This window comes from Pomacea canaliculata, linkage group LG13, assembly GCF_003073045.1.
Source record: "Pomacea canaliculata isolate SZHN2017 linkage group LG13, ASM307304v1, whole genome shotgun sequence".
Lineage (NCBI taxonomy): Eukaryota > Metazoa > Mollusca > Gastropoda > Architaenioglossa > Ampullariidae > Pomacea > Pomacea canaliculata.
Window position 1 is genome coordinate 5,756,617 of NC_037602.1, and position 140,322 is coordinate 5,896,938.

Sequence of the window (140,322 nt, forward strand, 5' to 3'; positions counted from 1 at the left end):
GTTTACAGTCTACATTACTGAATGAAATGTAGATATTGACAATCAAATTGTAAACATATTATTATACGATGGGGAAATAATTTACGATTACAATTACAAGGGGTCTGCAGAGGTCATCTGCCTCGGGGCCCGTGCTGTCTCTTGGCGACCCTGCCTGCTGGACCAGTTAATGATGATGATGGTGGTGGTGGTGGTTAGGCATAGACTGTCACAAGCAGACGCAATCGTGCTGTTTCATCCTGCGTATCACGTGATATGCACATGCAGGTCATAACCTTTTTGAAGGCCAAACATAAAGACCATCCCGGTCTTATGATGGCTAAGTGTTTACAGCAGGTGATCGGTTTAATAGTAAATATTAATCATTGTTTATCAATAGAAGTGCACCTTAGCTAGTCGGGAATTACCCCAGAGCATACGGTGACCGGAGGTATCGGCGATTCTACGTTAGCCAACGATCATTGAATATTTTTAAAAAACCTAGTCCATTTCTTAATCGACACTGACTAAATACTCAGAAATTAGTAGTTTTTTTTAACAAAAATGAAAACTGTAGTTGCATCTATAAAATCCTGTGTCCTTGCTGTGATCATTAAAACTCAAGTTGACCAAATAACACATATTTCACTTCAAAAAAGTGAAATTTAGTATTTTAGTAATAACATATGCTGTCAATAAAAATTAATAAATGATCCTATAAATTATCACATTTTAACAGTCTTTGAATATTACAAAAACAGAAAGGACGATCCATTTTTAGATAAGAGGGAGTTTTCGAGACTTACAGAGTTTCAAACTCACGACTTTCCCTTCCAAAGTAAAGGGCACGGCCGTGAAGCCTCCCTGAATTACAGTTAATAGGGATTAAACTGACAAGCCGATTAAGTCAATTAGGGAAGAGATGCAGGGAAACCGAGAATTCTTCTACAGAAATTCCCATACAAAGCAAACAAATTCTACTGACCCACGGAGGAATGTAGCTATACAAATTCACAATACTTAGCTTTCTTTTTCTTACAGTTTTTTTTTTGTTAAAAACAGATGATATAGGGTGTGAGACAGTTATTTGTGGCAGTAAAAGCAAATCGTTCAGGAGACTGGGTAGTTATTTTCTGCAGTAAAAGCATATTATTTGAGAAGACAAGAGGATATGAAGGATGGTGTAAAAATAAGGCATTACCTGTAATAGCTCACAAGGCTGGAAAGCAGAGCATGTCCCTCAAATAGGCCGGTGTACTGTCATTGTGAGAGTTCTGTCACCGCATCCTACTATCTCATCTTGGCCCACGCCCGATGTTAGATGCTTGCCAAGCATGGATCATACCAAAGTGACATTTTTTGGTTCCAGCAGACTACTCTGTGTTGCTTTCCCCCTTTCCTTCCCTATATGCATCATCCTCCGAAATGTTCTTCCTCTATCAACAGCCGACCTTTTCTTGGAGCCTGGCATCCGTCAGTTGAAGACAGCTTAAAAGCCGGAAGCTGCTCACCTGTGAAGCTAATCAGCGAAATCTGTGAACAAAAACATGGAAAGTGTCAAATAGCTATCTAAATGCCCTTCTTAACTGAAAAAATATGGACTATGAACAAATTTTGCAAAGGTTTTCTATAGCAGCCCTGTAAAACCTTTATCAAACGCGTGTGGTCTATCATCTGTCTCACATCATTGTCGTCAATGAAGCGAGCAACACACGCCTGTTGGTAAAAACTTCGAGCTAAATACAGCCGATGTGTGAAAACTTGTAGGTTAGATAAACTTGTTTTTCTTCTTTGTTCAATTGTTCGTCCAAATGTTCTTTCAATGTTGTAAGGATCTGGACTGTTCGATCAAAGCACCATGCATTGTCAGTGCATTGGTGTGTGTGTGTGTGTTGCTGCATGAATTAACATGTGCTGTTTGAACCCGTACCACATGACCAGGATAAAGGGTGGTCTTCAGAAATCAGAGTCCTGGTGTTCCCTCAGATTGGTATTGTGTGGCATCGACCGTGTATGTGATGCACGTGCAGATGCTATGGCCTGGCCTGTCCGCCAGCTGCCTTTCTGCTTTCAAGCATTGATGCCAGCATAGACAACCGAAGTCTGCAGATCGAGTGCCAAGGAAAATTCTGTCCTGAGAAACTAGTGAGGGGCTGCGTTTGATGAATGTTAAGAGCAACACTCCTTTCCAGATTAAACTTGGAAAGGAGAAACGTAGCGACGACAATAATAATGAAAAAGACAATGATGGAGATTATGAGTAGATGGAGGATTTTTTTTTTTTAGGCGTATTCACTTTCATAGACAGTTGTCAGATAAATTTAAGAAATGGAACGAAAGTTGTGTGAACATTTTTGAACGAAATCCATCGAGAAAATCCAATACATCTAAGGGATGAATGGCGAGTTTCAAAATCTGACAACAGAATATTAACACATTCTTCCTTCCAATACAAAGACCTATACATTCTATTTTCTTAGAGATTTTTAAAGCCTATAATTCTGCATATTTTCTATGGTCTTGATCAATCGAGTTTGATAACTACCACTCTACAACAGAGCCGCCCTCTTCCTTACATTCATAAAAAAAAATCTTATTTTTACTGTTTCTGAAGGGGAAAAATGTTTATTGATAAATTTTCGGTTCAGGAGAGGATTTTTATCTCAAGCTGAACTATTTCTGTGGTGACCCTTTCATGAATTGACAGGTGTCGCGTGCACATGGCGTACTTCCACTGGTCCAAGCCATCGTCCGTGATGGTGGGGATCGTCACCGGGTAACAGAATCTACCAGAAGAATTAGAGCCCTGAGCATCAGAACCAGTTCTGAGTTCTGGTACCACATTTCCGTGTTCCTCGTTCACCGATGTTATTTATGTCTGCCCACCTCAATCAACCAGCTTGACTGTTATTTCATACTTATGCGTGTCTACTTCACTCAACCAACTTATCTGTCATTTCATACTTACTTATGCCTGCACACATCAATCAACCAGCGTGTTCGTCATTTCATACTTACTCCTGCCCACTTCACTCAACCAACTTGTTGTTTCAGACACACTGACGCAAATCTGATCAGACTCTCACCTTCTTCAGCCGTGTCTTGTAATAATTCATTGGATTTTTTAACAATTCTGAAACGAGCTCAGGCGTTTAATTTTTATCTCATTTTCCCTTCTTCTTGTTGTTGTTCTCTGGAAGCAGCCAACACGGCAAGTAGGAGGTGTGACCCGGAACGTGAAAGTGCTTGCTGGGCCCAGATTATGGTCTAAAATGAATGTAAAGGAAATGCAAACAGTTGCTACAACTCTGTCGAGGAGTGTTGTGCGAGTGATCGTCTCAGAATTGTCAAGTCTGGCGCCGGCTCGAGGTGCTCTGTGACCTGCCTGATGATGTGAATCCAAACTGCACACAGGCTTTGTCCACAGGCTTATTTGTCATCTCCTATTTCCATTTGCGTGGCTGTCAGCAGGAATCGCGAAATAATGAGAGATGAGCTGGCATTTCCTTCCTGGTCCAGTGACAAACTCCGCTCGATGTATGTGTGAGAGAAAGAGAGATGAAAGCACGTGCGTGTGCATATATGCGTGCATTTTAACAGAGAGAAAGAAATGATCCTCTCTGCTCCCAGATTTAAACCCACGCTCATGTAACTGCCCAGCAAGCCATGGCTATGTCACGTGTCATGTGTCTCTCCCATCTCTTTTCGGAAAATTGAAAAACTTAAATGCTCGCGCATGTGATACGTGACAGATGACTTTTCGTGTCGTCGGGCGCCTCATTTAAAGATAAGTTAGTATCTTTAAAATACTAGAGAAACGGGATAACTGATAACTACAAATAACTCTACTTTCAGGCATAAATCCACAGCTTAGCATATAAATGATGATGATTATGAGGATGAGGAGGAGTAGAGGAGGAAGAGAGGTCAGCAAGTGGTTAGACTGATGAAAGTATCCTTCTCCACCGGAATCGAACCTGATTGTAGGCGCGCCTCCAGCTTCGTACCGTAGCACGGTTGTCCGCTTTTATTTCAAAACAGATCACGTGATAAGTCGTCAAAGTCAAAAATTTCTTTTTCTTTGTCCAACTTTCCATGCACCAACTATATATATCTAACATACTATCCACCCTCTCTCTCTCTCACGTGTGTGTGTAAGAGAGAGAGGGTGGCTTTAGCATTTGAACGAGTGCATGGGACCCGACTTGACCGGTGATATTTGCGTGAACGGTGTTCACTGTTTTACGGGCTCCTAAACTTTGAAACCAGATGGTAAAAATGAAGTATCGGTGGATATTTACCCCTTCCACCCACCCTCCCATTTCTCTGTGTTGACGACGAACTGCCTTGTCCCAGCTACCTCACCTTTCATTGCCGGCGGATACCCGAAGCTGGAAAGACGAGTTGAAAGAAATGGCAATGGAATGCTCAAGGTAAGACCTGTATATATATTTTACAATATGCTATCGTAAACAAGAACCGACTTGCGCGAAAACTCGTGTAAGAAACAAGAAGTCTTTTTTTTTTTTTTGTTTGTTTGTTTGTTTGTTTGTTTGTTTGTTTGTTTGTTTGTTTGTTTGTTTGTTTGTTTGTTTGTTTGTTTGGTAAAAACAAAACCAAAGAACTGCTTACTTCGAACAGATGTGATGTGTACTTTTAAGGACTGGGCTGATCTTTAAGTCTTGTCTCTACGAGTACTTTCAACCTCCCGGACTTCCAGGTACAATGTACCCTGTTTTGTTTAATGATACCAGGAAGGAGGGGCTTATGTCCGCGTTTAAATGTACATCAGTGGCTGCTCCAGTTGATGGCTCTTCCGGGTGTAACTGCTTCTGATAGCCTGTCAATTGTGTATATCATTCGAATCTCTGTCTTCTTCAAAGTGTGGCGCCCGTTGGCGAACATGAACTGTCAAGTTTCGATGCACAGAACGATCAAAAGAAGACATTAAATTTACAGCTTGATATAAATCAACCCAGGCAAAGCCGGGTACCCCAAGAAAATCAAAAGATTTGAATTGGCAGGCCAGCAGGCGGGGCTCCATTCAACCAGTGTCCTGCATCAAAAACTAGCAGAACAATAAATTTAGTCACGTGATCTTACTAGTAACCTCGTATGCCTCGCGAGAATCGAGAAATTAGTTTCCCACCGTCTGGGCGCAAAAGCAAGCTCGAAATCGTCTGATGTTCTTTGCCAGTTGTTTTAAGGAACTGATCATAGCGTTTTATGTAGGGTCCCTGCCTATAAAAAATACATTTTCTTTCCATTAACAAGACAGTTTCACTCGAAAACTTCCAGTGTTTTTAGCTTCGTGTTTCAAAATCTTTCCCAACGGTTACAAGTACCGATTCAACCACCAGCAACCAAACAACCAGTCTGCACAGACCAGTCTCGACTAACAGCCATATGTGACAAAGCCATGTTAAATGAGGAACAGTGTTTTGCCACTGGATAAAAAGAGACATTATCATATGCAATATCTAACATCCTGCTCTCAATGTGTTCAGAAGTCCGTTTCAAAGAATGAAAAATAATAATAGACAAAACGAATGGAACATCTATGAAGTTATTGGCGTTTTCTTCTAACAGTTGGGAAAAGGCGAAGACCAAATATTTTAGGAGACACGAAGAAAGACGGTTCTTGTATAAACATGTAAAATGCAAACTAAGTTTTCAGCAGAGAAAAACATGTCAAGCCACTGTTTCTGCAGGCAAAGAAGAAGACAAACAGCAAAATTTGAAAATTTGTGATGTAAATGATTAAAAGTGTAAATGCTTTGTAATGTGCATCCCACACAAACAGACATGTACTTCAATGTGTGATCATGTTAAAAAAAAAGAGCAAAAGGCAGCTGATGAATTTCATTCTTCGTCGTCTGCTTCCTGGATCTTTTCTCTGGTATTTGGACTTGTGAACCCTCACAATGCTCATGGTCAAACATGCATGCCTTAGTACTTCAATGATATGCAAAATTTCACATTTTTCTTCTCTGCTGGAACAAATAAACTGAAATCTTCCAACGCATCCGATAAATCGCTGCGGTCGCTCAGCACTGTTTACATGTTTATTGTGAGAGAAAATGTCGTAGCGCGATATTGACTCACAGGAGCGAGGTTACAGGTGTCTTGAAATTGGATGATAAATAAACGGTTGTATTTCAGCCGCTGAGATGTACAGAATGTAATTATTTGTACTGTCTCTGTTTACAGAATAGAATTATTTGTACCGTCTCTGTTTACAGAATATAATTATTTGTACTGTCTCTATTTACCAGAATATGTGTACAAGTCGGATCACCATACTGGGTCTTTAATGTATGCTGGCAAAGCGTGTGCATGCATGTGCTGAGTGGGTGGGTGGATTGGCACATGCAAGCACTCATTGTGAATTCTTACGAAAAGGTTTTTTTTTTTTGCACTAGCTCCTGTTCAAAGTAAAAAGGGGTTTTTTCCGACGAAAATCAACAGACTGAGCATAGCGTGCATATCTTGGCGAAATGCTGATCACAAAATCTGAGGCTGGCGTCTAAAATTAGCATCCTCTCGGGAGGCTGATGTGGTGCCAAAGACCTATTCATCAGGGCGCCCTGTGACTGTCAGTAGCAAATGTTAGAGGCACATCACCTGACAGCGCTCACCACATTGCTGCCAGCATCTGTCTGATCACCCATCACCAGTGTATTGTCCGGGGAAAGGGTGGTGAAGATAGAGATTTGATTTGCAGTATCTAATTAACCGTGACATCCGCTCACCCACACTCCTTTCTTTATAATTATAGTCAGCGCAGCAGAAGGCTTGAGAAAGAAAGAAAATGAAAGAGGGTTGGTGCGTGCGTTGTGGGTGTGGTAACGAGGGTATAGCGTGCTGTGTTGGGTAGGATGGTGTGAGTGTGTGGGAGAGAGAAAGCTGGTAAAAGAGCAAGTGTGACAATACACGTGTCAACCCAGCAGCCAGTGCTCTCTACTTATTGACGAGTCATGTAAATAAAGTGCCACTCACAATTAATCCTCTTTCTTATGTATGAACAGCACGCAATGTAGCTCACACCCTGTCCCCCTCTCAAACGAGTCACTCTTGAAGGGTGTGTGTGTGTGGATGGGGTAGGTACCCGTCTCCCCAGCCCAGTGCACCCCCTTTGCGTTCAGGTTTGTGCGCGTGCATTCTGACACGTGTGTCTGTGCGCGCAAGTGTGTGAGTCGGGTGTATTGGGGAAGTGGGAGGGACGTTCACATTGTTATTGCTAAAAGTCGAAATAAAAATAGAAAGACCTTCACCTCAGTGAGTCGATAACTGACGTCAAGTATGTCACCTGTCGGAGGTAGGAAGGTGGGTACAGCTCACTGGGTGATACGGGTGTACACAAGTTCGCAGAGTTCACACGAACAGTTCAACGACAGGGTAGGAACAGCGAGGTGGGCAACTAAAACATTTGTTTTTAAACATAGCTACTGAGTGGGTGGGTGAGGGAAGTCGTGGTACCACCGAGGTGGGATGTGAGGGTTGTACAAACTGCTTCAACCTGTTGCCTACGTCTTCGGAGCTGGCCGTTAACTTTGACATTCGGTGGAGGGCAGGCATTCATTCCGTCACTCACGTCTTCCTGCATGGTCGCCTGCCCGTGTGCCCCAGCTGCTGGGTGGTGGGTGTGTCAGGTATAAACAATATTACGATCAACTGGCAAAACGAAAGTGAACTTGAAGAAATGCGAAAGTCAAAAGCTGAAATCGGAGAGATAGACTGTGGGGAATAGAAAAATCGGGGAAGGTGGAGAACACGGTCACAGGGCGAATTACCGTAAATTTCGGACTATAAGTCGAGACTTTTTTTTCTATGCTTTAAACCCTCGTTAACACAGTGATGCGACTTCTTTGTGGATTTTTCAGATTCCGATTAATTTTTTTTATGAGTTCCATGTTAACATGTTAGCTGTTCACGATAAGATCAGTTGCTGAAGCACACGCCCTCATCATGCAAAAACGAGACGAAAAGCTTACGATGCAGCTGTCAAGTTGTGTGTATACATGTATATATATATCTGCGGCTTGTAAACCAGTTCAGCTTATTTGTGAAAAAAGATATTTTTTAAAATTTAGTGGTGTGGCTAATATACAGGTGAGCTTAGCAGACGAGATTTACGGTAAGCGTTTTGCGCAGAGGAGGTATGTAAGAGGAGGTAAACTTTATTTTTGCAATTCTGAGGGCTTCAAAACTATACACGTATTTTATCTATTTAGTTTAAGTGAGAACTTACGACCCTACGAAGGAGCTTGATCCAGCCTACAGTATGAAAGTATCATTGGTTTACCTCACAACTGAGTATTGCAATATCTGGCTGTATTTATCGGGTTAAACTATCATCAGAGCTTGGTCTTAGCTATTCTGCATGTGATTGGCGATATACTGAGTTAAACACCACTAACCTAACTGCATGTGGTGAAGCTTAGCCAGACTGGAATAAGAACACGAAACTGAAAATCAGGCTAGTCAACAGAGAATTCTTTATCTTGACAGCTTTATCAGAAAGCAGTAAAAAGGAAAATCACCTTCGAGGTATCAGAAATAATCTGACAACGACTCGGCAGGCAATGACAGCAGAGCGACAAAACCGAATATGAGAGAGAAAAAGAAAGAAAAAAAAAAAGAAAGCTGTTCACTTTCCCGACGACCTCTTCTTTAACAGCCAGAATTGTTAAAGTCACGAGCAGATAACCTCAAAGGAAAAGCAAAATAATCTGACACTAATGTTTCATGTAGGCACATTTATTGGATAAGAAGAGTGTCTGCCGATACTTGAGTGTTGGTAGTTAGTGTCAGCAGCTTTACGACGAGCATATTTAACAAGAAAAGTGTCGAGCATTGATGTTAGCAGTTTACCCGATAAGCTAGAGTGATCCTAGTAAGTAGCTTGCAGTCTACAAAGAGCATTCGAAAGCTTGTAGTGTACTGACAGGTACACTATACGGGAAAGATGCCAACAGACTTTTGAAACTGTGGGGTGGGTTGTGGGCACTGACTTCGGTTGTTTTGCCAGGATCTGTAAAAGTTGTACCTCCACAAGTGACGCAGACGGTGGTTCATTCAGTTTTATCATGAAATTTTTTTCCCCACCGAGATCGTTGGCCCGAAAACATTTGCATGTTCGTTGCTGTGCTCTGGTTCGAATTTTCACGGCATGGTCTCCAAACCTAGATGTGCAGTGGTGCAGTGACTGCTTCGATACAGTGAGGATTGATTGTTCCGGGTTCGGATCTCGTGTCAGGCACGCTGTTCTTTCTTTCTGTGTCATCTGTTTACACTTTACAGTGCTGGCTGCTGCAATAACCAACCCATCCCTTCCCTGCAAATCCAGAATGCCAGCATTCTGACTCCTCTCACGCAGGAGACTGACAACTCTCTTGCTTTTAGCAACTTCACTCGGCAACAAAATATTGCGGTGTACCTGATCCGCCTCACACCCGTGTTTTACACGTGATGTCATTTTGCACCGACTGACAGAAACCTACCTTTCAACATACAACGAAATACATGCAGCAGACCAAACGTATACATAGATGTCCTGATGAAGAAATGAAAGACTGAATCATCAGTGGGTACTTAAATTGTTGAAAGGTCGGTAGCACTATTAAAAGCTGAGAAACGATTTCCTTAAGTTTTAATTGACTGCCTCGTTACCGGGTGCTTGCTCAGTAGGAATGGAACTGTCTATTACAGAGCTGCAATGTTTTTCTAATGAGTGAATTTAGCTCACTACAAGATGCAGATTTCCCCAGGGCAGTACAGTATGTCGCTGCGCCGAGGCAAGATGAGGGAATCGAGAGCAAGCTGACCCTCCCCTGCCATCTTGCCCGAGGCAAGATGTGAGAAAATAAAACCTCCACCGTTCACCATCGCCATTTACTACACCATCGGTGGAAGACAACAACGATCGATGATCTGTCCGTTCTCGGGAGCGAAATTCGTACGCGTTTGCTGATGACAGCTTCCCATTAATCGCTTGTTTGTAAATGGTAGCAGATGAGACCATAAATGTTCTGCTGCTGCTGTCGACACCTGCACAGCCACTCTTCTACCTGTGAGTAAGCATGGAGGGAAAAGAGGAAGAAGCGGGGGTGTACGAGGATAACGGCGTAGGTAGCGGAATTACAAATGTCGGGCAACATCATCGGGTTCGGGACAAGGTTGATCCAGTTAATAGCTTAACAACAGTACAACAAATACAGTTTGCAAGACAGAGTAAGAAATGAAGACAAAAGTTCAGACAACAACACCGACACGGGGAGGGGGAAAGACGATGACAAAGGAACGAAGAAACAAAAGAAGAGAGAGTGTGGGTAAAAAACAAAAATAGGGTTGCGAGGGGCTGGGGTGGGATATAGGAGGTTTGGGGTGGGGGATGTAAGAACAAAACCGACACGATCGCTTGAATATGCAAGCAGTTTGTAACAAATCAGAATAAGACAAACAGGTTCAGTAACAAAACCGTAGTTTTAGTATATATTTTAAAATGCACAAAGGACATGACAGTGCTGTAAGGCAACGTAGTACGCGGAGTGCTAGGAAACTTTAGAAATACTTTATTCTCGTCTCCTTTTACTTTCTTTGGGGATCCAACAATTAAAGCCAATCTTCAGAATCAACCAAGCGCGATGGTCTACATTCCTGTAATGTAGTATAGTAGTATACCATTCTTCCTACGATCGTATGTACAGTTCTCATGTGACCGTCGTACTCCCCTCGTCGAGCTGTCCACGGCGAAAGTCAACCAGAAGTCGCAGAAGACGCACGTGGGGTCGTGAAGCAGATGTGCGTTTATGAGGTTTTATATTGACCGTTGTTGTGTCCTCCGTAACGTGATAAGGGGCAACAGACATAACTTTCATGACACGGTATATAATAACACAAAGTTCACAGGACTTCATTATATGACACGTAAACACGGCGACTGCCATCAGTGCCACGACTCTGCATTTTCTGTCTCTTTTTTTCCCCCTGGGGAAGAAAAATGAGAAGGGGAGATCGGTCAGTGTGCATTTCAAAAGAGCAAACGCACAGCACATGATTTATAGGTGTGTTATTGTGCGTGCGTGCGTGCGTGCGTGCGTGCGTGCGTGCGTGTGCAAGCGCTTCGGGGTTAGTCAGCTTTTCCGTGAAAGTATAGCTGCATATTTATCATTGCATTGATGCATGGGTACATAATTTTCTGTTGATGTGTGCATATTTATGTCTGTGTGATGTGTGCACGCGCACCAACCTATCCAGCAGCCAAGATATTATTCTGTTCTATATCCTGTCGAGCTAACAGGAAAACAAAGGCCCTGCATCCCGAAATAACCCAGAATAAATGAATAAATAACAAAAGAATCGTAATCGTAACGGAAATCTCGCCCCTATTATTCAACCACAGCGTCAAGGGTCATGTTATATTTATAAGATTTCTTATCTTTTCTCTACTTCCCTTCGGTTCAGCTACAGGCGTTTGCATGGAGGGAGGCCTGTTCCTGTACCTTATATGTGTTTACCTCTCATCACTGTCGAAGTTGTCAATGGTAGATTGTTTTCTGCGAAATTCGCTCTTTTTTTTTTTTTTGAGGGCACAGCATACTTTTATTTTTGGTTGTTTTATCTTTTCTTCCTTCTGCATATACCATTTGTTTACTTTTGTGTTTCATTGCTCTTGAATGGTGTGAGCGATTTGCAACTTTGATATGTCCTTTGTTGCCGACACAGCATCCAAAACTAGAGAGCACATTATACTTGCTTTTACAACAACAACAACAACAACAACAACAACAACAACAACAACCACCACCACCAAAAAAAAAAAACCAACAACAACAATCATTACACTCGCACTTCTGTCCATCAATTCTAAACGTACACAGCAAATGACAACGAATAAAAAATTCATTCCACTCAGACAACTCTGACTATCCAATTAGCTCGTACATTCAAACGCGCACAGCAGTTGAAAAAATAAAAAAGGTGTTGTGGAACGGAGGTGTGTAGAGGGGGTCACTGTTGTAGTTTTTCTCTTTTACAGATTTTCATTGTCACGAGTTCTTTTGTTTATTTTGATTTCTGGTGACATTCTGAAAGCCTGTGTACCTTTGAATAGGCTACATACAACCCTCACACTATTATTTCCCACGCCTAATTTTGTTTTTCCTCTCTCTCTCATCACTCTCCACTTGTCAGCCCTTTTCCCCCAGCGTGTTTGTTAGTCACGAGCGAAGTACACAAATATGGGGACACCTGTGTGCTAGTTTTTAAAATGATTTGATCACAACAGCCCACTGTAGGGCATCTCTGTAAACATCATGGCAGTAAAACTTTGGAGTGTAAATGGAACCCAAATTAATCTCAAGTTAATTAAGAAGAGTTTTAGGGCTAACTGTTTTATTTTTGTTATTGGTCTGCTTTTTTTTGTAAGTTTATCTCTATAATCTTCACTGTCACGTATTTATTTTCTTTCACTCTTTCCACACCATCTGTAAAACACTGATCTTAAAGTAACAGGTGTCCTGATACTGCTAGTGATAAGTGGCTGTTGAAAGGTTCCTATGGTAATGGTGTCATTTTCCCTCGGAGTGCACACTGAAAGCTTCCGGAAGTTTCGTTGGTGATGCGACAGCAGCTGGAATGGTCGAGTAGTGCTCAGTAGGTGATCACGATTTCACAATTCATCCGAAGGCGAGTTCTACAGCCTCGAAAATGACCTTTATAGACCGCTCATCGATGTTTTAAATTGAAAACTGGCCTCACTTCCAATGTTGCTGCCTGAAATGTGAGGAGCACGTGCTGTCATGTCATGTCATGTCATGTCCTGTCCACTATAAAGACTTGCGGAGACTGCCAGTGTCAACTTCCGGTAAACTAGTTATTTATGATCAAGAGCAACAGTCAGCCATTTCAGACTCGAAACTAATGTTTTCTTTGAATCATCTAAGAGGTTTCCAGTTGGTGCAAGATCTTTGGAGAAAATAGGAAGAAGGAAATTTAAAAAAGTCATTTTGGACCCCAAACCGATGCTTTCTTTCAATCGTCTTGGAGATTTCGGCTGGTGTAAAATCTGAAAAGAAGAAGAGGTAGACAGAATGTTCGAGCGAACCTCCCAATCAGTCTGAGTGAACTTTGCTTCTCCTCCCTCTAACTCCATCCCCATCACTGCCTTCCTTTGATAGTTTCGAACTTGGTTCGATAACAGTTGCTGGTGTTTACGCTTTCCTCCGTTCTGAAGTGTGCTCCTGCTCCTAAGTAAAATAGTCCCTCCACCTCCTCTTCTCCTTTACTAAATTGAGCGCCACGTTCGCAAGCGAGGCAAAACAATGCCGCGCGCTGAAATACTCATCCTCCACCCTGTCTATTTTTGTCATCCTCTCATACGTCCTACCCCACCTCTTCCTTCATCCCCCGCCCTCTATTCTCCCTTGTTACGTATGCAAAGGTCGTTCAGTAACCTTCCTTCTTTTTTTCTTTTTTTAGGTCGTTGGGGGTTGAAGTGTTAGAAACCACACTTTTCTCGGGGGTCAGCCTCTTAATCATCTTTTTTACAATATGAGAGGCGGTGACTTTGTCCTCTTCCTTTTTCTGCTGCTTTATCTTGATTACAACCGGAAGGACTGTAGATGAGCAGTAGTCACAGTTAATTAGGGATGCTGCAGGTCGACTTGTCTGGTTTGTTCTGGTTTGTCCTGGAACACCAGGACGCTTGGAAGTACTTGATACTCTCAGCTTGCTGCAAGCTTCTTTTTTTTTACGCTTGAAGGCTTCTTTGTCAGAAACTCTGCGGTTTCTTTTTGAGGCTGGGCTTGTGAGAGCGAATCTCTTGAGATCGTGAATTTGATAATGCCAGAAATTACAAAAAAAAAAAAAAAAAAAATCTGAACCCTCTTAAGGACAAGGTCAGAGGGCGGCCCGCCACCAAACTGGCAGCCACGAGTGAAGTCACACTGTTTTCAGCAGCGCACGTGCACCTGTATGCACGCAGAATTCAGCAAACATCCGCCCGCACACACATAACATCGGAAAGTTGGTCCGTGACGTGTTCCCTATCGAGCGTTGGTGGTAACCCCCCGACACACACACACATTCCGTCCCTTCCCCGAGCTGCCGCATTCTTCTGTCTTCGCAACATCGCATCCTCCTGGAAGCTCGATCTCCATCCTCCCATGCCAACGAGGGAGAAACCTCCAGTAAACCGCATATTTCAGGCTGTCTCTTGCCGGTAATGTTTTTTCCCCCCAACTGAGAAAACCGAAAAGGTTTCCCATTCTCTGTTAACCCTTCCAACGCAGATCCTGGCAGTCGGTGGAATCGTCTGATCTTCTGCCGCATGAAAGCATTGTCACGTGACGGCGCTCCGTTAGCTGGCCTCGACCTCGACCTTGACCTCGTTAGCCGGATGGTGACATCAGCTTCCTCTTTTGTTTCTGGCAGCACCGTCGTGTGTATCACGTCTATGTATGTCTGTTGTTAGCGCCAGCAGGCGTTGCTTAGCTCCCAGATGGCGAGGCATGTGCTGAAAAGGAAAACATGGCGGTGATGCAAAGTGCGATGCACTGACGGTGAAAGTATTGATAATAAGAGCGGAGAGGTTACTGGAAGCTTTTGCCAAGAAGAAAATATTGATTGTGTGACCATTTTTAATACTACCACTCCTTACTGGCATTAATATTCACTTTAAGATCTCCAGGGCTGAAAAACTGCTACAGTTTCTGCCCGTTCTTCAAAAAGATTGACTAATATTATAAATCAATCATTGTAATTTAAATTACAGCAGATGCTGAAAGCCGATAAGGATCTTGCGCACCGATCAGGCTTGTTGAACCGAAAAAGAATATGGTTGCTGTTATTCCGTATTTAACGCTTTTTAGGGCGACGGGGATGGTTTCTGCATGCTGCCGCCCATAATCTCTCACACACAAATCACCAGAAGTGTGGAAAGAGTGGTTGGTTATTGATCAGCGTTCATTGGTCACAGGGTACATTCCATTGTTTCCCAATATTTTATGTAAGACTAACAAGTAGGCTTTAAACTTTTAACAGTCTGAAATGCACGAAATTGGAGATGACACTTAAACAGAACATTCTCGGCGTTTGCCCAACCCCTGTTGTTGCCATGTGAACATAGCTGATCAATCAGAATAGTAAATCATGGCTTGATTGCTGTCAGCGTTGTTTGGAAGCAGTAAATTCCATTTAATTTCCGCTTTTTAGTTGCGTAGTGTTACAGTGTTATTCACGCTCAAACACGAGCGTGTTTGCAGGCAGGCATGTGCGAACTGTGAGTAGGACTTGTGTGCGAGAAGAACTTGGTGACAATGTGATCGGGAGATAGTGCTGGCAGTGGTAGCCTCCCTTTCTTGCTCCTCCGAGAAGGCAGATTAAAAATATGATCATCGTAACTGACTTCTCATCATCGATGGTGAATGTAGATGACTGTCTCAGATAAATTTTCAGGACTTGCAGTTCAAGTCCTTGAGTAAATAGAGTGATGTTCCTTCGCCTCACTGGCTAGAGGGGATAAGCTATCCGTCCCTTTTCCTCTTAATCTGAGTGAAGTTTTCTGTTCAGTCTTGATCTGTGCATCTATAACTCAATGTCATGTATTCCTGGATTTAATTTTGTGTCTGTGCCACTTTTCTTGTTTCTACAACATTTTATTTCTACTGTCACGTCAGCGCCATCTTGCTGTAACTTACATTTTAGATCTGTGCATCGGCAGTGTTAACTTCAGACTGATTCCTTTTCTACGTTTGCTTTAGAAAGTCTGGTGTTGAAAGTTTGAGCTGTTACAACAAGCTTCGTGCGTAATTAACACAGGTCTGATAGGCTAGCATTGTGCATCTCTCTGAAACTGGTTTGTGACTGTTGGTGTGATGCTCTAACAAGAGTTGTCATTCTGGAATCATATTTTGTCTGCAAAAGTTAAGACATTCCACCAAAAATTGACAGTCGAGCTTCCATAAAAAAATAGTGCTCTCAACTCCTTTTTTAAAAAAATCAGAACTTTAGTGACTTACAAAGATTCCATGCAATGGCAAGGCTGCAGACCTCATCTGTACTGATGGCGTTATTTGCGTGGACACGCAATAATCTTGTTTCTGAGATCATCGTTTATTACTTTGCACTTTGAACCTGCCTTTGATGTGGTGTAAGGTGCTATATAAATCAACTTCATTATTATTATTATTATTATTATTATTATTATTATTATTATTATTATTATTATTATTATTATTATTATTAAAGTCTGGGCCACCTTGTCATTACCTGGATAAGATTTGTTGAACCGCCATAGGGTTGGGGGATAATGCTGTTCCGTGCGTAGCGCTATCTGGAACGACAGAGAGGGGAGAGGGATACAGATTGTATGAGATGGGAGTTTCGAGAACGGCTGGCAGGTTTTAGGTTAGTTCTGCGACATTTACTTTTTGAAATAATAGCACAGTGGTTACAGATTACCCCTCTTTGCTGTGTTAGGTCTGAAGAAATTATAAAATTTTTAGTGCTTCACCTCCTGCCCAGCTCCCCAGAAAATAATTGCGTGACGATTTAGACATAAAAGCAACGGTCTCGCAGATGGGTTTAGCAAGATATCTTTTACAAAATAAATAAAATAAAAAACACACAAAAAAAAAAACCGAACAAAACAAACAAAAACGTAGTTAACACATGACGGACAGGGGGTCTCTTTTGACTTACCACTGCCCACACTACACCCCTTCTCTCCACCCTTGTCACTAGTAAAGCGGTCTGCGACTGCGGCGCCATCCCTTCTGGCTTCCTATTCACAACCTGTGCCCAGTCGGTGGCAATAACAAGAAACGCTGTTGTCCTCTATGATGTCTATGTATACTGCGGCATTTCAATTGACGGGCGTAGTCTGACCGCTGCTCTCACCTTTTCTGAGAAATCTCCTGAAGCGACAACTACCGTCCCGCATTTCGACCTGACCCTACGCTATGTCCGTCGTGAAGTAAGCGGTTCACAGGCCTACTGATTCCAGGGGAGATAAACTGTGGTGAGACTTATATTATTAATATTATATTATATAATATTATTGAACAGTCCATCGAATGGCAGTCGCCACTTTACATAACATTTGTGGATTTTGAGAAGGCTTTTGACTACGTAGACAGGGAAACCATTTGGAAGCTGCTGCAGTACTACGGATTTCCACCAAAGCTTATTGCCATCATCCAGCAGCTATATGAGGACTTGACATGCCAGGTGATACACAACGGAAATCTCACTGACCCCTTCAGTGAGGCAAGGTTGTATGCTCTCGCCGACAATCTTCCTGATCGTCATAGACCGGATCATGAGAAGAATAAACCACCACCAGTTTGTCCATGGTGTATGGGAAGCTTTAGTTTGGTACATGTTATGATTGTCCTGAGCTCCAGATTATCCGCCGGCAGTTTTTTTTTTTTTTAACAGAAAATTCAGTTGTTGTTGTTGTTGGGTTTTTTTTGTTTTTTTTTTTTTTTTTTTTTGTTCAGGTCTGTCCCATTGGCAGCAGTCTCTACATTTGTAAGGATAGACTTTACCGTCAAATTTAAGAAATTGTATGTCCTTATTGTTTTCTTTGGTTTCTTGGTGGCCTTTTCGGGCTTCACCACTCCTTTTTACACTTAATCCTGTCATACTACTACTTGCGACTTGTTCTCAATCCACGTATCTGGTGACGGTAAAATTCGGACGGTGCAATTTTTATGCCTGTATCCAAACATTACAAACTTTAAAAAATGTGTTCTGTTGTCACATGCCACATTACTCAATCCTCTCAAAATTCGTCGTTTGCTCAGAATTTGCAAAAGAAAGTGATCACTTTTTCTCTATAATAAATAATAAAGCCTTTATTTCTCGTGGGGATCAAGAAAGCTACATATACACTAACTCTTCTGCAACAGCATAGTGCACCCCGGTATTCCACATACAAAAACACAAGGGGTCAAAGTGTAACTCGGGGGCCCTCGCGGGACTGGTTGTGTTGAGTTTCAACCTCAACTCCAAGGGTACATGTATTCGAGCGGTTGAGGTGACACGAATCTGTTTGTGACAGTAATGTGTAAACACTTTTGTTGTGTTTCAGCATGTATTTTCAGTCATCGGCACACATCGTACTACCCGACTTCGGAAGTAACCGATCATGCATCGCTCACAGTATCGATGCAATGCACAGGTGTTTGTGAGTTATTCAACATTCAGAATGTTGCATTTTTATCGTTTGTCATTGTGGAAAGTTGTCACTCCCACCTAAACCCCAAAATGGACGAGCTGGTCAAAGTTCTTGTTTGTGGATGCCAGGATGTCATTTTAAGAGGGAAGGTGGTGCATCCGGTTGGCACCATCCCGAGCATGCCATGTAAACTGTTCATACGTGTTAGTGCGCGTGTTCCGCCAGTGATAGAAGGGATTTAACATTTCTCAGCTGTGTTGAGCTGCTTGAACTGAAGCATCGGGTACAATCCCATTAAACAGAGGTGAGTGGAACTGAGGAGACCGAACAAAGGGGAGTGGAGGGAGGAGTCACGTGCCATTAATCAACTGCCTTTAATAAACCGGCTGATAGGGACATTATTGCATTAAACTTAATTAGGTTCAACTGGTAAGGCTGTTACTTGTTCCGAAAAAAATTTTTTAACCACCTTTTCACGAATAAATGAATCTATTTTAAAGTGTGTGCGAGAAACAGAAAAACATGCGAACAGTTTACATGACGGGTTTGTAATGCGTTGTTTACTCAGTTGAAGAAGAAAGCTTACGCGCTTCCTGTTGGGAAAAAAAAAATACTTCACAGTCGTTTCTTGATCGATAACGAAGAGCGCACTGGGTGTGTTAACTAACCCTGAGTAGCAGGAGTGGTTGTTGTTGACAGGGCGGAGATGCACACACATTCTCTCGTGATTTCCGAAGGACTGAGTGAAGCACTGGGTACAAGTGGAATGGTGGAGTCATGCAAAGCTGACCGGCAGCCGCTTCCCGCCATCCAATCAGAATCGAGCTCATAACAACATTCAGTAGCTCTCGACTAAAGCGTGCGCTTGCAGTCTCCTACCTCATAATACTCAAAAAAACCCAGCGAAGTGCATTAGAGAATCATACTGCGGCAGGGGAACACGGGGGAGGCGAAAAGGTGCTCAGTACAGCCATAGTGAAGCTTTGCGGTGAAGAAGGAACCACTGAAACCTCTCCGTCTTGTTGATAGATTGACTGGAATAGGCTGGTTCTGCCCGGTTTCGCCGAGGTCCAAGCTTATAAACTTGGGAGTGCGCATGACTGATGCTGCAGCCGACGCTGTATGTGGATGTGCTGGCTTTATAACAACGTTTTGGTGAAGAACTAACTGTTTACCTGACTCATTCATTTCAAAACAAGATCGTGCTCTCGAAGCTTACTCAAACTCTACATCAGTAACATTTTTACATAATCGGCGGGTCTTCAGAGGCGAGAAAAATAAATCAGTGCGTGCGAAGTCGAGCAGACGACGAACAATGGATCTAAAAAATTTTTCTCAACGTGGGTTTTTCGAAGGAAAGTGGAAGTCTCTTTGCGACCACTCGACGTGCGAAAAAATTCAGCCGTCGCTGAAAAATGATTGCTTTTGCATCACTTGCCATATCAACCATGATGCTGATGTTGATATTCTGTCGCAAAACGGTTTCAGGTACGACTGTTTACGCCGCGGTTTGCAGAATGGCTTGAACATCTCAAGTAGTGACCAGAAAGCCCCTAGCGGCGCTGGATGTCCAGTGGAAAAGCAGTTCTTTCTTCTGCAAAAAGTTCTCAGGGAAACTAGCCTGCCTGCCACTGTGGACAGAAGAGATGACCCAATATTTCCAACTGGGGATGAAATCACGATTGTGTACTTTGCAGAGCTGGAAGAAAGTTTGGCAGCTTTCTTTGAAGGTAGGTAAATAATCTTTCTTTGTGAAAACATGAGTGTTGTCACGCTTTGTGTATTTAGCCTAATTTACGGTTCATTGTGGCTAAAGGTAATATAAAAATGGAATAAAATGCACAGTCAAGGATATCACCCATCATACGATTTGTTTACCCTGCCATTTTGAAAGAGAGCAGTAAACAGTCTCTAAGGTAGCGCTGGCAGAAAGTAATCTCCGAAGTCCTTTACTGCATTATAACATTGCTGGAAGCAGAACAGATTTCCTGTTTCCCTTTCACAAGCCTGTCAATAATATGCTTACTGGTAGAAGTGGTAGTAGGTATATTTATTTGTTTCTGCACTGATGCGGGTATGTCGGGATCGTGAAAATGAGAAGTGCGGACGAATATTGAAATAGAATAGGTCATACAAGAACCATTTGAAATTAAACGGATGACATACTTTATAAATCTTTCTGCTAGCTTCAAACCAGAGAAGTCATGTGGATCTTCACTTGCTTTTTTTTTGTAATACTGTTCCCACTAGACGTGGTCTTAGTAATATTTGACTAATCGAAGATAAAATGAATAATCGGTCAAGTAATGAGCAACCTTTGAAGGATTAATTAATTGCAAATGGTGATTCGTGAAAGAGATGGCATCATTGCTGTTAGTGTGATATTCCAAATATTTTAGAAATGTACATCCTTGGCCCGGTCCGTGACCCGAATCATAATGTTGCCAAAATACAGAGGCAAGGAGAAGCGGTTCCGGGCGGAACTGAGAAGCCAGATCGAACAAGCGAACACTCGGTGTGTCTTGGAGATGCTGGAAAGCGGTTTACACCGGATGATAATCGTTATCTAAGCCATTTGTTTTGATTCTGCTTCTTAAAAAGTGAACAGAATCAAGTACCAAGTTTGCAGAAATATTTCATCATGTTTTCATCTCATTAAATCTGTTTAAAATCTCTTATAACCCTTGCCATCATATTGGCACCGCCTGGTTTTTGCATGTCTAATTTACATCAGGTAAAACTTAAAAATATGCAGAGATATGTTGTGATGACCACACATAACAACCCATTTTGTGTAGTACTCGTAGAAAGTACAGGACACATTGTTGTCCCTCCTTTCAAATATATGTGAAAACAAGAATCAAGATTCTTGGATTAAATGCCATAAAACATTTGAAGATGATGTTATACAGTTTAGACAAACAGTAATGTAGTTGTGTAAGCTAGAAATGTTGAAAAATTACACATGAACACATGAGCTTTTAGAAAATACTTTGTCACTTTTTATTTTGATCAACTTCACAAACAAGATGTATACACCTATTCTGTCATTTTAAATTAACCTCCAAACTGCAAGACATCACATTACATGGGTTGTTGATCATGTGACCATATGAACCGAAATGGCTGACAGCTATATTTATAATACAACCAACATGTATGACGACACATTTGCTGCTATAACTTAGGTAAAGGTTTCTTGGGGCCAGCTTTTTGTGAGGGCAGTTGGTCTGTCTCCCTCACTACCTTATCTTTTCCATTTGGCATTGGCTACTCATTTCTAACACTGGGTGAACTGGCGAAGGTTTGCTGTGCCACATGGGTATCAAACTATCGTGCTGCAACGTTTCACGCCAGTGCTTTAACCACTCGTATATCTGCTTCCCCTTGCTATAACTTCCCACTCTTCGAAGTGTGACAAATCTTATGAGGTCTTATGAAAAGTTTTAAGAAAAATATGAATGTGCAGATGAATAGCTTTATAGAGTATGTTGGCTCTTTCATTACCTTGTGTTGTGATAAACCCATTACTTGAAAGATTTTTAAAAAAAGTTTGGTTTCAATCACTACATCCGTTTCATATCACTCCCTCCTCATTGTGGGATTTGCGCTGAACTCTTTTAAATGTGTTGATTGCATTTAGGGGCACACACATACACAAATCTGAACTTAAAAATATCTCAAATAAAAGTCTCTGAACTGAAACCTTTCTTGCATGTTGCAAATGGTGGACTTTTTAAAAACCATCGGCTTTCACTGAAGGTTTGAGTGCAGATTCTGTACCACAGTCTTATAATTATCTGATTATTTTTCCAGGTAAAATGGCTTTGACTAGGATTTCCAAAAATGTATAAAATTATTATTAAGATCAGCATAATAAAGTTGCAAACTTAAGAGCATTATATTAAATGCTAGTACTGTAACCCCTAACAACAGTTGTGGTATCACAATGGGTTAAGTTTGTGTGACCAGTGCAATAACTAGCTGTTCAGTGCAATGCATTCCAAAGCAGAAACTTTATCAGCTAAACTTACCAGGAGACATGTAACAGTTAAATGTAGTTTCTTGAAACGTAGTTTTAAGCTGTCTCAAGCCTTTCAGTTAGCTTCATTTGTTTTGTTTTGTTTTTGTTTCTTTGATAGGAAATCGTCAGTGCCCAGGCTGCGTTCTTCTGTTAATGACCACATCATGGGCTACACGTGAGCCAAGTGCAGATGACCCATCGTTGTCATCAATCATGGTACACACAGCTATCACTGCAGATGCTGGTGGACAAACTTACCTGGACAACTATGATCCACCACGCCGTGCTACCTATATTGTTAACCACCTCACAGGAGCTACTACTGATGGCCGTAGGCATGAAGGAGAAGACATAGTCAAGTATGGTCTGGAATGTCCCATGGCCAGCTCGATGAAATTGACCAAGCGCACAGATAACAAGTTGCTCACTAGAATGATGTGTGCAGCCTCTGGGGTTCAGCACCCAATCACACTGGCTTTAGTCCCACAGGATGGAATGTGTGACAACATGTATGAATCCATGCCCAACATCGCTGTCTACCGACGTCCAGCATCTGGAATCACAACCTCATGGGTGGAACCACTTGTCATAAACTTCTTAGCACAGGACTCCATGAAGCCCTACAAAAAGGTCCTGTTTGGCTTTTTTTTAAAGCTGGAAAGCTGTTTGTTTGAAGGGATCAAAATGTTACCTTTCAGGTTTTATGCAAAACATCGATAACATATTTCTTTAAAAGCATAGCTTTCATTTTCTTGTATTAAGAAAATCTAGTCTCTTGGTTTTGAATAAATAAGAAACATGATGATTGAAAAATTCTTTTTGGTTATTTCTGTGGTGGAAAATTTTTTTCCAATACAAGATAGGATTTAATAAATTGCTGAGTTTGTTTTTCTCCACTTTTCACAGGTGGTGGTCAAACCTTTTGGCTCCTACTGGAATTCTTGCAAAGGTGTGTCATTTCATGACATTCATGACTTGAATTCGATCATCGAAGCAGTTCTTGATCTTTCAAGTCGAATTGACCGCAGCGATGGGATTCTTGTGGAGTCTTTCCACTCTGTTTTTAAGTCCTCTGCTGCATTGAATGTTGGGCGGCATGCAGTCAATGTGGAAGGTCAGTTATATGTAGTAGTTGAGTGATTGTAGGTCTGGTTATATGTTGTGCAGGATGCAGTGTATGCTGCTTCTCTCACCCACTTACCACCCACACCAACACCCCTAACCCTTTGAAAATATAAAACTTAAAAAAAAATTATTTTCTGGATATGTGTGCACAGCTACATGAATGTTTTGCATATGATATACGAGATAAATAGTTAAAAGGCAGAGGTCCCAGATCAGTGATTTCCAGGTTAACAGATCTAAGGTACAGGGCATGAAAGTTTAAACTATCCTCTTCACACCTTTATTAATCTGGTTATGCACTAATCTACTGGATGAGCAGAAAGGATGAGAGGGCTTCCAATACAGACAAGCCTGCGACATTCTGCTTCAAGATGGATTGCGCTAATGGGGCTGCAGCTCCTTCCTTGATTTCTAAGCCGATCTTGGTCTCTTTTTGTTGGATTTATGTAAAGCAGCATCAGACATCACACTTCAAACTATTACAAAATGTTTTAGAATTTGTAGCTGTAAAGCTTCTACTATACCAAAGACCAGCCTAGAACCCTTTGTTTTGCAGCTGGTAAAGAGTTCCCCTGAAGCACAGGCAGTACTTTTATTTTAAGGTAGTTTCATATGTATATTTTATCCTAATAAATCGAAGCTTGGCTTCAGCTTGCATATATCCACCAAAATGACCATTAAAATTAAGTAATTCTGCTCCAGGCACTGTTTCATATTGCAAATATTTCCACTTTTAGGTCAGATGATCTTTGATTTTTTTTTTCCTTGAAAAACCTGTTGCAGTCAACACAATTAAATCAAATTTTTACATTGCAGGAATGAGAAAAATGTAATTAAAGAAAACATCCTTTTTTGGATTTTTTTTGGCACGAAATAATAATAGATAAATTTATTTGCCTGCCTTTTGCAACAGAAACTCCAAGCGCTGTACACTGATAAAGAGCAAGACATGTAAGAAGTACGTAAGTAAACGAGACTTAAAGAACACAAGAAAACAAAGCATGTGAATTAATAGAAGAGGGGTAGACATGTTCGCCAGCACACCAGGGAAAAGAATACTGGAAATAGGAACACGGATGAATAGACCATAGTGGAAAACATGGCCTGAACTTTTGAAACTTTGTATATTGGGGACATAATATGTATTAAGTGTGCAAATAGACCTATGCAATAAGTAGGATTGCAACAGTTCAGAATGACTAAGGTAATGTTACCAAAAAGGTAATGTTCTTGCATTAGATTTATAAGAAGATAGAATGCAGTAACTGTGGATTACATCTACAGAATTTGAAAACTGAAAGTATGTTCAGATAGAATCATGTATTTTTTTTTTTTTTTAAGATGTTATTTACTACCAAGTCTGGGAGGCTTGTCTTTGTGTTAATAATTGGAAGCAGAACATTCTGCAGCACTGCAGAAGCCTCCTTGCTGCACAAGAAAATAAGGTCAAGACATTCTTGGGGTTACTACATCAATAGCTTCTTTCAGTAGGAGCTAACCATGGATGGTGCATCCCTAGCATTACTGTCTGGCAGCTGCACATGTGGGTGAAGAGACCAGTGCATAAATAATAGCCTGTGTTACAGTGGACACATCTGTGCATTGTAGCTTGTGTTTTTGACTTCGTGAAATATATGCTGCCCATTTGTCAGCTGCAGCACTCAGTAGCCTCTGTTTCCTTGTCATAAGATGTTAGACTAGAGTACTTCTCCACCTTGCACATTCAGCACTTCCAGTCCTCATTGTGCTTACATAAGACAGACCACTAAATTTATGCCAAGAACAGGACTCTAAGTACAGTGAAAAGCAGAAATATGGAGGTAAAAATTAGTGAAGAAAATAATACCCTCATTGTACATTAATGGGTAACAGAAAACTTGTACAATTTACATTGGCTTCCTTAAAGTTTATTAGAAAATGTTTTATGGAAGTCAGTGAGTCTTTAAAACTGTGCTGAAAAAGTACGTGGATATTTTAGAGGCTTTATTAAAAAAAAAAAAACCATAATGACTTGCTTTCTAACCCGAAGAAGCTAAAAAAGCACACTAAATTTGCTATAAACATTTAATTTTTGTAGTTGCATAACCTATGCCTTTACATGCTCATCATTATTGCAGATGTCAAAAGATGAAAACTTTGCAACAATGAGGGGAGCAAGGGGGTTGTATAGTTTCACCTCCATGTGCATGAAAAGTATAGAAATAGTTTTAATTTTCCACCATTTAACAACATGGAATAAGTTGTACATTCTAGGTTTTTTCCCCCAGTCTATCTTCACTTTTGTTTTTCCTTGAGGACAACTTTTATAGCCTGAGCATTTGTTTCATGGAAAGTCTTATTGCATACTGTTTGTCGCTATTTGTGGGAAGAGGTAACTGTCCCAAGCTTAGACATGCACTAAAAACTAAAAACAGAATCTCAAAATTTCAGAAAGGATTGACTAAGTGTCCATGGCCCAAGGATTCTGAGAAGGGGCAAAGCTCCAATCCCGTAGAGGTGTTGTGCTTCTGCAATTTAGATTGACCAGCGATGGAAACCACGTCGACAACAATCAGCACAGCATTTTTTGTTCTTGCAGGGAGGGAGCTTAGCTTCAGGATACGAGCTATTGTGTGCAGAACACCACAAAATGGGGCTCGCTTGACTCAGGTATGAAGGTTTGTATGATTGTAAGGTGCTTCATGGTCTTGCTTAAAGAATAATAATAATGAGCACATTAATATAGCGCCTTTCTCCAGCATCAGTCGGACAAGAGCACTTGATGTAGAGGTGCTCGAGCACACGTTTTCAGAGCAGCAGCAGCATGAATACACGAGCATAATGCACAGCAGAATAGAAATAAAATCGGAAATCGATTGAGAGTGCATGACCCTATAGTGTAACCACTCCTATGAAGAAGTTGAAGGCCATCAGCACAGATGCAGTCAGCATGGAGTGCATTGCATGGAATCGTCTGCAAAAAGGATATCTTGACATGTCAAACTTCAAAAAAGTGTGAATATTCCTCCGTTCTCATTATCCCCTCCTCCAAAAAAAAAATGTCAACAGACATGTATCATGATCCTCATTTTTTCCCCATGAGTTGTCATTTGTTGCTGGGGTTCTAGGTCTTGACAGGTGTTGCTGATGCTGGTGCTCCTTTTGGAGGAGCCAAGACCATTGGTACATCACTGGAAACAACTCTGCGCCGCTGGGGTGTAACTGACTCAAAAAGGCAAAAAGATATTAGAGAAAGCATTAAGCGTGCCTCTGAGCGGCTGCTCCTGACACTGATGAAGCATGAGGAAAAGATGAGTGCCGAAGAAAGGGGAGGTATTGGTGCCCAGACAGAAATGATTGGTGAGGAAGGATGCTGTTTACCTATAAATGTAGTCAAAACGCACATTCAAGATTCTTCTGAATTCTCATTGAAGAATAGCTGTATTTTTTTTTTTTTTTAGCTGTCCAGCATGTTTTGTTTGATTGTAAAAAATTGAGTCAATTCAGATGTTGTCTGTTTAGCTGTTTCATTATGTAACTTTCAAAGTGTGTTGCAATATATCATTTAAAATTATGTTTAACATATTGTTTTTGAAATCGTGATCAATTTGTGACTTTATATCACACAATGCTAACAATATAAAATCTTAAATTCAGTACAAATCAGGAGCCTCAACCCAAGAGTCCTGATATGACTCCAGCAGTTAAAAATAAACCAATATAAATTTCATCCATCTATCTAAATATTCCAAAAACTTGCAGAACAAGTTTTCATTGCTAGACAAGAAACATTATTTTATAAAAAGTGTACATTTTAATAGATCTATGATGTTAGTCATGGTTTCTTTACCTTTGCACTGATAACTGCAAAAGTTAGAACAACCATATTTTCAAATGTCACACAGACTATTTCACAGCTGTATCTGTGGACTTAATTCATTCCTGTCAATGACAAAAAAACTCAGATAAGACAGTAAAGAGCTCAAACTCTTACAGGTATGGACTACATACTTACCAGCATCAATGACGCCATCGTGCCTTTGGTCATTGAGGTGAACGCACATGACTGCCTGTACGCAAGCTCTGTTTATGAAGTCATGAACAAAGATGTTAGAGGCGAGGCTGCACGCACTTTGGCACAGACGATGATTGCAAGGTCTCAGCGCTTTCTAATGAAGAACAAAGTGATCCTGATAGTGGGTGCTGGTGGCTTCAGCAAGAGAAATATTTGGAAAGATGCCCAGGAGTTTGGAGTAAAGGTTAGTGAGAAATTTTAACTTTATCGAGTTCTGGTTAGCTGATTTGCTTCATTTTCATAATAGCAAAATTTAGCATTCAGAAATTTTTCATTTTCTATTATGTCTTGTTTGACCCACAGATAGTTCTTGTGGACTCCAACCCAGAGCACTTCGCTCGCCGTCAGGTTCACATGTTTCTCTACTACGACATGAGTGACCATACCCGTGACAAGGAGCATGCAGACGTCATCGTGCACCGTGTGAAATCAGATGTGGGACTCGTGGATGGATGTGTCTCCTTCTGGGAAGACTGTGTCCCTCTTGCTTCACTTGTTGCAGAAGGATTGGGCTTAACGCGTACACCATCATACACTGCTGCCATGGCTGCTAATGCCAAAGGCCTGACCATGAAAGTTCTTAGTGGAGATTATGAACCGCCACATAGCCCTCGCCCCAATCTGTATGCCAGCCCTGCTGTCCGTGTCACATCACCAGATGAGCTGGTGAATGCTGTCAAACAGGTAGGGTAACTGCATACATTAGAGTGATTTTTAACTCCATTTAGACATGATGAAATGCCAGTTTGAGGAGGATGCTAACATTTTACTCCTCAGTTTACAGTGGGCAAAAAAAAAATTACTGAAGAATTATAATTATAATTTTGATACATTCAGAAGAAAAATCTATTTTAGTTAGACTTGCCTTGAAATCTGCTTCTTTTGTGAATGTCAGGGTTGTGCTGCTTATTGTTTAATGACTTTTTGGTCATCAACCAAGTGGGCATGGCTGCTTGAGGGGACATGTTGAGTATTAGTAAAGAATTAAAGGCGTGTTTAATAGCTTTTATGGCAAGGGGAAACAATTGGCAGCCATTTTTCTGCTGCTAGCTCAACCATGGAAAAAAGTAATTAAGAAAAAGAGTAATATACAGAATATTGTTGGTTCACAGGTTCCCTTGCCAGCTATCTTGAAGCTGGAGTATGGCTCTTCAGCTGTGGGTGTCAAGCAGGTGAAGACCCTACAGGAGGCTAAGGCATTTGTGCAGCACGTACAAAATACCCTTCAGTCTGAGAAAGACCACCCAGGAGTGGGGCTGGGCCACTCGCGCTCCTTCGTGTTGATGAGTCGCCTGGAAGGCACAGAACATGATGTGGACCTTGCCATGTTTGAGGGACAAGTCATGGCTGCATTTGTCTCGGACAATGGACCTACACGATTGCCCGTTTGCTCAGAGACCACTGCAGCTATGCCATCTGTGCTTAACAAAGGTGAGTTACAGTATGTTTTGTATAACTGGAGGGAGGGGAATTTCTTGAGTTTTGAGGCAGTAGATCGGGGCTTTGCAGATAAAGGTAACAGAGCAGGGGAGTTAATGAAATGGTCTGTCCACTCAGATAAATATGAGATCCTCAGTCTGAACAGTCAAATGCTGCCAAAGCATGAGTCACACTCAGCCTTCTGCTGCTTCACAGTTATGTGTAGAGAGCGTTGCTATAAGAAATCATAAACAATATTTTATCAAAGTATAAGCCAGCAGCTGTTAAGCCATCACCCAACAACCAACAAGAAAGCGGTTGGAGATAAGAATGATTGCCAGATAAAGTCTGCAATCATAACTGTTTGTACATGTGATGTGAAAAACACCCTGCTTGCAAATGCTTGGGCAAAATTTGCATGGCTTGCAGACGAAAGGAAAATAATATAGAATACCAAGGAGTGAGACTAGATTGCATACTGTGACTACATTTCTGTATTAGGATACAGTTGTATAAAGCACCAGGTCTTCGTACATTAGTTGGTGCTTCCTGGCATACTAGTTATAAGCAGCTGTTTTATAGAAACACCAAATCACAATATTCTGTTGCTTTCATTTTTTAACTCAGTAGGTGAAATAAAAATCAGTCCTTAATAAATTAGCATGATTTAACATTGTTTGCAACAAAGGATGCATCTTGGTGTTTTGGTGTTAATGACATACAGTCTAAACTGTTTGTCTTAATAATAAATAATACCTTTCCAAAGATTTGCTCATAACTCTTTACATAAATCATAGACTGTCATTAACAGCCACGCACCATATAACAGACACGCTCGCTCCTCATGGACAAAGTAAATTACAGATGCACGTTATCCATGCTTATATCGGGACAGGTTCGCAGTGAAATCGTAGTTTGGAAAAGAGGTGACTGAAGTTAAGACTTAAAGGAGGCAAATGACAAAAGCTGACAGGTAATCAGTTCCATGTTGATGGGGCTTGGTAGGACGAATACATATATTTGTCAACTTGTGGGATTATGAAGAAGCTTGATGTAAGATGAGCAAAGAGGTTATGCAGGCTTATAGATGGGAGTTAGTTTTGAGAGGTACCGAGGACCAGTGCCAGAAACATCAAAGTGGAAAGTTTGTAAGTCTATGATTGGCAGCCATTCTTGGCAGAATGGATTTTCCTCAAAGTCAGCTCATGCTAATGGATCTTATTTTCTCTTTGTCACTATTCTCGCCGTTTTGTGGTAGATGGAAGGTAGTGAAACAAGACGTTGGGGCTTCATTTATTTGATATGGGAGAGATTGTTTCTGTGTCAATATTGACATTGATCTCATCTAGCAAACAGTACAACATTAATGATGAATGATGGCAGCTATATTGTGCAAACACAAGTAGTTGCTTTTGGTGGGTTTTATTTGACTGCCTTAACATAGAAATCATACTTTCCTTCATTGGTGTTGTATAAGACTCCCAATTGCATAAGCATTTATGGACAGAATAGAATAGTGTTGAGAAAATTTAAGTGGGTGCTGCATTTTGAAACTAAAAATGTTTATTTTTGTATTTTGTATATTGCAAGTTCAATAGCATATTTCCTTGAGACATTTACCTTTACCCTCGTTGTATTAATGTACCAACATTCACCAGAATGAAACAGTTTTATATATTAATATTTACCATGCGCATATGTGTGTGTCTGTGCGTGTACAGAGGAAGAGCAACAGCTAGTGATGGCTGCTGCAACATGCTGCAGGAAGTTGGATTTGGTGACAGGTGTTTTCAACGTGGAATTGATATTGACACCTTGTGGGCCACGCCTTGTTGAAATCAATGCCCGCATGGGAGGCTTCTACTTGCGTGAATGGATTCGCACTATATATGACGTAGACATGCTCCACCTGGCCTTAATGGCAGCCTGTGGCGTGCGCCCAGTGGCTGCCAACAGCATGGCATACGGGTACAGCAGCAAGCAGGCGAGAGAGAACAGGGGTCAGCTGATGGGCATCCTCCTGTACCCTTCGCAGCACAAACAGGCGCTGTCCACCACTGCCACACCACGCCACCTGCAGCGTCTGCATGACCAGGGCTCCATCATTTTCAGGCAGATGGAAGAGAATTTAGAAGACTGGACGCTTGAATTTGAGGAGCCTCTAGCTAGCATAGGAGTGAAGGCTCCAACAGTTGAGGAGGCTCGTGCCAAGCTTGAAGGCTTGTGTATTGGCTTGGGACTAGAAACGGAAGAGTCGATGCGTGAGCTTTTGCAAGACTTTGTGATGACCTAGTACTGAGCCAGACCAGAGAGCAGGATTGAATCTCTGGCTGTTTCACCTGTATTTATTATATATTGTAAAGAGAACCAAATATTTACATAGAGATCATTTTTTGTACCCATCGTCTCTGTGCAAGTTGGTCATTAATGTGTTCCATTGTGAATCTTTGTATGTAGTGTTCATCATTGCTGCATTCCTCCTTACCTGCTGTATATCCGTCCTTGTGTTTCAGTAGGTTTTTTGAACTGTGGAGTTGCTGGGGGAGAGGAGTTTGTGTTGTTTTTTTGTATTTTGGAAATTGATGTCATTTTTCTTTATTGGTTTGGCAGAGCAGTTTCCACAGGTTATTCATTGACACATATCAAAGAAGTAACCCTTTAACAGTGGAAGTTAAAATATCTGATTAGGATCAGTGGTGAAGTTGATGGTATTTTTCTGTTTAATCAGTTTAGTTTTTATAGCTTTGATTCACAAGTACTTCAGTAGTAGATTCAGTTGTTGTCATACAGTTTGGTGTTCATGCAAAGATGACAGGTGGTCCAAAAAAAGTCTAGATTGAATTACATTTGATGTGAAATATATATTTTGTAATTAGGCGTTTAGGCGCTGAGTTTTTCAGTTAAATTACAGTATATGTGATTTAAATGCAAATAAATTTTGTGCTGTGTATTTTTGTTTTCCTGGGAAAGATCATAAGATCCCCAGGCTATGGACTTGGAAACAAGACAAATGTTTTGAACTGTGCATTGTATGTTGGGGGGCTATTTACAATACAGTTTTTCCATGTTTCCCATGGAAGATGAGGCAGAAGTAAGATTTCACAAATTTTCTAGTATGATTTTCGTGGACGGGTGTAGTCATGGTTTGTGCTATTGGCCAACTTGACTTGCTGCTATCAGCAGTTGCTGCAATAAGCCAAAACAGAAATAGATGCTCTTGACTGATGTGGCATAGAAAATTCAGTGTTAATGAAACAAGTCAAGGCTTTGTAAAAGCTAGCATTCTTAGATACACTTGAAGAACGTTTGCCATTTAGCAGATTTTGTCATAACAGATACATCTATTTAAAACCATGTAGCATTTTTTTAATGTGACTGAATTTGTGGTCTGTAAACAAAATACTGATTTTTCAATAAAAATGAGAAATATATTCACTGAATACTGATTGATTCTGCAGTGAGTAAATGGCTGTGCTTTTGACCCCAGAGAAAAAAAAAATGGTGACTTTACTGGGACATCATATTGTACAGCTTGACACATGCTGACCAAAATTGAATGGATCGAAACTAAACTCTTGGTAGATTGTTTATTTTTGCTTTTCTTATTTAGACAGTTGAAAACTGAAACTTGCTGCCATCATGGAAGTCACTAAAAATTACGGCAAACGTTCAAGCATTAAATGCCTTGTCATCAGAATGTTCAATGACAACTAAACAATACCAGTCAAATCAAATCTCTTAGCAACATGTTACTGGTCGATTGCAGGTCATTAGGCCTAGCATGAGCTACTGGGCACCTGTCACCACCCATGTTGTGGACTTGCATGTCCATGGTGGATCCTTCAGTTATTAACATAAAGATATATTGATGTTCATCGATCAAGCCAGTTTGTATAATTGTTTCAGCTGACGTCTTTCACAAAATTCATATTAGCATCCTATCTGTGATAACCTTCATGCCGACAAGGCTCAAGTGATATTCTGTGTTTAACAAAACATGTTTTGGAAAAAAGTGAACATAAGGAAAATTTCATTTTCTCCCTCCCACTCGCTGTTGGTGCTGTTATAATTGAAAACCCAAAATTATAATGCTCATGCCAGCACAAGAGCGTAGAACAATGATCACGTGATCCTTTATGGGGCAAACGGATCTTATTATGAGATGTGCTGCTAATTAACAAAACGTTTATGAATTTAATATAGCTTGGAAACTGTTTCCTCCCACACACTCATTTTGAAGAAATGCTTCTTGAACTTCTTACATAGACCCATAAGTGAGTGTGTATTCCATCAACCAGTATCGAAGTATCGACCGCTCCACACCATCCACCCACCGTAAGACGTCCTCCACTCTCATCATCAAAGGCAAATAACCAGATTTTGACCACACCTGTCGTACTTGTAATTACTAATTAACTGCCTGGGTTCAGGTTCGCTTGTGCAGGAGTTGCCGTCCCTTGGCAACTGTTGCCGTCACGTCGCCATGTGGAAGTCGATGATCAGCGCAGTCCAGTCTCCACCCGCTGGTTTGTGGGCGAATTAAGATTGTCCCTGTCGGTAACTCCAACATCGACACAGACGCGCATACACGCACGTATTCGTGTGCATAAGTGAGTTCACGCCGCACTCCTTGATTGATCAGTCGAATGGCTTCACTGGCTGGTGTTATAATTTAGCTGTCACGCTGAGCGAACAGGATGGTGCGCGAACCTGTTGCAACATCAAAAGCCAAATCACCTACCGAGCTCTTGACAAGGTAGGCGTGACTTGTCACACACCTCATTGACAGATCCGCTTCTGTTCTCGTTGGTCACGCGGTGGGCCATGGCGCTGCAGATGTGTGGATTTTAAACAATCATACGTTGAATACGTTGTCATCCATGTCGGCCCTCACCTCGTCTTTTCAAGAGCACTGACACTGAAAGTTCATTGAGCGGTATACAGAAACTGATTCAAAAACTGAACACAATGCATAAATATCACAAATAGCTTGGAAAATTAGGACAATCTACTATTCAAAAACAACAATATTGACTATTAATTTATCTATTGTAGCGGAAGCTGCTGCACCCACTTGTACTATAATAATACTACCACTAAAAATCCGATCTCCATAGGTTAAAAATGAAAAAAAGAAAGAAAAAAGGTCATTCCCCCAATATTTTCAGAGCATTGGGGAGTGAGGTGTTAAGAGGCCTTACTTTTCTCGGGGCCAGCTGTTTCTAATGGCAGTGCCCATCTCTTCTCCCTTGCTGACTTACCTTCCCCAACCCTCTGGAATCAGGTACCATTCCTGACATCCAGGTCGACTGGGAGAGAAGGTCGCTGCACCACATGAGTATCAAACCTGCGTGCCTCTGGGTTTGGACTGCAGAGCTCTAACCAAATGGCAATCCGCTTTCCCTGTAAAAGTTGATATTCTCTTGACTTCCTGATTGAGTAGATAAGCAGATAGAAATAGAAGGGAAGAATCAAGGTTTGTTTGACCTATCCTCTTACCCCAGTTACCACTATAGTTCATGAAACTATAGGAATATTTCAAATTTACTTAAAATACTTGTGCATCAAATGTTAACCTGTTTTCTGTTGTTCCCTGCAACAACCTTCTTATAGAAATAACTGTAAGATTCCAGTACTAAATAAATGGTGATAGAAACTAATTTAAGGCAGGTTACAACATCATCTCATAGCTTTCAGCTTCTTTAATCACTGATTGCATGTCTGAACTAGCTAACACACCTAAGCATGAACGACTGAGGGATGATTATTTTGTTCGTAATGCAAGGGAAATAAGCATGTTCACCCCATGTCATTTCGACAAGCGCGAGTTACCTAACTTGACTGCTTCACAGAACTGTTTCGTATCGGAAAGTTTGTAACAGCTGTGTATCGCAGCGTCGATCGTGTGTCGGAGGGTATGTAAGTATCGGAGGTGTCTCAGAAGGCACATAACTTTACACTATAGCCACAAACATTTTAGAGTTGTGTACACGTGAGTGGTTAAAGATCAAACTATTCATACCCTTTTGATAAGAAAATGTCACCAGTGGACAAACCCGACAAATTAAAGACAATACAAGGTTTATTTCCTTCAAAGTCCAGCTTTATTTTTTTTTTCCTTGCGATGCCTTTTCTTTTCACTCTCTGTGTGTGTTGCCAAGTACAGGTAGTCCTCGGGTTACGACGAGCGCTTTGGTTGGAAGACCAAAATCAACGCCGTATCCCTGTGAGTTTTATGGTTATTCAGGAGAAGGCTAGGCGACTGTTTGAGGCGTTGAAAAGAGAAAAGGGGGAAGGAAGTGAAAGTGAAGAATTTGTGGCGAGTAGGGGTTGGTTTATGATGGTACAGTACTGTATGAACGTATGATCCGACTTACGTCGAAATTCGGTTTACGACGCCGCGTTAAGAACGGATCCCCGTCGTAAGTCGAGGACTACCTGTATGCGTTCGAGTGAACAAATGAGCGCTGCTTACCTCGCCGCAACAGCTTCGCGCAAAGCTGAGCGTTCGTCGAGTTTTCTGAAAATTTTATTTGCAGGTCACAGGAAGAAGGAAAGTGTTTTTGTCTTTTTTTTTTTTTTTTTTTTTTTTAAACAGTTTCACAAATATTATCCTAGGCGTCGTTTTACTTTCTGATTAATCAAGATGATGCGAGAGGTTCTGATAACTTTCTGGGACACAGAAAGCGGATTTTTTTTTTAAGTCCAATCTTTTAAGCCACACTTTTAATGATTCTGCAATGAAATACAAATCACCTGGTATTCATGCAACTGAAGAAAGTAGAGTACACGAAGAAAGCTCGCGAGGCCCGGGTCTGTTAACTATTAAGTGTTATATCCAATAAAGAAATACTTGTGCCCCACGACGAGATGTGAACCTATGACATTCGACCTTCAGTGAAAACAAGTCAGCGTCAAGCAAACATTTTACCGGATCGCTCTTTAGTTGTCCTTCAGTCCCTGCTCTGTGTGTGCGTGAGAGAGAGAATGCGCGTGCGTGTGTGTAAGCGTTCTTCCTTTGAAATTAAAATATTCGTCAAAGTTCTGATCATGTCGGCGCAAAATTCTGAGGTGGTCACTAGAGCAAAAAGTCAGCAGCGACGCGTACCGCTCCTCTTTCGTTTGTCTTCCGCCTTCTCGTTTAGTCGTAGTGGAAGTGCTGGTGTGCAGATCACTCGTTCGCGTGAACAAATCCTGCAAAGGCCAGCCATCCAATTTCGTCCCAGCTACACAGTTATCTCTCTCCCTAGGAGGTCCGATCTCACTGGTCTCCAGCCCCCATCTAGGTGTCATTGTGTGCAGGACTGTCAAGTCACGTGGTGAAGCCTGAGCACCCTTCTCTTGGTGAAAAGGACCGAGAGAGATTTGTCGACACCGTCAATCGTGTTGCCGGAAAGTTTGCTCTACTGGTGATTCAGGATGATCCTGAACACACACACAAACAGGCATCAAACAAGAGACCCGTTTCTCTTGACTGTATCTCTTTTTAGCCAAGCCACCTGTGCACTCTCCACCACCACAGAGACACTTTCGTCAACGCCTTCTCCATTGGCTGTATCTTTGGTAAATAAGTCTGTATTGGTGGGCTGTGTTTGAACATAATCCCCCTACCCCTTTTGCTCTTCGAATATTTGGAGAAGGGGGTGGTTTGGGAGGTGGGATGGCGAAGGGGCGCTTGGCCTCCATCCCTCCTGTTTGTGACAATCAAACGGCAGGCGCGTTCAAACAGTCCTCTCCCATCGGTTGGGCCCTGCCACACTAATCAGTATGATTTGCTGCGATTCGGACCTGCAGTCAGCTTACAGAATACATGTCGACAAAGACCAGATTGTGATGGCGACAGACCTACAGACATAGAGCTGATGGCAATGGTTGAGGTTTCTGTTTATTATTTGGTATGTCCTGAAAAGCATGGGGGCGGAGTAGAGAGAAAGACCTGTCACTTGTTTCTTTTTTGTGAAACAAGTCATAGTTGTTTTTACACAGAAGTACGCGACCATAATTTCCAAAAAAGAAAAAAAAATGCTTATTTATGCGCAGGTGAACATCTATGAACAGTCTCGACTGGCGCGTCTACAACAAATTTGCTGCAACTCATGTTGCTCACCCAACGACTGGAAATAGTTAAAGGACAGACAGAGAACATTTATGCAAACATATTCTAAAATCAACATCACCGGCATAGGCTATGGGCCTCAAATATCAGTTTACGTCTGTTAGCGACTTCTATTGCAAGTGCTAATGTGTGGACAAAGGAACAACATCAAAGATTGTGCAAACACCTATGTTTGACTCTCTGTGTACATTACAAAGAACCAGAGGTTAGAAACGTTCATTCAAACCCACCGTGTCAATCTGCAGTTTACACTCTTCATCTTTTATTTGCTTCGCTTGTTAATAGTAAGCCTTTATATTTGTCTGGTCCTTGATGTCCAGTCTTTAATGATTAATACATCACTATACTTCGTTAATCTATGTTGAAATTCACCTTGAAAGTGTGAAAGTGAATGAGAAGACAGTGGGTGCGTGTGAAAGAGTTAGAAAATGCGTGTTAGAGTGTGTGTGCCTGCGTGCCCAAGTGAGAAAGAGAGTGTTTGTGTGTTTTGTCGCACTAAACACTCGTAAATTATCAGACACAAAAAAATGCAAAATATTCTCAGTTTCAGAAGAACCATTGCCTATTCTTGTTCTGCTGATCCTTGCCAGCCTTCACCTTATGCCCATAAACACAAACCGATTAAACTTGTCGCTGTCAAACACGTGATAAACATCTAAGCGAGAGTTTGCTCAAGGCTTCTACCCGCCAAAGCCTGACCTGTGCCAGGCAGGTTCAAAGTCTCTCCTCGGAAATAAATGTTGCTCTAAATTACTAACACTGTAAGTCGTTTCCGATAGCAGCACTCACTCCTGGCTCAGGGGGGAAAAAGGTAAAAAATTAAACTAGCCTGGGGTCTGAAGAGGTTTGCATGGGGTGGACTCTCACAGCGGCTCCATATTTTATAAGCTTGTCGTCGAGTCAGTGCTCGAGCTGAACTCTTCACGCGCAAGGTGCTCGGAGGCCATGAAGGGTCAAGGCCATTAGCAGCTCCACGAGACGTCTGTGACTCCTCGTCGCTTACGAACTCTCTTGCCTCTCGCAAGTACCCGAGATTAGAGGGCAGAGGCCGGCACCGTTTAATTTGTTTTAGTCCCACGCTTAAGCAGACTTAGCGTTATCGACTGACGACAGGCTTGATGTGAGAGTGAGGTTTGTGTTGTTGTTTATTTCTGCTTAATTTGACGTGTCTTTTGATTGCTTTTGTTAGTGCTTTTTCCTATTACCAATTAAGTGCGGTTTGGCTTGTTTGTTTGCTTGGTTTTTTGTTTTTTGTTTTTTGTTGTTGTTTTGTTTTGTGGAACATATGATAGCGATAGTTCTGGAACACTGTGGATGTGCCGAGGAGTGAAGCACTCCAGGGAATGACATTTGATTGATGTTCCTTTATTTGGTATGAGTAGGATCCATGTTCTGACGACGATCTAAGGGACTGCTACGTTTGGGATAGTTTTTATGTCGTGATAATATGTTGTTGATCAGTGAACGTTTCCCTGTTGGGGGCTCATTCGTCGTTCTAGTGGGACTAGTGCCGTCTGTTTGACATGTTTGATATTTGGCCTGCGGATTGTGTTTGTGTTGTGTGTAGACGCTGACCTTTGACGTGGAGTACCGTCATTTTGTTCTGACGTCACATTATTTTCACGTCACACCATATGTCAGCTGTGACGCGGCTTGAGCTTATCCACAGGGGAGATAAGGCGCTATACAAGTCAACTGTTCTTATCTTGCTTCTTGTGTGGAGAATGGTTATGTAATTGTGAATGGTTGTGTGTGTATATATATATATTATATATAAATCGTGCGTGATGATGCAAGTCATGATCGTGCCGCGCTAGGTGTCTATCGCTGCAATCGCATATTTCTTCTTCCTTTATATAGACGTGAATAACTGTCTTCGGAACAAGTTAAAAATGTCTGGACTTTTTTTTTTCTGAAACTATTGATTTCTGTTGAGTCCAAGACCAATGAGCGATCGACATTGTCATAAGCACCATGTATCATGTCATTGTAGTCATCCTAACACATCATTTCTCCCTTATCCTAACATTTCCCATTGGTTATCTCTTCACAAAAGAAGACTTTACTCTTTTCTGAGTTTGGATTGTTGCAGCAATCCCCATTTATTTTATGGGGGACATAACTCATTTCAGATATTGTATCCTGTTGGGAGAAACCGAAAGTGATCCACTGCAATGGCAGGAGGCATATTCTATGTGGGCAACGCGTGTGTGCGTGAGCGCGCGCGATATATTGAAAGGGGTTAGTCGAATTAACTCTCCGTACACTCTCAAATTTCATTTCTGCATCGGGAATCACAACAGCCACAGTAACCAAGGACACGAATAAGTGGTCTTCTATCGTCAAATAACACTGGAAGTATACAATAACCCAACAGGTATACTCCTTGGTATACACAGCTCAAGAAAAGCGACAACAGCTTTCTTTTGTGAAAAGCGTAAAAGATGGATGGGGACAGAGGTTGCCACATTCTTCACTCGTTCCTACAATCGGTCCTGTGAACATTGTTAGAGCAGGGTTCTCCCAAGATTAACCCTTTTCCTGCAGACAGCCAAGACAAGAGGAGCCTGTGAAGATACTTGGCAGGTCTTTCGTCGAAGCAACGCAAACGTTCTTTCATTCCGATCCAAAACCAATTTAGTTTGCCGTTCCTGAAGTCAACGGTGTACTTGCCATTCCTACAAGCTGTCCTGTGCCACAGCCTCCGACATGCACCGTCACGTGGTCGGTAAGTACACAGTTGTGAGGCAAAGAGGTTGAGAACATACATCAGCAAACTTGGATTTTGCTGCTACACAGGCGAACACAAAACAACACAGACATACACACAAGCATACAAAGTATGAATGGAGTAAGCAATCAAATAAATAAAACATAGAAAAAAAAAGAGGAAAGTGACTCATTTCTTGTGCCGAATGTCACTTCGAACAGATGGTTGGACTGCATGTGGGAAAGGTAGGTACAATGAACTAAAGAGGAGGTATAGTAACGGAACATCACTCTTGCCCCCAAATTCTTCCTAAAGTCATGATTGGAAAAGACACTGGACCCTGGAGACAATCACTAGTAACTCACCTTGTAATCCCACATCGCTGGCCGCAAACACCATCCTCAAAGGATCCACTACTCGTCAGTGCTGGACCAACCAAAAGCACAGACGCGAGATTTGGAGGAACGATGTTGGGAAGGGGGAAGACGGGGGAGGTATCGAGTGGGACGAGAAAGAAATAGAGACGAGGGTTAACACGGTGAATTTGATTATTGATCTAACATTGTTTGTCACCCCTGGGCGCAGGAGCTTTATTGTGTGCGCAGAATTGCTAGGCGCATTACTGTTGTTTGCTGGCGTTCCAGGTTCCAGCTGGCGAATGATCTCAGGACAGGGGCTTGCTGGAGAAGCTAATTATTAGCATTCAGCATAGCGCGAAATGACCTCAATCGCGAACAACCATCAGACATGTTAGCCAGCGAAAATGGCGCTTCGAAACAACATACCGTACCCCCATGCAGTACCTCCATACATCAAAGCAAAGATGAAATGAAAGGCTCAACGGCTAAAGGAGAAGGCAAGGAAAATAGCAAGCGCAGTGATAGACATCGACCTTCGGAAAATCTTCCACTCAGAATTTTGGGTTGCACACACAAAAAAAAAAAAATTGTTTGCTTACAATTTGGTTTACATTCTGGGTTCAGATTTCGTCTTGGGCAAGCTGTTCTTTCTCTCCTTTTTGTACCTATTGACATCATCAACTACTTTCCCGTGATCTATTTATGTCTTTTTGTTTGTATGCCTGCATCTTTCACTTTCTCATAAGTCTTCTTGTCGTCCGTATTATTATTATTTGTGTCTGCGTCTATTTTTGTGTTTGTGTATTTTTCTCTCATTGCCAAGACAAGGTTTCGATGAGCCAATACAGCCTTGCATTCACTGTAGACAATGATGGAGTTGTCTACCACAGCGACGCGAAAGGTTACTCGCATGAGGTGGAGCCCCTTCTTCAGGCGGATGTGGTTGAAGAGCTGGTTGACCGAAGGAAGCTAGCTGTCCGCAGGAAGACAGTTGGCTGAAAGAAGCCGGTTTGCTGAAAGCGAGGCAATATGACCAAGCCACGCAAAAGCAAGCTAAGGGTTGTGTCCCCCCTCCTCCCCATGGCCACTTGGCCGTACACGCTGGCTTCACTGCAAGGCAAACACATTGACCTTTGTCAAGTAAATACAAACACCCACACGGCTGCGACGTAAACACAAACACCCCAAACTGTGCCGAGCAAATATAGATTGGCTATCCGATTTCGGTGTGTACACGGCAAACGAGCGACAAGTTTGCTGCTTGGTAGGGCTACGGCTGTTGTCAGAAGCTTGCGTCTCTAAACAATAATTCCTTTTTCTTTCTTCCCTTTTAATTAAATTCTTCTTCTTCGTCTTCAACGGTCTGAGCGTCAGGATTTTTCAATGGTTTGTCTCCCCTCCATCACCTCATCCTATATCTCACACCCAACAGTGCGTAAATCACCACTAGGTGGAGACACTTTCTTGTCAAACAAGCTCGCCATCTGTGATCTAAAACCATTGGATAAACCCTGTGCACTGCATTAACCCGCACTGCAACCATCTTAACACTCCTTATATAACGTATGGAACACGGACAGATTGACATCTACCTCCTGAATACTAAAATCAAAGAACAAAATCAGTTATAGAAAATAAAAAAGCATAACAGTTTATGAAAAGTAGGAGTCTACAGTGGCAGGGCACCCCAAAGATAGTTTCGCCTTACGAGTACCAATATGGCGGCTAGTCAGCTTCAGGAAGAGCCAGCAGGGTCTATCATTAATTTCAGATCAGTGGTATTGCACAGGTTAACTGCACCGGAAATTCGTTGCAGACAAAGATTCTTCCCACAATCTCTCGTACACCTTAGAGACAAATGTCAATATATAAATGCATCCATGGGCCAACACATGACGTGGGGTGGGAATATGATGATAAATCCTGTCTTTTTCCACATCCTGTGTTTGCAATAACCGTAAAGCTTTTAAGGCTAGTAAAACTTTATATTAAACAAATTTCCCAACGATAGAGTTCATTAAATTCGGTGTACACTATTCATTGATGTATTTACGCATGTTCTTATTTGAAAATAAATAATTTAACGAGATTAACGTACTTATGCATTAGTTGTTAAAATGTCAATAATGTGAAATATGTTGCATTATATTGACTAAAGAACTAAAATACTTTTAAAAGTCTGACTTTAAAAAAAAATGATGAAAAGAACAACTGTCTACCTGCAGCTCTTATTGATTGACCGAGACAGCGTTAGCTGAGTCAGTTTTTACAGACTCCCCATCCCTCCAACCCAGTAAATCCAACAACCCCACCCCGTCATGTCCCCGTCTACTCCGCGCGCGCATGCACGCCAGAAATTCGAAACTCGCGAGGATGCTCGTGCGCCCAGTGGGATTCCACGAGACTGTGTTGTCCCGTCATGCTCTGAGACTGTCGACCCTACATACAGCACGGACGTGTATCTCTGCTCGACTGCTTGCAGAGGAATTTTCCACATCAACTTCTAGAACGAGACCAAAGCACAAACACACTAGTAGATAGGTCAACATGAACATGCAATAATAATTATTATGTTATTATTTATAAAGTGCAGTACCTGACCATAAAGGCGGCTCAAGACGATTTACAGACTCAAACATACAAAAATGACCGCAACAAATGATGATCGAATCATTCCAAGGTTTCCAAGGTACACACACTAGAACCTCACCACTCTTTAACAGATGCATACAAAAACATATCGAATAGCAATAGAACCATGTAGATCATTCCATCAAAAGGAAAACCCGATTTGTTGATCAGACAGTTTATAAAGCGGATTAATAAAAAGCAGGGTCACCGTTTGCCAAGAAAAGACCAGCAAACATGTCCTGCTACTGTCGTATTGACATGACCTATGCAAGTCCGTGACGAGGAGTCTGAAGTCATAAAGAATTTGACAAAGGGAGTGGGGGCATCACAGCCCAGTAATCAACGGTCCACATAAAGCGAACTTCTCAGCATACACCTCTGTAGTAGGTATGCTATCTCCGTGCACTCGACCTCCGTAATAAACTGCTAACATATTCCCTCTTTGTGTTTCTGGGCTAAAGAAACAAATGGAGTAGGACAATATAATGGGCCTCGACAACAACAAAACAAACAATAACAACGAATTGACAACTTAACCTTTCGATCCACGAAGTAGTTATTGCAAATAATGATTTTTTTTTCAACTGTTCTTTACCGAAGGAAAAAAAAAAACTGAAGATGTATGCATAGTCTGGCTGACTGGAAATGTGATAGTAAAGGGAAAAGAGTTCGGGCTCCGCGGGAAGCGAAAAGATTTTATTTGCCCTCCGAATTTCATTTTTATTCTGCTGGTCACGATCCCTCGTGCAAACTCGGGACCCACCGGCAATGTTTAATGTTGATCACTTTACTCTCTCTCTCGCGCGCGCGGCTCGCACAACGACCCTGCGCTACCCCGGGGCACGATTCAAGGCGGAACTGTCACACCTGTTACCTCCCCTGTATCGTCACCCGAGCCACTTCCGGTGTGAGTCAGACCGACTAGAATGCCGTCATCGATTACTGCGCGCGTGCGCGTCACGTGCAGTTTCTCTATTCCCCCTCCACCCCGCTCCCTCCGCTTGCGCGCGCAAGTCTCATCGGAACTCCTAATCTCGTACATAATGCTGTTAAAGAGCGACACGCGACGGTCTCTAGAGGACGACTTGTCTCCATGTACAGCCTTGACCGACACAACATAAATTTGTTGTGGGAGTCGGACTCAGTGCAGCTCGCGCATTTTCCCACAACACAAAAACAATTCGCGTTCAATCTGTAGAAAACAAAATTAAGAATGCTTATAGAATAGTTAAGGAGGGCCACCAAGTTGAGCCTGTTGGCTTATCAGAATCATTGACCCTGTGACCTGAGCACGCAAGAGCTGTTGTCTATGCGGATGTTCGAGCCTTGTTAACATCATTTTAGCTTGTTGCGAGAACAGCAGGCCCTCGATTTCCATGTCGACTGTTTGCATCACTTCTGACAAGATGGACAACCATTCTCTTGATCGCTTGAACGTCTGTCAGCCAAGATGCTGCAGAAAAGGGGGCCTCCTCAGAAACATTCTTAATCGATTGCAGATTTGAAAATAATACTAATAAAAAAAAACATTAACACTCACTCATCCTGACTTTCTCCTCAATCACATGTGAGAGTGTGTGTGTGTGTGCGCGCTCGCATGCGAGCGAGCAGGTGGCAAAATACCTTGCAGACAGGTGTAGGTTGTGGAGGCCGGTCACTCGCGCTCCCTCCGCGGCATGACGGGAACTCAAATAAAGTTGAAGTTCTTTGCAGATCGGCCAGCTTTTCTCTCGGGGAACAATTAACAGCAGGGTTAACTTTCAACCCGCACCTGCTGACCTCACGTCAACGACTCGGTTTGCCAGCGCTTCGGTTTTGAACCGGTTTGGAGTTTCATCGTTTTGGCTCAGCTGCTGCAATAGCGACAGTTTCATTTAAAAAATTTTAAAAAGGGGGAAACCTGAATGTTCCGCACCACCATCTTTTCGTGTCACGACATGTACTTAAACCCCTCCTCCCATCTCTCACAAACTATGCTTACCTTGACAAACTTGTATTACCGACCTTCTAAAGCGTTCTCTCCCTCTTTTCTCTCTCTCTCTCGTGCACACAAAATCTCTTCAATAAGAAGTTTTTATATTTAACGCATTCATCTGTTGCTGAATGCATCTAGGCATTTTGTGGCGGATTTTACCGGATAAAACTTAAGACCTTTGCAAAAAGCTGTTTATTAAACCGATTAAAAAAAAAAATGAGTGGTCCATCAGCATTCCCTTATTCCCATGCAAGTCAGAAGCGAAACTCAAGCCAGTCACTACAACAAAATTCCGAAAGTAGAATAAGAGGGTTTGACAAAGGCTGGAGTTCTGCGCAAGGGAGTGTAAGGGTTTGGGGGAAGAGGACAACGACGAGGGAATAAAGGAGAAAGGGGAGTTACTCGGGCTCGGTAACTCGTGTAGACATTGGTCTACCTTCATCTCGAGTACGTGACACGGCAAAGTTCACTCTTTAACAAACAAGAGATGTTTTAATTTTACCACCAAGGGTTCCTCACTTATCAGCGAAATTCATTGCCTCCCTTCGTTATAAAACCTGTCATCTAGCAAACTAACTTTTGATGTTAGTGGCACGCACGCACAAACACACACGTGAACACAATTACACATACGCACTAACATACGCACACTCAAACACACACACATGCGCGCTCAAAAATAAATACATGATGCACGCACAAACATGCATTCTGTTTTTTTTCCCCCTTTCTCTTCATCCCTCAGTGCATCCACGCGTACACAAATCCCCTTGCTAACATATTCCCTCATCATCAGAGTTCATAGCAGATCTTACAAGCCTTTCTCGTTCATTATCTCCCCTGTCAGCTATAATCAGTGTTCATTGCATTCTTTATTGTCTGCCCCACCACCCCCACCCATTTACGATCGATAAATTCCTGGGATTGGAAGCTGGCCACCACCATTACCCACGGCGCGAACTGGATCCTTTTACTAGTTTAGTCGCCAGGGAAACGGGACATAATCCCGCAGCTTTGTCCCGCCTTACTTACAAAGCTCGGAGATTTGTCTGTGCCTGAAATTGCCACAATAATGGTGAAAAGAAAAAATAAAATAAAAAAGTCAAACTAAACGTTCGTCCATAATTTTTCGATCCTCCTGTCTGAAGAAGCAGATACTTTCAGATTTCCAGTTTCGACTGGGCCTTGCCGAAGTTTCTTGTAGCTAGGAGTTTGTGAGGTGTGGTTACTGCCGATGCGACAATGCGAAAATTAAGGCAGAGTTAATGCCCTGGGGAAATGGACGGGAGTAAGGGGGACCGGTGCCTGTGCCAACCTGCGGTTAGGGAGGAAGGGACTAATATTTGTCATCTGACCATCTCCAACAGCCTTGTCGATCTATACAAGACTGAAGGCCCTTGTGCAGCGGTGCGGCTGGTAGAGGCTAAATGCAGCGAAAAAAAATCGAAACAATTAAGTCTCATTTTTTTCTCACACACTCTTTTTCTCCCTCCTTCTCTGTTTCGATTTTTACCGCTGCCGCCACCGCCCGCCGCGTCGTTTAGTCGCGTGGCAGATCCATACTTGTAAAGCTAATAATCTCCGCTTTTCTGCAGGTTTTAGCACAGTGAAAATAATTTTTTAACAAGCCAAAGGGACAAGACTATACAGTAAAACAGTCGTGTTTTTGCAGTTGGTGATTGTGGTGATGGTGAAGCAAAGAGGGCATAGAGACAGAGAGGAGATCATGAAATTTTGTCAAACTGGCAGGTCTATTACAGTCACACCAAATGGCCAGACTTCCGTTGCTAAACGCCTGCAGGGCCTTCCAGCAAGCCGTCTATCGAACGATACAAGAAAGACAAAGTGTGACAGAGCGTGCGGCTCAAGGTTTTGTGAAAAAGAACATTTCCCTCCCTGGTGGTTGGGCGGGGAAATTTCAACCTGACTTTAATTAAAGTAGAAGGTAGTGTATTGCATCGCAGGCCCTCTAGTCTCCACCACTCGAAGCTTGGTGATCGCAAATGTCAGCCATCATAAGCTGCAGTGCCTGCCCCTCGTCACATTTTATAGTATACTGCGCTGTTTGGTATTCACATAATTGTATTTATTCTGCTGTGGTGCGCTGAAACACTTATAGTAGGTGTGGGTGTGGAAAGAATGGTGTGTGTGTGTCGAGGGACTGGAGGAGCTAGGAAGGTTGGTTGAGATTCAAGCATCATCAGTTTGTTTACGGAAATGGCTAGCATTTGTGGCAGGTCAGGTTTTCCTTTCTGCAAATGTTAGACTTCAAGTGTACATTCTTGTACATTCAAGTGAGAAGCGTGGTGTTGTTGAACTCTAAACCCCGAGGTCACACGGAGGAGGCTGTATCGCGTCATCAGGTTAAAAAAGAAGTTTAAAAAAAATGTTTTCACTCTTTTCTTTCTACCACCTAGACTCAGCTTCGTGTTTCCCTATATACTAAATCGTTTACCATGACCATGCCTTAAAGCTGGTCGTGGCAGGATCAGGACAGACCAAGTGAAAATAACTTCAGTCAAGAACATACCGCATACACCGACAGGTTTTTTCCCCTCAATGTCAAAAATCCATATCATGGCATAAGATGCGACCCCAGGAAAAGTCAAAACAACCAGACTAAGATATGTATAATCGTATAGCTGACATGTTTTTTTTATTAGCTTTTCGACACTCTCGTATGGATCCACGCGTTCTCGTCTGTTGGATTTATTCATAGCTTGTAGGACAGGATGGAATCGTGAATAAGAACCTTTTCTATAATATTTTGCATACTAAGTATTTTAAATGTTTTAAAATTTGTCAGGGCAAAGTGTTGTAAAGTTACTAAAAGTCATAAACATGCTTATGTCAGCCATCATGTTCTACAGAGATACATTCTCCGTCAAATGTAAACAAAACAGTTTAACTTAAAATGATAGCAGATGTGATAGCAAATTATTATGACAGCAGCATACTGGCCTCCATGTGGAATGGACATCATGGAAAGAGCTTATTATGTTAGGCTCGAAAGGAAGAAATGAGGACACAAATTATTCCAACTACTCTCACACACACACAAACATGTACACAGTCACACACACACGCCCTCTCATCCACAGACTGACACACTCACCCCATCCTTTGCCTGACCACCCCGGACACACACACACAGATACACAATCCCGCGCACGCGCCTGCAATCTTCTCATCAGACAATCAATAAAAAAGGTCTAGACAGCTTTCGAGACAATTGCCCTCATCCTGTAATCCAACAAATCCGGTGATGTCAACTACTTTCGAATGATCTATCTTTATTTTCTTACTGAAGATGTAACGACCGGAAGTGCAACCATTTTCTTTCAAAGACCTTACATTTTTCTAAGAATGCCAGTTCCGAGAATCTGAGCAAATAACTCTCGTCCGTTTAAGAGGTACAAACTATTGACATTCTCGTCTCGACACACAAAGATTCGAATCTGCGACTCTGATTGGCTGTTGCCTGGACACAGTAGACCTAGCCTCACCGACCTGGTGTCTTTTTGTGACTGTTGATATTTGAAGATTTCTACCAGGCAAACAGACATTTTGGATACTCGTATATTTTAAAGGCCAACTTGCGTGCAAAGTGAGTGTGTTTAGTTCTTTGAAAGAAAGTAGTCCTAACATGAGAGAAAACTTTTGTTTGATATATACCCTTGAGGATTGCAGTTCTCATCTGGGTTATAAAAGATGGTGAAGATGTTTCTTGTGATGTTACATGACGTGGCAGTACTTCATTAAGGTATGCTCGAAGCTTTCAGTGAGGTGAAAAGTATGGAATTAATGTTTTAATAGACGTACCCCAACGTGTTACACACCACAATCGTTATGATGAGTGATGTCTGAGATAGCCAAGTGTGGTATCGATGTCTTGGCTTTTCACGCTTACACGTATCGTGTGCAGCTACTGTTGCTACCCCCTCACGTATCGTCGTTCAGCTTTTATCTATCCACCTGACTCTACATTCTCAAAGACGATCAAATCATTCACCGGTGTTTCGCTGCAGGGGGGCTGGGGAGGGCACTCTATCAGCCCAGTGTGTTTGCTCGTTGTCGACTCATCCTGTTCGAGGGTTTCTTCACGTGACCCGGCCTTCGTCGCATTACCGTAGTCCACACAGCGCCACGGGAGTAAATCTCTCTGCAGCAATTAATAACGACAGTGCCGTGCGATAGTTTTGTTAGAAGGGGTCGGACCAGGCGACATGAACAAACACAGCACCAGGCTGGGAAAGGATGGCACGGGTGTGTTGACGCTTGCCGCTATCACAACACAAACAGCCAGTGTAAAATGTCAATATTGACCAGCAAAAGCTACCCATACATCTCGAAAAAAAAAAAAAGGAAGCTGGGTGGCTTAAGCTAGCAGACATGCGATGTTTGTCGGATTATGTCACCAAGGATAAATGCTTGGGACGCTAGGGTAGTGAAATGAGAAATGAAAGATAGCCCCATAGCCGCAATTCATTGTCGCCCAAGATACAAGGAGCCGAGCATTATGAAGCTCCCACACTGAATAAGGGATACACAGCGGACCGTTCTGTCCAGCTCAGCCTTGCCTTTCAGACTTCGAAAATTCTCAGGAGGTTACCATGACGACTTGAGATTGTAATGCAGCTTGAGACTAACATCTAAAATGTAACAACCATTACAAAGACAAAAAAAAAAAATATGTGCTGTAACCTTAGGTTTCTTCAGGATTTATGGCGTTTTTGTTATTGTTTGTGTTAAAGTAAGGCGCAAAATGTTTCTGCAATGATTGGTTAAAAGTCTGCAAAATGCTGTTTGCCAAAAGCTGGGTTAATACCCTCATTCCGTTTTTAAGATATAAAATCATGCACAGAAATAATGACTAATTAGCACATAGTCCCAGTTCTTCCACCGGCTGAAGCCTTCATAATATAAACTTTTCCACGAACAATCTTGACTACTGTATGTACGCCTATTAAAATTTTGGGAAAAAATGAGCCCCTCCCCGCTAATCCTTCAAGTCACAGAGCTCTGTACTCTTCATAAAATCTTATACCTCCGCGACTGTTAATGAAGAAGCATATTTCGTAGAATAAAGACAAATGAAAGAATTCTGCCGGTAGATGGGTGAAAACTCACAGCACTACTAGTAATAAGAACCCCCAAAAACAATCTTTCTCTCAATCGCTCTCACACACAAGCGCACGCCTGTGTCAAGTCTTGACAAGTCCAAAAGGTCTTTTAAAAAAGCCAGCTCTTCAGGATGAGCTTCCACTGGTCGTTTCTTGCACGTTTCGTTGGAACAGCAACAGATGGCATTCTTCCGATAAGCAGTATCGTCAGACAAGCTCCTCCGGTGAACGCAGCTCTCGTTGTGAGCAAGCCAGTTGAAGGACTGATACGAACCAGACCGCGGAGCTTTGGCGAGAAGGGATTTCACGGGTACAAACGGCAGAAAGACAAGCCCTAAGTTTTTACCTGCTTGATAATCCTAGGAATGTCAAGTCTTGGAAGTGGCCGCCAAACTATGTGTTATCCCCCTCCTTCCCGCCCACTCAACTTCCGACCCCACAGTTGGCGCTGTCGTCATGCTCAGGGGAGGTAACCTTCAATTGTCAGTAAGCCCGCGAGGAAGACTGATTTGTGGGGATGGAGAGATGGGGGAGAGCAAGCGAGAAAGGATGAAAGGGATGACATAAGCTAAAGGGCGGGATGGATGGATAAGTACTCAATAGGATGGGGAGGGGGAAACAAATGACGGATGACACCAGTATGGTCAGGCCGACGTGTCAGTCAGTCGTTATTCAGGTTTATCAGAACACGAACTGGTGTTTGAGAATGGAGGGAGCGGTCTAGTTCATATTACTGATAATGCCAAGTGCCAGCAGATCCTTGGGTTTGTTCTGATTTAGCGCATGGGGCAGGTAAGCGGAAGCCAGGGCTAGCCCTGTGCAAACACCTACCTCAGTCGCATATCTACAACGGATTACGAACAATCACGTGCCTCTCCATGCTTCTGTAGTCCTTCTCACTGGCCCCTCCCAAAAACCGCCCATCCGTCCCCCTTGAGATGCACCGTGCAAGTCACTTAACATCAACCCGCCACCCAGACTCTCGACTGCTTGACTTCAACCATCACAAGCCCTTCCCACGACCTCCCTCCCACCCCATCATCTCAGGATAAAATATACTGAGATAGCGCAAGTGCGCATGGTATATCAAGTGCGTGCTTGAGCAGGGTACCGCGAAGGCCTCTCAAGTGCTATCGTAGTCTTTTGATGACTAAGGCGACCCGTGTGTACTCTGTAAATGGCTATTGAACTTTACTCCACAGTACTCACGATTAGGCTTGAAAAGTGGGCCCGGCTTCAGTGCAACTCCAGCCAAGAGGAGAGCCGGAGAGGATGAGGCGAGAGGCCCCGGATGATAACGGCAAACATCCGTCAGAATGCTTGTTTCCATCACAGACCGCTGTTTTGACACATGCCTGGGCATCCATGGAGACATTCTCGTCTGCTTTCGGAGGGAAAGCATGTGAAAGAGTTGTCTGCTCTTTATCACGTGCCTGACATATACGGTGAGCTACCAATCACGTGTGTGTCTACGAGATTCCCCGCTAGTTCTGTGGTATGTGAAACTTTTGAACAGTTTTTTTCCCCTCTACCAGTTTTCTTATACGCTCCGTCTTTCATCATTACACTTTGATGCAAGCTCAAACCCTTACAAACCGCCAGCCCCTAACCATGAATGAAATGTATCTGCTTGACCACTTTAACACCTGGGGCCAGAGGAAAGGGACTCGTTGGCATGCTGTTGGACAACTGATATGAAGCAGCTGACAAGAATTATATCCAAATATTCAGTTTTATTGGCTGTTACCCATCTCTAAAGCTTAGAAGCGACCTTCTCGCACACGAACTTGCGTATACATCCAACCCCTTGAGGTATGTTGTCGACAGTCTGAACACTAAAAACATTCTCTCACACATTCATTTTCTCTCTTAGGACAGAATACCTTGCTCTGACCTGCAGAAAATGGTCGTTTAAACTATATATTTACTCTGCAAGTTTAAAAAAATAAAGCCAAAACAACTTCTCGTAACTGACCAGGTGTTTTATTTGTTCTTTCTACTGGTACAGACAATGAACACGAGGGGGGAAAATCCTAGACGAGCAGTCACGCGGATAGATCATTTGACGAAACAATGACCTGGGTATGACATGGGCTCATGTAACACTTGACGGTCACGTGACCTGAAGCCACTGATACGACAACCCAAAGGTTTAAGGGGGAGAGGGGGTGGAACCAACGAAAGAGTATAGAGTAGTGGAGGACGAGGATGGGTGGTGGATTATAGATGTAAGGGAGGTGGCGATGGTTGAGAATGATTTTGGGGGAGGTGGGGAAGAGATGGAGAACCATAACAGCACCAGGTAGGGTCATCGCTAACGTTGACCTATCGGTCCTGCTGTGCCATCTCACACAGGCCTGAATATACAACCAACTTGAAACAAACTCTTGCAGGAACTGTACATACAGTAGGCAGCTTACTGACACGCGTCACTTAACTCTTATGTTAATCGTCCTTCCACAGGTAACAAACCCTTCAGTACACTCACACAGTAAAGTCCCTTGTAAACTTATATTAAAAAATATTTTTTTGTTTAAAAACAACTAGAATGCCGTAAAAAGGGTGTCATCTGAACCATTCTATGTTTAGGACACCTGTATGCATTTACTACCTACACAACCAAAGGGGCTTGCAAAAATGTTTGTTTCATTTGTTATGTCATTGTTTCGTTTATTTCCTACAGATCTGCTTTGTTAAACTAAAGTAGTTCCATCAATTTTAAACACATTTCCAAATGTCTATTACTTATAGTATCTTTAATATACATAGTAAAAAGAAAACTCAGGAGGAGTAGAAGACCTTATGATACTGTTCAACACAAATGTGTGACCTGTGAATGCTTTACAGTTAACCCCTTTGCCTATTCTGGATATAATTATCACAAAATACTAAAATGTCTCTCAAATAATCTGACATGATCAAAGTTCTGAGAGAAAGAAAGGGAGGAGAAAGGAGGAGACAAGCAGGCAGGAAAATAACTGGACAACGGAAACAAATAGAGCAATGAGACTAAGACAATTCAAGCAAAATGAAGACGGCAGGTAGCAGTGCTTTAAACAGGCAGATTACTGCAGCAGTCTTATAACTGATAAAACTATTCCTTCCTTCAGCATTATTTGTGCATCTTGAGATCTCTTGTTTTTATTTCATGCACAAAGATATCCTCATTCTGCTACTGCCACAGTTTAAATGAAATTATTTGTGCCTGAAAGTTCATGGTTTGTTTACTGCTGACACAGCAAAAATGTTTGCATTCAGAACAAATTTCGAAGAAATGCTCCCTAGTTAAGTACAAAAGATCAGAAAGAATCCAGTGAAACGTCCACAGAAATGAATGCCAGACAGAAGGAGGTAGAGAAGAATGGTATTATAAGCAAAACACACTCACTACCACATTGGAAGCTGACACGTTTCATCCCAATGCCAATGTCAGATAAATCACAAAAAAGAAAATATGCAGATAGAAATGTTAAAAAAAACAAATGTTCACAACACCCACACACTCACCCATCCTTCCACACACTATGTACGACTATTTTTGTCTTCCTATACTTTAGAGATGAATACTTTTTTTTTTCCTTTTTCTAAGCTTGACTTTTTTTTTTTTTTTGTTACTTTGCCTGAGAAAGGTTAGAACAATTTCAGTATTTTCCAAATGATGTAATTGACATTCCAAGGCAGAAAAAGAACACACCCAAGATTCCATTTGACAAGCATGAATGCACACACACAAACACACACACGTGCACACATATGCGCACATACACAAACTCGCACATATGTGCACGCACTGCTGTTCATAGTAGTTACAGGTATGTAATCCAGTAGTGCTGAATATTCCATTCTCTGTGGCAGCTTCTTTGTACATGGCAACAAAATACTACCACAGAATACAAAATCTACACAGTACATATGCTGCCACATGAATTGTCAGGACAGTGGGCATGGCTTCTCTCATGAAGCCAATGATGAGGTGAAGAAGCCACCAATGAGCTGCACATCACACTAGCTATGTAAGTGAACAAAATAGGAAATAGGCAAAGGAGGACACAAAGAAAACTTCCCAGATGTAAGGATCTGCCATGTCCAAGTAATAGTGGCAACGCTGCACATCAAGCATATATGGTAGATAACCTTGAGCCAAGTCCTTCACAAGACAGTAAATCTGCTCTCAGATTTTGCTGTACTGATGCACAAAGCATGAAATGCCTTTCTGATGGTGGTATATGTAATGGAATCCCTTCTTCATGTTCTGTAATTATGCTGCTCAATAAAATACACCAGAGGGTGACCATTTTTTTTTTGCAGTCTTAAGTGCAGTTCTTCTCTGTCTTTTATTACATCTTCAGGCATCACTTTTGTCATCTCTATTTCACATTTTATTTTTGTCCTCCTATCTGAAGATGTCTTGATCATTATCGGAAACATAAGCAAGTACACTTAAACACACACACATGGTCCACATGCATGGTGCCTGCACACAATCCAATATTGAATTCTGCGTGAAAACATCCTGATTTTTTTTTTTTAAACATGGATGCAAAGGAATACAAAATAAAAGATACAGGGAAACAGCAAACACTAAACTTCACTTCTCTACTGTCTAGAAACCACAGCAACTCATTCTATATATATAGCCCGTGCCTCGCATTCTTACTTCTTTCATCTTGCACCACCATATCACCTTCCGTAAAACAACTCAAAATCATTAAATCAGAGAACTATCTTACCAAGAAATTGTTAGCCAGATTTAAACATGATAAAATGAAAATCAATCATTCCTTTGACCAGCAGGTGACTAGCCTGCAGAGATGGGTCCACTCCTCTTACTGGAAAGCATGTTGGGCAAAGGAAATCTTTGTTGCGATATGAAACAATGGTATATGAGTAGAAAACAAGTTTAAAACACCCACACATGCATACAGATACTCACTGACACACACAATGCAAAATCCAAAAACACTCCTCATGGTTGAGGTACTTAAGAAGGAAATGTGGCAAGAAAATGACATTATGATTAACATTTATCCTGGACATCCTCCATCTTTACTTCCTGTTGTCTTGGCCAGAAATGTGTAGCTAACTTGATTCACATTTTCTCCCATGTGCGACACTCCTTAAATTGAAAGTTTAAGGTTTTATCTCACCCAGAAATTAAAGGAGTAAGGCAATATTTTGGACAAATAAGACCAATGAAAAAATCCCTAGTAACTAATGGAAGATGTGCAACTGAAGTTTCCCTAAAAAATAGTTTTCAAAACATCTTCTCACAGTGCTAAGGACATGGGTTAAAATTCAAATTGTTTTACACTGATGGTACTTCCCAAATGTTAACCTCTCTCCCATACCCTCCATGTGTTCTAAAAAGCAACAAACGAGAGTGTGAACAAAAAGATCTCCCCTTTATAACTGTAAAAAGAAAAAAAAAATTACAGATAAAACTTAACACATAAAACAGAAGAAAAAAAACAATCTAAAATCGTTCCCTCTCCCCCACCCCCATCTTTCATTTGGTGTTTTCATGCACACAAAAAAATCCTTCACATGCAACATAGCCATTCTTTTCAGGTCCATAATCGAGCATAGGTGTAGTGGAGTCCCAGAATGGCTGGTGTATAAGATGAAACATTCTCAAAAATCAGCCCAGCACTTGATAATGGCAGGGAATCTAAAACATTTCTTACTTTGTTTTTGCCACAAAATGGAGACAAAACATTAGTTCCAGAATATTTTTTCAAGCTCCAAAAAGTCAAACTCTTGGTTTCGGAGTTTTTCTCCTTGTTACTAAGCACAACAGGAAAATGCTTAATACAGCTGTCCTATAGTACATCACACAGCTGCAAAGACATTGTTACACACTCAGAACTCCTTTCATTTATTCCACACTGTTACAAGTTTGTGTGCAGTCTGAGTAAGCAATCAGTACAAGAGCACAAAATATGAAAATTACCATGTAAACGTGGACACTAGATGCCTTTTATCACTTCCAGGATGTAGTTGCTTAAAAATTGTAACTTCTGTTTTCCAAAATCTTTTTCGCATTAATCATTACACTTGTTGCTGGCATGTGCAAGCAGACTGACACTGAAGAAATGATAAATCCAATCCAAAAATTAGTTGAAGAATGAAGCTAACATGTTCAAACATGGTGTGAGAATCTTGGCTTAACATTATTGTTTGATGCTTGCAAGAAACCATCACATCAAAATTGCTGTTAACTTTCCAACATCAAGACATCTGCAAACCTCAACACAGATCAGATGGAGAAGAAATCATGAATCTGAGCTAGGTAAGTATGTTTTCTTCACAGAAAATTCCAACCATGTTAGCATGATGATATGCCACTTTCTGCAATTTCAGTCTGTGATGCTTTTATCAGAGCTCATCAAAAAGCTCCTGAATTCCTCAAGAATTTGAGCAGAAGAATCCAAGATAATCTTTTCAAAGTATTTAATCAGACCTCAGCCATCAGAAGATCACTTCATATAGCGTTGCTTTCTTGTCCCCTGAGCCTGTTACAATGTATTTGTCATCTGCAGCAATATCGCAGCTCAAAACTGACGACGACTCCTTTGACTGCAATTATGAAAGAGATCATGTACACATGATTGAAAACTTGTGTGAGAACTAAGACAATGATCATATACATACAACTTTTTAAGAACTACATTCCACCAGAAAACCGTCATCAAGTGATTAATGCCTACCAGGCACTTTCAGAAACATTCTGGCAATATTTAGGTATGGTATCTCTTATTAACAGTATTCAATATGCTTCACTAAAAATAAATGAATGATGCTAGTGAACATGCTGACAATGGAAGACAGGTGTATTTACTGCAAATAGAGAATGGAGAAAATAAAAAAGGCAAAGCAGAGGAATTAAGAGGAAAGTGTATAAATGTGCATATCATGGGACAAGCAGAAAAAAAAGTCCAGACGATGGGGAAATAAATACAGTAACTACAAAAGAAACACAAGATATATGTCAATAGACATGGGTGACAGATAATGGTGTCCATTTTATTCATCTTCTGTGCTCTAAATTTACCTGGAAAATGCTAGCCCCATAAGGTGTGCGCCAAGCATTCAGCAAGTTATCTTTGCCAGTGGAGACAAACCACTTGCCACAGTAGGCAAACTTGAGGGACAGAACACAGCTTTCATGAAGATGGAGCTGATATTTGTCAGGTTTGGAGTGGTGCAAAACCTCAACGTTGCTGCTCTCCATGCTAAAGTGGGAAAAATCAACACAGTGTTTTTAATGTGTTCTCTAAATTATAGTCATTAAATCTGTTCCCTCAGTCAGGGAGAGGAAAATGAATCTGTGGAAAAAAGTCAGAGAAAGAAAATTAGGGGCAGATGACAGGGAGAGAAGAGTGAAGAAAAGAGTGTGTGAACAAGAGAGGGTGGTGGTAGAGGGGAGATGCATGAGCTTGTGGCCATGCACTTAATAATATTAAAGGAAGGGAAAATGGAATGAGCAGCAATGCGAAAAGAAAGCATGTAATGTTTATGACAAATCTAAGAAAATATAGGAACTTAATAAAGTTGATGAACTCATAACTGATAGAATTCAGAAAGTTCAGGCGATCACTGAATGGAGAAGTTTTCCCATTTCCATTGAATTAAAACCAATGCCCTGAAAACTATCCCTCTTTTTCCATAAAAACATGAAAAATCATAATGGAAACAGCTCTGAATAAACGGTTGTTAGGAGATTCAAACTCATCACATTCATCAGTTTGTATAAAATATTTCATTACAAACTGTTTCTCTGTGTCACCATGAGGAGAATGTGTGTTGCAGCCTTAAGACTGTTGTTGCAGCTAGAAATCTACTGGCTGTCAAAGGAGAGAGAGAGGGGGGGATAAATTTACAGTTCTCTATCTATAAGTTCAACTCTGATATTCAGATCACAAAAATAAATAAATTAAAGGAAAATAAATCACAATTTGAAAAAAAGAAGTTGATATGTTAAGGTTATTAAAAGAAAATACATAAAAATGTCTGACTTTTCAGGAATTAAAATTATTACTTACCCAACAGCCAGCCATTCTCCTGTAGGACAATAGCCAAGTGAGAATATTTGTGACGTAAAGTCGTGTTGTTGGAGTTGTCTCCCCTAAAAGCAGATAACAAAAGTTTACTTCACAAGGGCAGATTTTCCCCGGATATAAAACCTAGTTCTTTTTTAACTATTCAATGTATTTTATAGGGGGAAAAAAGTACTAGTCAGTATTGGATGACAAAGTGGGAAAAACCACGTTTGCTCTTGTCAAGGCTATAACTTGCAATTTGTGTGCCAATATTAATTTATAATAACAGGATTACAGGACAACTGCTGTTCACCCAGGTACTTTTCACACTTGTTTGTTAAAGGTCTAATCTCTTTTTGTAACACGCATGAAATGGAAACAGCAAAGTACCCCAAAACTGCTTCATATGGTAAACAATTGCATGATTCTGGTGAATTGTAACTTCTTTATCAAAGGTAATGTGAAAACAAAGAAATGTCCAAGAACAGTACTACTGACTTACTCATTGAGGCATGAACATTTTGTTGCATTGTAATTTCTTATCAATGACTTAACATGGAACTATTTGACAAAGACCTTTAAAAACTGGCTCAAGCATCAAGATTTTGCATGGACATTATGGACAAAATTCATTATAAAAATGCAGGTTGATTTTCTTTTTAAAAAAAAAAATATCAATTGCAGTTGTTTCATTACCTACATCTGCAACAGCAAACTTTACTTTTATAGACTGTGGCTTAGTATAATAAAAATAGCATGAAGACCAGGATATGGTAGTTTAGTAATATCTCACCTCACGTAGGTCCCAAGAACGCACTGTATTGTCCAAGCCACCTGTCCATAACTTGGTTCCATCAGGTGAAATATCTATACAGCTAGCGCCATCTGTATGACCTTGGAATTGTCTGTTATTTGTTTTAAAAAAGAAGAGAGACAATGAAAGAAGACATCCCAGTCAACAATCAGCGAAGTGCTGTAATTTTTAAAATATAAAATATTAACTCTCTGAGAATCATCCTACATGGTTCACTCAAATCTTAATGTAAGCCCTAAAGCTCTTCACAAATATCTCAATACATGCATGTAATTAACATAAGCAGACAAGCAAAATAGCCTTTAAAGTGTGTGAATTCACATGGACACATTATTTCCACTAGAAAGACTCTACAGCATAACAGAGACATAACTTGCTTGGGACCGGCAAGACAAGCACACACATACCTGACCAGTGTTTGGTTGTGGAGATCCCAAACTGCAATGTTACCATCACTACAGCAGCTGAAGCATACTTTGCCATCTGGACTGATTGCAAGAGCATAGCAAGCTGGGGCACTAGATGTCAGTTCTGCTTTTATGCGAGGAGTCGGCTGATGATCGAAATGAATGACATGTGAACATTACAAATTGTTTTCAGGTCTTTAATAAAACATAAACAATTTATAAGAGCAATAGAAAACATCAACAAAGGAACACATTATGAACCATAAAATTATGTTTATAGCATCAAAAATGTAATGCACCCATGTAATTGACATGCATTTGTGTACTACACTATAAAATCAGAAAGCAATGAAAAAATGTAAAAATAATGTGCAAAATGTTAAAGATGTACACCTGACCTATCATAAAAGATTCAAAAGAATCTCAATGACAACAAATCAATTGCCAAAAAAAAAAAAGTTCTGAGAGAGAGAAAGAAGCAGTGAAACAGTTGAAATAATGATTGAAAATAAGAGTTGAAGATCCCTACCATAAAAATTGCAATAAAATGTAGAAAATAATAATTACCGTTGCTAGATCCCAGATAGACAGAGTGCTGGCCTCACCACCAACTATCAATGTCCGCCCATCTTGCAAAAGCTTGATAGATCGAATGTAGTTGTCCCTTTGCTAGAAAATGAAATTTCTGACTTCAATTCCATCAACACACAGGAAATAAATATTTAATGCAGCTTTGTAAACCTATTCCTCGGTTGTTGATGCATAATGTAACAGACCCAATTTTATAGTAGGAATGCTACAATATGTTGTCTGACAAGTGAATTAAGGTTACATAGAAAAGTGTGCATGTATTTAAATAGAGCGTGGTCACATAAACATCATGAAGGAAAAACTAGAAAGTCTTATCAATTTTTGATGAAGTCAAAAGCATATCCCTGTGTCACCAAATGTAAACAAGGAAAACTTTAGGCAGAATAAATTCTAAATTTTACAATCATAGTAGGCTGAAGTGCTGCATTGACTCTGCTGATTTACAGTTTTAAAATGACAACATAAATCAATTCATGCTTGTGTTCACACAAGCACACACACATGCAAATGAACAAATGTTTTAAAAATCAAAAGAAAAGAACTCACCAGGCAGTCAAGCTGAGAAATTGGGCTTTTATTCCCAGGCTGACTGATGTCCCAAACCTTCACACAACCCTGAAAACAGAGATAAAGAGAATGAGAAATAGGTAAAGTTATATATTCTTATTCTAAGTTGCTTTGCATTTGAACTGGCAGTTATACTTATTCATGTTATATTAGTGAATGACAGAAAGTTACTTCCCTAGTTCTTTCCCTGTCCTACTTCCCACTTTTCCAATCTATATTGCAATTATATCATCATCTATTTGTAAAATCAAGCAATTAAAAACTGAAAATGGACACAACATTGTTATCCTTGTTTGATTTACTTATTGTTTATGTATGCTGATATATGATTTGTACAGTCTATAAAATTCTTGATTTGTCAAATTGGTGACTCTTAAAAACAAATCAGAACGTGACTGGTGCAGAAAGTAAAAATGTTTTTAGCATGAACTGCCATACAATAAATCTTCTAACTATGAACCAGTTCTGTTCCTAAATGTGTTTTCATGTCCAGAAAAACTGCAAATCCAACAAAGTAAGCAAGCTAATCAACCAGCTCTTAAGTCTCCAACACCTGTCTTGCTTGCTACTAGCAAGCTATCTAGCCTATGTATAAGTCCTACAGCCATATATACTAAGAAAAATGCTTTTAACAAGTTAATGGGACTTATTTTATTTATTGATTTTCATTGCATTTAAACAACCAGAACCAGAAGTTTTCTTGTTATGTTTTTAAAATGAAGGCTAGGTTCATATAGTACATGCAGAGCCCAGTGTGTTAACAGTAAGGTTATTCATTTTTAAAATGGTGCCATTCTTTATGTTAATGTTATAGCCCACATTCATAATGCTTTCAAACTGATGCATTACTTTCATGTTGATACGGAAACCGACTTCATGTTAGATATGCCTGTGTCTAATGCATACCTTTCCTCCTGTGTAGACATGACGGGTAGGATTACTGATGGTGACAGCACAAACAACTTCTCCATGGTTCAACGTGTTGATCTGACGTGCATGGCGAGGAATCCCTGGACCAATCAGTGCATCAGGAGGAAAGGGAACAGGCTGCATCTGTCCTTCAGCACCAACGTGGAACGAGTATGCTCTTTAATTAGACAGAAAAGATATTTTAAGCATAATTGCAAGAGAGGTGAGACTGGCATGAAATGTACAGCTTTAAGGAAAATAAAGCCAGCTGTTAGAATATGACAGGAACAGATAAATAAATGTTGTTTATCTCTGTAAAATTATTTTACAAAAATACTTTTCAAAATGTTGCCATGAATTTCTTCACACATGCATTGATAATTCAAGTGATCACATGGGCAGTGTGAGTGAGTACTACCTACTGAAATATGTGTAAGGAACATAAACATAAGTACCTGCACACAAAATTAGGTTTTCTAAAATGAGTTATTTTTCTATGTTCACATGAAAGTAATAGAAACTTTAAGAAAAACAAAAAAAGAAACTGAGTTGCCATAGATTGGTTTTTGAGATGTTGTTTGAAGCTTGTCATTTGCATCACAGCTGTAATTACTGAAAATGAACTTTATATTAATATTTATAATGACATCATATTTTACTTACGGTTTTCCACCAGAAATGTTGGTGAGGGAACTCTCATATGACTATGACTGTGGGCATCAAAGCCAACCTGAGTGGTTAAAAATGAAGATGTAAGTGCATAGAAAAGCAGTAGCCAACAATACGTGATAAACAAAAAATGTGGGAAGACAAATAAAATTGTAAAAGAATCACCACTTGTCCTATGCTCATTCAAGTTTTTCTTCTTTATCATCATCATCATCATCATCATATCATCATCATCATCAATGTCACCATTACCTATATATTACTACTATTATCCAACATCACAAAATGCAAAAGCTTTTGAACTTTACATTAATCAAAATCATAAATCTGATACTTGTAATGAGCTTCAGGAGGAATAAGAATTCCTCTGCTCTCTCTTAGCTTTTGGACCGATTCCTTATTTTTGAAAGGCAGGTGTGAGGTTAGGTCACCTGGTTGTTGAAAATAATTTATTGTTGCTGTCGCGCTTTGCTACAGGGTTTGAGAGCAATGTTTATCTTACATTATGAGGGGAAGACAGGGAAGTGTGTGCACATCGTTTTGGATGGCTTGGGTGTATATGGTGCTTTTTTCCCCAGTCATGTTAAATATTGTCTTTTTTGTGTATATTTGTATCTTTTGGTGCATTGGTGTATTGTAGAATAAAAATATTTTGGAAAAAAAACCTTTTAATTTTATTATTTTTTATTGCTTCTAAGTTATTTTTTTACATAATTGTTATTTTTATCTTTTGTCTATTGTAAATATTTAACATTTAAGAAAGTCGTACATCTAATCAGTTAAAACAGAGATTTTTATCCAAATGACTTAATAGAACACACACACACATACAAAATATCAATTCAACCCTCCCCCCAAAAAACCATACAAAACAAACAAAAGCACAAAGATGTGTGTGCAGCACTTGTAAGTATTCAATCAAAAGAAAACAAGAGAAATAGCTTTCATAATAAAAACTTCCTTTTTTATGAGAACCTTTACACCAACAGTATACTCTCCCTCCAGACAAGATAGAATTTGTCCAGCTTAAAAAAACCAAACAAACAATGAACTATCAGTGATGTTAGTGTTGAATATAACCAGCAGTTCTAATTTAACTTACCATAGGTGCACGCGGGTAACCAGCCAGGGTATTGGGCCCAATTCCATTGGTAAGGTTGCCAGGGGCACCGTGTCCAGGACTGAGCTCTGATGAATTAAGACCTGCATGAGTGGGATGCGGATACAAAGGGTAGGCTGAAGCAGAAGAGAGACCAACAAGACACCCTTTGAGACAACATCAAGAAACTAAAATAAAACCACAGTGCCAGAAAGAATATTAGCAAATGTGTAAGGAGCAAAAAAAAGCCACAATAGCCAACAATGACTCTAAAAGCAGCAACAAAATTTGCACTGTCTCATGCTGAATTTAAGTTTCTTATGTAAGATATTAAAACAATAAAGGTGTTAAAGGGAGCCTAAACTAAATGCATAAACACCCACCATCATCACATCTAAAATTGTTTAAAGAAATATTTCAACAAAAAGAAAATGGTTTCAAAATATTCTGACAACTGAGCAAACAGGGCAAAGCTCATTTTAGCAAGCCTTGTGTTTTCTCTTCCTCTTTATGCACTCCAAAAAAAGACGCACGGGAATTCATGTATTTTATGAGCTTAAATTATTTTTTCCTCCCTGTTAGCATAAATATCCTATTATCTTGTCTGGGGGTTCTGTAACACCTGCTTGCATAAAAGATGCATGAGCAATAGGGTAGCAGTCAACCATTTGTTTCCATTTTGTCCCATAAAACAGAATAACTCCAAAATTTCAGGCTTAGTGTCTGTTCCATAAGATCCAACTGCTTTAAGCATCATAATTTTATTTGTTAAATGAGACCATCTATGTGTTTTTCAGATGATGACATGAATGCCTATTGTAAAATTTGTTTGGTTGACCACAGAACAAAAACGTTTTAACTTACAAATTCTTTTTCCCTTAGGCACTATACTGACAGCTTCAAAAATCCAATGTCTTGGCTGAATAAAGAAAATGCTAGATACTTAAGTAACCACAAATATCTAGGGAAAATATCCTTAGTATCATCTATCCTGTCAAAAAAAAAAAAAAACAAAAAAAAAAACAAAAAAAAACAAAAAAAAACAACAGAACATTGAAACAAAGCCTATAAATGTGCTATTTTTTATCTTACTGAAAGCAAATAAATGGGTTTTCAAAACCTAAATGCTTATACAGCATCTTTGCAAAGCAATAAAATAAACAAAAACTAGAGGGAATGGAAGAAGGAAAGGATATACTTACCAAATATGCAAATAATACCAACACTAATCACACAACATTCCCACAACTTCATACAATGTAAAACATAACATTCAGGTGGCAGACGGCAAACTTGTGATCTACGACCATGCAAGTACTGGAGCCAGAAGGAGGAACTTACAACAGGCAAACAACATTTTTAAATTCCTCCAAATGCAGGAGGGAAGAAGAAGGGGAACATAAATGCACATGCACCAAGACAGAATTCAGCCAGCAGAGGATGAGATTACAACATAAATCACATGTTCATTGCAAGCTACAGTTGACTGAAGGGCATAATTAGATGGTCTGATCATTGCAAAGTGTTTTTCTATGCTGGTTCATGCATAACACAGGAATCTTTAGGAACTGCTTATATCAATCCAATAAAAGGGTGTGGCTGCAAATCCTTTCAATAAGATCGTTTTTGTCTGATGTGCTATTTCCTAACATGAAAGGTATAAGGTCATCTATACATTTTAATCTTCACTTGCTTAAGGAGCAAACCAAAAACTGGTCTTGCACAGGCAATTAACACGAGGTAAAGATGATGCACTTAAACTTGCTAAAGTACATGCATACGTTTAAAATATACCTTTACTGTTCTCAAAAAAAACTGATAATGTGTATATTGCAAAAACATTACTAAAAGATTTTAACTTTAAAAGGAATCTACAGCTGTAAGTTCAAATAGAAAAGGTCTATAAGGGGTAGGGAAACTCTCCACCTATCAGTCTGGAACCAGAATTTAAAACTGTATATTATTTCACATTCTAAAAAGCTTTATGGAAAATATTTACAAGGTATATTTCTTTCCATGAGGTCTTGCTAACTGAAGTAAAATAAAGTAGTTACCATGTTTGACACCAGATGGTCCTGGGGTGGCACTGCCAGAACTTGTAGGAGTGTTGGGTTTAGAAGCTGGTGTGGCAGCCTTTTCATGCTATAGAACAACAAAATAAAAAGAAATACTGATAACAAAGCAGAAAGTTCTTAAATCCCACTCATATGTAAACCCTAAAAACCAAAACTATTCTCTAATTGCTCTAATTTTTTACGATGTGAAAACAACTCAAGTGCCTATGTCACACTCAAAGAAAGAGAAAAAAAAAAGCACAGATGTCCAAGAACCACAAGTTCTGCATAACACTGTTGATACAAGTATGCTAAGGCACTGGAAAGTTTGTATCTTCCTTAAGACTTGAACTCCTTAAAAGGCAATGTATCCTTTTAGAAACAATCTTCATAGGACTGATTTTCACTACTAGATATCTGCTATTCAAACTTTTTAATCAAATTGTAAGGAAGTAAAATACTTGTACTTCATATCACTTCTCTCTAAGCCACTAGCATTAAATGGACAAGAATGTTCATAGAGATTGCATGAATGAAAACTGGATAGAAGTTTGCTTAATACCTCTTTTGGTTTTGATGAAGAAGCACTTCCATGGGAAGATGCATCACTTCGTGGACTCATGCGGTCTTCTTTCTTGTGTCCATCTTTATGGTTGTGCTTATCTCTTGGTGACAGATTTCCATTAAGTGGAGATGTTGTGTCCTGAAAATGACACCAACTGGTATGAGCCACTCTACTCTGTGTTTAGAAAGTGCATTCTCCCATTGGTTAGAATTAGTCATTAAAGTTATTTATTGTTCAATTATTGAATTTGAGGAGTGCAGCATGCATTAAAAACTGTATTTAAAAAACTCATGAAAAATATGATACAAAATGAGTAAAAAATGTAACCAGTATAAAAGTGAAACACCATTAATGATGTGAGAACAAGGAGGCAGTTGAGACCGATTGATTTTACTGGTTTAATTTTAAACAAATAAACAGTGATTTTAAAGGACAGGAAAAAAAATGTGGTTTTGCTTTCTTCACCGTTATATTTATGAAAATGACTTCTCCTGAGAATAAATCTGAATATATCCATTTCTAAAATACCACAATATTCCCAAATTGTACAAAGGAAGTGCATGCAGCATTAAAAACAAACAGCTCAAATTCTCAAGTACCCTTAAGCAAACAAACAATACTTACATCTCCAACATCAACAACCAAATCAACATCGCTTTTTTCGCCATCACTGTCCTAAAAATATAGAATTAAAAAATCTGTAACCACATAACAAGATGTCCTGTTAAATTAATTTTCAGTTGTTGGGTTTGTGATTTCAAAAATATTAAATGAGTGTTGTGAAAAACAAAAACAAAAACTTTTAAAACACAATAAGAACGAGATGTCATTCCCAAACTAACAAAGTTGACATATGTCTGTGCTATAATGAAATAAAAATTAAAGTCAGTATCTTGCAAAATTAAATTGCTTACTAATGCATTTGGACAGCCACCCCAGTATTCCTGCAATAATAACAGATGCCTTGCATGCAATAAATTGGTGAAAAGCTTGGTATCATTGAATGTTACAAGCTCAACAAATTGTCAAACCAGACCCTTCATCTACACATTTCTCAGAACTAATTTGACTTTCTTAAAAAAAAAAAGAATGAATTTCACAAAAAAATAGTTTTAACAATTCTGGATAATAATTCTATAATAATAATCCAGTGACTTTATAAATTATCAAAGATGTTGCAGGAACTTTCTTTCTGTGAGTCTAATCCCATGTAATTTTTAAAAAGGACAAACACAGTACATTCTGGTTTTGTTAATTTTTGTGGCAGCATATTGACAAAAAATGTGTGTTAAAAAAATATCTTAAGCATTGGATGCATGTTGATGCTGTTTCTTCAAAAACATAATCAGATGAAATATATATAACAGCAACATTACAGACTGAGAGAGTCTGTGTGCATTTTATCTGTGTATTATGGATTAAGGAGTCAGATATCCAATTCCACCAGCTGGGGGAAATTTGCTGCGCTGATCGAGTTTTGAACCAGCATGCTCTCACTTCAGAAGCCAGCGCTCTAACCACTTAGCTAAATACTTCCCATAGAGAGTGGAGAAGGTGAGGCAGAGGCGAGAAGAGATGGGCACTGCCCACACTTAAAACTGAGAAGAGAGGTCTCTAATGCCTCAACGCCCTGAAAAGTTAGGGGATGACCTTTACCTTAGCTTTATGATGGATTAAAGAACTTTTCCACTGAGAAAAAAGTAAAAAATGTTAGTACATTCTAGGATTTCCTACAAATTTTACTATATATATAAAAATGAAGAAAACATTTTTTTAAAGAAAAAGATAGTCCTTAATCTTTTGGTGGTTGTGGAGCGAAGAGTTGTAAATCACACTTTTTTTGATCACCAGCTTTTTCTGAGAGTGGTGTTCTCTTCTCTCCTTCACTGCCTTAGCTCCCCTAATGGATCAACTGGGGAGTGGAGGAGTTTGCCTACAACACTGCTATCCAGCCAGCTATACCTTGAGTTCCCCATTTTGCCCTGGGGAAAGATCTTACTCTTGCTTTTTGACTATGGCCCCTGATGGTTCTCTTTTCTATTCCACAACTGGCCAAAATTTGATCTGCCATTAATACATCATAAGCACTCCTATGATTTTACAACTCATGGATTATATACACAAAATCATAACAACGTGGAAGCTTTAAAACATCAGATCCAGTACTGCTGTTTATAAATAGCATGAATTTTGTGCATTATGTGTTGTATACCAAAAAATATGTTACTTTAAGATATGACTGTGGTTTACCTCCATCTGAGATTTATAGTTTCAGAAAAGGCAACTTTGTGCTTTTAGTAACCATCTTTCTTCTCTCACATCACTTATAACAACAAACTCATGAACCCTCATTTTAGAAAGCCTAGCCTTTCAAAATGCCACTCAAACACTAGAATCCCCCAACCAAAAAAAAAAAAAAAAAAAATCACACTGGGGTTTACTTTTAGTGTGATTTTAAGAACATTAGAATTAACAGAACACACAATATGCTTTAACACAGATTAAATCAGAAAATTTCAATACTGTTGTCCATTATAAGCGATAAGAATAACAGCTGGTGTCAGATCTGATTTTTATGAGTTTGTTAAATTTAAACAAAATTTGTTAGATTTAAAAGGCAGCATATTTTATTTTCTCCTGTTTCCCCTTGATCTTCAAAAATGTTACACTATGTGGTCACTGAACAGTAAAGTTAATCTTTTCCAGCTGCCATGAAGATGTCTAAGAAAGCTAATACCGTTTGTGACCTTTTGGGCAGAAAAAGAACCATCATAGGCATCAGGAATGACTATGGGTAAAAGATGCCATCACAACTTCTCTCCTCTAAATAAAGTTCAGACAGCTTAATAAGCACCATTTTCACATCTCCTGTGAATGACATTTTATTTTTGGGAACAAATTTATTATGAGGGGAGGTTTGTCTTTAGCCATTTTACAGAAACTGTCTAGGTAGCGCTATGCGAATAAATGAGGTTATGGTCAGGGAACACACCCATGCCCTATGCTTACTTGCAAAAGAACAAGGTAAGGGTTTTTTTTAGAGTTAGGACATGTTTGTTCTTGACCATGATTACTCCAATGTCATTCATACTACAAGCAGATGAGAGTAGGAAATACCTGAAGTATCAACTTTAATAATTTGCACACCAGTGCTAAAACCACTGTACTGTGAAAGGCAAATGAAAGAGGTCACATCATCACTCATTTGACTAAGACTGTTCATAAAAGATGGTTGCAGACACACTGCTCCCCCTACAGTACATCTATCCCACAATATCTCCGGCTGTGTACACCAGAAACCCCTGTATCTTATTGGTGAACTATAAATTATTATGCAAACACACAGAGGTACAAAAAACGAAAACGCTGCAAAAAGTATGCCTTCTTCATGCTTTCAGAAACAGTCACTTCATTGCCATTCTTTCCAAAGGTTGCTAGCTAGCTGTTGTCAAAACAGGACAGTACATCCACTTACCGCCCCTTTTGGATCTGGTCGCCTTTTCTTTACTGATTCATTCACCTCCGGTGAGTGACTACGATGTCTGTACTTGTCTCGGTCGTTTGGAGATGCAGACCGTCTCTACAAACATTGAACAAAAAGGAGGAAGGTAAACACAAACTTTACATACAAGTGCCTATTATCGACTTTTAAAGACATTCATGTTTTAAACAATGCCAGTCTCTACTTCTGGTGATAACAATACAGCCATCCAAACTACTTTCATTTAATGGTTCAAACTAGCAAATTAGAAAAACAATAAAAGCATCTTTCAAAGAAGCAATCTTCACATTTATACAGTCAGAAAATGTATAATGTACTCCCCAAAATCCTTAGTTATCAAACTCTCTACCACAACCAACTCTCCATACAATTTTGTTATATATCTCTACCCACGAATGCGGGTACACACACAGTAATCGATGTCACATGGGATTAACAAAATAAAGGCAAAAGTATACTAATAGTCTAGTCGTTATTCGCTCAGAGAACGCCCGAGAGAAAAGAAACGGCTGCAAAGGCGACACATCCTGCTGGCATGAACATTGATTTTACTATGCTCTTTGCTTGTTTGCTACTGAGCACACAAAAGTAATCTGGATCAGATGGCACTCCACCAAAAAAAAAAAAAAGAAAAAAATTCATGAAACTGATGTTGACATCTCTACGACGACTACGCGGTAAGGAAATGATAACACAAAACTTTTGTGTATTTAACGCTCGATGTGTGTGTGAGAGAGAAAGGAACGAGAGAAAGAAAAAATTTAGCTGCTCTTACGGATTCAAAATATTTGTTCGCGTTTTCTAGTCACCTATTGAGACCACACTTTGGAGAACAACCACTGTTTTCTTCCTTGCTCTATGATCTGACAGTAACACAGCATCGTATTTCTGTCGTGCATGCACGCACACCGCCACCCACCCAAACACGCACACGGCGAATTAAACGGGTAACATGTGAAACAGCAATGCACTGCAGATGACACCCAGCACTCGGCCTGATTACTCCAGCTATGTGCCGAAAGGTGCAATTTTAGATAAACACGGAAATATTGGCGCGTGGTGGGGAGAAATGTGGGGCGGAAAGGAGCAAAAATCGCTAAGCCTGCAAGCCACATATTCCTGCGTCTCCACAACATCAAGATTCATAAAGACATATCGATGCGTTTGGTATAAAACATCCAACTTACGCAACTATCCAAATGTTTTTCTTAAACGGAAACCGGGATTTTATATGCGAGAGAGGTGTGTGGTGATGATAGAAATGTGGGAGGTGTGGATAGTCGGAGAAGAAAATGAGCGAAAGGAAGAGCATGTGAGTGGAAGCAGCGCTAAACCTGGTGGGATGGGAGTTGGGGGTGGAAGATGCGGGGTTGGGGTGGTGAAACAGAAAGAAGGGAGAGAGTGAATCAGATACTTGCAACAATAAGCACAGCAGGCTCCACCCCCACTACCACCACCACCTTACCCACCACTCCTCCCTCAATTCCCGCCGAGCTTCAACAAAACATCAATGTTTGTCTTGTTTTTCCTGTTTTTTTTTGTCACAAAACCCCCAAACCAGGTTCATCCCTCTCTCCACCCTACATTCCCATCCAATACTGTTATGAACAGACCCGCCATTGTTGGGCAAGGATATGAATCTATCCTCAATCTTCTGCCATGTCATACTGGGAAAGCGAACAAATTGTTGATGAGATTCTCTTCGATTAATAATAGAATCCCATCACGCACCACTCAATCGACTGGCAGTGCCTTTTCGGTGTCAATCAACCACACTGTTTTATTCCGCCGAAGGCAAAACCACGTCGGCCTGAATTCTGCCACGTGTTTTAAATAAGGGGTTATTCTAAATATTATGTTAGGAATTTTTGATACTGAAGGCAGACAAAGCAGAACGTAATACACGCCTTGTTGTCGCAAGATCTCATCGATTGTACATGAAAAACACAACGGTGCATGAAGGCGCGTGCATGGATGAAATGTTTTTTTTTTCCTGTGAGGTGGAAGGGATGGCAGTCTGTTCCCGAGACATCACTAAAATACACTCCATATTCTGCCAACGCCTCGTTAACATTTGTTTTGATACTCTAGAACTGCTTCTGGCCTTTGCGGATATCAATGACATTGCAAACCTGAATTCAGGTCGAATTTTATTTTGGAATTATATATTTGTTAAAAAGTCCACATTCTGACAATCCTTGAACAGTGATAAGGTCAAATAGCCCATCAGCAGATTTAAATTAACTTTTTTGTCATCCTGGGAAACTTCAAGAATTATTACTTCGTAACCTACAGATGTCACGGTCAATTCAAATTTGCGTGTGTGTGCGCATGCGCATGTCAACTGATGGGAAAAAGATATTTTCTGGAATGCTAACAGCACGGTGTAATTAATTAAGCTTATACATTTAAAAAAAAATCCCTCAAGTTGGTCTGTCCTACCAGAATCTTCGAATGCTGCCAGGCGTCTGTTACCCCGAGCTGTCAATACTCATTACGTCCCGTATTCACCTGTACAGTGCAAACACCCGTTTACGTTTGTCTCCTGGCAACTGCAGCTTCAAGGACAGCGTCTGTCTCTTGGTGGTAATTGAAGTTAACGCGGTAGACAAGCGACACGAAGGCGGCCCTCGACGCGGGACGAACGGTACCCGAGAGCGAGTAGTGTTCACCGTGTTTATAGAGAGGTGCCCCTCGACACTCACCTTCCCCGGCGCCCTCTCTCTCAAAGACGCGGCTCTAGACTGCTAATTACCTACTCACCTTTCGGTCGTCGCCTTGGCTGAAAGATGATGCGCACGGGGATGAAAACAAGAAAAGCTTGCTCGACCTGTAACCAATCCCTCCTCCCCACCCCATCCATCCTACCCTTCCGTTTTCGCCGTTCCGCCGCGCAACTGGCGGTTCACCGGAAAGTAAATTTGCCTACTCTTGAATAATGTGTGCACAAACGTTCAAAACAAGTCATGGGGGGACAACCTCTTGCTCTTGAACCATGCATGTGCAAACATTTTACGAAAAAATGTGGCGGCTCCCCCTACCGCACCCAACCCATTACCGCCTTTCCGAGTTGCGGACATCAACGGCTGAACGACAAAGGTCATGTCGATAACATGGGGAAACTTCATCAAACAACAACAAAAGTGGGGAGGGGGCGACTTTTCTTCTTTTCGCTTGTTTTACAATAAATAATCAGTAACTTATGATGGTTGTTTAAAAAAAAATAATAAAAACTACCCAGTTCGTGTACAAAAGTACATCTACCCGGCTTGCAGTCAAATTTGTGACACTGTGGCAGACGTATCAGGCAAGTCTTCTAGTACACAAATCTTTGCTTCCTCGGCTGATTCTAGAAAGTTCGGTGCTTCCGATCTTTGGTCTTTCTTTTAAAACTATTCGTGTTACAATGCTGGCAGTTTTAAATCTGACAAACTTGGAACATTGGTCTGTTTTGAGATACCCTCTGGAACCTGTCAATTCTACCCAAGGACAAACTTGACCCCTTTATCACATCCTTCACAAAATTCCCTACAAACGCACATTGTTGTCGGGTGGGCACCAGCAGGTACACGACAGAAGGTGGTAGAGGTAGTGGTGAAGATAATGCGAGAGGACAGGTGTTCTGTTAGCTTCGCACGTGCACGCCTCTACATGTACGCTCTAATGCAAAAGGCTTGTGTTCCTGACCTGGGTCGGTGGGCGGTTTCGAACGTTCCTTCTCCTTTCTCGGAGATGGGCAGGGGTGGGTAGAGAAACATTGTTCATTGTCTGCAAGCACAGAAAGGAAAGCGTCTTGACAGTCACCTCCGCCTTATACCTTCCTCCCTGGCGAATCAACGCGGCAAACACATGGTCACCCATTGTGAAGATCAAACAGCAAACGGTTTGTCTTCCCCCATCAGACCCTTGCTCACATCTGTGTGTGTGAGAGAAAGGGGGAAGATGGGGATGGGGAAGGCTCTTACGTATCACTCATCAGCCTGTGTGCATATCCTGAGGTGCGTGAATAGGAGTTCAAGACAAACCAAACAGGAACAAGAGGAAAAAAGAATGATGGGGACCTTTTTTTCTCTTTTCGAGCGAAAATGAAAATCGTCAGACACCTTCGGTTGTTTGACTGAGCAGCCAGCCAGTTTAATCTGCTTCTGCCCGCCCCTCATCTGAAGGGTCCGCCAAATTTGTCTATGGTGACCAAACTTTTCCAATATCACGGACGCTGGCCACGCACGCCAGAGTTTGTATGCTCGCGGATTAAGCAAGGTCTCCCATGTGCCCGTGATTAGCCTGTGACGGATGGCGACATCCATTTTCCTCTGTCAACTCTGCGTGAAAAGACTCTGAAACAATTTGAGCCGGCTGGAGCAAATCTACGTCGGGGGAAAGAATATTGAACAAACAGGCACGCTAAGGATCAATGAAGCTAAACTCATTTCTAAGCAAACTGGGAGTAATCTTTTGTCGTGTGTGCGAACAAACAGCGGTGTGTGTGCAGAGGGAAGGCGGGCTGTTTGAGCAGTGGGCCCCCCTCATTCACCCGAAGCCTGCCTGGCCCCTCAGATTGCGCAGGCGACGGAATTACGGCCCACAGACGGCAAATATTGTGGCAGGGGCTCCAGAGTAAACAGTTAATATCTTAGAACAACACCCTACACCAGCGCTTATTTGCCCTTCGCACCCCCCCTTTTCTTAGGAAGCCAAGACGAACTGCTTAGTACACAAACCATCATATAGAAGATAGGAAAAGCATATACAGCGAGGTTTGGGGGATGGCGGGATGGGAAGGGGGAGAGGTTGAGAGAGAACGAGCTTTCAACCTCTAGCACAAACGAAATAGGCCTCGCCAATATTTGCACCCACTTTCAACAGAAAAACTTTTGTGCTGAAACATAAAACGCTTTTTGGGCTCTCGGTGCTTAAGTACACCGAGGGTTTTGCACAAAGCCGTGCTGTTAACTACTGCGGGGTGATCTACAACGCGCGAGGCACGTAAGGCACCGCGTTACAATTCCCTTTTGACAATGCAGATGTCGTGGCGCACCAATGTTTGCGTAAAACAACGCTGGAGGGCGGCAAAAACCTGTTACCGGCATTGTCAAATAATAATAATTAAGTAAAAAAAAAAAAAAAAAATCGATGGATTTCATCAGCTGTTACCTACCGCACATGCGCCATAAATGCCATCGCGATTTTTAATCAACAGAGGAAACGGTTCAGGCACATTTCACAGACTAGTGAAACTGTAATTGGAAACGAGGTCGGTTCTTTAAAGAAAAAAAAACCCCACACATTAAAAAAAAAAAAACTTTACGATTGATCTGTTACCACTGGCTGTAACGAAGCTTATTCTTGTGATTCCATCGTCTATCAAATGCCACGAACCACAAATCCGGGAGTACAGCCAACATGAAATTGAGTTATCGTTCATTAGTTCCTCTTTAGCTGCACTTTCCACATCACGCGTACCAGAAATATGGCAAGCAGTCTTATTACATCAGATGCATTTTAAGGCTGCCTTAAAAAAAAAAAAAAAAAAAAAGAAAAAAAGAAAGAAGAAGAAGAAACACGTTAGCATTACCAACAAGAGAAAGATGTGTTTCATCCTTAGCCCCTCTTCCTTTATGCATTAGATTATAATGAAAACACCAGCGTACGAGGGGTTCGAAATCTCCATGATGAAACACTATGAAAGGAGCAATTTTGCCTAGGTAATAATAGGTGCAAACAAATCCACTGCAAGGAAAATGCACGATAGGCCCTGTGGCAACAGTGTAGGCAGCAAAGAGTTTTTTTTTAATGGGGTGTAATAACGGCGGAACAAGAAAAAAGCAGCTCACAAATGTTGCCCGAGACGTCATTAAGCGAGATAACTGCGGCGCGATCATTAACATACGTTCCATGCAGTAGCACATGCGCACACGCCTAACAGCGACAGCAATGCTGCAGCCTGAGTCACTTACACTCCACTCTACCCTTTTCATGTTCACTCCCTCCATTCGTACTTCTTTGGGGCAGTTATAGAAGCAATGGATATGAAACTGCACCAACTACCCGTGTTCTTTTAGCTTTTCATAAACTGTATCCTCTGTGTGTTAGGTTGCTTACACCGTGGTTTGGGACTCCACCCTTATCTACCCTTTAAACAATTTAAAGAACTGCCATTGCCGTCAGCACATCTTCCCGACAGCCGCACATTAATCCTTTTCGATACCACCCCCATCATCCCCTTCCCCTCCAAATTTAATGAACGCCGAACCACCCCTTCCCTCCGCCCCTTTACCCATTCCGTTCTGTCTGCAACTGCAGGTGTTATATGGAACCAGAACAGACATGGCCATGGTAGCTGACTGAATATGAAATAAACGGTCACGAACGCAGCAGCAGGTGACGCCAGGGTGAACAGGCCAGTCGCAAGTCCCCCCGTTAGATTCTCTACGGTAAGCAGGTTAGTGTAGCGATATGTTAAAAAGAAAGGAAAAAATAAAAAGCGCGTGCGTGATAGAGACAACCCCACGGACGCTGAAGGAGGGAGAGAGGGAGAAAGAGGGAAGTAGCACCTTTTGATCAGTTCATTAACTCGCCATTAACCTGTGATGATGAAAGAGCGTAAGCGCGTGTAGCGTTGGCACGATTTCTCTCTCCTCGCCCTACCTCCCAACTTCCTCCTCGCGACTGGCTGCTGGTCGGGAAGTGTTTCCGACACGGTAGGCTGTGCCTCTCAAGCGGGAAGCAAGTTCAAGACCCGATGTAAAAATCTATGACAATAAAAATCTAGGACTTCCGATCCCCCAGCATGACGACCGAGAGACGTCTGCGATCGAAGCCGTAGAGAAATGATTCAACGGAAAGTTACCTTGTTACCTTTACACATCATCTTACAGGTCTCAACTTTCCTTACTTATTCTGCGGAAAAACCCTCGACAACGTCAACCATACTTCGAGGAAGAAGCAATCGGGCTAAGGAACTTCATTTCAATTTTTATTATTATTTTTTTTTTTTTTGGGGGGAGGGGGGGGGAAGGCAGATGAGGAGGTGACAGAAGAAAAAACAACATTCTAAGAGGCGCGGATCCTGACCACATCTTTCGGCAAAACGCCGTTTGTCTACGGGAAAATTGTACTCTGTGATTGGTCCTGTGTTTCAGTCTGGGGAATTTTTATTATGTTGTTTTAATTGCCATGCTGCTAGAGAAAACTAATAACATCATTAGAGGGTGACCTAAATGGGGAGGTGAACGTGCGAGCGACAGTAACGACAGCAGCAGCAGCGCAATATTTATTTATCCTTTGCTAGAAACGACTGGCGGCGTCCTCCATTGCTCTTTGATGTGGTCCGCCAGCCCAGTATCCGCTGACAGTCTGTCAGACGAAGGGATATCACCCAGGCAACCGTAGGTAGCTTGGTAGGTAAGTTATAAAACTGCGATGATTGGTCTATATAAAAACAGCTGTATAATACAGCACAAAAGAAAATCAGACAAGTTTAACGATGCGAGTATTTATAAACTGTTACGGTTAAAACAAAAACGTTTTAAAAGGTTAGCATATGCCAGTATGCCCTTCCCATTCATTTCACTCTTCCCCCAACCCCACCGGTTTGACTGACACGCACGTGCCTTTCCTCAAAAATTATCTACAGACGATAGAGGGAGAGTGGCGGGGGTGGGAGAAGAGAAAGAAGCATGCAAGTGTTCAAGCAAGGTGTTCATTGCTTCCCCTGGTACCTGCACCTTCGACAATGGAAGCGGCCTGCCCAGCTCCTGCAACCGCTACGTCACCGTTCTGCTCTCCTCTCCTCCAAAGCCAAAGAGCGCTTTCAAAAACACGCGACTCCTCAGGGTATATACAATGTGCCAACAAGACAACTCTCAGGGCCAGACAACCCTCAAAGTAAACACGCCGCCCCGATGGTCGCCCGACTGACACCACACGCCGTGACCTTTCAAATTCAAACATCTTTTCTCGAAGTTAGCCAGCCGCCAATCTGTCTCTCTGACAGTTTACCCGGAAAAACACAAAAGACTGCGTCTTGCCGACAAAACGTCTGACCCCGCAAGAATCCTTTTTAAGGTGCAGCTTTCCCATTAATCGTGAAAGTGTGCCCAGTGCAACCTAGTGGGAGCTAATCCTTGACAACGTCGTGTGATGACACCCGTGGTTGTTCCACGATTCTTTTCAACGGCGGTCACCGATGGCTTATTTTTCCTTTTCAACTTTTCCGGTCAACACCCATTCGTTCGCAAGGCTGCTTACATCACCATGGTCACCTTACCACCTCCACCTCCTTTCACCACCTGTTTGAAGCTGTTTTCTCGTCATTCTTCACAGAGCAAAGCTTCAAAAATGGATCTTACTGTAATAGTGCATCATAACTTTAGCCTAAATGGTGGGGGATATACTTCACAGTTTGACATGAGCCTGATTACATTTGGTCCGCTGGTCGTGACAGGTGTTGGTGCCGTCTATTTCAGATGTGTCTCGACTATCAAGAATCATGAAAATGGTTGTACTTTTACGGTCACTGTTGCGACCTTATGCTCTTCGAGAAGTAACAGGGACTCAACTAAACTTTTTGGTATCTCGTGCGATGCACAATTTTGCGGTAGGTGAAAATGTTCTTTGCTGGACGCTGCCGCCTCCAGTCGACCAGTCACAACCCAAATGGCAGTGTGCCACGTTACAAAGAGTGATTCCTCCAACAACTGCGACTGATCTTCCCCTGGCAAACTTTAGCCAGGGGTAGGGGAGGGCGGGATCTCCCAAAGAAAGTAAATGGAAAAAAGACGTCAGGTGGATGTGAGATTCTAGTGAACAAACCAGGATCCAGTTTCAAGGGGTGACTTTAATAAGAATTTGCTACTAAGCCTTTTGTTGTGGAGAATGAACAATACTAAAAAAAGTATGGTGTTTGCCATTGTTAACAATATCTTAAAGTAAAGAGGGACAAAAAAACCCATAGTTTTTTAAGGGGGGGAAAAAACCATAGTTTTCCTGAAAACAATGCAAGCATTACATAAATTTCTTTTTGTATATAGCGCCTCTCTCCCTCTTTAAAAAAAAAAGGTGAAAAATCTAATGCATTGCAACTTTCAAGATCCTTGTCTTCCCATCACTGGGTCCAGCTGCACAGCATGCTTCTTAAACAATACTGCTCTCAGAAAGCAAATTTATAAACGCTTTTCAAAAGTAATTCCTTTGCCATTTAAATACATAGGGTTAGTGCATAAGAAAAACTGTGCTGCTGGAAATAAATGGGTTAAATAGTTTTATCTCATTTAAAACAATTTTAGTTTTAAAAAATTATAAATTGTTATGCACTGTGGTTCTACATAACTGATTATACAAACAGATTTAAGGCCTAAATGTGTTTCAAATTAGAAATGTGTCGTGAAGCTGACACCTTATTTCCATCTTAGCTTGCCTTTTGTCTGCAGATCAAACTTTCCTTAAACTATTTCATTCTTCCAGCAGTAATGTAATCAATACTGATTAAAGATTGTCCTTAAAATGACCTATGCAGTAAACATCCAAGTATTTATCATACTGAGAACACAAAAAATACCAAGTTTATTGCTCCTTCCCCGATAAATTTAGCAGTACATGCAATTATGAGGATGTGTGTCACATTATGACATTCCTATTGTTTTTGGCTGATTTCCAATGATACAGTTTTGTACATCACAACTATTTAAAACATGCGGAATGAAAGCCTAAAAAAACCTTAGCCACAACCTGATATGTGCTGCAGACAATAATCAAATACTACTTTGCATACAACTTGTATGCTTACATAAACTGCTAAAACATGCAACAAAGTAACAGAAGCAAAGCAGATGATTTACAATACAAATGAAATAAATAACAGATGCAAAACTGCAGCACTTGTTTCCTTGCTCAAGGCATCCCCTTTCCCCCAAAATGTAATGAAGGTTCAACACAAATGAAACTATTAATCTGTGGACAGTAAGATGCACATAGATGCATAAGCTCAAAAGTTAGGAAAGCATTAATGGAATTTATCGATTGGTAGACTTGGTTAAGCAGACAGCACTTTGCTCCCATATAATATCCAAATGGTACCAAAACCACACAGTCTTAAATAAAGCATATACCTGATTAAGCATTCAGAAGCAGGTCACCACCATTTAATTAAGTAGGTGGAATTTTACTAACATTCACAAGTGATCTAATAAAATGTATGAAAAATACTTACATGTTTTTCTTCTGAAATAGAAATGAATACCAGTTCACATTAGAACTATAAATGCAGTATGCAATAGCAAGGAAATTAAGTAGCTTTTAATATATTGTCACGACATGGTAAGCCAAGATATGTAAATGTGCAAATTTATTTTATAATGTTAAAATATAATTGCAAAATCAAAAAAGGATGTTACCAGATATAAGCAAGTTGTTGAGAATAAATAAAGGTGAAGTTATCCTTATGACCTTAAGGCCTTAGGATGACAGGTATAACAGCCTTCCCCTATCTGAGACAAGGGAATGCTATCAAAGGCTAATTTCAGCTAGTTATTCTACTCTTCTTAGGAAAGCAAATTGATAACCTGTCATTGGACACACAGCCTATCTTCAGAAGAGGTCAAATACTTGAAGTGTCATTTGACTTTCAAGATTTAGCCTACCTATCACTCCACACTCATCAACCAACCTTTTTCTTCTTTTAGTGCTGTCAGATGAGGTGGGATTCCTGGGAAACCGGCTGGAAATGCTGACAGGAAACCAGATCCACCAGCAACTGAGATGGGTGGCTGCAGACCAGCAGGATGGGGTGTCAGGGGAATGGGGGGTCCATGGGGATGGTGAGGCAAGTGCTGGGCTTGCATCTGTTGCTGAAAAGTCATTATGCCTGCTGAGTGGGGATCTCCGACATTACTGAAAGCAACCTTACCAAGAAAACGAATTTTTATCGTAATAACAAATAAATTTTGCATGTACAGGGTGGCATCTAAGTCCTATTACCTTCACAGTTTATTGACTGATATCATGTCATATAAAGTTGGTGTCAAACTCTTGTGACCAGTATTAAACAGCTGGACATTAGCCTAAAAAGCTCAGAGAAATATTAAGACTAGCTGATCAACACTGTGCTACTCAAATTAGTTGATAGAAATTATTTGATGCAGCAATTATTAGGAGAATATTTATAATTGTATTGTTAACCAACCATCTGCATTGATGTTTATACTGCTCTTTTCCACCAGTACAAATCAATATTACACGAATGTCTCTTATTTAAGTGTACTAGCTTTTTTTATGGGTAATGAGACTTTGTGGCCACCCTGTACACTGAAAAGGTTTTTTTAACTGGCTTATGCCATACTGTTTACAAAAACCGCCTTCAGTAATCATTCTTCCTTTCAATGCCTGTTTTTTTGTGTGTGTGTTTTTGTAACTCCAGAAACTGCCAGGTTCTTCATTAGATTCAGTGTCATGAAAAAAAAAATCCAACATGAAATGTGCTTACAGTTCACACCAACTCCACTTTGTTTTGTCCACAATAATATGTGCTCCCTGGATGCATAAGTAATCACTAAATTGCATGCAGGCATGCCACCATGTGCGCACATGCACACACACATGCAACCACACACACACATCACACAGATCAGCCAGAGACCATGGATCAGCAATGATGTTTTAACACAGTAAGTATTTATGATTTTAGAATCGAGAAATAATTGATAATATCATTCCTAATGCTGACAAACTCTGGTCTGGTCTACAAAAACATTTGTGCATGTGTGTGCATGCACAGCATTTTACTGAAAGACATGTAAACGTGTACTGATGTGGGTGAGTGCAAATTTGCGTTCATCTTTTCAAGCAAGCCAAGGACAAAACTCACCCCAATAATTGCATTAAGCTCCTGCATTGTCACTTGCTTTGCTCGTTCAACTGCTGCTGCAACTTGTTGCTGGTGCTAAGAGACAAAGCAGGTGTTCAAAACTTGAACATAAATAATTGTCTATAAATTAAGAATAAGTGCATTTCAAAATAATCTGCAATAAACATTGTCACTATGAATCTAGGTTGCTTTACGCTTTACAAAATTCTTTCTAGCAGTAGACTGAATATGGCTGCTTTATGTAAATAAAAAGACATTAATTTGTACAGCCACATTTTTATATTGTTAATTAGATACCTTATTATCATCACCAAGTTTAGCCTACTAGCAGGAAAAGGAGTCTTTTTGTAAGAGGTCAGCGTTACATTAACCCTGGTATGCTTAAAGTATAATTTTCTCACCTCTTGTGACAGGAATGGTATGACTTGTGCACAAATTGCATTCAGTCGTTTTGCAATTTCCGTCTGCAACAAACAAAAAGGTCCTACTAGGTTTTAAAAAAAAAAAGGCAGTTTATAAACAAGCTTTTATAGACATGCAGTCTAGACATATTTTCGGACAGAAAAAGAAATATAACTTATGAAATTCTAGGCTACAGGCACGAACGCTGATATAAAGACCCATGGTGATAGATTAGACAAAGAAAAATCAAACTAGTTTAACGGGGGAAGAGGGGGACAAAAATGTGAATACCTTATAACACTTTTCATTACATATTAATGACAATGTTCATGTGATCTGGAACCTTGTGAATGACCACTCAGCTATACCAAAACACTATGATCGAATCAAGGCGGTAATACACTGAAGGCCTTTTAAGCGCACAAAGCCTCCATGCTTGCATAAGGCCTGTTAAAACATCCTGACCACTGCCCCCCCTCCCACACCAGAAAAAAACACTCAAAGTTTTCTCTTAACATCACAAAGTGGGTGGAGGTGGGGGGAATGCAGAAGTTCACATTCCTCAATCCTGTACTGGAAATGCATGTTTCCCTCCATTCGTCTCATAACATATCTCACAATCATTTGAGCTCTCTGGTCAATATTGGAAGAGGACAGGCACAGACAGTCCACAAAAGCCCTGCAAATATGCGCTGTTGAAGTATTATTCCCATCCATTACTCTACATAATCCTGCATTTGGCGTCTGCACTGTCAGACCGTACTGCCTGATATAGATCGCTCCTATTGACCCTCATTAGATCCCTTTTAACAAGCGCAGACTCAACTGTATTTACGTTTAATTGCAAATATTGTGTTGGCAAACACTGGCCTGGGCAAACTGTATGCGGAAATGTGGACTGTATTTTGAAAGGGCTTGAAGCCAGACGCCGCCTGCGCGCTCCTGTGTGCACATGGGGTGACTACACCACTAGTGTTGTTCTGTTTACATGCAAACGCGTTTGGCTGGCTGCGCAAACACAAACCGCGTTGAAACACTGTCCCACAGTCATGCTTTTGCTATGTGGTCGTTTGAAGGCTTTTTTCTTTGTTTTGCCGGTCTTCCCCCCAATCCTGTCCCACTCCCCCACCTGCCTTCTACCCTCTTGTACCACCCACCCTCCCACCAGCACCTTGCTATTTCCTGGGTCTGGATGGGTCGTTCCTGCTGCCTCTCTTGGGGGCATGGTGCTATTTAAGACAATATTGACTATCCGTGACACCATCACCCTCCAAAGGTTGTCCAATACAGGGCAGTCAACTGTAGGACAGCACATTCTGCAAATATCCCAACCAAGGCACTAAAGAGGACCAATCTTTCCTCACTTCTTAATGCTCACAGGGATTTTCTATCTCTCCCACCCACTCTCATAAACATATCCTCTGCAAACATCATATGAACATTAAACAAAGGCAGACAGACAATGAAGATTCCACTCTAGCACATCTAAGATTGTTCACTCTTTATAAACATCATCATACATCTGGTCCCTAAATGACAGAAACTGAAGAAATATTGCTTGTGCCTTATATATTTCCAATCATAATGCTGAAAGGAATAACATTTTAAACTTTTTCAGAAATGCACTACAAGCTCTGGTCAGTCAGGAGCACATCTCTTTGGCTGGGGTAACGTTTTGAAAGTGCAGCCTATCAGGATCAGAAAGAGTCTTCATACTTGGTGTTTAAATGTTTAGATGAAACACTTGATCATTGTGATAAAAACTCAAGTACACGTTAGAGTATTGCACGTAACTGCTCTGTGACTTGCTGCTTAGTTTAATGCATCTCTCTAGGCACCTAGTTCAGGTTGCTCAAAGATGCTAGGGGCAATCTGTGCATCACTTTTCTGGCACCCCAAAGACATGATGATATCACCTGCTGTGAAGCAACTGATTATCAAGAGGACAGAAAAATATGACTCCTATTGGGGTTGGATAGAAGATACGAAGATTTCTGGGACTGGCTGAATTTCATTATCAAAAAGTTCTGATTGCAGCATTTTGCGTTTCTTAAAAGATCCATATGTTACTGGTGAAACACTGAGCAGATCCCAGTCCATCTGACAGTTGCTCAAGGATGAACAGTACTAACCAAAATCATAAGATGAAAACTGCAGAAAATGCAGCACATGAATTCTTGTTACCAGAACTGCAGTTGTATTTAAACAAGTGCAATAACAAGACAAAAATATAAATTTCAAGAACAAGAGAAAAAGGATGTTATAATGTTGTTAGATCATATAAAATAAAGGTCTAAAAGGTGGATTACACATACTGACTGACTTCCTACATAAGGGCATGAATGACAGCAGTATGACTAGTATTACCCATACTGTTTGCCTATGTTATTAACTGTACTTGCTTACTTGGGTACTCGTTTTGCCAGGGTTGGCTTTCAACTCTTCCAGCTGTGAAAGTTTTGTCAATTTTTGATCTGACACTTCATTTGATTCAAGCAAATTTATATGCAGAGTCAGTCTCGTAAACACTTGTCCTCTTCATGTTCTTTCTCTTACTTAACACCTCATTTTCTGATGTGAGGCTTTGAGTGAAGCTCCCAAAAACTGTAATCCCACCCCCTCACTTCCCCCTAGAGCTGATCTCTCCTTTTCATGTCGGCACCCTCTCAAGTTACTAAGCTTTCTCCATGTTTCTTCTGAGTAGTATTTTTCTACTTGGTGATACCAGAAACATTTTAGAATGAATAAAATAAACATGGTCTGGAGTACTGCACACTAACCAAATGGCCCATGAATCCAGCTAAAATGGATAGGAATATTCCTGCCAAAGCTGGAGAGAAGTTCAAGAACCCTGTGAACTGACATAAGTTTTAAGAGCCATCACACCTATTCCAATATTCTAAATATATGATAAAGAAAAGTGTATAGCTTTGAACCAAAATGGAATCTTTGCCCAATTCCAATTTTTGTATGAAATTGAAACAAACCATTTGACAGGACTGAAATCAAAAATATATTCAGGAGTACAATTTTTATTTTTTTACTGTTTACAAAGGATGCGAAACTCACCTGTTTGTGCATCTCAACATTCAGCCCATAAGACATCTCATAATACTGCAAAAGAGGAGAAAAAAATCAGTATGAGAAATGATTAATGTTGGCTGCAACTAACTGAATATGAATATTACATTGCTTTTATAACAGCCACAACTAACCCTCCTGCTCACATACACAGATTAAAAAAAAAACTACTTTGTGGACAAAGCTATCCACAAGTGGCTCAAATAATTTCTAGGAAATATTAATCAGATATGGGGTATACTTTTCACATGTGAAAAGAGTTGGTTGTGTGTGTGTGTGTTATTATTTTTTTAAAAAAATTGGTGGCCATGTGTTAGGAGGGTCAAGGGAGTCATATGAAAAACTGGATACTGTCCACGTGTCTGAAGACTACATCATGCAATTGCTCCATTCCATCATTGGGCTCTATTTACATTTATGGATTTTTAAGGAAAAATGACCTCTCTTTTGTGAAATCATGTGTGCATATGCACACATACACAAAAAGTGATGGGAACAAAAAAGAGTGAAGGCAAATAAAGACAACTCTTCAATGCTTTACCAGACTTCCAGCACCTAACCTTCCTAACCCTAACCCCCCCACCAACACACACACACACCCTTAAACAAACAAAATACGAGAAGGAAGAAAAAGGATTTTCAGTCAGATGGTAGGCCATGATTTCCAGACTGCTTCTTGAAATTTTTGCTGTGAAGACTGGGACCAGTTGTATGGCTTTTATTTCTATTAAGTGGAAAATGCAACAGTTTTTAAGGTTTGATTCGATTCAAACAGGCAATGACTTTTTTCTAGTAGTTAACCTAGTTGTTCCAATTGTACTCTGGTTTTGAACAATTTTTTATGTAAGTTATTATAAACCTTTAGCTTCAGGATAATGTCTGATTTCCAAGAAAGCTAAACTGCAGCATTCGCACAGTTTTATTTCTTCTATGTGCTCATCTGATTGATTTCACAGCAGAAACTATACTGTACTGGTTTCCCCAGCAATGAATGAAGGTCTGAATTGATTCTAATCAGAAATTCTAATACTTTGGCAAGAATAAATCCTTTTCTACGCTATGTCATCCACACTTATAACTTTGTCTTGGGGGTGACCCTTCCACTGGTAAATGAAAGGAATTAGATTAAATGAAATCTTGAAACAGGTGCAGCTGACATCTTTGCAATTGTCAACAGAATGATTACTTGCAAATAGGTGACAGCCTAGTGTCATTTCAAAACCAAGGTGAAATTTTGTTGTAAGTTACATAAGCATCTAAAAGTTCTTTGTTTCCTGTCTTATTCGTCTTTAAATCTCTTTATCAAGCTGTGTATACAACATTATAAAGAGTGAATCTGGCAAACCCATCCTCCATAAATAAGCTGTGTCATCTACTGAGTCGTTATCTAAAACATTACATACTAAAAAAATTTAGAAACCTATCAAATGGTAGAATACTATTATTAACAATCAAAAATCTATGGAAAAAGAATGTGATCTGAATTTGTGTAAAATTGTCTTTGAGAGCGGAAAAATATAAATATATCAGTGATAATAGCATCAAAAAGACAAAATGCTAATAAAATGATCAAGTAACATACGAAACTGAAAACTCAAAAGGAAATATCTTTCTTTAAGACAAAATACCAAAAAAAAATTCCTTTAAAAAATGAAAGCCAGTTTTATAACAACTTGTTTTAAAATCCCAGGTTACAAAAGTACAAATATAAACTCCCTTTTAGCCTCAGCCATCACCACACCCACCCACACACATACCCCCTTCCTCCCTCCCTCCTACACACATGCAAAAGAGGCTTTCAGTGCTTAAATGAAGGATATAATCTAGAAGATATTTGCTGCCACTACAAAAAGATACCTTCTCTGTTATAATGACACCAAAATGGCTGCCAGCGATCAATACTACTGGTAATTATCTCCAGACTTAAAAGCAAGCATCTGACAATAAACACAAACTGGAACCATGCAGGAAGCTGACTTTCAATATAGTCTACAGCCCCAGGTCTAGTCTGATTAAAACGGATCACATGACTTGGAGAAATTTCTGAAATGCATTTGAAACCCATAGCACTGGCTAATGGTTTCCACCTGAAATGCTTTTCACAATGTGATGTACAACCAGGTTATTGCTCTCTGCATCTCCCTCGAGATGAGAAAGACTGATAGTGTAATTCTATAAGATGATATATGATGGTAAAAAACTATATTTTTTTAAACTGCGGTCTTTGCTGCTTGTACTATTCCTTTTTTTTCCCCCTGTAACTGTTTGGCAGGCACGTTTTTCAATTTCAAGTTTCATGATCCAATGATCCACAGTAAAAAAAAGTCTTACAAAAAAACTCTGGGAGAATATTACAGTGTAAGCAACACTTTTTTTAAACAACATGAAAAGAGGGAATTAAATGAAAAGTAGTAAATCTATTCACTCCCAGATTTGCCAGAATGGCACTTTATACTCCATATGTCTGTTCACAAAACACAAGTTTGTCCCTAATTTCCTAAGCCATTATTGTTTAAAGCAATACATACTCAAACGTCCTTAGCACAAATTGAGCCCACAATTATTTGTCTAACACAGGTCTTTTTAACAAAATGCATCTGAAATGGCTGCTACAACTAAAGATTAATAAAACTGAACCAATAATCATTAGCATTCTCCCCACCCCCACTCCACACTCCCAGGTAAAATAAAAAGAAAAAATTCAAGATCACGGTGATAACAAGGATTTGATGCAGAACAGTAGACAGGGTTTGTGTCCTGCTGTGGATCAATAGGACACAACTTTTGTCAGAATTCAGAGGACAAAGTGCTGCAGTGCAGTTTGTCACTGCATCATGTTGGAAAGAAAACACAATTTATCCTACTGAGGGCACCTCTAGGGTTCATCTTTCCAGTCATGTCTGCCACAGTTTTTCCCTGCTGCTGCTGCTGTTCCAGCTCACCCTCTTTTCCAGCACCTAATCCTATCTGTCAGGCTAAGCGACCTCCATGACACCTCCCAGCCTCCCACCCCTTTCTGTAAACCTTCCATCCCCCAAATCAATTCCTGGACCTGTGAGGGAAGTGGTGAGGGCTGGGGCCGTTAAGACCTTGAAGAACAGCTCTACAGCTAAGCCTCTGAAAATCTTTGACTCCAATGGCTCCTCCCCCATCCTGCACAAGCATTTTATTCATAGAAAAGTATTTGTCTATTAATGTAAGTTGAGATAAGATAACAGTTGGGGGTTTTTTCCTACTTGCATTTTTATCTTCAATCATTACTGCATCTAGTCTGCATGATTGACTACTCTGATTGACCATATGCTCATCAGAATTATGTTTCTTTCATATAGGTAAATTTCACAGTGCAAATCAATATTTCTGGTCTTCAACCACATGACTGTTTTAAGACATAAAATATGCTTGAGATACCATATTAACATAAAAATTGTAAGAATAAGGTAAGCTTTTTCAAATCTAGGTAACCACAGGCAAATAGTTTATGGGGAAAAACTAAGATTTTCTAGGTCCACTGATAAATACTGAGGGATATATCTATCCTTCAATAGAACTGCTACATGTTTTGCTTAGATTCAGATTTACAAGTGCATCTCTAACAGCTACACACAAAATTACCATCTTGCTTCCTTGGCTCATTACAAATAATAAACCACTTTGTGACCTGGCCTACTATTCTACCATAAGACAACATTGTCAACATTACCAAAAATTGTTCTGCAGTTGTTGTTTTTTTAATATACTTTGCCTTTATAAAGTGGTTAAAACACAAGAGGGCTAAAATCAGTTTTAAATGAAAGTAACAAGACTGTGTAGAATCATTTATCAATCTACAAAACATTAATTGTAATATGGAGCACTTGTGTCCGCAGAAAACTGCAGCTGTTTACCACATGACAGTATTTAGCTTACCTTATATTTATAGAGCAAGACTGTGAGCAAATATTTCCCAATAAACGGCAATTTTATTTAAAGAAAAAATAAAACAAGCGTATATGACACACTATGTAAACACAAAGCAATCAATCAATGTTTACTGCTCCCCTTTACTGCTGTCATAACAATGAAGTATTAAGAAAGACAATTATGCTTGTTTATGCTTCTACCCTGACATCAGATCAGATATTTTAAGCAGCAACTGTCATTTTTTGGTACATTTGGATGAGCATACAGGAGAAGTTGAAAATCTCAAATAGTAAACATTTGTAGATCTCATCAAATAAAAAATTCTGAGTTCTGAAATGGGATGCAGTCCAGATAGCAAAGGAAAAAAAGACAGATCCTATGTTCCAGAACAATCCTGATGAATGATGAAGGTTGTTCACAATAGTGTGTTTTGAGAGCGCTATTTGTAGTTTTCCTGCATGCATTTATGTATGCAAACTAGTCTTCATCTAAAACAACAAACTCAGCATTCAGTTCTGTAATGCTTGACTGGCCTAAAACTAAAATGTTCACAACACACACACTAGTTGAATTAATGCCTCTATTGTGTTTTTTAGCTTTCCTTTTCCCATACCTAGCTCTTCACTCAGAATGTTTCTTGAAAATGGATACATATAAATTGTACCAACAGCATAAAACAGTTGGAAGATGGAACCACCAACACAGAAAAGGAAAGATTTTGCACATAAGCTGAATCTGTCTTCTTACTTAAGTTTCGGAATGTGAGGTGCATCCTTATTGAAATGACAGCTGTTAACTTATCATTTCTTCAGCTCTTAATGCAATCATATGACTTTTTAGTAACAAAAGATCAGTGAGAAGAGTAGTGAGTAAATGTAATCACAAAGGCAATTAGAGCCAGCTCTCAGCGGAAGCACAACAACAATGCCACGTATTCATATTTGCTGCACCAAACAGACTCAGACATTTATGCTTTAGGCTTACATAGGAGCTACATTTATTTGCACACAGTAAATATTCAGAAGTCGCATGGCCGAAACATCAAAGAACAGCCTCAATCTTTTGGTCCTGCATGCAGAATCAGCAGCCCAGATGGAAGTTAAAAATATTTTCCTGACACTGACAGGTCTTACTGTCATCAGTAAGAATTTCAGACACTTTCAGAAGTGTCTGCCTGTTATATACTCTGAAGAGCACTCTGGGATGTCCCAATCACATTTGGAGCAGGTGGAGACAACACAATGTAAGCTTCTCTTGTCCTTCACTGATAAACTGTTGTAAAAAGGGATAAACGAGGACAGCACGCTCTTTATATGGAATCTATAAAATAGCTGGAAAAATCTGTTGACAGATAAAGACTTCAGCTTCTGGAGAAGGAAAAGACTGTTGAGCCTTCTTCGTGACAGCTTGAGTGTTGGGATCCCAGCGAAGTGTCCTATTGAAGATGGTGCCCAGGTATATAAATGATGGGACAATTTTTTTACAGTTTCCCACCTAATGTACAGCTACAGCATAAACAGAAGCCCCAGTAAAGCCAAAGCAGAACAAAAAATGACAGGAAAAGGGAAAGAGTTGTAGAAAAGACAGCAAGCTTACCATGACATAATGCCTCTGCATCTCTGTTTTCTCTTGTGCCAGTTTCTCACATTCCATCTTCAAGCTGAAATACACACAGAATGATAATTAACATAAGGTACCATGTATCACATCTTTTATTTACCAACTTGCAAGTAATTTAAGAATTTTGATAAAAGAAATTTCATCTTGTCTTGTCTAAAAATTATTTTTTTGCAAGTAAAATTTTAAAAATAATTTGTGCTAAATTTGGAAAAAAAAAGAAAATGTGATTCTACGTGCTGGCACTTGTGTACATTTCATCTTATCAATAAAACATCTATTCTACAAAGAAGCTCACCCTATCAACAGACTCCTATGATTTAATGGATTTAGATTCTTGAAGTCTTTCATGCATGAGGGTGGAAATATTTTTACAGTAATATTTTTGTCATAATCCTTTCCTTGGGAAAATTGAATAGACTTTAAGGTCACTCTAACCCCAAACAAACTTAGGAATATCTAAAACTATATCTGAACTGAAACAATATAAAAAGAAAATGTTGCACCATAATAAACATTGCTACAAATATTAAAACTGCTTATTCTTTCATGAGTCATTGGCTACTGTTTCTTTATATCTCTAATTTTTCATTTGACTGATCATTCTCTATGCTCTGCATTATAAATTTAAAAAATCTTTTAAGTGATACTAGACAGACTTCTCAAGACATCTACGACCTGCTGTAAAAAGGTGGAGTATATTAAAGAAATCCATCATCTATAAACCCTATTTGTGAAACTACCCTTCTACTGCAGCTGCATTAAGGCTGGGATTTCCCTTCGCAGCTTTTTATTTCTTTAAGTACAAATTGGTTAAGCAGAAGACACTGATTAAGACAGGAAACATCCTGCATATAATGAACTCGGTATCAAAACATTTTTTCTAGGAAAAAAACAGAAACAAGGATGGGTCTTTACATCGAACATTGGTGACCTTTCAATACACTTCTTGTTTTCCTCAAGGAAGACAAAGATGTTGTTCGCAAATTCTGGAAATGACTCAGCTTCAAGAGTCTTTGTAAATATTTGTTAGTTTATTGTTCCCTTGTTTCCTTAAACAAAAACAAACAAAAGAAAGTCTTCGCAACTGCACTTTATTTTTTCCTTTTATGTGGAGTAACTCAGGGCAAAAAATTCTGAACTGAAGAATCTGAAGGCTTCAGCTTTGATCTTTGCCATTTTCATCATTAAAGGTGGTCATATTTTGAGTGAAAAGGAAAAAAATTACAAAGGTTTGGGGTTTTTTCCCCCTTCTTCTCTCAATGCATGAATCATCCAGAGGAAAAGGGATGTACACACTTTTCTTTTGCCCTCATGGATTTTTGTACTTTTACATGGGCATCACCAACTCCTCTTACAAAACTGTGCTGTAAAAAACTAAGCCTTTCACAACTAGCATATCAATCAAGATAATATCACAGGGGAACAAGGCAGAAATATAATGAAGTGAACAGGTAAGTTACCAATAAGTGTCATCAGCAAAACATTGTTGTCTTTAAAACATGTTGTGATGTCAACATTGCTTTTTAAAAGAGGTTTTTTGTTACTGTTCAGAATCTGTTTTCAAAACCCAATAATCCACTCAGAAAAGCTAATCCCACATTTCAGATGACCTCTAGACTGATGGCTCCTGAAATTGGGTTGTGTTCATTAAACACCTAATGCAACCCTAATCTCTGGATGCTATGTTGTTAAACACATTCTGTGAATTAAAACACACAAACACTGAAGACAAAAATATGCACACCAGCTATGCATATGTTACATGTAACGACACTTTGTGCCAAACATTATAAAGATCATGTATGACCATCAAATGTGACCATTACCCCAAAAGCCACATATACAAACCCATAAAGAAAAACCCATGTAACTCTTTGACATCAATGTATTCTCCCAAGCTCACTTCACCAACAACTGTGAATAAAATTTGAACATGCCTAATTTAATAAACTGGTATTTTTTCATTTTAGAAAGCCTTAACAGACAACAATGATAACAGGCAACTCTATTTTGCGAACAAACAGATCCATGTAAATCTGCGCTCTTTCCCTGTGTTTCTGCTGCCTCTACTCATGAGGCCCTAGTAGTAAGTTATGAAAAAACTTCTGAGCAAGTCTTTACACCATGGGAGTGAGTCAGCTAATATGTCTCATTTATATCACCTCGATTCTAAAGCCCAATATTTATAAAATCCCTGACATGACCCCATCAGTCACAGTCTACACATTTTGGAAATCACAGTTGCTGAAAGCAAATGAACCTTGATGCATACGCAAAATGGAAGCACCTCCTTTACTTATTTCTAGCAGCATTTCCAAACAGAGTAATTTTCATGTTAACCTTGCTGGCACATGTTATCAATAATAACTAGTCTTCACACAGTAATAACCACAATCTTTTTAATAAGAGGGTGAGGTGGAATGTAATGTATACAACAGACCCTCAAAAGAAAGGTACAGTAAGGGGAGAACTAGAAAGGTGGGAAGCATATATTACAGCAACTGGGGCCAGTAAGGGTCAAAAGTTACAGAATTTTAGCTCTAGTATCATTAAACAAAGTTTTTTTCAAAGTCGCCCTACTACTAGCTATGCTGTGTGAAAATCTTGTCTGGGGGAGCCATGAGGGCGCCACCAACACTCCTGTGTACAACACTATGTGCCGCTGGTAAGGGGTAATGGGACCTGGTCTTGTCTGTTGAAGGTGTCACTTGGTCCAGACTCTGGGGACTACACAATAGTGCGGGAAACCAGGGAATGAAATAAAGAGCGAGAAAGCAGGGGGCGGAGAGGGGGACTTTGTGGAGCTCAAACAGGGGCTGCAATCCAACCAGGCGGTGGATTAACAAAACGCGCGACCTCACAGGTCACCGTCAGTCAGTCATGCATTTCTAATGTCCTTGGAGGGTAAGGTTGGGAGGGTGTAGGAGTGTGTATAAGCCTCCGTTCCTCCACCTATTCCTTCCACCGCACCGCTGACACTAGCGTCTGCCACCCAAAGCTCAGCCCGTGGCTCAGCTGCCTCTTAGACCTGCTAGACCCTCGAGCCAGCCTTAAGTGTAATAACACCTTTAATAACACAAACAAAAGGCCCCCAATGATCACGGCTGAATGAGTAATCTTTCCCCCAACCCCACCCACACACATACAAAACGCGCTGAGGCCTTGATCGAACTTTGCAGAGGGCAAAGGGTTCCCCTTTCGGGGTTTTTTCACAAAAATGATGTTTAAAGACTCCTTTTCCTTATGGCTGACGTGGTTTGACATTCTTTCTTCCTCCTCACAGCCCCCAAACAAGGAAAACGTTTGTACAGCCTTCTCAGAGCAAGGTGGGAATTGTGAGTAAATAAAACGATAAGAACCAGACATGCCATTTTCATTAGGTACAACATATTTTAAAAAGCACCACATTGGCTGAAATAGTAATTTTATGTTTAAGAATCACAGGCGCTCTGATTTCTTATGACTATTGAAGCTAACTTTGCAGCTGCACACTGCTCCGCTGATGCCATTGGCATTTCCCCTTGCCCTTACCTCACCTCAAGTACCCTGAAAGTGCCGCCTCCCACTCCACTTCTCATCTGCTGTTTTTTTTTTCTCTTTCAATCCACTTTATTATCCTTTCTGGCTTCTTCAGACAAATTTTTAATTGTGTTCATAGAACATAATTCTATGAAACACTTCTGGTGCTTGTCTGTATCAGCTCAAAGCTACATTTATCTCCTCTGTGTCCCTTGTGCAGTGCTAAGTGGAAAAAATATACCTCTGAAAACTGCCTCAGTTTTGCCTGATATTGAGGTTCGATGGACAGCACCATTTGCTGATGTTCAGTGCAAACCTTTTCACACGCTGTTGGCAAAATGCCACATTGGTCCCTTTGTGGCATCACAGACATACATCTCTGCTGGACTGCTTGCAGACAAATTTTTTGTGTTGTTCTAGAACGAGGCCAAAGCACAAACTCACTTCCGGCTTAACTATTAACATCAAGAAAAAGAGCAGATGATGTGAGCGTGTGTTGACAGAGGTATAAAAGCTCAAACTTTACAGCTTTTTGTATTTTTAGTTTATTGGCTCCAAGTCCTGCAAAGGTGAAGTCGAATTTTGCCAAAAAAAAATAAATAAATAAAATTTTACTAGGTAATATAGTCATTGCAAGTCTATTGCTGACAGACTACAACTTCGCAAGAGACTGTGTGTTCCTCTCTGCAAACAGGTAGTCCAGAGATGTATGTCTGTAGTGTCATTGACCCACCCCCCTTTATTTACATTGTGTCATGTGCCCGAACATCTAGCTTAGCACAAGAAGCATTGATTACTTCTGCATTAATTAAGCACATGAACACAGTTTTATTGACTTGGATAAGAAGTTCTTCAATTTTTTACAAATGTTTGTGAGTTTTTCAATGACATCTTTTCAACCTTTAGCATTTCTGATTCCATACCTCTAACTGGAGGAAGGAGATGATATTTTTAAACATTATCTTTACATCATCTGATAAGGAAATCCTTATGAAATAGTTGCAAAGAAGCGAAAATCTTATACTGGTTTCAACCAGACAGAAGACACTAATTCGTACATTAAGGGGATTTTTCCCCACTTCCCTAAAAATGATAAAGGTGTGATGACAAGGGTTAATGGATTGGATTCTTAGGAGTGTACCCCACTAACAAAAATGCTTTAATAACCATTTGTTAGGGGAGCAATTTTCTACTTCACATCCTGGTTACCAAAAATTGCTAGCCTTGTCCTTCGGAATTTTCTTCTCTATTAATCACTTAACAAGTTCCAATGACATGATGGTGAGATCATGGATTTTCCTCATGAATGCAAAGTTAAAAAATGGATTTAAGATTCAAATGACATCTAAAAGGCTTGGTTACAAGACTGTGCTTAATTTTGGTATCCTTCTTGCAATGGCATCATACACACTAACACACTTAAGAAGTATTGTTTGTAATTGTAAGTGTTGACTCTATCAGCACTAAATCTCATCACAGACAGGCACTTCTGTGTGAAGCTACCTTCCTGCTCTTCTCTGATCTGCAGAAATGAATTTATAAAAGTTATATTGCAAAAGCAGAGGATTTTCAGTCCATCTACGATAAAATTTGATATAAAACCTTGTTTGCTGTTCTTGCTCTACAAGCTTATCCCACACTTCATGATGCTGGGGCCTACAACTGATCTGCATCACAGATGTGTCAAGCAAGAGGGCCTCATTACAGCTATTTACTATCTGATCTTGGACATTTTAAATAGCAACTTCATTCTTTTCAAAGGACATAAGAAAGGTTTTGATTTATGTGAGAAGGCAATGCTGCAAGACAACATGTAAGGCTCTGAAACTGAAAATATGTGGACCATAACAACTTCCTCATTGCACAATTTTCTTTTCATCCTCCCAATTTGTTTATCCTAGCTTCCAAAACAGACTCCTTACTACTTCAAAAAATGAGGGCTAATATCTTTTGACATAAAATATTTTTTTTCAGTACAAGCGCACCAATACTTAGTGGATTTGTGGTGGACTAGTATTGTCACAAAATCTATAAAGAGCCAAATAAGTTTTCAGCAATGAATTTTTATGATAGAAAATAAGACCTACATTATCACACAATATGATCTATATAATTTTATTATAATATACCAACATTAGCAGTAGTACCCATCCTAGTCTGCAATTTAAAAAACAATTTATTTGGTGACAAGTTTATTGATCATAAAAATGTGAAGTAAAATGCATGAGGCAAACATTGTCAACTCTGCTTTCTACCACAGTCTTCCAAGGGAGGTCACACTAAAAACTGTTAAGCTGTTGACAGTGTTACTCCCTGTCATTGTAAGTTTGACGTCTCTTCCCCCTCCTCCTTCTCTTGTATGCACAGTGAGCCATGCATTTTTTATTCCAGAGGAAATATTGCACAGTTCCACAGTATTCCATTGCAAACCCTGGTTAAAACCAGACAAACTCTGTGGAGCTGCATATGCAAGTGTGTTTGCACACATAAACACATGTGCCACATTTCACTTTCTTTCGAAGATGAACGTTTTAAATGTTTATAACTAAGAAGAGTCCTCAAAGACATAAGAACTCAAAAAAATTCAGATGCATGGTATAAAAGATGCAGCTCTAATCCCTGCTTTTCCTCTACCACATACTTTTCATTATACAATGTTCAAAGTAACATGAACATCATTGCCTTTTGCTGAGTTACACATTTGTGTCTGGTGCTCAGGAAACTGAAAGCACACTCCAAGATGCTTCACATTCACATGTTGCTTACCATGTCTATGTTAAACAAAACTTTTCATTCTTTTTTTTAATGGCAATGGATCTTACAAGGTACTGAGGAGATGAAGCTGGAAAATAAAAACACATTTCTTGGAGGTGAAGCACCTGCTCTCCTTGCCACAGAATATCTTCAGACTGTCATCAAACTGGCAAGCACCTGCTCTTCTTGCTGCAGAACAAATCTCTTCACACACATGGTCATCAAACTCGCAAACCACAAAATCTTGCTGGCAAGGCTACAGGAATTCTTACTGGCTCCATGGGAGGCATTCTGAAGCATCCTCAGTTCTAGGACCTGGTTTTGAAATGCCAGCAGGAAAACTATTCCTAGTCTAGTATATTTTAAAAACTCAAGGTGCATAAAGTGGTCTGAAGTCATCAGCAAAACAGGCTGAAGTGGCAACTATGGTGGTAAGCTCTTATCTCAAAGCAAGACTAATTAGGGCCAAACAGTTGTATGTGTGATTAGCATGTGTTTTCTTGAAAGTCTTTTCCAAGCACATCAAATGACTCCTGCCATTCCAGAAATCTCATGCAAAAACAGCAATAATAGTAAAATGTCATTTCATATAAAAAAGATACTCTTAGAGCTAAGGGAGATACAATGCTGCTGCAACTGTGACCAGGTTTTGCCACATTTCTTGTAGATTTTCTATTAATGTTTTTGAACCAGCAAAGCTCAGTTTTACAATAACATTAATAGACACCAGGACCATAAAAAACTCATAAAAAGAAGTATCAAACTTAAATATCAGGCCATTTTGGTGGTAAACTGAAACCCTTCTGTGCCATTTTTTGTTTTAATGTCCTTTGGGATTTGATACATGGAATTCTCCCAACCTCCCTCTCCAACCCTAACCCCCAACCCCTCTTACTTATACACAAGCCATACTCATAAAGTCAATTGCACTTAGCACCTTTAGCTTTCTTCTGGTGTAAGCTTGAGGCGCAAGTCACAGCCGTGGTAAGTTAACACGCAGCTCGTACCAATCGAACGCTGGGTGTATATGCGCCACGCACCGCAGCACACAGCTTTGTGGCTTTCCCCGCGCGATGCGGTTTCAAGAGCTGTTGACCTTGCTAGCCTGAGCGGTCGGGTGAGAATGTGCCTCCCACTCCTCTCACTTCTGCCGCCTTCCCCACCCCACCCCACCCCCGCATGAACCCCCCGCCATGTGGCTCATTCAATGTGTGTGTGTTTTCTACCGTTCCCCCCTACTAGCTTTTTCCTCTTCCTGGCGACACACGTCCCCCCTGCCACCACCGACCCTTTCCACACACCTCCCAGTCCTCTTGCGTCGTGACTAATCAGCACACGTTATCGGCTGTCGGTTGATTTACAGATGGTGGAGATCACTGCTTGTCGCCGCTGATGCACTCCCCTGCCTGCTATCGTACTCCCTTTCCTATTTCCACTCCAATGCCACTGCACACAATGAGTCTCTCTCTCTCCACACACACGCACGCATACACACACGCAGCTACGCACAAAGCTCCGCGACCGAACTGCTACTCTTCGCCGCAGAAGCTTGTTACGGTATTTCCCACGGCGTGGTCTCCCTTCGCTGTGTTTCTAGTAACGCGACGCCCTCACTAGCAGCGCCTTCAAAAAGATAAATTCCTTGTCACTCACTGAAGCTCACACACACACGCCACAATAAAATCCCTTGTCACTCACGGAACCTCTCCTCCCCACCGTGGGTTATACCTTACTTGCGCTGCATTTTACTTCATAATAAACAAAATGGGACACAACTCCCGCACGTCCTTAGCATTAACTATCCTTCATCGCGTCTTACCTACGGCTGTACACCAATATGCAACTTACACAAGCGCAAGTCTCCATCTCCTGATGGTTTAAATAATGACAGCAACAGTCTGCACTTCACACTTAAGGGATGTCCCACACCAAGCCTCTCCTCACACAAGGTTACAGCTATTTTACAAAATGTACCCAAATATAGTTTTATCTGACCCATGTCTTATTATTGTTCATAAGGTTTTAAACCCTTTCTGCAGCCATGCATATGGAAGCTGAAACTCCTTTTCTTCAAGCTCTCCATTACCTTGTGTGTGTGTGTGAAAGTATAAGAGAGGTATTGCAGAAACTATGTGTAAGGTAAAAGGTAAAGTAAAAGGTTATGGCTTCATAAACATGTCATTAAAATAATGCAGTCCATGGGTTGAGGTCAAGATAGGTCCAGGTTTGCTCAAACCTGTTTCTAATCCCTTTTGTGAGCTTGCCATTTACATCAAGCAAATAATCATCAGTGTTCACCATGGCCTGTGGTGGATGATTGAATCACTAAATGGTTGTCTGATGAATCACATTTAGGACAACTTATGTAAGATTTTGCTTATTCCTAGCACATACCACTGCAACTTCTTCATAACATTCTGAACCTTTTTATGTACAGTAGTAGCAATACTGTTCCTTCAGCCAAAAGGCACACAGAGATGACTAATACTCATGTTAACATTCTAGTGGTAAGCAGCAGGAAAAGTAAACAGCCTATTGTTTGGATATTTGGAGAGGGGGCCTCTCTGCTTTCACTGGTGAAGCCCACACTAACTTCACATTAGGGTCCTCTTGATAAAATATCAAGTGTGATCTAGATTTAAACAGGTGGCTCCTAAAGTGGCTCATGCATGTAGCACCATGAAGCATAGAGCTTCGTATGAGCTTCAAGGATTTTCATGTTTTCAACAGCCAGCTGCCCCAGTGGTCTCCCCTCGAAAAGTGGTGGCTAGTCATTTGAAAACCTTTACATGTTAAGCCTGGTGAAAGCAATGGGGAGGAATAAAAAATTTATTCTAAAATAAAAAATTACCAGTAAAGAGAAACGACTGGGGTTATTTTTACACTGAAACTGATCACTATCTATTCTTCTGTGCAGCATAGATTGTAATTAAAAAATCCTAACTTCAATTTCATTTATAATCACCTTTATGTTATCTCACTGGTAAACACTGAAGTTGCAAGCATTCACAGTTTTTTACTTTTTCCTGCAGGCTCAAGCAATGTTAAAACATGCAATCTGTATAAAGGGGAACTGATGTTTTAAAAAAAAAACTGATGTAACACTGTTACACTATACTTTCTTTCACTCTATTCTTAAACCAGCTGTATCACATATATCAAGTAACAGCCTTCTGTACAAATCTCTCTTCTCAAGAGGAACATAAAAACATGATAATGTGTTCATTGTATGTGCATGAAGCCCTTGTGGGTCACCTTGCATCATGAAACTAAACTATGCATGTGTTGAGTAGGCTACTGTTTATCCATGAGTACATCTACCTGTCATAAAGACAATCACAACTGTCACACAACGCAATCAAGTAAAGCACGACAACAGATGATAAATTGTTTTAGGACGCATAGTTAAATATCCTGGAACAACGGCTATAAATGTTCCAACTAGGTATATTGCTGCAAGCTGATTGAGGAATGTAATGCCTTAGTATTGAAATCCAAGGCGGTTAATAAGAATGGAATCTATGTATCTTGCTATGTAAAGATATGGGATAAAAAGATTTGTTTGCCCTGCTTAAGAGGAAGACATACTATTCCAAAAACTTAATTACAAGCTTTTTATAAACAGACATCATAAGACCAGCATGACCTTGTATTTTCAATGACACACCAAATGACAGGAGGAAGCTGTTGATGAGGAAGAAAACAGACAAATACATAAATGAGAGTTATTGCATGTTTGCTGCACTGGATATAATCTCTCCCTACCCCCCAGCCTTCTTCAACCATCTATCTGAGTGGGCATTTTTAAAGGTGCTTGGGATGGTGATGTGAACCTGCTGAGTCTTACCTGCTGACATCAAGGTAGGCATTGTTTGTTAAAAAGTTTCACTGGAGCTATTCTTGTATTCTCTCATGAACAGATGTGTAGGAAGGATAACGAGAAAGTGGGTGGGGGTGGAGTGGGTAGGTGGTTTGTCAGAGAATGTTCAAGTGTTTGAGGTGGCCTGAACGCCACATACATTTTTGTTGCTGAGTGATGACAACAAAGCTCTTTTCTCACCTGTGGTACTGGGCCTGAAGAAAACTGAATTCTTCCTTGATCCTATCACACGACTCGGCAACCGTGAACTTGAATGGCTGTCCAGGCTGAGGTGGGCCCTGTGAGGGGACAGAAGGGGGAAGGGGGAGGAAGACATGGTTATTATTACATGCCCATTACCTCCCTTTGTTCGCCTGGCTGTTCTCGCGGCGTTTATGGAGCATTGCAAAGACATGGCTTCCACTCTCCAATCAACACTCTAGGCAACCTATAAACATCTCCAGCTCTGTCTACCCCACAGTTCCAGATACACCGTGCACTTGAATGCTATCGTTATCACATGCCTTTTCTTTTGTTGGCAAGGCGACTGACTGCAAGCGTGCGATCACTGCCGAACTTCGCCGGTGAGGCACGCCACAATCGGGGAAAGGCAGCGCATGGCAAACAAAGGAAGGAACACTCTATTCCCGCGAAATGCTGCTAAATCTATATCTTCTCGATCATCCCGATTCTCTCATGCACAAGAATAAATTTCACATCCACGCTCGTTATTCTGACCCGTTAGACATAAGCTATAAAAGAATATAAACAAAGAAAGGTTGTACATCTGCATGGCGGGTTTACGAATGGTGGCAGTTGTCAATCGAGATAACACAACTTACCGGGTGTCTGTTTGGATACATGATAAACGACGTGGTAAAATCGAAGGCAGTGGTAAATCCTCACTTTCACACCTAGCGAAGTACATCCAAATCGACGAAAACGAAACAGCTAGAACATCCTTACGAGCCGACGAAAGCGACCACCATCACAAAGCGGCTTGCACCAGCGGCCATCATGAAAAGCTGGCGGGGTCAAGTTGGTGTGTGCGCGAGAAAGAGAGGCTCGCTCAAAACCGAGGCAATTTCCTTCAACTCAACACTCTCACAACGATGCTTGCTAATCTAGGCCACATAAACGGAAGGAGCGAAATCGAATCCAGACCTTGACTTTCACAAGAAAACAGCGATATAAACCTGATAAAAGCACAGGAGGATCTGGAGGGGGGGAAAAAATCCGTGTGAACAGCTTGCATGGAACCACACACTTGCACACAATACACCCGCCGTATTAGCTGACGGTAACAATGGGAAAGGGCAAACAGCCTCGTCATCTTAGACGCTCTTTCATTGGCTGTATCACCACCAATTCATTGAAGCACTCCGCACGTGACCTCATTTGCTATGTTCAGAGTTGAGCCAATCGCCGCAAGCGTAAGAGAATTTCGCCGCTTAGTCCCCGCCTAGTGTGAATAATTTGGCATAATGTGTGAATAAATTTCCTGTCACTCTAAGCCACGTGGGTTTCTTTCGCTGGCGAGTTCTTGAGTGTATTTACTTTGTTGCAAAAAAATGCGATTTTTCAAAAACCGTAAAAGTGGAATTTGAAACGTAAACGAAGTTCGTTAGTAGCTTCAGTTTTCACGACTACAGTCAAATATGAAGCCACTGACCTGAGATTTTCCATGTCAAAATGGCAACATTTCGTTGTCAGTATTACAGAGGAAAAGCCCACGCTTTCCTGGAGCACATGGAATTCTCATGGAAAGTCAGTTTATAAAGAATCGAAAAACCCTGTTTTTATGAAGTTTTGTACTTATTCTGTTATGAGATAATTATGCCTTTTCTTCTGTCTGCATTTAGGAAAGCAGTGAACGGTTTTGTCCTTTCTTGTTCTTCAAGTTTTTCTTAACGAGCTTTTTTTCTTATTGTTACTGAGAGTCTATCTCCCTTTCCTAAATTATTTGTTCTCTCTCTTCCGTCTTTTTCTTCCTTTCTTTCCATTATTTGTTTCTTGGTTTTTTTCCTCCCACACGTAAAAACAAAAGCAGAGCTCATTTTCTGTTTGATGACTGAAATTTCAATTTTCGTGAACAGCTTTGTTCTGGGGATGGACACTACTATGAATAATTCTATATGAAATTTCTACCTTAGCAGACTTTATACATCACTGTACGGCTACTGGTGACCTTCCGGTATCAAACACAAAATGATGAAAGTTATAGATAATTTAACAGTGGATGCTATTTTAGCGTCTATACAGCACTTTTCGAAGAAAGGAATGTATCTCGATTCCATTCCCGCGGAAAAATCAAAGCAGCAGGAAGTTAATGGTTAAAAAGTTTTAATATATGTCCAGCTTTTTTTTTTTAAGCAAGGGATGGAGAGACTAAATGTTTTCTTGATAAAACCTTTCTGGTCCATGATCTGTCCCGCAGATGCTAAAGCGTTTTCAGGTTGTTTGCGTTTTCATGGATTGTTCAACCTAGCACCAAGAGATTTCTCTGGCAAACAGGAGAACTGAATAAGATTTGCCAGATTCTCAAGACTCAGAACAAAACAAAACCATACGAAACTTAAGCTGAATAGGCCCTGCAGGGCGTGTCAGAGCAAGAGAAACACATGCTGTTAAATGGATTCTTTGCTTTTTCTTTCATTTTTTGTCTTAAAAGTTCGTGAAACATCGGGAAGCGAGAGTAATTTCTACAAATTAAGAGTCTTTGGTCCTACTGGTAATAACCATGTGTTTTCTGTAATTGTAAACGTTCCATGGGCTATTAGCAGCACATAACGATTTTTTATTCTTTCTTGGCAATACATTCGTCGAAAAGCAATCGGAAATTTATACTATCTTTGCAAATGTCAGCTGCCTAAAAAAAGAAGTAGGTTACAAACTGGCGCGAGTGTGTGTGTGGTTCCGGAGGTGTGGGCGGGGGAGAGGGAAGAGGGCAATGACACAAAGTCGCTGATTACCTGCCCAGTATTTGCTGCAGGCAGTCACGGAGCGCTTTTTATCTCAGTTACAGGCTTCGAGTTTACACAGTCAAGACCCTCACTGCCTCCTTCTCCTACCCACCCACCCCTGTGCCTAAGATTTAGCGTCAACACCTGTTCACCGAGTACTACCTGTCCCCTCGGTGACCAGTGTTCGTCGCGGGAGAGTGGCAGGCCACACATTTGATATCCTCGGTAACCTCCCTCTCCTTCCCTCGTGAACCTAGCGTCCCCCTCCATCCACAAGCACTAGTTCCCCTCTCTCTCCTCCCCCCCCTGTACAAGGCGTGGATCGTGACAATGACGAACGCGGTCACTCTGTCTCCTGTCTCGGCCTGTGGTTGGCGGCCCGTCATGCGTGACGGAGCGTTGTCAGTGAAGACAAGCGACAGCACGGTTTATGTGCGCTCGCCGGGGCAGACAGCAGAAAAATGCTCAGTGACACGCGCACCCTCACTACAAACTTCCCCGTGACCCCACACCACGTAATTGTGTGATTACATATCACATGTTACTGGTCCATGACGTAACCCCAGTAATGCTTGCAAACAATCTGCTTTCAGTTTACGTCATGCTTACATCAGATGTCAGTACCTTAGGCGGTGAGCGAGTCTGTCACCAGTTGAGTGAGGATTGGCTGTCCTGAGTTCAAATCTCATCTTGCCATGCTGTTCTTTCTCTGCATGTGGCATATTATACAGGGTTGGCTGCTTTGCCATGAGTTGGTGGCTTGGAGTAAACCAGTACTCGATCAAAATAATCTCCTCCTGTACATATAATTTTTAGATTAACTCTAAACACACAGACAATATCTCTCAATTTTTTTTTTTATTTGAAGTTTCGACAGAGACTGTGTCTAATCGCTGAAACTGGCACAGTGGGGGTACCTACCGATAGCATTTCTTGGGTGGTGCCTGATATTCACAGGATTCCTGGATCAAATGGAATGAAAATGTTCAATCTTATATATTGGTTTTTGTATTCTGCTTTGGTGTGTTAATATCGTGCTAGATTGTCCATATGTCATAATGACAAATTAAATAACATTAACAATAAAAAGTATCAGAGGTGTGTGTGTGCACCTGCGCCCACACATCTTTATAAGTCTATATAAATTAACTCAGCTGTTCTTTGAAAATGCGGAAAGTGAAAACGAAACAAATTAACAAAGAAAAGCAAAGATGAGGCCTGATAAACGAATGTTTACTAAGAATAGAGAAAGGAAACTCAGTCAACTAGCACTTTCGTTAGGTAAGTCTCATTCTGTTACATCACACCGACTCCTGATCTTTTCCCGTTTGTATTTCCCTTATTATTGCCAAGATTCTTGTCTTCAGTTTAGCCATTGTACTTCTATTCCATGTAAATGTTAAAACTAAAAAATATTTATTTGACTCCATATTATAATTAAACGAACAGCACCATTGATATGTTTCACGGTCCTTCGTTTCTGACTGTCTTGTTTGGTAAAAACATCAGGTAAGACAACCTTTAAATTCCAATAGAAATGCTTTGTCATCCGCCTATTCCTTTCTGAATCCAGACAATACCAAAACCGTCCTCTGTTAATATATTTGCCTGTAACCCACTTACAAAGGTGTACATATGAAACGCTTCATAGCAAAAGTGTGAATTCTTTTCTACAGGGTTTCTTTTGTATAAGCCCCCAATTTCAGCACTTTATGTCAGCATTGGCTTTACCTGGGAGTTAAAGTTTCTAAAAGCCTTTGAGTTCAGTTGAAAATTTTATTTAGTGCTGTTACAATTCGTATCATTCCCTTTCTTTCACGCATTCATTTTCCTCTATATCGTATCAAAACTCATCCTAGTTGAGAAATGAATTCCTAGATATTTGTAGTTATTTTTTTTACCTTGGCTTCCATATTTCCATAAAACCATTGTTCATGTGATGAAAAATGGGCATTAACCCCACCCTTTCCTTCCAGACACACGAAGGCGGGGGGGGAGTAGGAATGAGGTGGATAAAATATTAGCAGAATAAAAATTGTAACAGCACTAATGTACTACACAGAATAAACAAAACATCTTCGGGATTGAAAAATAAAGGACCACCGATTTTTCAAATGGGGAAGAAAGTGTTTCACGATGCGACGGTTTCAACAACACTACTCCGGTACTTTAGAAAGGGAATACACCTCTTCCTCGCGGTCGTTATTGCACTAGGTAGGGTAAGGGTTCCCGTCCGTTGGAAGAGGTGACGAGAATGGGGAAGTATGTTGGAGACATAACCCGCAGTTCCCCAAGAAAATGGCGAGGCCCGTAAATCCATCGCACTAAGACCGACACTAAAATTTTCGGAAGCCAAAGCAGGAAAGCCGAGCTGCGATTGGCCAACGCTTGAGCATACGCTAAGTAGGCCACGTGCGCATGACACATGCTCGTCAACGGAGCGACCCCGCCTCTTGAGTGAATCTAAAATATGGGCCCGGAAATTAAGAGGATTAGTTTGATTTAATAGAAAGGAAAGGAAAGAAAAGGAAAATACGCCCTGAGAATTGCAGAGCTGAAGCAGCTGATGGGACGCGACGCTCCAGTGGACGACGAAACATCACTTTTGTGTCGGGATCCTCCAGTTCCTCAGAAGTTAATTACCTACACTGTCTGATACTATGAATAATTCAAAAGATTCACACACAGAAAGGCAGCGACGGACAAACATCAGGCAGAAAGGCATTTTAATACTTGACCACTTTAATGAGTTCAGTTCTTATGAAATGAGAGACTTATAAATCATTTTTTTTTTACAACAGTAAAGAGTAGATTTGACTTTATTCATGAATAAATAAAACATTGGCATCAAAGTGTGATTCTTGTCTGTCTGACACACACACAAACATATGCTCGAATGCAAACCTGACTCGCAAACTCCTCCGTCTACATACATTTCAATGATGTGTACTCATATTTGAACACTGGCGCAGACAGACAGACAGACAGACAGACAGACAGACAGACAGACAGACAGACAGACAGACAGACAGACAGACAGACAGACAGACAGACAGACAGACAGACAGACAGATTTAGGAAGTACATTTAGAAGTAGGTTTACTGTAGTCGCGAACACACCGATGCGTCAGACACGATCAGGCTGGACAGCACCGAGGCCTACAGCAAAGTAGCATGCCGTTCCGGTTGACTGCACTAGGCATGCCTGGCGAAGTGATCGATGTACAGTCGACTGAACACGACCTGCAAGGATCAGTCAACGACTGGGGAGAAAGAGAGTAAGAGTTGTGTGTGTGTGTGTGGGAGAGAGAGAGATTCTCACAGCAATTGAGCAAATGAAAGGCACCCGTACTCTACCCACCCACCCTCTAACACAACCTCTCCTCCCCCCCACCCCTCCCTTCCCCTTTTTCTCCGATTCGCGATTGAGGTATTGATCACTCTCCCCTCCCCTCATCCCCCTGTCCCTCCGCAAGAGCAGTCGGCCGCTGGTTCCAGACGCAGTGTAATCCTAGCCACCGCACACTGCATGTGCTATGCGCGTGCCTTTCACGCGCTCATCTCGGCTTCCCGACTCCCTTAACGCGTGAACTCTGCACGAACATATCCGCAGTGGAGTAGTGGAGGGTATTTTTATTATTATTGTCCACACAAAAACCAGGCTATTTCATGTTTAAAACGGTTTCTCCTACTCTTCTCATAAAAAGTAGTCCTTAATAGTCTTTATACTTCTCTACACACACTCTCTCTTTTTCTCTTTTTTTTTTTCGTTCCTCCTTTCATCTCTCTATAATCTCATCCCATCTGTCTATCCTTTAACCTTCTTTCGTTTCTGTCTTTCCAATCCATTTCTGAATAGAATTTACAACATATTTTATATAAAGTTTTGTGCGGGTTTTTTCCGACACTTTAAAAAACGTTCTTGCGGTAAATTAGCCTGTGAGGCTGACACAACATTAATAACAAAAACCAATTAGTTGCACAGGAATCCTCGACTGCTGCTCAGCTCGCCACAGATAACGGTGCTGCTGCCTGCTCACCGCGCTGCACGCGAAAGTGAACTTCCAGTATGGTAGCCCGCGTGTGTCACTTTTCCAGGGACTAGAACGGGGATGGGAGCTGGTGGGTGAAAGGGTATGGGAGGTGCATGGGATGGGAGGGAGTCGTCATTATCGCCAACATTTGGAGGACAACGAATTCTGTGTGTAGACGGCCTGTTGTCTGAAAGGGCAATGGTGTGAGCGGTCTGGGACAATACCCGACATCAACTATTGACAACGTATTGTACATTCAATGGCATCGCTCGCTGATGACTTTCCTCTGATTTACTGAGAGATCGATTTTATACACCAGTTGTCGCTGTCCGAACGAATCAAGCTCGAGGTTTGAAATGTGGTGCAAGCTGTTCGGTGTATTATTCATTGTACCTTACCCATCAGTGTTTGCGACAGTCACCCATTCGTTCCTTCTATTAAATTGTTGTCAGCTATGCACGTGTTTTTCTGTTTGTTGTGTCTGATTTTAAATTGACTTTTAATGCATGCGCTCATCGAAATTTTGTTTAGTGGCTAGTGCACTCGACTGCGGAGGAAGAAATGCCACTTGTTCGAGTCCTGCGTCTGACTCGTGCGATGCGAATCTCTCCTGAAACCAAGCGAAGATGGAACCCATCTGGGTTGAATTCTTCCTTCCAAATACAGTACCCTTGACACAGTGGACCATGTTCACTGCCCCTAGTCAGTGTCTCCAGGCAACCAGAACCTCGGCGACTTTAAAAAGGTTTTTGAAACAGTCTGGCAATAAAGGCTATGGCATGTGACGAAAGAAAAAAAAATCAACATTAAAGAGGATCTCGTTCAGGTCATGGAAGCGCTGAATAAGAGCTTAACGAGCGCAGTATTGCTGGAAAACCAACTGGAAGCTTTCTTTCACTTGACAGTGGACATCCTTCACTGGGGTATCTGAGCTGTTCAACATCTTTTTTTTTGGAGAACATCATGCATGAAACCCTTCTGTTTAGACTGATGACAGGCTGATGATCATTGGCAATGGACAAGCATATCTCTGCATCACTCGGGTACATCTCGAAAGGGTAAACACTTTTAAATATTTAAAAACCCACTTCCTCCAAAGACAGCAACTTTACAATAGATATCTTCATTAGGATCACATCAGCAATAGCGACAATGGCTAGGCTGAACAGGGTCTTGGTCAGCCATAACATCAGACTTATTGCAATCTCTACAGTCCTTCGTAGTACCGATCCTGATTCTGGATGTCAAACGTGGAGTCTGGTTGCCGATACCAAGAAGATAATCCAGGCATCCGACAACAAGTGCCTGAGGAGGCTGATACGGATCTCATGCAGAGAACATGAAACCGGTGACTTACAAGAAACATGGTTGCCACACTCGTAGGATACCAGGCACCCTTTCTCGAAACAGTCAAGCAGCACAATCTTGTCCGGTTTGGTCCTGTGATCCAACACAACTCCCTATCAAGGACCGTTCTTCAAGGTATCTTGGAGGAAGGTCGACCCCGAGGTGACGAACGAGGAGTGTTGAACCTGCTCGCCATGCCCCGACAGGCCTGAGTGGCTGGCCTTGTCCGCTGGCACGTTATACGTGTCCGCCAACCGGTACTTGCCAAGCGATGCATGAATGAATGAATTCAGGATATATTTGCCTTTTACCTTGACCAGCCTGCCTACATCCTGCTGTTTGGACGGAGGAGGTCCACAAAACCACAGAGCGTGACATCTTGCTTTCCTGTCACCAGCACCAGGAGATACAGACAGATATGGTCCCGTGGCAACAGATTTACTATTTAACAGCAAACACATAAATTTTGTTGTACTTTCTAAAGGAGATTTTGTAATGTGTGGGTGTGGGTGAGGATTTGAGAATTTGAGGGAAAATAAGGGAGTGTAGGATGGAAGGGTCGAGAAAAGAAAGGAAAGGTGTTGGAGGAGGATTAGTGCTCCTTGACACCACACGTGCTGTTTATTGTTGCTGGTGCCCTCGTCTATTTGTGGTTTCTTGCTCTTGGTGCCCAGGAGGCCCAAGATGTCTGCAGCGGTAGTTTATGGTACTGGCTCCCAGATCCCTGATGATGCCACATTCCTATATTGTAGACCTCAAAGCTTAGGTTCTATATTTGTTTCTAGTGTACATTACTTAAACGACTTTTTATATTTGTGTAGTTGAGCCCGCGGTGGAGTCCCGTACCTCCGTATGGAGTGAGTCGTTTCGTTGTAGTGAACCACTAAAATATCATTTTGGTTGTGTCGAAAGTGTGTTCATTGCTATCATCATTAATTTTTGAAAATGTTGTCTCTGTCGTATTAACACTGCTGTCATCCACAAACCATACTACGCGGTCACAGAATTAATCCTGATGTCTACTGCCTGCGCTGTCTCACCTTGGTTATAAAGTGACAGGACAAGAAATTTCACCTGGACTCAGGAGCGATAACTACGAACGAAAGCTCCACCGGGCTTGCCCACGAACCCCGCTAAGAGAGGAATAAAAAGATCGGGTGCTGATCGGGTCCCCCAGGTGTAATTATCCCACCAACCCCCGAGAGGCCTGTCGTCCGGGGCTACGCAGTTATGGCTGGGGGTGGTAGGAGGGGTGGCAGTGAGAAGGGTTGAACCTGTAACTATACCCAGTCCTCCATTGACGGTGTCGACACTGTGTCGGAGGTAACAGCGGGGGGCTCTGTGCTCATGATGGGGTGTGTAGGTGTGCTCTCAGAGGGATCGTATTACCTACCTGGGTGAGGTGAGAAGCTTGCTGACTGACACGTAGACAACAGGAGATCAGTCTCACCGGAAACTGGCTAGCAGGCTCACGACAAGCATGATGGGTCAACTAAGAAATGTGGAAATGGGCGGATTTGAAATCTTTTTATAAGTTTACACACACTGCAAAAAGAGTGATGCAAATAGAGTGAGGTCTACAAATACACACACATATATATATATAAAGATGGTTGGAGAGAAAGATGTCTGAAAGTTAGGGGAGATCTGAGTATGCCAAGGGTCATCAAAGTTTAACATCAGGCAAGAACACATTTTTTTAAAAAATGGTTCATAAAAAGGACGCAAAATAAGACATACCTTGTTTTTTGTTGTTGTTGTTTTTTTTTGTTCGTTTAGCCTTTATTATTGTTCTTTATCTGTGTCGTTGTCCAAATGTGGAAACTGTGACTGCAGACGAAAAATAAGAACGAGGGGGAAAAAAGAAAAGAAAAAAGTCTTCGATCTTGCAAACACTACAGTGATTGGTAGTCCTTGGTAGTCGGGACCATTTGTACAGCCTTCCATTGACATTATCAGTCCAATCTGGGTCTGTCTGACCTCGTTTCCCCCTCCCCCACTCATTTCCTCCATCCTTCTCTTCTGCATCCGTCCTAGTAAGGGGGATTGATCGGCCCAGACGATGTTGAAAAGCGGCCTTGCCATGTCAGCTGTGGGCTTTTGCTATGGACGGATGTTCATATCAGGCTGATGGCTAGTTGGAGCTTCGGGGATGATCTTCATTTACAGTCCTTCCTGAGATCAGCCGGGGCTTTGCTGTCCTCATCTCGGCCCCACATTTGGACATCATCACCATGTTCCGAGCTTTCCATCGGGTCGTCCAACTCACGATTTGGTTGTGTATCTAGTAATATCCCCTTTCCTTTCCTGTTACTTCCCCCCTTTTATTTATTTATTTTTAAACTTAAATCTTTTATTCTCTGAGTTTCTATTGGCCCAAACAACCAGCCCACTGACTAGGTCAGTCAGACCAGAGAGTAAACGACCACCTTCCACCTTCCTGTTCCTCAGCCTCTCACTCTTTCCAATAAAACATTCATTTTTATGTCTCCTTTACTCTCTGCTTCCTTCCCTTTTCCCTTTACTGGCTGTATTTGTGTTTTATTACGTGTTCATCCGTCCAGCCAGTTTACTAACATACATACATAATCGGCTGTGATCTTTTGTGATGGCCGTTCCGCGATCCTCCGTCTAATGAAGCTAAAGCTTCTATAAATAGTCAGACAGTAGTCGCACACACCGCCAGTTCCTTTGTTGAACTCAACTTCAATCAAAGATCTAAAACAGAAGGCAGCCTGAGTTCCTCCCGACCAGCAACGACCGTCAACAGTCTGCAAACAAGAGGCGATTATCTGACTGGAAGCTAGCGAAGAAGTCAGACGGAACTAATCAAAAAGCGGGAGCTCTGCTTAATAATTCAACGATTTTTTTTTTTTTGCACTGTCGCACTCAACATCCCCCTCCCCAACCTTTCTTTCTGTTTCTCTTCTTTCAGGATGAGCTGTGTGATGTATGCAAGGCCAGTAAATTCCATCGTCGTATGCCCGATGTTGTCGTGAAAGGCTCGTGCACACTGCGGGTTAAGGTTTCGTCACACAGAAAGTAAAATATAAGGCGAAAGGTGTTTTAAAAAATAATACTTAAATGATGAAAATGGACAGTTAGTTTTTTTATACGTGTAACAACCTTCCCCCTCTACAAAATAAGAAATTATTAACAAATTATCAATCGAGTACAAAAATACAAAACAACAAAACAAAAAAAACAACAACAAAAAAAACAAAAAAAAAAACAAACACACACACACACACACACACACACACACACACACACACACAACACACACACACACACACACACACACACACACACACACACACACACACACACACACACACACACACACACACACACACACACACACACAAAACAAAAATCTACCTCTGGGGATGACGGGTATCGAACCAAGCCTTTCACACTCAAAACGAACACTATCAATCTGCTGTCCTCCTACCCTCATAGGAGAAGGAAACACAATTTCATAAAACCAGTTATTTTATGAATTCCCCTTAATGTATGGACGAAAAAAAAAATTTCTTCAAACAAATCCAGACTGATATGTCATTGGCTCATGTGAAATTGACAACACCACGTGACCCACAACAATGAATAACAAAGAATAAAACACAAAAAACACCACGTGACCTGTTATCCATTGCCAATCGTTTTTGTACGTGATTGTCGTGGTTTTTTTTTTTCTTTCATTGACATAGACAACTGCTTTGTACTGAGGTAGATTCTGGGTAAAACGCCAATTACTTCCCTTGTCTTTGCCACCCACCCCACCCCTCTCTCGTGTCCACTCCCTTGTTCTTCTTCTCTGCCTTTCATCTGCACCCTGAATTATTCTCTCTGATCTCTCCAATATATACATATAGTTCACTTTCCCTATTTGTCCATCAGGATAACTTCCCTCCGTCTTCGTGATGCAAATCTTCTTTACTCGACCTTCTGTCTGTCTGCTCCCCTCCTTCGCACCCACCTTTCTGTCACTCAATTTCTCTTCTTCTCTCGTCCGTCCTTCCGCCTATCTGTTGCACCGTTCCTTTTCTCCCTCCCTGCAATTTCTCCCTTTGTGTTCCTCCACATCTATCTGTGAGGGCGCGCGTGCGCGTGCATACGTAGTTGCCTCCCCATTTCCCCTCCCCAACTACCACCGCTGACGTCGTCAGGTCCGCGACAGGAACCAGCCCGCCTGCCGCTGATGTCGCATGGCGATGGCACGTGCGCCGCGCATCCTGCCGCCGCGGCGGGCAGGTCACAACGAGGCTGTGGGCCCCCGACGCAGCCCTCCAACGGCCCTCCGCGCGCCGCCAGGAACTGCAGCATCGATCGCACCTTGATTTATTTAAGAAGTCCGCGTCTCGTGTGGTGATTGGTATAATTTGGTGCCCACCCCCCTGACGGGAATTACCTCCTCGGAGGGTTTTCAGCCCTCGGTAATCGATGCACAAAGGGAGGCTGGGGAGGGATGGATGTAATTAGTGTTGTTTGTGCGGTCTATAGGGTACTTTTGTGATAAATTTCTGTCACCCGCGCAGGGGTATCCTCCCTGTTGGTTTCACTAGGCGGTTTTATCTCTTCCTAATTATTTCGATGGCGGTTCTGTTTGGTTTTTTGCTTCAATGATGATGATGATGATGATGATGTGGCGAGGACGAGGAGGAAGAGAAAGAAATGGATAATGCTGGTAGCTATCATCTCGTGATAGTGGTCGTGGGAACAACTCGTTCATCAGACCATGTGATAATCACAAGGATCGTGGACTTTTGCCGGTAGAGAGGTTAACATCCTACTTGACCGCTGTAAGTGCCTAACCCTGGCTGAGAGTTTCGCACGTAATCAGTTATTAGTGAATTTTAACAAATGTCAACTTGAGAATGCATGAACCTTCTTACTCTCTCTCTCTGAAAGGACAATTGTCCACCAAATTAATTTGAAAGTTCTCTCTCTCTCACACACAACATATTCCATAATTATCGGTTAGTAATAACGGTCCAGACAAGGTCAAAAATGATGAATCATCTCAGTCATGATGACTTCACTCGTCATCTCATTCTTCTCATTACTAGTGACGATCCAGTCAGCTGTCATATGACACATGGCGTAACAGGCTGTTCTTTATGTAACATCTCCACACTATCCTGTCGGGATAAGCACAGGATCTCCACACTATCCTATCAGGGAGCAGTCTATTCCCTTCTGACCCATTTCCTTGCCTTGTCTAGACTCTTGCTGTTACCAACGTCCCCGGAATGGCCCTTTAGGGTGAGCGAAGTCCGGCGCCAGTATTTTAACACGAGGGAAATTGGAAAAGGCACACTGCTTCGACATGCTTCGTTTGCGATGTTTGCATATTTAGGATCGGTGTTCCTCCTGATGTCCTGCTTTCCCGCTGGTCAGTCCCCGCATAAGGGTTCGACCCCTGGTCCTCGAAGTATGTAGGGATACGGTCAACAATGATTTTGAAGGAAGCATGCCAAAAAAAAAAAAAAAAAAAAAAAAAACCAAAAAAAAAAAAAAAAAAAAAAACAGAAAGAAAGAGAAAAAACCCTCAAAACCAAAAACAAAACAAAACAAACAAAGAACAAAAAAAAAACACAAACAAAAACAAACACACTAATCAAATAAAAATACAAATAAACAAAAAACCCCAAAAAACAAAAAACAAACACAATAAACAAACAAAAATACAAATAAACCAAAAAACAAAAAACAAACCCTTCGTCTATTAGTGCTGTGTTCATTGCTTGTCGCAAAAAATCATCGTAAGGAAAAAAATTAAAAGTTCATTTACATCGATTTTACAGCAGTTGAAAAAGAGAGAGCAATGTCTTAGAAAGGGACGTAACTTGCGATAGAACAGGGAGTTCAGATAGCAAAGTTTTGTCGTCTGCTTAGTTTCTTGCTAGTACCAGGTGTTTAGCTAAATTCAATTACATACCTCAAGCAGAGTTCTAGAGGAGGCACAAAAAAAAAATAAATTAAAAAAAAAAATAAAAAAAATAAAAAAAAATAAAACTAACATTCCATCAAAAAAGTCTGCTACTATAAATTTTGATATACAGGGGAACGCAGGGTTTTTAAGTGCTGTTCATTAAGAGGCTCGCTGAATGAGGACGAGGCTTGTAAATATTGAGCAAAATATATACCCGGTAAAAGTAAAATCATCTGGCAACACCATCTATAAATCCTTTCGTTCTCATGCAAGCTCGTCTAACAACCACTACGCCGATGACTTGCTGATGTGGTGCAAAGAAGAACCCGCCACAACTGTCATGGATTGACTTATTGACTAATCGAGTGCAATTAAAAGCTGACAGACTTGTGAGCAGAAGAATAATGGATGACCATCAATAAGGATAGATTCTCAACAACAGTCTTAACTTGTCATGTCATCGAACAAACAAGCTGCGACTGTAAAAGCCGGAGACACCCCTTGATATGCGATGAAGAGGCTACATGCCTGGGTGTCACCTTTGATAAGAAGTACACCTGGAATCCGCACATCAAGTAAGCAGAAGTAAGGGCTAGGTAGGGTTGTGTGAATTGGCAGGTACTAGGTAGGGAGAAAATTCTCCAGCGAGTGTTATCAAGGGGCTGTCAGACACAAAATTGGTCAACTGCCTCATCAACAGTCTCTGGACTGGGTCCAATACCAAAACTTCTGGATCATCACTGAGTCCAAGCTAATCGCCCCAATCAGGGCCTTGGAGAAGATTCAACCCTTTAATCCAGAGAAGAGATACAGAGATCAGGATCCAAGAGGAGAAATTTTTGAGTGCCTACCAGGCATTCAATGAAGAGATGGATGGAGAACCTCACACTGAATCTTCTCAATCGCAGAGGCTTCATCCATGAAAGCAAGAGACTTTTCAGTGCTGCATCAGGCCCAGATACCTCCGTCAACACTCCTACTGAGCCCTTCTGACACAGCCTTGGAATGAAGACTATAAAAGTCTCACCATCTCCACAACGGTTCCTAGCTTATCCTCTGGAGACTCACAAGATGGCACTGCCAAGCACACCATAATATTGGCCGTTATCTTAGAGCAGCACCCAGGAGAAGCCTGGATTTATTGTACACTCAGCAACGAATGCTATAGCTAACTAGGAGCGGGCATCCAGCATCCAGATGCCAAACGGCCAGTGGTTAAACCACTCCAGTTTCCTCCCTCTACCCTATAATGCAAAATCATCTTTAAGGAATCACTTTCCCTACCAACCAATCGACCGTCCGACCGGCAGACCGACAGGAAAGCACTACTCCAATCGTTCTGGCAAAGAGAAAATTTTCACAAGCTGCGGCTCTTACCAATGTGTTATTTGTTCTTGGGACCCTTACACAATGCGGAAAGTTCAAGAGACAACCAAAAAGTGGAGAGTAATCCTGCAATAAATACCAGCCCACTGCAGAATCCCAAGAAATGAGTCAGCGGATCAGCTTGCAAAACTTGATCCAAGAGTAGAGCATCCAGACATCGATATCAGCCTCCATGAAAAAAAAGATCCTTGTGAAAGCTGCAATGCAATTCCCTCCCACCAGTGAAAGCTACACCTTTCTCGAACGTTGCAACAGTTAAATGATCCTGGTTACTGCCGACAGAATTCTCACATGTCCAAGAAGATGTAGCTGACATCCTCAATAACATGTTTATAAGGTCCAGAAGATCAAACACTTGAAAAATATCCTCCAGAAATGCCTTCAGGCAGAGACTTGGCATGGCCAGCGGAATCTCCCCCAAAGCCCCTTCCACACACACAGAAGAAAACTGTATGAAAGCAAATGGGACTGTGGCCATCTGCCTTATTTGCCTTGATGGCTAAGCTGAACAAACATCTAACGATGATCGTGAAAAAAAAAGAAGAAAAGAATACTTGCCTTCAATATTTTAAGCCTGAGAATATGACAGAACCCAAACGGCTGTGGTTTCTGATTCTCGAGGACGATAACCTTTCCCTACAAAATCTTTGTTCAAAACTGTAGAATTTTAGTTATGGTGCACAACTGCGTGTCAAAGACATTGGAATATTCAATTTTTTTTTAAACCGCTTTTAGCTAGTACTTCAAATTCTTAATCACAATGAGCAACATGGCGAAATGCCCTTTAAAGCTAAGAGAAATAACTCCGTCAAACATCAATAGACGGAACTTAAAGGGGAGTAAGATCTCTGCCAGGGGTAGCTTCATGAGACGATAATTTTATTTGTCGAAATCCCCCTTCTGCTCTTAAAGCTGTTCTTAACATGGCAAAGTGCCGAAGAGTTAAACCTCTAAGCATTTTGCAAACAAATTTAGACTGAGCTTCCCATGTTGACTAAAGTTCCAATGTCCCGTGCGTTTGCCCCCAGACCACTGGCTTCCTGTGACCTTTGCACACAAGTTTAGCAAACATGGTCAAATGTTCAACGATATTTGTCCACATCGGTTTCAGGGTGTGTGCCCGTGTCAGCCGATCGCTGATTATTTCCCCTGACGTAAGCCTAAGATTAGCGGTCTCATCAGTCAACCGGCCATTGACTCATTACTTCCAGAAAACGAAATTATGAGACGGCAACCGCCAATTTGTCTTGTGGTTTCTCTCACAGGGGACCTGGCTGCGAAGCTGACTGCTGTTACAAAGACCACCTGCCACCACGAACATGTTTAACTTGAGTCTCCCTTGCAGCAGGGCTCCCTCCTTCTTTGGAATCATTTCATTTCATCATGTCGAAGCCACTGAAAGACATTTTGAGAACGAGCCAGTAAAAGTGTGTGCATACCGATAACATTATCACACCATGTAAGATGGAGTTTCTAGTAAGCGATAACTAAATTATTCCACTGTGAAATGTTGTTGCTGGAATCGTTGGTTGATAAAAGTCATTCATCAATCCAGATGTAAATTATGTTTAAATAAAATACGTAAAGTAAAGTCAAGGGTCCAATAGCTTTGGGAGTAGTGCCGAAGTGGTTTACCGTGTCAAGATTGGCATTCTAGCTCTATCATGTTCATGACTTTTAGCCTTCGTGACACCTCCGTACCCATCTGTTGGCTAGCTTCAAACCCTGACACCGACTGTGTACACCACTAATTAACCGCCTACATTCAGTACAACAACACCCACACTGTATACAACAGTAGTCAGGCCCCACGACATTGTACAGACATTGTACAGACACTATACAGACATTGTACAGACATTGTACAAAGGCAACTGACCAATGTCCCAGTGTTCTCGCGAATGACACTAAGTGATGTTAATGGGAGGATGCTTTGCAGATGCCACTTCTATTTCCTCACGCAGCTGTAGAGGCCTTTAAGAAGTGAAAGGTTTCGCCATTGCAGAGAAAGGCTTCGGCACTATGGATGTCGATCACGTTCTGTCATGAGCGACAGACCACTCTTCACGTTGTCACTACGTGCCCGCGACGTAATTCGTCACATAATGTCACAAACATCTTTCTCCCGCTCCTCCCTTACCTATGTGTATGAGTGTGTGAGCGCATACATGATTGAGCTTATATCACTCGTTGAAATGGCTGTGTCTATGTGTATTCACGTGAATGAATGAATGCGTGTGCGTGTGAGTGTGTGTTTTGTCATGCTACCACGTATGCATCCTTTTACTTACACAGAAGCTCACGTGACTCTGTCGTGCTACTGGCTGTAACTTCCGCTTCAGTACGACATGCTTGAACCATCCAGAAGTGAAGTGGACCTCTCCAGCCACTTGGAGCAGCATCCACTAACATGAGACGAGGAAGTGTCTGACGATGAGAGGATCCGAGAGAAGGAAGGAGCTAACTGCATTTCTTTTCAAGTGCCATCGAGGAGACAAAGGCAAGCGAAAACCTAAACAATCCAGCCTAACTTTTGAGACACTAAACGAGACTTCAAACTCAATTATTTCAGAGCGAAAGTTGCAGTAAATACTTCTCTTTTCAAACTTGATCAAAGGTCAGAGTTCACTAATACTACCTGTCTCCGTGTGTGTGTGGATGTTACTCAGCAAGGACTAGTTATTAATTACAGTGTATGGAACATGTTTGTTTATCTGTCTGTCTATCTATCCGTCTAACTCTGTCTGTGTGTGTGTGAGAGAGAGAGATGGATTATTTACAGAGTATGAGCTCGTGTCTGTCTAGCTCTGTGTGTGTGAGAGAGAGAAACATGAAACGCTAGAAGGAGCATAAATATCCTAACCTTTAAACTCCCTCTCAAAAAAAAAAAAAAAAAAAAAAAAAAAAAAAAAAAAAAAAAATTATCGACTAGAGGAAACATCGCTGGCATTCAATGGTGTATCCTGCCAAGTCTATTAGGCAGGCGGCATTCACGGGCGAGGGCTCAGACAAGCCCTGAAGAACATTCTAGCCCTTTCGGCGTGTTTGATTAAACACTTCACCAGCGATGAATGTTTGTGCAAATTTGCCCAGCGGCTCCACGGCAAACAGAGAAGGGAGACTAAGTACATAAATATTGTACGGTTATTTGCTATTTATTATTGTTGTTCGTAAAGATCGGCGTTGTGACATATGTCCAGAGTAGGAGGCAGGAAGAGGACCATTCTCAACGACTTTGCAATCAAGAAATTTTTATCTCCGGATTCTCGTTTACAGATTGCATAAAGAGGGGGCTTTAACTGTCTAAAAAAAATTTATTGAAAACAACATTATTTTGTTTTTACTTTAGCGGCCATTAATAGGCAGATCAATGGACATGTCTGGAGAGATGTCGAGGGAATGATACTTGTCTGCCTGCTTGTTTCAGGAAAGTGTTAGCGAATGACCTATAACAAAATAGTTTTTTTTCTCGAAGCCTGTGAAAAAGGTAGGTGCTACCTTCTTGAAGAAGAATGAATATACAGCTGCTAGGGTTGGAGGGTTGTTCAGGAGGTCAAAGACCCCCTGGTCATGGCGGGAGAGTTGGGTTAGGAGGTTAGGCGCAGAAAATCTTTGCAGTAATCGTCACGGTTGTCAAGGGCCACAGCTGCATAATATAGTAAATTCCAGTAGTGTTCATTATCTTAGCTTTAACATGTTGACAGAGAAATAAAAGAGTCGTGAGGGAGAACTAAAATAAACAAGGGACCAACAATAAGGTCGGTATTACAAGTGTAGCTAGAGGGGTTAGATGAGAGACTGGAAAGTTGCTGGGGGCTAGACAAAATAACCATGACAAACAAAAATGTTTTACGGGTTTTTCTTTTATTTGCATTATTCTTTCAAGCACATTCATTTGATCTGTCTCTTAGTATTATTTCTCATTTGTGGCTGAATAACCTTGTATCTATTTATTTCTACCAGGGGGTAGGCAGAAGAGAGAAATAATGGCCTGATGTTTACACCTCTGTTTCTGGTGCTTGCATGTGCGTTGAACCTTTTTTCAACAAACATTTCGTACTTGTCCACCGGTATTTGGTAGCCATCAGCTATTGTTTGATGTGTTTGTACAGGAGTGTGAACCTCCCTTGATGAATGGTTTCTGCGTTTTTTTGGTGTTAGTGTGAGCGCTCAATGTCCTGGCAACGAGCAAGATGGATGGTGGACAAAGAATGGACGCAACTACGGCATTCACTTACCTGAACAGTCGAACAAAAAGAGTTAATGTCGACAGTAAATTTATCAGGTTTATTTGAAGATTAAATGACTGTAATATGATAGCGTGCAGTTGTCTGCTACCGATTGTGCAGAGGCCATCGCTGAATAAAAGCCATTTAGCTGGTTAAGGTATCGCAGACTGGACTTTCTATAGAACCGGCGCCATTGTCCTGTGGAAGCTACATACAGGTTGATATATAGAACTGGCAACAAAGACAAATAGTTCGCTGGAGACAAGCCAGGGTTTGTGTGGTTTCCGCTTCACCTGTCTTCTTGCCGCCGATGGACAGGCGACAGAGAAGTGCAGTGGGCGGTTCATTCAGGTGTGATGATGTGCAGACGACACCACTGCATCCGTGAACTGAGAATGTAGATAAGATATAAAGATATAACCTCCAGTGAATGAACCAGCCGAATAGTTTTTCTTCAGCCATATATTCTACATTAAACGTTTGATCTCATTACATTGATAGGTATATATAAACATTGATTAACTTTTTCTATCTATCGCAGACCTATATCGCCTTCACCTGGTCTATCCATAGCAACTGATACGCCAGACTTGGACTTTATAGGTTGATCGGGATATTTCTCTTTTTTTTTTCCTCCCTGTCTGTGTGCTTGTAAAAAGAGAGATTGTGTGTGTGTGTGTGAAAATCCATTTACTTGACAATTTAGCACATGGATGTATCTGTGGGACCAGAGAATTATATATGTTATTTTTGTGAGCTCCGAGGCTCAGTCTGCTAATCTGCAAAAGAGGCTAATTAGGGGAAGGAGAGAGAGGAACGGTAAAACCACACAGGCGACCAGCCATTCAGCCAGGCAGACTAAGTTCTATCGACTTATTGACCGCAACGTGCGATCCTCCGTTTGAGCATGAGAGGTTCGCAGCACGTGGTCAGAGACATCAAAGTGAATCTTTAAAAACTTACCGCCTCTTGGACAGGACCTAGAGACAGACTGTAGCCCAGTATAGCCATGCCAGTGTTCTTTGTGTGCGTTTGAGATCAAACAGTTATGAATGTACACCATCCTAGAACAACCATAATTAAGCCTTATTTAAGTTAGTTAAAGCTGGTCTTAGTTAAGTCAGACCTACAGCTAAGAAGTCTGCAGCAGCACGGCTACGAAAACATCTGTGCGAAGAGAAAAAAAAAACGTGTTGTCGTCGAAGGCGCTGACAACGGCAGGCATGGAAGCCATTGATAACTTGTTGTCGATAAACTTCGCCGACAGGCCACCACCGTCTTTCTCTCGTTGTCTCATCCAACATGGCCTTCACTGGGCAAGCTTTTCTCCCTCTCTCCCTCTCTCCCTCCCTTTCTTTCTTTCTCTCGCTATCGGACGGGCCGGCTGAGCCCCATCCACCTTCTCGTCTTTAATCGAAACTCGCCACTTGGTTATTGACACGGCAAACCCCTCAGGGCGATTGCCCAACCAGAAAAGATAAATATTATACAAAATATTGTTTGCGCTCTGGCGGGAGAGCTAATATTTGCGCAACTGTCGAGCAGATTGAGTCTACACGCTAGTATCGAGGCCCCGATGGCCTGGCAATAATAATTCCCTCGCCAGCCCGCTCGATGGGCTGTGCAAACGCGCCGATTATGAGCGAGCAAGTTGCACGTGCATTTGTCCAAATACCGGGGACCTGCGCGCGAGCATTGATTTGCGTGTCGGGTACATGACGCGGGGTGTTCCAAGATGGCGGCACGGCGCGGTGCTGTCGACATGATGCCCGTGTTTGACATCCCGCCAGGGACAAATCCAGGAAGAAAGGGGAAGGGGAGGAGCAGATAATCTCAAACGGCGCTCATATATCCCTCTTCTCATAATCAGCGGCAGGTCGTTTTACTCACTCCTTCCCCTCCCTCCTTCCTCTCCACGACCACCACCTTCTCCAGCACCACCCCACACGTCTGTCCATCGTTTATTTTTTTATTTGTCTTTGGCTCATGTTCTTTTTCTCTTTCCATCATTCACACGCACGCACGTACACATACCCGAAGTAGCTGCACTACCAGTACAGAAGAAACGGGTTCTCTAGCAGATGAAGGTTGGTCATATTCCCCGAGTTTAGTATTTTATTTTTCAGTTATGTACTTTCTTTCGCCGTGTAGGGGGGAAAAGATCTTCCACACATGGCCACAGACTGCAATACTTTTAACACTCGACTAACAAGGCGATGAGTTGGATACCTGGCCATATCAACACCTTTGACGTTTGACACCTGTGTAAGGACAGCAACACTTTTGACGCTTGGCGAGACAAGGTAACTTTTAACCTGGCCAAAAAAGGTAACAGTTATGAACGTGTGTGTGTGAATACACCTACATAACCACACACGTCAAACGTTTCCCACAAGACCACAAGAAGACGTCTCGACACCTGACCAGAAGAGGTCCACGACTAGAAGGTGACCAGCCGGCAGTTGGTAGTCCTCCTGGCTTGTCCACACAACTACGGGCACCACGTGCTCCATGGCGGCTTAGCGTGAACAGTGTTCAGACCCGTTTTGCCAGGATGAAGCGCGTGCTCCACAGCGCCACCAAAGCGGCTTCCACTGCCACCCAGCCCCAGCTCGACAGAATCAATGGCCTGAGGTCTGTGTTGCTAAGCTGCCTAGATGGCGCCATACTCTTGGAGCATCCATCCTCTCCTCTTTCCCAGACGCTCCCCAACCCTCCGTGGAGTCTGCATCTCGCGCACACGAGAGCTTGGGCTGTTGGGGTGGGACACTCGTGGCTAACGCACTTTAGCTGACAGCTGTACCTTAGCCATGCAGCTAGCTCCTAGCGACGCGCCACGCACCTCTGCCATCTTGGACGTTAACTCTGGCAGCAGCAGGCAAGCGGAAAAAAACATTGCCTCCCTTTATTAACAGGCGTGTGAGTGGGACGGGTGGGTAAGACACGGCAATAAACGACTTTGTTTGCTTGCTGCCTTCACCGCATGCAGGCCTTTCTTTCTCTCTCTTTTTAAACAAACTTTTTGTGTGTTGAGAACAGAATATTTCTGCAACAGATGGAGTGGGAGTGATGAAAATTAATGAGAGGAAAGATTAGCAGACAGACAGATATATCACGGGCAAGTGAAGAAACGGCTTTGAGAGACTTTCGTCATCAAGAGAAATAATGTCAGTGGTGCATGTACACGTGTACACGATGCACGCGCGCACACACACATATGCGATTTATTTTTTGATATTCGTGGTGGCGAAGACTTCACACGTTTTTCCGCATCCATCATGCATGCGTGATCCACAACAAACACCCACCACTCCATCCACACATCCCAACCCATCACTCTTTTTTGTTTCCTCCTCTTTCGTCATGCTGACCTGACTTGATGTCCCCAGAGATGTTTTGTTGCCCCCTCGCGCCCGAGAAATGGCGCCGTCAACACTGTGGCGAGGGCTAACAAGGCTGACGCCGGTGAGAGAGCGTCAGACAGAACGTCACACGGCAAACACTCGGTGTAGGTGAACAAACGTTCGCGGAGGGACAAGAAAGGAAGTCACGTCAATAGTAGAATCGAGCAAATGGTCGATGTGACAAAGAACAAATATGTAGAATGTGAGCAAAGCTAAAAAGTAATAACAGTTTTCTCGGGAGTGGGTTTAGAGAGAGAGAGGATAGGGGGAGATAAAACAAGAGAAGAGGAGAGAACATCCATTGTATAATTGAGCAAAAGGTCGATGGAACAAAGGACAAACGAGGGAAGCTGAGAAAGTAATGACAGTTTTCTTGGATGTAGGTTGGAGAGAGAAAGTGAGGCGCAAAGAATAATTGAGCAAATGGTTGATTCGACGAAGAACAAATATATCCGACGTGAGAGAAGTTGAGCGAGTAATGATGGTTGGAGAGAGAACAGGAGGAGAGATAGAGATAAAGTAATAATTGAGCAGATGGTCGATGCTACAAAAACAAACAACAAAAAAACCGAAACAAACAAAAGATAAAACAAATATGTGCGATGTAAGAAGCTAGATAAATACGTCTTCTGCGCAGCTGGTTTTGAGAGAGACAGAAGAGAGAGTGTGAAGTGTGTTGGCGTGCACACTTTTGCCTTCCCCGAACAGTTGAGTAAACGCTGTAATGAATAGATGGCCCAGTCTGTTTGAGTGGCTGTGTAAATATGCCCCTACTCGACCCAGTCGAGGCAAACGTTTAAAGCCATGCCACCCACACCCTTCCTACCCCTCGCCAGTCTCGTTCTTTTTAGCGCCACCCGGCTTAGACCCTTGCGGGTCTGAGAGAAAGAAAGAAAAAAAAAAACTGTGTGGATGGGTGGGTGAGGGTCAACAACACACCTACCGAAGGTTCAACCCAAGTCCCTACACTACCTCCCTTCTACCCAGCCCTGCACCCGTTGGCGGCGACCAACAACTTCCGTTCGAGACTGTTGTGGAAGTGATCTAATAGTCGAGTGCGTATCACGTGGGAGGGATGTTAATGGTGACGTCACTGGCACCGTTGTCGGAAAAAGATCGACACTCCGTTCTGAGTCAGGTTCTTTCAGTGCGAAAATGCACAGAATCAATCAATCAATCAATCAATCAATCAATCAATCAATCAATCAATCAATCAATCAATCAATCAATCAATCTTCTTTGTCTGTACCTATTTAATTCTATTTTCTCCCTCTGAACCTCTCTGGAATTCTACTCAAGTGATGCAGGTTGAAAGGCTTCGTTTGAGAAAAAGAAAGTTGTGAAAGTCGGCTTCGTTTTACAATTAACACTGTTCTAATCTTCAAAGAAAAGTTCGAGTTACAAAAAGATTCTTTTCACGTGTAATTGAGCGCGTTCATTCGTTCATCAGGCGTATGGCAACATGGTGCCGCTACAGAATAGACCCTCTGAACAGCGACGCGCATGCGTGTAACACGTATTACCTGCCCACGCTGTCAACCGTAAAATCTGACGTCCGCGTGTCGATTGGACACAAATGAAATTCGCTCTGGCCACACCGAGGATAAAGAATTGTTACTGGACTGCGTGAGCGGGTGCATCTTTCCTTTGCACCTGAGGATCTTTTCTTGTCAAAAAAAACTCAAACGGTTTTCTGCAGAAACTCTACAGCCCTCTCGGATCACGTGATCCTGCAAGTCCCAGCGCTGACGAGAGAGAGACCCTGCGTTTTCGTATGCGTATACGCTAAGGTTGATGTCTTTAAAGGTTGAGAAAATTTTGCAAGGGTGTATACTAAAAATATTCGTTGACACGACTGTAGCAGCTCATGTCTACCGAGAAGTTTACGATTTGCTTTGAAAGTTAATGTCAGAAAATAGGTGGACAGGCAGTCAGGATTTTAGTCAAGCTGGTCAAGAAGACAGGCAACCGGACGAACAGATGGACGAAATGAGAGAATAGCTGAATGACATACACGGGGATAACATATTCTGGACTCCAAGGCATGTGGCTTACACAAGGAGATCGAAAATTCTTCTGTCCACATCTTGCAGACCGACATCTACTTCTTTTTCTCGAGTTTGAAAGGGAGTAGTGGGAGGAGAGAGAGAGCGGAGGGAGTGGGGTGCTGATTCATCATCGAAAACCGTTGGAGTTGAAATGAGCCGGGCCGAAGTGGGCCCGCTTCTTTTGTCGCATTCATCTTTATCTGCCGGCAAGCGCTGTGAAGGTCTGGCATGCGATGGTAATGTAGCGCACGTTTCCGACATTGTCCAACAGGTCTGTCGCCACGGCGGGGCGGCTGCGCCACCGGAAGTGTCCGCAGGGAACAAAGCTGAGCACGTGACGGAACCCGCGTGCCCAGAGCCTGTGCTGCACGCAATGCAAATTAGGCCTTTCCTCCCTCCCTCTCTCTGTTTTTCTGCCCCCTTTCTGCCTTTATTTACCTCTCTGCCTCTTCCCCCTTCTCGTTCTTTATCTCATACCTTTCTCCTTTTTTCTTTCTCGTTCGTATTCCATCTCTCCATCGCTCTTTCACTCTCTCTTCCTTCACAAGGCACCACTGCTTGTCAGCAAGCCTACTCAAACCCCCACCTCTGCTTTTCTCTCCGTCTTCTTTTTTTTTTTCTCTCTCTCTTCTTCATCTCGCATCCCACCCCCGCACCCCGCTGTCCCTTCCTGAGGTCGAAGCTCGGTGGACATGAAAATAACAGATACATTTAGCATGCGCGTGGCACGCTGTGCCTTTCTGCTTGACGTAACTAGCGGACCTTTATGAAGTGGATGCGATCAAGCATCGACCCGGGATATGTACCATACTCGCCATTAAAGCAGCACCCTGCAGGGGCCAGCAGATCACGTGACGGTCACACATCCGCCGAGGGAGTGAATGTCCGATGTGTGACGTCTGTCCAGGCGCCGGGCTGCGCGGATCGTGTCGGATTCACACATTCACACAGGCAGGAGTGAATGTCCGATGTGTGACGTCTGGCATGACCTTTGTCCGTGGGTCACACTCGACTCCATCGATAACCGATGTGAAGACTTCATCAACAGTTGTGTAACGACCCTCAAGCAAATTTTTTTAAAGGTCGAGATCGGTGAAATTTTAACTGGGTGAAGTGAAGTGAAAAATACTACCTAGGGAAATACCCTTTCCCCCTACATGTGACGTCACGTTTGTCCACAAACAACCTCATTAATGATGGTTCAAGTTTTCTCGTAAGCTGTAACTTGGAAAAAGTAAACATTTTCATGAACAATCCTAGTGCTTCATTTGCTTCCAAAATCTCTCTTCACCTGGGGTGGGAAGGATAATAAGAGGTCAGCACGAGACTCACTGACTCGATGACACAAAAGAATTCTCGACCATGGCGCCAGTCCGCCTGTAAGTAGTGTCACGTGACATAAGCTGTTATGATACGTTACATGGCCTGGGTGGGGCTGCCCCCACTGTGTTGTTGCATCACACAGAGTTGAACCTGGGTCACGCCCTCTGGTCACAGCCCGGGGTTAGTGACACAAGCAGGCTGGCGGGGGATGTTGTTTACGGAGAGTCCGATGGATGCTGACAGACTGACACGCTGTGACACTCAGTAAATAACCAGAGATTCGACTGTCCGGCACCATGTAAACAGAGTTTCATTCATTTATTCATCCCTTGACGGGTACCAGCCGACGAGCGGCATCTCTGCTGGACTGCTTGGCGACGAACAGAAGGTCAGAGAAAGTGGACTGAGATGGTTGTCCTGTGTAGGACCTGTTGACCATCCACCACCCAAACGACCGAAACCAGTCAAGGGACGAATGAATGAATGATCGGCAAAAACGGAAGAAAGGAGTATTAACCCAAATTTTCAGGATAAAAAAGTATTTTACACTGAGTTTTACTCCGTTGTCAGAAACAATTGCACCTCATTACTTATTATTTTAAGGAGAAAAACAAGAAAAATTGGCTCAACCACACATCCACTCCCTCTTATGATACACTTGCCTCCCTTGCCATGGAACCAAGGGGGAGTGTGCATGTATATTTGGAGTTGGGGAGATGGAGGGGGAGGAGTGGAAGTCCTTACCGCCTGTGGCATCCATCACGATTAGCGACTTGACGCCAGGCTCCCACGGAGAGAGAGAGGACTGTGTCCATCTGACCATCCACTGAACAGTCCACCACTTTCTCTGTCGTTCCCCATCATAGCCAGACATTAATGTGGGGTCTGCTTTGACTGAGCCATCACATTTTGTTGTGAGAGCTAGAATACGAAACACGATACACTCCCCATCCCCACCATTCCATACTCCCCCTTGTTTCTGGCAAACCGATCTGTCCTTCTGACAGTTTTATTCATTCAGCTGGTAGTGTGGTTTGATCAGTGTATCTTGTGTGTATGTGGTACTTTTTATTTTTTTCTCCAGAATATTATTTATTTGTGACTATGTTTGTGTATTTTAATCACGGGTTAACAAAAGTTAAACAAGAAATAACAGACTATGTATCGTGGGTATATGCCATCGTGTATTGTTCTTAGTAAGTCCTTGGACAAGTTGTTATTCTTTGTAGTCATTGTTGATATAACAAACACAGTCAGGCAAGGAGTGATGATGGATGAGAGGTGTGGCGAAAATGCTGTTTACTTTAGTCTAAATGAACATTATACCTTTATAAAATATATGTTCGGATGTTTGTGTGTGTGTTTCCGTCTATCTTAATGAACATGTCTAAAAAAATAATAATGCGTTTTAAAATTCTGTGGGTCTGCTGAACATTTCAAACAACCAGCACACTTACTTTAAATTCGCATGGCAGCACAGATGTCTATATCCTCCCAGTCTTTCTTTCTGTCTGTCTGTCCCTATACCCTTCTCTTGTTCCTTCCTCTCCTCCCCTCAATTCCTTCTAACTCAGGCAGATGTTTCCACTTCTACCTGTGAAAATAGGCTTCACTTTTCACCGGGAACTGACTGGCGCCTTGTGTGATGTTGTGATAGTCTCAAGTGGGGAGTGATAAGACAGACTAGACAGAGTTCATGTCCTGTGGGGAATGTGACCGAGGTTTAATTGTGTAAATGTTGTCATGCACACGTGGCGAGAGGAAACTCGTGTACACAGATTGGATATGAAGGAAGGAGGAAAGGAAAACCATATATTCCTAACTTTCTCTCTCTCTCACACACACACATACACACACGCGCGCGCGCGCTCATACGTACGCACAGACCTACACGTATCTAATTTGCACGCATTCAGACCTGTAGTTGGGCTCATTAATCAATAATCATTGTAAAATCATCGATTTTTGACACAGCTCAGGCTGGCGACTTCCGTTGCGCCTGCGTTACACGTGAGTGTAATCGATTACACCAGACACGCTCGTGGAAGTCGTGGGTCCAGACCCTTCTCCCGCCATCCAACCCTCCTTACCCTCCTACCCGGCTCTCTCCTCAAGATGCGCCAGTCACAGATCACTTCATTTGTGGCTCTCTAAACGCTGATGCTTCCCTCGACCTCCTCCTCGGGGGGTCTTACAGAGACACGGGCTCCTCACGTCACGTGATGCACGGTCCCCCACAGAGCTAAATGTTTATCATGTATCATACACTGTCAGTTTAGCTGACTGCTAGCATCCACATCCAACTATTGCGGGTATGCAACCGGTTCCTTTTCGTAATTTTTTGTTTTGAAAGCGAGATGTTCAAGCCAAGCAACTTTATGGAGACATCGGATTTTATGATGATTTTTCTAACTCTATTTGACTTGTCTTTTATCTTGCTTGCTGTTTGTGTTTGTCTTTTAGTCTACATTTTATGTGGGCTCTCTTGTCCGCACGTGCGTGATTTTATAACCGAGATCATCACCCTCCACATCACATCCGTCTTTAACTCTGTGTGTGGTGTGCAGCCATTAAAAATTTTCTTTCTCGCTCTGGTGGTGGGGTAGGCGTGTCTTGTTCCTCCACCATTTCGATTTTTTCAAAAGCTGTAAACTTAACAAAAAAAAAAAACAAAACAAAACAAAACAAAAACAAGAACGCCGTAGCTTTTACCTAGAAGTTAGCAGACAAACTGGTGATGTGGGCAGCGAACATGTGGATTCGTGGTACAGCTTCGTCTTCCCCCTCCCTACCTTCCAGATTCTCAGCGACCTAGTAAGTGGGTGGCTTATCCACCCCCCTCCCTCAACCCTCCACACCCTCTTCCCAGCCACACGTCCTCTCCCCTTAGCCCCCACCACATGCCACCCCAGCCTCAAGCCCCCTACCCTTAGCCCCCCCCCGCACTCCACCCCCACCCCAAGTGCGAGACTGGCTTTGAGGGATGGGGTGGCAAGCCGGTGGCTTTCAACGGTCCGCCTGGCGTCGCCACAGATCGTACCACCTGAGGGAAGGGACGTCACTCTCGGATAGCTAATGAAAATAGTTTGAACGCGGTTCACATCCCACTGCTCAGACATGGCGGGATCCCGCGGGCACAAAACAACAAGGCGTCAATAGAGCAGACATGTGTAGAGAGCCACGAGTTCCACACCACTGCGCATGCTCTCACAGGCTCCGAGGGCGGAGTATTGGGGTGGTGGAGGTCAAACACCGTGACGCCCTTGACTGGAGGGAACTGTGACACGTTACATCACCGAAAACTGTTACCGCCTCTAGATAATAACACGAAGTCAAGTGTTTTATTCTGTTATTCGAAAGGCCAGACTATTAGAACTTTAACAGATTTCCATCTGATTTATTTGTGATACAAAATACAAAATAAATTAATTCGACGAAAAGATCTGAACGCAGCATTAAAGAATACGCAAATTTATCAGTGCAATAAAGAAATAAAAATATGTCACCTCTTTATGTAACCTTGCAGTCACATCCTACGTCACAGCAGACACGTGACTCATGACTTCACCCTCGCATTTCCTCGAACTCACGCAAGGTTTGAGATTTGAACATTCCACGTCGCTGTCATGGCCTCGGCTCCTCTTTGAGGTTTTTCTCGGCTCTGATGGGACAATCCAGCTCTTTATAAAAAAAAAAAAAGAAAAAAAAGAAAAAAACTGACCTCGCGGATTATCAGGAATCTGATGACATGGCTGACCTGTCAACCGTTATTAGAACTCTGTTGTCGGCTTAAAAGCCTCCGCGGGGTGTTTCACGGTCGACTAACCTCACTTGCTCCCTCCAGTCCGTGTCTAAACTGTGTTGAGATGAAGGGTGGAGACCGCGCTGAAGGTGTGTGAGAGAGAGAAGGGGAGAGGGCTGTCATGTGACTGGCTCCCGCGTGTTCTATCATTCCTGTCAAAAGTACACATCAGTGGTTTTTTTAAAAAAAATATTAAAGCCGTTTGAAGCCAATAGTTACGCATTATACTAGCACGCCATCTACCAAAATAAATTCAAGAAAAATAGATGAGGCCTGTTCCTCCCAACTCCAGGAACCTTGTAAATATCTATTTCCTTAACCACCACTTTTGTACATATTCACCTTCCACTCTCCTTTGTTACTTTACCTTATGTTTACTACTAATCATTCTCATAGCACTTAATTACTTTGTTTATTCTTTGATCGTAAATGGCTAGAAACCAACCAACCAGCCAGTCCAGTGTAGTCTGACTTTTCTCTCCCGCTACCGAGAGTATCGCCCATTAACTATGTTACAATAATAAATAATTTAAAAAAGCTAATGGGAATGGAGTCCAAAACCCACAAAAGAATTATTTTCACGGCGATATCCATCGAGTGGACATGAATTCATGACATCAAACAGGCGGCATCCATTTAATTATATTTCATCGACCTAGTGCTGCTTGATGTTGCACAACTGTGTGCAAATGATAACTGGACAATTGTGTGGTGTCTTCCTGATCCACATCACCCGAGAATGTTCATCTTTTCTAGCTTGTGAGGAAGGTAGAAATGTGAAACGAAGAACAACCTCGATCTTGGCTTGTGGCGTGGTTTAGAAGGAAGGGAGAGAATCCGAGTGTGATTCAGAAAGCAATCAAAGCGCCATTAATACCCATGATAGGATCAAGCGAGACCACTCGTTTTCATCGCCACGAGTCGAAGACGAAGGGAAGCCTGAGGTACTCAAGCAGAACGAGTGGCTTGTTTTGTCGAATAGAGGAACTGCCGGCTATCGACGTGAGCTATCTCAAAAGGTCAGACGCACCCAGGTCAGTTTTCTTCTATGAGTGGCTGACTCACTAGGGTTGAAAGGTCATTTGATCGCACCCTCCTACCCTCCCCACGAAAACCCTCCCCAGTCCTGCCTGGGTGAAGATAGGTGTAGCTTGGATAGTATGAGTTGAGGGCGGGAAAGAACAAGTGAACCCCTCCTCCTCATCATCATCCCTTGACTGGAACTAGATAAGCTGACCATCGGTCGTCGGAGGGACCTGACCAGACGCCAGCAGCTGACAAGGTGACCATCTTGGGCAACCACTCCCCTTCACTGTTTGTGATCCAGTTCGTCCTCAACCTCAGCTGCGACATTCTTCCAAGAAGCCCCGGAAGACGGTTTTACTGTCGTGCCTGACCACGTGGCGGTTTACTCCCTTCTTTCCCCAAGATTGCCTACAGGACAGTGGGACCATTGGCCCTAGGTTAGGGTGGGCTTATAAAGAAAACATTTCTTTGTTTTTTTTTGCCCTGGTATCAAGATTTATCGCACACCGATCGAGCCCCGCTACTTCTGCCCTTTGAGTGTGAAGCAGGCATTGGTGCAACTATGTTTCCTCTACCATTACATACTGACCTAGGGCACGCACGCCCAGCGAACCCTGTTGCTTTTGTCTTTTGATAGGAATCACGTATTCACCTTTTCCTTGCAATAACAACACATTGCGGATGTCCCTGTCCTTTCATTACCTCGTGTTCGGGAAAACCAGCCAATCAGAACCGATGTCCTATTCCGTTATTTCATGCACCATTATGACCAACACACTGTAATCATCGATATCGCTCTTGTTGCCGGGAGATTTGTATTCTCAGCCACAAGGTGAATTATGTAACGACCGTGACCTGTGACTATTGATTTTCAACAACAATGACACAAAAGAAATAGACAAATAACAATAACGATAAACAATAGATGAAGGTACTTCACATGATGCAAGGAGCGGTGAAGAATCGACAATCGTTTCTCCATACAGGGCAATCGCGCACGCAGCACGCACGCATACACACGTGTATATTTATACACAAAATGACACAAAAAAAGAGCGAACGAATTGGAAACACTTTGACCGTGAAGGGTTGCAACCCTTAGTCTGGAAATGTCGTTCTTCGTTCGTGCAATGTTGTCTGTAACCACTACAGCGAAGAACTAAAGGTTGTGGTTTCAATCTCTTGCGGGAAAACCTTTTTTTTCCCAGGACTACCCTTCTGCTTTTTTTCTGGGTTCTTCGGTTTCCTCCTCTAGTATCCTTCTCTCCTCATGATGTTAACACCTTCATGCCAACCGTTCCTGCGATGATCTACTCGTCACCGTACCTCTCTTACTCCCTTTCTTCAGCAGGAACAGGGTATCGTCAGCTTATTATCGCTAATTTCATTTTCTAATAATATGCGACAACTGCTCTTGCAGGAGGGGGCGGGGACGATGGAGACAATCTTCCTTTCTATTGTCAGTGCGGCTGGCGGAAGGATTCACGACAAGCAAGCAATGCACACAAAGGGAGGCTATCCAACCGTACTTCCGGACATGGCGTCACCAGCTGTCCTGTGTCTCGCGCAGTAATGATGGTGATCGCAAGTCAAACAGACTTCAGCTGTCTCTGCCGCAGGGTGTCGCTCCGTCCGCCCACAGATTACACAGCGGCGCCGTTCGTGTTAGTCAGGAAACCTTCATGGACTGAGCACTACTCACCGCAAGACGAGTTGTCTCCGCTGTTGCCGCCCTGAAGGGGGGTAGGGGCAGCGGGGAGGGTTATTTGTATTCTGATGGTAATTGGCATAACTGCACTCATTAAACCCGGATTCATAATCCATGAATCAACTTCAGTTTTCCAGGAATGCTTTCTAACCTTCATTTTCGTCAATCATTCAATGGAACTTTGGAACCTTGAGAAAGTGAACGACATCATAAAGGATGTAGACATTACTTTTGAACTCTAATAATAATTAATAAATATTATTATTATCAGTCAGCAGATACAATAATTATCTCACTTCTGACAGAGTAGCTATAGCTGAAGACAACACAGTGACTAGTTACAAGACAAGCAACCCAATCAGAACAGGTTTTGGCGATAAAATTATTGCCAGACATGACTCGCCGAGTGAGATGGACAAAGGCTATGGCCATGACGAAGATTAATCTACAAGACAAAGTCCGACCTCGAGGTCATAATGTCAAGACCGGGGTACTAGTCTGAACGCGATGACAGGTATGTTATCATCGTTGTCATTCCTTCGAAGTTTCGTCTGACGTTCATGCGGAAATCCATCTTCTGTTCACGACTCTTCCATGACGCGGATGTCCAGTTGAGTGTTGTAAGCGTACTTCTGTCCCGGCAGTCACCGGTGAATACCACACACAAATGAGGCCAGCGATGAAGACCACCATTGTTAGGGGCCAGGAGATCCTTCTAAACCGGACACATGGACGAATGTGTCAAGATTTTCTCTCATGACGATTATTTAAAATCTTTGCCAAACCTGGTCAAATGTTCGTTCATATTTGCTGGAAGGCAAAAGGCTATAACGCTAGGGAACTAGTCTTGAAGGCAGCCATAGAAATATACTAGAGCGTGAGGATGAGGCAGACCTTACAGAGTTCTACACCATTGAACGAGAATAAAGCTGACAAGGTCTAGTTTTTTATTTTATTTTGAAAGTTCGCCCTCACCAAAACTTGAATGAGAAGAATGTCATGGCCTACGTCTTCGGTGCGGCGAGGGCGACAAGTAAATCTGTGATGGGCGCCAGAAGCGACTGCCTCTTCACTGGCGGGCCCTCGCTAGATCATTATCTGTAAGAAAGTGGGTCTGGCTGAGCTAGATCACACGGATTTTCTGACCCGAGGCAAGCAACTACTTTACAGCAAAGACCTTGTATCTTGTTGTCAGTTGGGATGTGTGGGGGCACGGTTACAGTACAGAGAGGACAAGTAACGAAGCAGGACATTGGACAGAGAGTCTTCTCTCAAATGGGAGGAGTCAAACTGTCTTGGTTTGTCTGGTTTGTCGACAAACGAAGGCAGGAATAATATGTAGGATAGTGGATTGAGTGTGGGAGATCTGAAAAGCTTTTAAAGATAATATCAGGGGTGCTGGTGGGGCAGGGGTAGGAAGAAATGGTGATAATTGCCACTACCCTGAAGGTGGATACTTTTATGGTCGAAGGTTCAGATCTCATCTCAGGACCCTTTTTGCTGTGACACCTGTTCCCATGGCTCGCCGTCGGTTTTTCTTTTTGCCATCAGCATAGGTATAAAAATTTTTCGATCAAATAAACCAACCAACCTTGTCTTCATACCACTGTTAAACTTAATTACAGGAAGTCAAGACACCAAAAGTTACAGGAGGTCGCGGAGATCGTCCTGCTCTGCTGGTTTGGACCGGATACAGGGCTCCGGTGCATAGGCGGTCTTAACTTTTCGTCTTAAGATGCCTTGCTTAACTCGCTTTTCGTCTTGGCTAAGTTCGCGGTCTCAAGCCTGTTGCATGAGCGATCTCAGCCCCTTGCTTAGCTGAGAACCGGGTCAGGTCAGCCCGGCGGTCGAGGTCAGCGATATAAATAAATTCGTCCGGGGAGCGGCCGAGGCTTCCCTTGCCAACCGTATATTCCACCAATGAAAACTGCGCTACAGCGATGGTGCCGAGCCGCGAAATTCGTCTGCGCACCATGGCTGAAACGAAGGAGAGATGTGCGACAGCGAACTATTAGTCTTAATCGAGGAGGTTACCAGGGAGAAGAAGATGCTTTACCAGAAAAAGAAAAAATGAAATAAGAAAGAAATGAACGAATTTAAGATCTTCCATAATTTCATTTCGATATCGTCAAAAACATCCATCAGCGGACAGGGTGCCACCAGAAACACCCGTGATGAAAGGAGAAAGTGATAAATATTTTGGTAGATGATTTCAGAGAACTGATGGTAGGCACAAACATCGAAGGTTGGTCTTTTTGTTTACCTGTGTAGAAATTCTTTTTTTTACGTCTGTGTTATCCGCAGAAAAAGCTCTAGATACCGAGAGAATGCAAATGCAAAGCCTATAGTCAGCACACAACAGCCAGTTTGAAAATAAGTATTTCCATCCGAAATACATTTATTTAAAATAACTAGATACATTTCTGATTTAGTTTTTGTTACAGGTGGTGAATCATTTACGCTGGTTCCTCCAGAAGTCTTTCATGATAGGGGAGAGTAATAAAATAATATTGACATATATAGGAGGTGCAATATAGAACACTCCAGTTCAATCTTCTAATTCAACAATGGAAATGCTTTTGCTAGAAGTATATGCAGATTTATTATTTTCATGTATAACAAACAACAATGAATTGAACATTTCAGATGATGATGTTTTCAAATGGGAAATTTTAAAAATGTACTTTATATCACAGATATTCCTGATGGTATTTTTGAACAAAACATGAAATATTAAGGAAAAGCCACCAAGGTTTTTGTACTTTTAGAGAGGGCAGCTACATATAATTTTCCACAGCTGGCTTAAAATTATAAATTGTTTAATTCAAGTGCCAAACACAGACTATGACATAATTTGGGAGATGTACACAGCAGGTTTGTCTTTACATCCACAGTCAGTTTGGACATTTAACAAGTTTTAACTACAAGTCTAATGCATGTTACAGTACCAGTGTTCTACAGTTTAGATTCCAGTAGACACTCAGCTTCTGAATGACATGGATTTGCAGTGTCTACATTCTTAAACAGTTGCAAATAAGATGTTATGAAGTTCTGAAATGGCTACACCTGAGTCCAGTGAAAAGTGCTAAATATTAACTCTAAAGAGAGAAACATGTCCTTCACAATCCTACTAGCAGCATGTAGTAAATATCAACATAACTGCTTTTTACTAGTTACTTGGCATCACAAAGAATAACAAGCAACACAATAATCTATTTATATAGAAACCTTACACAGAAGAGTAATTCAAACAATACCTTTACATAACCTAATGCGGTGGTAAGTACTCAGTGCTCCCAAGTAGAAGAGTCATGAATCAATTGTTCTAAGAAACATTTCTTTCGTGCAGCATCAAGACCACACAGAGAGCCACACAGCAATATTCAAAGCCATCAAAGCGGCTTAGGCCTAACCAGCTGCACATTTCTCAAAAAAATCTTTTTGACTGTCAGATAAAACACACAAGGTGATGTACCAAGCAGCCAGAATTCCATCCGTCAACTGGGTCACCCGAAGAAAGCAAAATACCTGATGATACAAAAGAATGCACAACAAAGATAAGAGAATGAAAACTTTGTAGCTCCTGACAGTGAACTTGAATCTGTTTAAAAAAGAATTGCAAATCATGGAAATCAAAATAAATCTGGCACAGGCTGAGGTAACAATACTAGACGGAAAAAACAGATGGGAAAATGGATGGTAATGCCAGCTGCTGAAAGTGTTCACCAACTGAGTGGGTGGATGTTGCTATTCACCCAAAGTCAAATTGAATAATAATGTGACCATTTCAGTTAGAAATTATGACAGCACAATGGAACACATGATGATTTTGTGCTTTGGCAGGGATGTATCTGGTCACAAATATATTCTGAAGTATATGATATTAAAGGGGAGGAGTTCTTTTCCTTGTCTGCATTTAAAAAAAAGGGAAACTAAGCCAGTCCCTCAGCGGGTAGCCACTGTCTCCCATATTCATCCCATGTCAATGCCGTCAGCCACTACAACTTGCATTGTGCTTGTAGCATAAAATTGTAATGCCACGATCACCTGCAAAAGACATAGGAAATATTATTGACCTCAATGATTTATATATTTTAGTATTCACATCTAAACAAAACTGTCCATTTTTAGTTAAAAAGGACGATGTGAACATTAACCTATTATGATTATCTATCTCTTGAGTCACATGTTTACAACTTGAGACATACTTCAAGAAACTGCCTGTCAAATTGATAAACATGTATTAAATCCAACTATATAAGAGATTCTGGGTGCTCTGCTACTTTATTCTGTGTTGTTTTACTTAAATACAATGCCATAAATTTTTTAATAATGTTTACATACTCTAAAACAACACTTGGAGCACAGTGGATGGGCCAGAATTGTGCGTCTGCTCATATGACCCAAGTACAGCAAACTGAAATTTTGGATTATTGCTGTCACCAGAGTGAAAAGTAGAAAATTTTCATACTTTTATTGCAAAGTTCAAGTTTTTCCTTTCCAAATATGTATTGGTTTTGTGTCTCATGTTTACCTGAGAGCATCAATAATAACAACAAACATCACCCACTGTCATCAACACCGTCTTCAGTTCTACGCCATTGTTTTATTGTGTAGCTATATTTTCATGTCATTCTAACATTATTAAATATTTTTAACGTAATGCTGTCAATTACACTTATTAATTATATATTTATATAGTGGCGGTGACTGTAGTCTTACCTGCAACAAAGGCGGAATAGATCGGCCTTTAATTCGTTGAAAATGATGGTCGAAATCACTTTCCACTGTTATGTTCGCTCGACGGAATCGAAAACGATGAAACAAATCGACGTCATACATTTCAAATGGATTTGATGGATCGCTGAAGTAGATGAAAATCTGTATCTGTCAATGGTATACGCAGAGCAAATCATAAACAAACACGATCAAGCGCCACTGTTACTACGAAAGCCGCCGTACGGTCATGCGTAAGCAGCGTGTCGCGGCTAAGCAAGGAGTTAAGCCTGGGGGGACCAGTCTTAAATTTTAAGACTAAGACCGCTTGCTTAGCGAGTTGAGATCGCCCATGCACCGCGCTTAGCAGGCGTCTTAGGTTAAGACAGCGTGCTTGGCTTAACTGCGGTCTTAACTCGAGTTAAGACCGCCTATGCACCGGAGCCCAGGACAAGAAGAAAATAAGACAGCCAGACGGTTCAAATGTTTGGTTAGTGCAAAGAAACATCCCTCCGTGATCTCCTGCCTCCCTGCCAGGCCCACCGACTGACAGGCAGCCAACCGTGAAGAAGGGGGTAACGACGACCTCGTTGTACACTAACGAGGAACAACTCTTGGGTCACGGTAGGGTCCTTTGACAGGATGTGTTGATGTTCAGTCATCCGAGAAGATTTCTGGGGGTCATCATCGCATTAACAATGAGATGAGCGCCGGGAGCATGCTCCAACGAGTGTCTCTGACAGAGAAAGTGTAGTGGGAGATAAAAGAATATACCGGACCACGAGATTAGACTGTCACGAAAGGTCTAATGTCTTCGCTGTAACGCAGACACCGGTAAAAGCGCATTTTTTTTCTGTTCAAGAGGATGGTGTGCTACAACTAGTTTAACTGGTCTGGAGCTCGAACGCATGCAGAAAAAAGTTTCCAAAAGTTTCAGTAGGTATACTGACTCACCAACACACACACACACAACGGTAACATGTACTATTGTCATTTTAATAATAATATAATAAATATAATTTTAATTATTGAGTGTCAGGGAGTAAAGGTTTTTGCTGTCTTTGATTTGGGTGTATGGCAGGAGCATCGTGCCAGAACCATGTGATAACCTCTCTAATAGTTTTGTCATAAGCTGGTCGTGCATGTGGAAATTTATTTAGGTGTACAGACCAGTCGGTTCCATACCTGGGTGCCGCTGCTTTCCCTTCCTTACTTTCCCCCCTCCCTGTTTGATGGGTACCAGTTGGATGGTTGGGAAATAAAGACCACGTAGCAGAGGACAAACTGTCTGTGCGGTTTGAACCTGTGACCCGTCCTGATGACCAGAGATTTATGACACCACTGGACCGCCCCTCCCTCCTCCTCACAGGCTAAAGGGCAGAGGGTAGAGGGTAGAGGTAGCGATGACTTACTGGCCGCGATCTGGCTCCCTGGCTGTTACCAAGCCCACCACAAGGCAAATTGGTGATTCACTACAGCTGGTAAACCTCGTCAGATACCTTTCACAATGCCCTCTCTTTCAAGCGTGAAATTCAATCATGCGAGTCGGAGGACCTCGCAAGAGTACAATGACAGTAGTGACCTTTCCAGCCTTCCCCGTCGTCTAACCCCTCAACCCCTCCTACCCCTTTACACACACCAGACTAAAGAGAAAGGAAAGGGAAACAATCGTATCATCGGAGATTCCCTTGAAACAGACAAATTAAACCACCCCTCATTAACTTTCTCAAATTAGTGTGGGTACCTGTAGATACACGTACTTCAAGCGCAGTGCAACACACAGTGTACAACTAAAACGAACCGAAAAAAAGTTTCTTTTCTTTCAAATACGCGAGGCATCCAAAGCTCGAATAAACGCTTGTGTTATTTTATAGGCTACAGGGCCGCTGAGAGCCAGCATGTACCCGGGGTAGAGGACCTTTCCATATACACGTACTCAGGCTGGGAGTGTACATCTTATAAAAATTTTGACACATTGGGGTAAAACTACTGCTTGACCAAATATAGCAGGTAAAATTTTGATTATTTTGTTTGTTCCTCAAAGGATGTTACCTAAATCCAGACGGCCGTTGGAGGGGGGAAAAAAAAGGTTACCCACCCCTGTTCTCGACAGACCTTCCTGCTCCCCTCCCTTCCTCTCGTCAGTCGTCAGGCCTGTTATGCTCGGATGCTTGTATGACCTGACATAACCCTGTGATTGCCACAGAGAGTAGGAAGACATCGTCGGGTAGAAGAGAGAGTCGCCAAGTTGCAGATTCTGGGATCGATGACCATTACACGGCTCGATCGTTCGGGATGACAGCACTAAAAACTGCAGTTAATAATAAGATACAGCTGCTAACCGCAAATAACCGTAATCCGTTACACGAGCATCATTTGAGATGAAGCTGCTAAGTACCAGAAACACGACCCTTGATGTGACTAGAGCTCATGCTGCATAAACAAGGGACATAAGCCGTAACGAGAAAGGCAGTTTACAACA

General features: G+C 41.6%; 2 protein-coding genes across 2 annotated transcripts; one reads left to right on the top strand and one right to left on the bottom strand.

Moving 5' to 3' along the window:
* The first annotated feature begins 18,681 nt into the window (after positions 1-18,681).
* Positions 18,682-32,216, top strand: LOC112554628 (carnosine synthase 1-like). The gene is made up of 9 exons (XM_025222536.1): positions 18,682-19,893; positions 22,306-22,817; positions 23,094-23,301; positions 25,891-25,961; positions 26,420-26,651; positions 27,288-27,550; positions 27,670-28,050; positions 28,479-28,797; positions 30,507-32,216. Exons 1-9 carry the CDS (start codon positions 19,479-19,481, stop codon positions 31,076-31,078), a joined length of 2,973 nt encoding a protein of 990 aa, XP_025078321.1. The 5' UTR covers positions 18,682-19,478; the 3' UTR covers positions 31,079-32,216.
* A 19,447-nt stretch (positions 32,217-51,663) lies between these two features.
* Positions 51,664-101,241, bottom strand: LOC112554372 (transducin-like enhancer protein 1). Its single transcript, XM_025222127.1, has 23 exons — positions 100,759-101,241; positions 100,118-100,215; positions 89,761-89,824; positions 84,250-84,294; positions 81,180-81,242; positions 80,779-80,853; positions 79,582-79,816; positions 79,126-79,136; positions 68,889-68,993; positions 66,038-66,088; positions 65,411-65,551; positions 64,849-64,936; positions 62,798-62,931; positions 61,745-61,756; positions 61,690-61,712; positions 61,024-61,204; positions 60,097-60,165; positions 59,527-59,628; positions 58,960-59,105; positions 58,532-58,643; positions 57,742-57,824; positions 56,751-56,931; positions 51,664-56,275 (listed from the first exon to the last, which is right to left on the bottom strand). The coding sequence occupies exons 1-23, from the start codon at positions 100,777-100,779 to the stop codon at positions 56,168-56,170; spliced, it is 2,148 nt and encodes a 715-aa protein (XP_025077912.1). The 5' UTR covers positions 100,780-101,241; the 3' UTR covers positions 51,664-56,167.
* Positions 101,242-140,322: the final 39,081 nt, after the last annotated feature.

Coding starts and splice junctions, on each gene's coding strand:
- LOC112554628 (XM_025222536.1), top strand. CDS start 19,479: ATGGATCTAAAAAATTTTTCTCAACGTGGGTTTTTCGAAGGAAAGTGG. Junction 19,894..22,305: donor TTTGGCAGCTTTCTTTGAAG/GTAGGTAAATAA, acceptor TTTCTTTGATAG/GAAATCGTCAGTGCCCAGGC. Junction 23,302..25,890: donor GCATGCAGTCAATGTGGAAG/GTCAGTTATATG, acceptor TTGTTCTTGCAG/GGAGGGAGCTTAGCTTCAGG.
- LOC112554372 (XM_025222127.1), bottom strand. CDS start 100,779: ATGTATCCAAACAGACACCCG. Junction 80,854..81,179: donor TACCATTCCTGTCACAAGAG/GTGAGAAAATTA, acceptor TTTGTCTCTTAG/CACCAGCAACAAGTTGCAGC. Junction 59,629..60,096: donor TTTCTCAGCTTGACTGCCTG/GTGAGTTCTTTT, acceptor TTCATTTTCTAG/CAAAGGGACAACTACATTCG.